This window comes from Rhopalosiphum padi, chromosome 1 (assembly GCF_020882245.1).
Source record: "Rhopalosiphum padi isolate XX-2018 chromosome 1, ASM2088224v1, whole genome shotgun sequence".
NCBI classification, from domain to species: domain Eukaryota; kingdom Metazoa; phylum Arthropoda; class Insecta; order Hemiptera; family Aphididae; genus Rhopalosiphum; species Rhopalosiphum padi.
In genome coordinates, this window is record NC_083597.1 from 90,154,288 (window position 1) to 90,280,653 (window position 126,366).

Below are 126,366 nucleotides of genomic sequence, written 5' to 3' on the forward strand. Positions count from 1 at the left end.
TTGTAATATATTTTTATTTGAAAATCTAATTTTACATTATTCTGAATGAATTATTAAGTTTATTTTATTGGTGACAAATATTGGTATTTTTAAGACAGTTATTTTTTTTGATATGGGCATGTATTAGCGATTTAATAAATGACCTAAGTCTGACTATAAACTAAATGTTTTACTATTATCAGTTTTATTTTTGTGATGTTATTTTTGAAGACTTCGAGATAGAATTCAACAAATTGATTATAAAATATAAATAATATTCCACGCGATTTTTTAAATAAATAAATAAGTTAGCTTATCACAACGGTCTTGCATAGTTCGTAATTTAAAGTTATTATTATCATCACTCGTCAATCACCACTATCTCAATTCGGCTTTGACAATGAGAATATAGTCATATTGTTTTTTTATTTTTCAAATGTAATTTTACACGCAGTCTACAAAATGATGTGGACGTGGCCGTCAAATTTACGTGAATTTTGTTTTAACCCCTACGACGTTACACGTATGAAATTGGCAAAGCAATATTGAAGCATACGTATACTACTCGAGACTTGGCAACGTAAAAGCTTGCAGCAGTCTACTGTCCGAGTGGCGTGTATGAGTAGTATGACGATAAGTCGTTGACCATTTAAAATGCTAACATAGTACAAAACGATTCGAAACGGTGTAAGTACATTTATTTTTAGGATATAAATTGTGTAATCATATATTTTCATTTGATTCAACTTAAATCGCATACCAATAAAATAATTATTGGGCCACCACGTCGGATCCGATGACGAATCTGTAAATAATATAAAAAAAATTATTAAACATACGCGCCATGTCACGAACACAAGTGTGACGGGTATTAAGTTTACTGCGGCCTTCGTGTACGGTTTTTCGAAAACAACGTTCAAAACAATCAAAACAGTTGTGCTAAAATGTTTAAGCTACTGGACAAATCATTACAAAATTACCACAGGCGAAGAACAATTCGTTTTAAATTTATAATTCTGTTAGATTTTATGATATTATGTATTTGTTGTACCGATAAAAACAGATAAACTGCACGAAAAATAAATACACATCATCGTTTATAAATAACCAATCATATAGGTACTAAATATAGCTAATATTGTCAAATCCGTTTAGTTTTGCCGTTGCAGAGGTTACCTATGTTTACCTATAGTTACCTATTTGTATTGGATTTATAAAACATATAAAATATATAAACTCAATATTTACGTTTGCAACGTTATACCTATATACTCGAAAATAAAATATATGTAGTGCCGAAACGGCTGAGTGCGCCCAAATTATGGTTCATTTGAAATGAATTCAAAACCTATCATTTATTATTGATTTTGGATTAATCCGTTATCATACAGCGTTTATACATTATATTGACGATGCAGAGCACGGGCCGAAAAAAAAAAATGCAATAGGTATATACCTGCTCTGGTCGACCGTCGCCCTATGCATTTTATACGCACGTTCGGTCTAGCCGTTCTGCCAGGTATACGTATTTATACAAACAACCGTTATTAACGCGCATTTGCACAGGGTTATTTCGATCTCGCGATGTACCTACCTATAATATATTATATTAAACATTAACCTCTACGTTTACGGTTAACGACGAGTCATAATATTATTGTAATTCCGGGTTAGTACGCGCGAAACATTTCCCTCGCGGCGTATTAAATTGACAGTACTTAACGGGGCTGGATCAATTGGTCCGCGATAATATGTGTACATTTTTAAAGTGGTAAATCGAGTCCTGTGGAAAAAAAATATAGCAGGTAAGTCCTATTTTAGATTATTATATAAGTACCTACTATTACGTATTATATTTAATTTTGATTAGTTTTATTTTGATTCAACCGTATCATAATAAAAATTCATTTTTTAATTATTAATTTACACAATTTATACCGTAGTTATAAAATATACCTGTTATTGATTTGACTTCTAACAAAGATTATTAGATATTAAAAAATATATAATTTGTTTTTTCCTGGGACTTGAATTACCTACAACCCCTTTTTCCGGAATTCAACTTACCTACTGCCTTTTTTTTTTCCAGGACCCAATTAACCGAGAAAAAGTCATCTGGGACCCAATTTTCCGATTTCGATACTCACTACTTATTCAGTAGGTAGACACATAGAAGGATATCTCATACATTTATTAAATTGCCAGTGGATAGGTATACTGTTCACTTATAACCATTGTATGGTCTGCGGCCTTGACTTGATTTTCCGCGTACTGAGTCCACCTGAGTGACGTGTACACGCAAAACAATTTGCAATATTTATAAAAACCTAGTCATAAACATGTCGTTATAATATAACGTTATTATAAACATAAACGTCAGTCAGGGCATGATTCGGTTGGGTGGTAAAATATTCATTCACTGCACTGTAACACTATAACTTATAATAGACTTATAACTGCTGCCATAACGGCTATACATTTTATTTTACAATGGTACGTATTAAGGGGACTGGTATAGGCAATATTAATACAAGTTTGAATACATTTACATTTTAAATATTAAAATAAAAATATATTTGAATATTAATTTAAATTAATTTAAAATTAGTTTCATTGTTGGTTGTTACAAAATTACGAGATAATGTAGAAAAAACGGTTTTGCACGATAAAACTGCCTACTGATGAACTTCAGCTATAGTTAAAAGGAACAAAATAATATAAACTCGACAAAGAAGACAAGAATATATTATTATTGTGTCGTATTATCGCTTTGTGTAAATAAATAAATAATAAACACGATTCATTAATCTAAAAAAAAACTATTATTGTGTTAGAGTCTATTATTTTTTTTATTTTTCATAATTCAATAATTAGTTATTTTAAATATTGTAATATTATTATATAGATGATAATATCAAAAAAATCAAAATCAAAACTCTACGAAACAGAAAATATATTGCTTCCTCTGCAGCAGTTCATTATATATCATGTACATTTGATTTCTCGACTATGAATATCTAGCCCGAGACCGTCAGACCGTTTTCCGCGCAGATCAGTGTAGTTCATACGCAACTTATGGATGTGTTGAGTCGTCGTAAATTCGCGACGATGCTGTGCGGTGATGATCGGTCCGGATGTGCCATTGTTCGCAGCGCGTATCGTCTCGGTGACGCGTTTCCGTACAGGAATGGCGTTTTAGACACTCGGACTGTATATTATAATATATGCACGTGTCGCCGGTACACGGACGATGACGGCGATGATAAAATAATAATAAAAAAAAACACACTATATGTGCGTGTGTCGGGTCCCGGCGGTAAATGCTGCATTCGAGGGGGAACAATAATATACTCGACTCGACCGAATAACCGCCGGCAGGTATAACGTTAAACCTTTGCAAAAAGCAGCCGTTTGATAATATATGTTTTTTGCGAATTCCGTTAAAAAACCATGTACAATGTAGGTACGTAATATAATAATATTATAGAAGCTCTACGGTTTACACTTTACTCTATAACTACACAATGTATAGTATAATATTATGTTGTGTGTAGGTATATTATAATATGTATTAGCTTATAACGTATTTTTTGTATTATTATTACTATTATTATTATATTGTATTATCCATGTAGAGATTATTTGAATATTCGTTGAGCGTAAAAAATATATTAAAACGGATTTCAAATCGTTGAACATATTTTTAAAAACCTTTAATATCATTCGTTTATGGTTTAATATGTAAAATGTGTCGATGGTATTTAATATTTATTATATGCAGCACGATAAATAAAAACATCAAAATAGTTACATGTCAAAATTATTTAACAAATGCTAAAGTTTTCGGAACTATAAATACATGGAAATGTATATGATCAATCGAAAATTGTTCTCGTATCGTTTTATAAGGAATTAAAAAGTATAAATAAAAATAAGACGATAAAAAAACAAACCAAAATTATTTTACGAATAAACAGTGAGTTATATAAGATATAACAAAAGTTAGTCACTAAGCGTCGGTGAAACTCTTCTGCATAATATTATATTATCACGAGGTAGTTTTATACGAACCACTAATAAGTTTCAATCGGTATACGTTTCTATTTTTCCAGTAAAAATCGAATAAGCGTCGTTTTTGTATTTATTTCGATGTACATACTCGTACTTATGTTCAAAAGTTTAAAAAAAGCAGCAACTACAGCGCCCAATCATATTATGCGTACACAAACTACCAGCAGCTCACACGAATCGTTAATTCTGGAGATCGTTCGATTTTTAGGAGTCTATCACGTAGACACGCGTAGCATTTTTTTATATTATAAATTCATACATATATATCATCTCATATAATAATGTATTGTAAGGGAAAAAATTGTCAGAGCGTAAATCGATTGAAAAGGATCGTTAGCAAGTCTACGAAGACAACCTTTTTGTTATTATTTTTGAGAAACTTTTTATAGATATAATAATAATAATAATAAAAACCTGAGACAGTGTTGATAAATAATAAACAATTTTCATTTATCCGGGTGACTGGCATAAAACTTATCGAACCGAAGCGGATCGCCGCAAAGTTCCAGCTGAAAAAATTATTTAATACATGAAATTTATCGAATACTTAAGATCTAAATAAACTAAAGTTGTAATAGCCCAAAAAATATGAAGCCAACGTCTAGAATTATAATGTCGTCGTTCGACAGTATTTCTACGCAATTATAATTATTTTATAATATTATGATTATAATAACATTGTTTTAATTATATTATATCCATAATTACATTTTATCATTAAATAAACGAAACGGCAATAAATATTGGGTATGTTATTAAATAAAAAAAAATTCATTTTTACTTAACATTTTTTTTAACATCATACACAGGTTTCCACATTCATTATCAAAATAAAGTTTAATTTAATATTATAGCATATTACATACATTTTAAAACTTTATGGGATAAAAAACGATACGTGTTAAAAATCGTATATAAATGTAATATGTATTTTTCAATCTTTTTCTAAATCAATAATAAATAGCTTAATATTTATTATTACTATATAGTATATTATGTAAATATATTTATATTTTTTATGACTTTCAAAAAAACATAACATACATTTTTATTGTTGAAACATAACGTAATTATTTCTAGTAAAAACTAAATATATGTATTTCTTGAAACTAACATGGGCACATAAGTTATGTACAGTATTTCCAAGTTCAACAACAACAAAAATAAATAAACATATTTTACAATCATGTTATTGTTGTTTTTTTTAATTTTCGCTATATAGATAAAATAATTTGAATATAATATATTATATTAGTTTTGCATAAATACCCTTTGAGATTTTACTGAAAACAATTATAACAAATAACCATCTAAAGTCGTTGACCTGCTCTGGGCATCTTTTGAACCAAATCCTCGACGAATAATAAAATACTTGCCAAGAAATAAAAAACATATTCCGAAACACTCGAATTTAACTCGACAAATTTATTTTACATCAGTTTATCTTTAATATATTCTGAAAAAAAAATTTGATAATACATTTGAGAGTGTGTAAGAAAGTAAATTCGTACTTCATGAAAATAATATTGCAATATGGTGCTACTACTACTACGGTAGAGTATACAGAGTACTCTGACACACCTATATTTTGACTTATACATACGCGAGATTCTGAAGGTGATAAATTATAAATTTACTCTGTACTTACGTATAACGTGTAAATACTTCAGGTTATGCTAGTGTTACACTGTTTACATACAAATGTGATCCCGGTTTCATACCACATACAGACACTTCTTTGAACACTTAAAGATAATTTTTCTATACCATCAAACCCATAACACTATCTGTTGGTGTTCTGAGTTCAATGTCTTTTTGTTTTTATCAATTATGTTAAATATTAAAATTCTCTTTTTAAATCAATTAATAGTAATTACATAGGTATAAAAAAATGTAGATCCCGGAGGTTCCGAAATGCTTTTCGTGTTCTCTGATTGAAAATAAACCCGTAGCTATAGTAAAAATTACAATGTATTAAAATACTCCTACAGGTAAGTCCTTACCGAAATAGAGCACAACCACATACAACGATATATTGTTTACTTCTGATCGTGTATTGTGTAGGTACCTCTAAACAGAAAATAAATTATATTTATGGTAAATAAATGGTATTATCCAGAAAATTTAGTTTATCGTATGAATTGTAGTAAAAATATTTAGTCTGTATAATAAGTTCATAGTGTACAACGTCTCTGGTGTTTCGTCATCGTCGACGGTACTCTTTGTGTATTAAAAATGAAAAATATGGAATAAAACTGTTAATAAACAATCTCTAATGTTTAACTTGATTATTTGAACACCGAAAGAAACGACTACAAATTATCATAGTTTTATAGGTTTTGTTAGTTTTTGTCGTTTTACGTATATTAGTTATTAAAGTCAAGCATTAAAAAAATATGTGTTTTCATAAAATTGTAATTTGTGTGCCATTTTAATATATTTTGTTTAGCAAAAGTTTCCTTTCATGTGTGTATAGGTATACACTATACCTGCTACCAAGATAAACACAATTATTATATTGATAACGGCTTGGAGAATGAATACGCCACGTTAACAGTATTATAAAAATAATGACGTATGTGTACATAATAAAATAATCGAAATTTAATATTATAATATACACAGATCCAATAACAATGTCAACATTAATGTATTATAATATTATGCCATACAGCAGCCACTGTTGACTGTCGAGATTAATAATTTAGTATTATAATATGTTCCTAGAAGACACATGTTCAAATTAATTAACTTAACGTACAATATTTATAAATTATAATCATATACCATATAGATATAGATTGTAATAAATCACCTACAGTAAAACCTCTAAATAGCGGACACTCGTGGTCGTTAAAATTTCTGCGTTATTTTAAAGGGTTAAATATTTTTTTGAAGTTTTGAAAACAAATTTAATATTTTGTTTTCGTTTCTACATTTTATAAAGAATGTTTTAATTTATTATGATATCAGCGACTTGTGTTTTAATAGTACCAAACTTGTCTGCGAACATAATAACGTTTATATTTGATAATTATATGGTTAAAATTGAAGAACATCAATTAATATATTTTAATGTTAGTTATTAAAAATTCTTAATTTACGAAAAAACTTCCATTGTTTGAAATCACGTGTATTCAAAGATTTTCCAGGTGAAAAATAGTAAAAATACCACCGTTTCCAAAAAAAAAAAGGCTTCTGTTTGACTAGAGCACGTGTTTCTCTGTGTAAATAAATACAAATATATTTTACAATAAATTATTGGTATACAAAATTGTAAAGTGGTGTTTTATGAAAATAAATTAAAATATTATTTTCAAAACACACATTGATTGGAAATTCGTATGATAAGTTAAAAAAAAGAGCACATTTTGTATAAGTTTATATATTATGTGTGTAATACTGTGTATTATGTATGTGTGTGTGTGTGTGTGTGTGTGTGTGTGTGTGTGTGTGTGTGCGCGCGCGTGTATTTGTTTGCAAGACGATCGATTTTCTTTCGTCATCATCATCATCTCAACACGAGTAAACAAAGCACTGCTCGATGTTTGCGAATAAATAATAATGATAATAACGCGTTCTCGGAAACGCAAGCTGAGAGAGTTTCTCCAATTCTCCACAAAACTTTTACAATCAAAGTTTGAGTAGCCAGTATAATATAAGATCGTATTAAATTGAATACGATTTTGTGCTGTGAACGTGAAATAAATTTTCTGCAGCGTAGGTACGCGTGCCGCAAGAACGCTGATTATTATATACAACGTCGGAAAGTGTGCAGGAAAAAAGGCGGGATTTTCGAAGCGTTATTATTTACTCGAGTACAATAATATCATACGAACCTCAAAAAAGTTTTTAAGATTTTGAGAAACAAAGCGTACCTACCTAATTAATTTCACGAATAACAGGTAAATGTTCTATCGGCAAACGACGAATCGAACATTTTTTTACCGGTAAATTCCACGTCTCCATAGCCCACTGTCGCGTTGTACACGAAAATGCTTACGTGAACAGTGCGGACTAATACGGCCTTGCGGTGGCGATTAAAAACAAACACCTTCTTACGTAATATATCATATATTTTTTTTTTCATTACGTTTGATATGATCCGACAGTAAGCGCGCGGTTCTGACGCCAACGATGTGTATTACAACCACCGGTTTCGATACATATCAAATCAAACTACACACAGCAAAGGTGAACGCACTTATGACACATTTGTGGGGAAATGTATTATTGCGTGATTAATGTATTATTATTATTATTATTATTATTATTATCGGTTTTTGATAACCGTTTTAATGGCTTATTTTCATTAGGCGTTATCGTAATACATTATAATATATTATACGTATATATTTATGGGTTTTTAACTACGAGTTTCTATATATTATTATACATCATTTGTTTTCAACTTTTTAAGATTATAATATAGTATTCCGACGTTTGCAAATGCGCCGGACGCCGGGTCATGTACAGCTCCCCGAAATTTATCGCGAAACCGATTTCCAACGATGCGCCGTCGTAATGCGGTCCGGACAAAATATGTGATGGCTCGGCGTGAATTACGGTAAACGGCGTGACGAGTGTTGTATATAGTTGAACGGACGAACAATATTGTAATTACCGACTTGACAACCCGCGTGTAAATAATTTTAGTTGCTGAACACACTTCTGCACCATTGTATTGCTATTATCCGTTTATTATGAAATCAACGCGTTTGACGTTTATTAAATATAACGACGATTGTTTATTTTTCTTTGTCGAATCGGTTTTTTTCTGTTCAATCGTACATAACATGTATAGAACACATTTTCACTGCTAAAATCGAGGGTTTGTGCATTGCAAAACTCCATACTTGAAAAAAAGCAAAAAAACAAAAAAAATGTCCAAGCTTCGCCAGCATTTTTATATTATATTTTTAGCATAAAATTAAATTACAACACTAAAAACAATCATGACAATGTATTTTTCCTTTTTTTTTTTTTTGTCTCCTTAATAATATTATTCACCATAACGAAATTACTTGAAAATACTACTGCGAGTTTGCAATTTATAGATATTAACAAATAAATACTTTTTTTTTTTATCTTATTCCATCACTATAGCTAATTTTATACTTGGCGATAAGCGATAAGTGACACGGAAAAAAGTGACTGTTGCCAAATATTAATTTATCATAACTGCTTGTTTCACGGGCACGAATAGAAAAATGTAACATTTTTAAAATTAACGTATCATTACTCACTATTTTTAAAGGGTATATTGTATATGTTAATTTAGTAAAATAGAAAATGAGTAAATGGCATCATATATACCCGAGTATATCCCCCAAAACACCCTTGTTTACTGATGGTTAAAAAAAACTAGTACCTACCTATGCTCGAAAATTCTAAAAATCACGTAATAATAATTAGTAATTTAGTGGATTACAAATTGAATATACAATTACATTTGATGTAGCTCTCTGTTTTTAGTGATTTTTCGTTAAATATGACAATCTAACAATTATTGTCTAATTATTATATTTTTTACGCGTGTATATGGAGGTGTCATTTAACGATTATTGCATTGATTTCATAGATACAATTGACGTACTATGTGGTATGTAAGACTATACGCATACTAGTACAATATTAACAATTTTGAGTATAATTTTACCTTTAGTAGGGTTATTTTTATGATAATGATAGATGTTATTGCTCTCACTGTAAATACGTTTTAATTTTTTTTTTTAAATAATAGGTAGTACTTTATAAAATGCATTATGTACGTCGAGCGATATTTTAAGCATGACTGTTCCCTCGTTACACGCTTAAATGTCGTATCTATTAAGTTCTGGTCGTTAAAAAAATAATAAAATTAACTCGTAAAGTCATAACAAATACGTACAAAATGTACTTGGGTGCTGCGGAAAATGGCGTGATACTAGACAGATAGGACACGTCATATCTAGTATCATGCCATTTTCGTACAGTTTTCGGAATCGTGTATTTTGTTGACACGTGCCGGATGTCACTGCGGTTTATGATATTACATGCATACTAATAATATGAATATATTGTGTATAATAAATATCAAATGTTTTTGTGTGTTTTTCCCCGTATTTGGTATTTTTATCAAATATATTCACACGGATTTTATTGATAAATGTTATATTATGACTTATGCATATGTATACCACGATATTATGTAACATTATAAGCGATTGGAGATCCATTATTTTAATATTATGGCCTGTTTGGTAGTGAAATTCAGAGTTTGCAACATGATTAATGTCTAGGGAAATCGTTTTACTCTTATTTTGAGAATTAATGCAATTCGGAACACTGATCGCACGGTGTCACGGTGGTCATGAAATACCGTCTTAACAGGTGTCAGTGCTCTATGGGTTTTCTCTCTCTAACCCACGCGCAACATGGCAATAATTTGTGTTCGGCAGAACTAATTTCGTATTGCAAGCTTTTTTAGTATCGGAGTGAATTATTGACTTATTATCAAACCAAAAAGTTAAGGACATTGTCCGTGTTTGACGTTTGTATGTTGGATTTTTACGGTATTACATATATTAAATCGGTTTCATATATTATATATATATATATCACCAGGTTGGTAGAAAATAACCCAACAACGTGTATTATTGTATTGTTGTAATGAAATTCTTACTATAAACAGATCAAATTACTTTTTACTATACATGAGTATATTAGATTGAATTTTATATAAGTTTGTTTCTTTGCGTATTACATAACGTGTAAATCTGTTCAGGTCAAAGTTGTTGTTAGTCGTTATAATTAGTGAATTCACATATTATTACTTTGGGTATGTGTAATATTATTTAAAAAATTGAACGCGACACTATTTCTATGATGTTTCTTCGTAGGAACAACCGCTGGTCCACCCTAGAATTTTAGGCCTCTTATTTTTATAATAATAATAATGTGTTGACGTGTTTGTTTCTCGATGGGTAATTCGTTGTTTGGGTGAAATTGTGCGATTTAAATAGAATAACTAAGACATGTGTTATATATGTGCACACTAAAAACCTATCACGGCCCTATAGCCCCTTTCCCCCACTTCAAAAAATTATAAAAATAATTGATCAACCTACGCCTATGATGGACTATTTTTATAATGTTGCTACATTGACAATATAGTGCGTATTATTGAAAATTAAATTTAAATTATTGAGTAATGTTACTACATATTTTTATTATATATAAAATATTATAAAGAACTATATTCCTTAACTATAGATAAAAGTCTAAATTTAGTTTATTTTAAATTTTTATTAATTTATTATTTATTATTAATAAAATCAATAGTTCTACGAATTATATAGGAATGCTACTAATTATTATTTTCAATCACCATACAGTAAATAAAATTGTGTAGAATTAAAATAAAATTTAGTATTTTTCTTCGATCCTAAATATTTTTAATACCTTGCCAATGTATTAATTTATTAATTTAATAAGTACATGGTGAAAAAAACAAACAAAAGCGAGTGGAAAATATTTATTTTAAAAAAATAGTATAAATTTGCAGACTTTTATCAATGATTCAAAAAAAAAAAAATATTACATATATCATAAGTTTGCTACTACTACCTTATTACTTTTTTTTTATAAATTATATTTTTATCTTCGTATTATTTAATTATAAGATAGTAATTTGAAAACTCTTGTCATAAATTAGTTTTAGAAACATAAGTAAAAAGAAAAATTTACATCTTAAAATAAATATATAATGCAATTTAAGAGAACTTAAATAACTCTTAAACTTAAATTACGCAATAAAAAGTTTAAAATCTTTTACTTAAATGTTAAAATTCTAAACTAAAAATTTAGACGGTAAATTGTACGTTAAGGGTTGATTTTTATTTTTTTCAAAACAGTGGGTTCGTTTGGGTTCCATTTCACCTCTGTTACCAATAATAATATCGACCAATACTAAAGTTTACAATAAAGGTTGTATATGGTTGTGCTGAACGCAAAGTTGCCATAATGCATATGGGTTGAATAGATTAAAACAAAATAATTCGCTGACATCCTCTCAAGACTGCGGACCAACCGAAAATGTACTGTTTCTCGCAAGGGGATAGTTTAAATAGTTAGGAAATTTCCGCTGTCGGATACTCAGCCAGACGAAAATCGCGGTCGTCGTAACGTTCGGTTGCGAAACCGTTTCGGCGTCGCGAGACTATTTACATCGGACGTGGTTGTGTGTGTATTTTACGGGCGACGTACAAGAAGTATATAACAACATTTTACTTTACATTTTAATACGACTCGTTCGATGGATTTAACGTCACGCTACATCAAATGTATCTACCTACTCTGTTCCGACATTCGTCAAACTCGCGATCGCGAATTGCTTGTATGTGTATTATATAAATTCTAACATCACTTCGTATAATATTTTGCGTACGAGGCGTAGTTAATACTATTCGATCGCCGTCGAACGTATGTAATCAATGTCAGTCAAAATCGCTCTCGGCGGCGCGGCGAGTGCAGGCCGCGACGACGGTGATATGGAGAGAATGAGAGAATATAATATTAACTTATAAGTGACGTGTAATATAATTTCAGTATACTTATATTATAATAACTACACATCTGTGTTTACGTAAAATAATAATATACATCGACGTTAGTTCGATCGATGGACGCGCCAATACGTTTCCACAATACCGTCCCGAAGATATTTTTATTTTTAAAAACCGTCAAAACGATTTTTCCGTCTACACCGTTGTGTCTGAAGTAAAAAAATGATCTAAGCCATTATTATTATAAATATTTTCTATCAAAAGTACCAATTAAAATTTTGCAATTTGAGTGATTTGATGTACTTTTTGACCCTTTGAATGAATGATATTTGTTTTTGAAAAATCGTAAATAATCCCGAATATTAATTATCATTATTTTTTAGTTTGTTTATTTGAACACGTTTAATCTTTGTATCTTGCGTTTTATTTGCCCACGGGGTGCAATGATAACAATTATTCGTAAAGTTATTAATGTTTTTATCATGTTTTGTAGTGATTTTGACACAAGACAGCCATTATAATTAGTGTACTTACTGCACTTGGAGTTAGTTCACCGCATGTCCTATTTACAGCTTCAGATGCCACGCTATTTCGACTTTCGATTTGCTAAGGGTCCTTCAACATTTCAAGACAGCACTGAATAATTGAACAGGCTTGTTTAATTGATGCCCCTTACTCCAAAATAATTATATATAGTGTTATTTTCTCAATATATAACAGTGGTTAAAAATAAATGTTTATTTTCACGTTCAAGATATTGTACTTCTTATTGTTTTTAACTTGTATATTTACGTTTCGTGATCTGTTTTTAGATTGTCTATTTATTTGTATAAATTCTTATTACTATTTCAATTCTGAGTATTACAGCTCAATTACGCCGAAATGTAATTTCATGTTCCTTAAAAGTTTTAATTCTTTTTTAAAACTTTGTAGAGATAACCAGTTTATACAGAGATAATATTTTAATTTTCATTAATAATTAAAATAGTTTGATAAGTTTTGAAGTTCAGACAGAAATCGAGAAAACAAGAATATAATAGTATACTAGACTGTATAGGTACTAGGTTAAGTAAATGTGCGCAGAACAGACACACTAAGTTATTTTAATGAGTCATTATTCAAATAAGAAAAAATTGGAGTACTTACCCCATCACTTGAGATGCGTGTGTAAGCTATACCTAACTGATATCACCAGTTTTCATCAAAAACGTAATATATTCTGCATTGTTTCAACGACTATTGTGTTGGGATGGTTTTTATCACTTTCGGAAGAGAAGCGCGGGGTGTTGATATTAAATATTTTTCGTAGCATTTTTTCATCCAACGTCTATAATTTATTCATACAATATGTTTTACGTATTGTAATTATTTAAAAATATATTGTTTTTTTTTTTTTTAGAGTCATGATTTCCCCTTTAAACCCTCCCACGTATTGTGTATATATTGTTATGAATGACGACGACTGGACGATATGTTTCGAATCGTCATATTATTATTATTATTAATGTTAATCGATAATATTGGTTTAATACAATTTTAAATTTTTCAATTATTTCTAGAACGCTACAAATATTATAGAATGCATGGACACATATAATAACATAATTTACGATATGTGTACAGTATTAATAATTGTCTACGTTCGTGTTCCGTCCCGATGAATACTATTTTGTTAATGCTAATAACGGTATAACTATATACATATATATATTATAATATAATATTTATTATGTATTGTTTTGAACAAATTGTTTTTATAAAACACTTGATGATATTATGCTAACTGCTATATTCAAATATTTCTGGCGTGCACCAAAAACAATATTGTCAATTAGAAGAGGGATAATAATAAATTATCGGATGTCTTATGGTCGCGGAAAATGTATTTTAATAATTACGGTAGTATTTACGAAAGTCTTGTACAAGTTGATATAATTATGCATTACTATAAAGTTTTCTAATTTGAATCGGGCGGTGTGCGGCGGGTGAATGGGATCAAACCGCACCATGGCGCGTCTCAGAACGGGTTCTCGTGGTTTTGACGCAAAAGTTTTTCGAAGCATCTCGTTTATTTTTAATTAAAATTAATTTTACCAGAATAAAATAAAATTGCGTCGTACATATATAAAATGGCATAGCCGTCGAAATCGTATTTCGTGATGACTATTCTCAAAAAGATACACATATATATAGAGACACGATCTAACACTTTTAGTATTTTATTCAAACTAATAATAATGTAAGTAATGCGTTTTCAAAATTATTGGTAAAAGCCCATTACTGTATATAATAATATGAAAAAAAAAAACAAACGTATAACCAAACGTTCGTATTGGTATTAACGAACGGCGTTTGGTCGTGTTCGCGGGTTATTTTCTATACGACGAGGAATTAAATTATATAATACCTCTATGTAGTTGGTACATAATATGTCATTATATACGTGGAAAATACTCTACGAACTGTGAAATATATATATACACAATATATTATGTATTTATATACATCGTCCAAACACTGCGCGTGAACACGTCCTCCTGTGTGTGCATAATAAATCTGTTGAAAGTTTGCACGGGGATTTGTCGGATACAATGTCCCATAATATTCACACGTATAATCACCCAAACGTCGGGTCGACTTAGTTATGTTCGTCAACGATGAGTACAACAGAGGCTTAAAATATCTCAATTTTCGAAGTTCATATATTATACTATAGCTTATTGTTTATAATGATTATATGATAATAATAACGTACGACGTCTAAATACCCGTGTGGACAGTTCTGTCTCTCTCTCTCTCTCACTGTCGACAAAAGCTATATAATATATATAGTCGTAATGCGCGCGTGTATACCGCGGTATCCGTATAGTCTTACTCTTATATTTTGTGCCTTTCGTCGGGTTTTCACCGTCCTCGGCTAAGTCGGCAACCACCATCACACACACGGCGTAATACCATTATATATATATATATATATTTATTAGCCACCCCACTAGAAAAACCCCTAGGTACGTGGCTTTTAAAACTAATCTCGAATCGCGAACGAGCGTTTTCGGTATATACATATTTAATATCCCTTTACCTATTCGGTATATTAAGTCCTAACCGTAACCGATATAGTTTTGTCAAAAATAAATGTACACAATTTTTCGGTACGTTATATATCGAGAGGTTCTCGAGAGAATACCTGACCGTCTTGACCTAACCAAAAATATGTATTGAGTAATATTTATTCACTGGTCGCTATTATGAGCTGTGCATTTTTACTGTTTTAGTAACGCTGCAGTCGGACGAAAAAATTCGCGAAAATCAATAAATCAAATATAGAATATAGGTATCATAGGACATTTATAAAGACATCCAATCACCATAAGTATATTATGAATATGTAGGCTTGTAATTTGTCGATGTCGGAGATTTCTACAAATTATTTAATCGTTGTTTACTAGTGCACTGAAAACGGAATCGCGTGGCCATCGTACCATAGACATATTATAACGGTACACTGACAATGATGTCTGTGCTCCGATGTGATAATGAGACGGTGCCGCCCCAAGGTCGTAACGGTAGACTGCCTCGTCGCCGATGGATGATATTCGACGGGGCGACGACCGCGAAAACGGATCCGTCAAAAATCAAACGAACACGTGTACGGTTGGCCTTCGAATAATACAAAGGGGCGAAAATTGGGCTCGTAAAAATTCGTGCGAAATTCGCGATTACTAAATATTGTCGATTTGCGAATTTTAAAAACCGGTTTGTAGCTGAGTTTCTAAGTAACGTCGGCGACGGTTCTCGGGGCAGATTAAATCGCTATACTTTACTATAGTGGGGCAGCACAGACGTATCGCCTCTCCCCGCCCTGCAAAAACGTAATAATTGTTTGCCGGTTTATTATGTACACGATAAATATATATAGGTACATGTAATAACTTGCGATTCGTGTAGAAATCAGTAACAATGTCATTATAGTAAATAGATGTATACATATAATGTTTGTATGGGTTTACATTAATTTGAAAATATATTTTAGTCGCCCTCGCTGACTCCATTGACCAACCCTCGATAGGCGCCCCTAACTTGTCGTGGGTAACGAGTTACTCGAGTGACTGTATGCGCCACAACGAGATGACCGCTAATAAATATTTTGGTCTAAATGCACCGCAAAATGACTGCATTAAAAAGAACACAGCACAAAAAATGAACGTCAAGTAATTATTTACTAATCACTTAACGTGAAGTAGTTATTGTATTATGTTACATCTACTGCCCTACTGGTGTACTCTTTAAGTAGCAAAACAAAACAAAAAAAAAATCACATTTTGTTATGCGTTTGTTAACTGTAAATATGTGTTTACCGTAAGTTAATGCACCTTTTGCGTATGGTCGCTCTCATAAGCCCCTAAGGTTCTAATGTGGTATTAATTAAATTTTGTTTATATTTACTTTGCCGTTTTTCTCTTCGTCCGCATCTCATTATTAATATAAACCCTTTTTTTAGTTGGTTGGTTCGTTGTTTTTTTGATGTAGTCGTGCAGTATAATTAAATTAAAGTATTTTCATTTAGATTAATTTCTTTTATCTTGTATTTAAATATTACGTCGACGTCACTTTTTAGTTATGAACACATCATTTAAGACGATTTACACATTTACGATTTCAAATATTTTTCTGGAAAATCGTGTACGAGCTTGGAGTTAATAATTTATAAAAGGATACAATATATTTATGACATTCGAGATTTGTTATTGCAGCTATACCTCTTGATATCAAATTGTAAACTTTTTCACAAATTGTTTTTGATGATTTAAAACAACTTATTAATACACACGTTATACAAATAATATACTAACACACATTTTTGTACAATACATTTTGAGAAAATAAAATAAAACTGTAAGTCGTCAGCGTAAAAGTAAAAATTTTATTCGTAGCCGTCAGCGTAAATTCACAATAATATTATGCGTGTCTGTATGTTTTGGGTGTGAATTTATGAAAACAAAATTAAATACGATAACAGTTTATAATGTAGGTATTATATGAGACATTACAGTCAATCAAAAACTCTCACCGACACTGATGGATTCGCGTATTATTTTCTTTTGAACTTAGCGATAATCCTCTTTTAGATTCGACGACTAAGCGATAAATTTCACGTGATCACTCGGCCGAATGAAAATAATTATTTTTTTTTTATCACAGCCGTTTCACTGCTTTTTTAAAATAAATAAAAAATTATATATATGCATAATACATTATTTGTTTTCGCATACATAAAGTTCTATTGAAATTTATAACAATAAGAATTCTTTCGCGTAGTCGTCCCGCAAACGGTCCCTTTTCGATGGACTTTATTATTTTTCTCCCTCCGGGGGTACAATAAAATAAAAGGAAAATATAAAGGAGAAAAGAAGAAGAAGAAGAAGAAGAAGAAGTAAACTCGTCCACGCCTGTTCGTAAAAACGCATAATACAAATCGGCGACGAAGCTGCAAGTGCGCGCGAAAAACCGCGAATCGCTATGTCGCCGGTGACGACGATTCGTTTGTCTGCACTCTGCACGGCATTTGCGACGAGATGAAGGAAATCGGATGACGATTGTGCGTAACAATAATATATCTGTCTATAACGGAAGTGCCTACAGGTCAACGGATATTGTACTCGATTCACCTTTTGTGGCGGCCGACAACAAAGGCCCGAGCATGTCTATATTATTATTATTATTATTATTATTGTATAATATTGTGCGATATGGACGAACAATATTGTTATCGTCCAGACGTCTGCGTCGTTATTGTCTATTATGAAATGAAATGAATAATACGTCTGTTGATAAATTAATAATAAAAACAATATAATTGTCTGTTCGGGACATCACTGTGTACACCCGTTATATGTACGAGATGTGATATAATAATTTAAGTTTACATAATTATATATATATTTACATAAGCAGTGTACATCAATATAGAGTGAACGTGTGTGATAATAATGCACGGTTATATAACGATTGACCCGACTTGACATTTTTACCGACTGATCGATTATACCATAATACTTATCATAACTCTTTAAGTGTATTGTCTTAGGTAAATTATTTTTCACGAAAATATCGATTTTGATCAATAAATAAATTATAACAAGTATATATTATTCGCTATTTTATTTAAACTCGAATTCGACATTTTTACCGAAGTCGAAATTATTATTTTTATTTATTATTCGCATTTTTTTTTTTTTTGGATATCAAGTGTAAGAACTGTGCGTTTACAAGTTTACTAGTTATATATATTCTCTTTAAACTGCCCGAGAACCTTATGAAAAACCTATTATATTTTTTTTTACGTGCAATTTAAAAAACTAGGTACATATGATGAAGTGTGTACATGGTCATAACACACATTTCTCAACTCTGCATACGGTTTATAACGTTTTGCATCGTACGTATTTGTCGTCTAAATTATTATTGTTTACGACAACTTAAACCTGCACCCTATTGACTTGTTAGCGGCGTGAGGATCGTGTTTGAGATTTTAAATAAATAAAATATACATATCGAAATAGTACTGGAAAACGAGTGAAACATACATAAGTAGATCGTAATGGAAATCTGAGTGTAAAAACGACGAACGAGGTACGAATGTACGAGTAGGGTCACGCGGTTTAACGACAACGGATGTATTATAACGCCGAGGAGTTTTGAGTTCTATCACTCTTTGCCCTTCGGAGGCGTTCGGTCGAGTGGTCTTTTTTCACCCGTGGGCACCGGCACGTGTTTTGGTTTTGAAAATTGCGTTTCCATGCAAAATGTCCTGCGCAAACAATTACAAATGATATGGCTGTAGGCATATCTAGAATTCTTCTTTGTGGGGCGGATGGTATTGGGTGGGGGTAAACCGCTCAAAAATGTACATTCGTGATGGAGATGAGAAACCGCAAAATAAAAACAAATAAACTTGGGTTGAGTGTAGTTTGTAGTGTCAATGCTAAAATCAATTCAAAACAAATAGGTACTTCAAATTCTCAAAATGCAAACAAATATTTTTTTTTCTTCATAAATACCTGTTGTACAATTCGCGTCACGTTTACTATAGTAGGTGTAAGTTACGATGTTTTATTGTACGTGGGGTAAACAATTTCCAAAACTTAGTGTATCGCACTAATATAACCTGCAAAACACAACAACTGCTCTATGATGCACTGTAAACAATGTGCGTGATGCATCTGCAATCCATTAAAAAAAAATTAAATACATATTTTATAGAAAAAATTCACGATTGTTCACAATGATATAATACTTATATTGTACAAATAATAAGACAATTACTAAAACTCAAATACATTGATTTTAATTCGATTTTGACTATTACTGCAATAACGATTTCCACCCGATCGCTTCCACACAATAAAAATACGTCGAACTTATTATAATATATGCATAAACACGGGTACGTTTTTACTAAGAACTATTATTTAGCGTCAAAAACCAAAACTACCATAGGTTCAGTGGTTTAGGATTCAAAAAATTCTAATTCGTTGTATTTTTCATTATATTTTACGGACCTGAAACGGCTGAGAGTATAATTGCATGTATAAATTAAAGATAGTGCTATATCCTTAATATTTCGCATTCGCGAACTGTAGGACGCGATTTTCCATATAAAATATATACATATTTCTATTTATTATTAAAATAATGTTGTTTCAGTCGTTTGTATGATGTTTGTAGTTTAACGGTTGTTCTCAAATAAATTAGAATTACTGAATCTAAAACGAAGAATCTGTACGGTAGTTTTGGCTTTTAAGTTTCAACGCTAAATTACTACGGTTCTTTATAAAAATCTGTGTTTTAAAATACATTTTTACACTTACTATGCTAACTTTGTTATCGTTCAATTTACGTTTTTGATATAAATAATAACTCATATCGAATGACGTCAGACTTTGCGTACTGCAGTACTTACGATAATTATTATTTAACCTCTCACGGCGTCTCCGCAATGGTACTCGTTTAATTGGCGAATCGATATGCCTAATACTTCGCGTGTAAGTGTATATATATTATGACGTAGGTATAAACACGCGGTCTTCCAAATTTCGCGTAGCAAAAATGCATTAGATGGCTTTTATAAGATCCTCGCCATTTTTGTCATACATATAGTTCGTATTTATGTACGAAGACTATATATATTGTGTATTTATAAAATGTTTATAATAATATTATATGTACGGCCGATGTACGATTATCGTGTCAAACAAATTGTACTCTAAGTAATGATCGGGTGCGAAAATTGAAATCTTTGTGGAAAACGAGTAGGACATGTACACGTCTGAAAATGTTAACGGTCGCCGACTCGAAACAAGTACAAATCGATCGGCTAGCGTGGGGACGCGATAGACCTAATCCGCACACATCACACACAATAAGCGTGTGCAGCTAGTGGAATATAATAATAGTAAAGCTGTAGAGGCCGGAACGCATTGTATTCAAACATCCGCACGTATAAGACGGCGATGACCAGTGGCGCATGGTCGTGGAGATAAAACCTCTGCCAACAGTCGTTTACGGTCGACCGCATTGTACGGGGCGACGAAAAAATAATTCTCTATTATGCAATGTGTACGCAAAAGCCGATCGCCGACGGTTCGACGGGGCAAACGCGTCTGCGACCAACGCTGTGGACTGCGTCGTCGAGAGAAAAGGATTCGAAATTTTAATCCATTTGTAGACGTTATGATTAAATCTCGGTTCGCATATGAGTCGAAACTGTTCGACCGGAAATGCGTCGCAAGTCGGCCCTTAAATTTGCTATAAATTGACTGCAATGACGCGTGCGCGAATATATACGAACACCAATAATAACAAACGCTATTTGGGATTGGAAAATAACGTGTGACGGTGCGATGCGAATATGCGATCATCACGTCCGAGCGAGTGTGATTATTATTTTATCAGGTGACAAAATAATAATAATAATAGTACCTCGCTATGACGAATTTATTATTTAAAATTTGTTTTATTAAGCCATCGGTCAAAAAAGCTAAATGATAAAATAAATAAATAATAGCACGAAAATAGAAGAGTGAAGAATTTTCCCAATGGGAGGTATACTACGTCATTAAATATTATCGTATCAGTCGTATTAAATGTATTAATGATTATGATCTACTTTTTGGAAATCATTTGTTATTCATTTGCATAAATATAAGGACATTTTACGAACCTATCAGACAAAGTTTGGCGACTACACGGAGTATTCTCCCGGGACTGTCATTGCCTTAAGAGAATTTTATGACTTTTTAGTAAATTCTAAAAACCTACGAACAGTTTTGAACATCCTGTCACGTTATGACGACAGACTTCAAACGGTACGATGTTTGTGCCGTTTCAATTCCGTTATCTGCGTCCGATTAAACGTATGTAAACGTAAAAACGTATATGCATAAGACGACGTATTAATATAATTATTGCATTATCAATATTTTAATAGTTTTACATCGAAACCAAAGTTATAATAACAACAGTTTTCGTGGAAAGAGCGTCGAGTGTCGACGAAAAATATTGTCAGCGATAAGCATGAGAAAATAATATGTATTACACAGTGTAATTATTATAAACTCGCACGAATGCACGATCGTCATACATATTATACACACTTCGTTTAACAGTCAACACCGTGTGTTATCTCTCAAATATCAATAAAATAATAATTTTTAAGGTATTTTCTAGAGCCAAAATTGTTTCACCCGTTTATTATTATTATTTTTTATAAATACGGAAAATCAGCCTAATGCACGGCGGACGCGATGAACACGGAGATGGCGGTCATTACGTATCGCTTTGTATAGAAATAGTTGCTAACCAAACAGATTTTTCGCTGTTTCCCCATCGCAACGGTAAACAAAAATATTGACGCGAATGCACAATAAATATCTATAGTGTATGTGTGTGCGGCGCGAAAAGTACGGCAATGTACCTACCTCAATGCACCGAACGTGTTATTATTATCCAAAATATTATGTTTTTAATGACATCGGTCACCGTTGTCACGGGGCGGCCAATCTGCCAACATTTATTTGCCACCGCGAGTATATATTATATTATAATGTCGCGCAGGTACCTATAACGTTTTTCACGCGATCGATTTACAATTTGAATAATAATCTTATTATTAGGTTAAGCCGTTTGTTGTGTACCGAAAACGGCAAGTGAAAAATACTCGACATATTTATTATTCACCGTCGTCGTCCCGAGTCGAATTATATTTTACACTCTGCGGGGGTTTTTACATCACCACCTACCTCAGTCGTCCCGCCGCCGCCGCCGCCGCCGTGGCGAGGACGAAATCGATTTTTCGAAACAGAAATGGCGACTATTCACTCATAATGGGCACGTCGGTACATAGACTTGACAGCGCGGTGATGACTTTAATGACAGAGAGCGCACTTAAACAGAAACACAGCGTGATAGTTGCAGGTTGGAAAGCTGGTTACTCTACTCGGAAAGTGCTATAATAAGACCCGGAGATACATAAAATAAATATGTATTGCTAAAATTTGTTCGCGCGCTGCAGAGTATACCAGTGTTTCGAACTCAGTCGGGTTTTCATTAAGACTATTGTGTAATTGGTTTAACCGGAACATTTTGATGAAAAAAAAAAAAAAAAAAAACTCGTTTATTATAAAATATAAATCGCATTGAAAACAGTGCGAGCTTTACACTATTAAAGAATACGTCTCGGGGACCTTTCAGCGAAGCTGGTTAACGATTTCAATTCAATTTGACTTATTTTTATGAAAAAAAAAAAATAATTTCAATTTTACTGAAATTAAATTATTGATGAAAAATGTGTAGAAAACACTGAGGTAATTTAGAACGATTAGAATTATTTTGGTGGTGGTCGTGAACCGCTGAACTGCCATTTCATATAGCCGCGTCACCAGCCGTTTTCGATATTTTTAAATTCTGGTACCGTCAACAAATATTTTAAATTTTCTCGTACTACTTGACAAGTAACACGATAATCAGAATGAATATTATTTGAGTGAGGAAATAAGTAACGTTCTATTTATACTGGATTTTGGTAAACGATCCAGGATTAAAAATTAAAATAACCAATGTACAAGAAAGAATATCAAAATAAAAAAAAAGTAATATAGCCTGTTTGAAAAACAACAATATTTTTGATATTTTTTTTTTCATAATGATTATATTACATCTGAGTATGATTGTCGATAACAATGATATAAATTATTATAAAAATAATAGAAATGGTTATATTAAAAATGTACCTGAACAAATTCATATTTTTCATAAAGAAGTTATTCATATTAATTTTTTTTTAAATGTCATTGGACAATAACTTATTGTTACTAATGTACTCGGTTCGAACACACTATTTTCTTTTTTTTTTAATTTGGGTATTCTGTCCCACCCATTTATGTTAATTTAACCCTGGGTATTTTAACCCGAGCGTCAGTCGTTTTCATCAAATAACTTAATTTTTTTTCCGCCAAAACGAAAAAAGTTTGACCTAACCTGTCTAAAATAAAGTTTAAGAACCATTTAGATTTACCCAAGAATAGCTGAAACATCATTGACCGTAAAGTTTGATATATCGTTTTGAATTTCATTAAAAATTATTGTTTGAGGTATTTCACAAACATATAATTTACTGCTTTTCGCTTACAAATAGTCGTCACTTTTTGCCCATTAATATTTCAACTGGGCTCATTGCATTTTTGTTCTAAAGTTAGTAATTAATTTTAAAATACTGAAGATAAAATAAGATCAAGATAAATACAGTTTTTTGGCATACCTGTTTTACTGATTAAAACATTGTCGTCACTCGTCATTAACATAAATAGTTGCGGTACAAGTCTTGATGAAACAGCGATAACGTGCAGAAATATTTTTTCGGACTGATTTGTAGGAAAAAAAATTTAAACCCATCAATTATTTTATCACAATTACTCGCTATGATTTCTATTATAAAAAAAATATACAAATTCTAGTATATCCAATAAATAGGTATATTATTCACACACAAGGCCGTAGTCAGAAAAATATTTTTTTAATTATATATTTTTTTTTTTGGTGGAGAAGGGGGGGGGGTAGAGTATAAATATGTTGTATTATGTAATAAAATATGAAACGAAATAATGAAACTATTCAATCTTATTTCTAGAAAAAATTTGAACTCCCCCTTGGCTACGCCCTTCTTCACACAGTTGTCGATTACCTATCGATTTACTCGGGCCTAATTATATATATAAATTCACACAGCTCTACATTCTCGTAATACTTGTAATGTCGTCGTTTTTGTCACAAAATTCACAGTTAATAAACACACGCATTACACGTCTATACACGATATAGATTACATCGATTTATATTTATCCATAATAGATAGGAATCACTACGTTAAAATTATTTATGTCTTAATGACATAATCTTTAATATCAAATTGTTCATCCCGAATTCCGTCTACATGTCGATGATCGATAGAACTAACTGTTATAGGTGGATTAGAGGGGGTTCTTAAAATCCATCTCAATAATATAGGTAGAAATAGATTTGGCGGAGACGAAAATCAATTTTTTTTTAAGGAAATGACGACCGCCCTTTACCAGTTCGCCAGCACTATTTAGAAAAGAAAAAAAAACCGCTCGAACAGAATATTTTATCCGCGTGATGATTTACTCTCGGTAAATTGAGCGCGCGAAATAATTTATTCGCGTAAATGAATTAAACAGCGCGGATTGTATTAGTGCGATGTCAATATATTTAAAAAATATAAATAAATATTAGTACAAGAAAATTGAAATTATTATTCAAAACAATGCGCTACTATAATAAATATTAGTAAAACATTTGTTATTATTGTTATGAGATTAACAATAATTAACATACCTACATTGTATTTGAATCGTATACGAGATTTGCAGCAACGCTCCTAAATATTTCTGAACAGATGATTTATTTTTGAGTCGGAGTACTGACTTTGGCATTTGTCATGTCGTTAGTATACCATACGAACAGTATCTACTAGAATAGATTATAATATGTAATATAGCAATAAATAATACAATAAGTAACATATTATCTATGTAGGTAATAAGTAATATAATATCTACAATATACATAATATGTGATGCTCTCCGCCTTTTCAAAAGCCATTAATTTTAATCACTGTCATTGGAACTCCCAACCAGCTAGTGTGGTGCCAAGAACGAACCATTGCTCGCACCGAAAATCTCAAGCCCGTCCAATGGTCCACGCCCTGGAAATGTCTATAATATATTTTAATATCTCGAACTCCACAACTATGAAAAATACCATGGCCAAAGGACAATGTTGTTTATTAAGCATAATAAAATAAACGTAATGGATTGATTAATTTAAAGATGTACGACATTAATATATTATTATTATAAAAGTTAAAATCCAACTCCTAAAAGTAAACATTTTGTTTAAATTTAATTTAATAATAAAAATATTGACAGGTAGGTGTATAATACTTGGTACGCTCGAAACCTACTATACATAATCAGACCACTTTTTTTTTTTTAATACCTAATTTTAAATCAAAAAAATATCCACACTAAAGTAACTGTATTAATAGAATCAATTTCCAGACAATAAAAGTACTACATAATGATTTTAGAGAACTATTATTTATCATTATTAAAACAAAAATATGTTTATGTAAATTGAAAAAGGCACCTATTGTTATTATCATAAAAAAGTTATTTTTCGTACACTATAAGTTTATTGTTAAAATATTCCTACATGCAACTACCTCAATAATATTTTTTAATGAAAAAAATACAATATTACAGGTATCCCAAATTAAAAACGGAAATAAAATATAAAAATAATATCTGGCACAGAAAAACTATTATGTAAATAATAATAATAAAACGTACAATAATATCAATTATAATAATAGTATGTTCACTATCTGGTTTCCTTAGCAAAGTTTGTTTATTATATTATTTTATTAATAAACGGCAACTCCTGAATTCTTCGGTTCATTTCATTTGTAATTTAAATTCGTTTGCATTTGTGTCAGACATAATTAGTTTTATATTTTTTTTTATTTCTAATAATCTATTTTTATTTTTTATTTATTTTTTAATTTGGTTAATAGCTAGTTCAATAAGTGTTATTTATTCTAATGTATATTACAATTTGGATTGTTCAAGAGCGTACCGATACGTGAAAATGTGTCAACTCATTGTTTGCAACACGGTTTCGAATATCCGCGTACGCCGTGCATATTATATTGGAAAAAACGAAAGCTAGATAATTTCATTTATAATTTAAGATATATTTTTAGTTTGTTTTTTATTTTTAAAATTAGAGTAGACGCCCAAATTTTGTACTTATTATTCACATCTTCACATCTTTCTAATTTAATCCGGACAAGAATCAATTTAGATATAATATCAACATGCAGCATAAAGTATAGTAATGGTCGGTTTCGTGAAATAGAAGCTAAGAAAAATTAGACCAGATCGTTATAATAGTATAAAGTGTATTCATTATTTTAATTTTAGTTATTGTTTAGTATGTATGTTTTTTTTTAATTATTGTTCTTATACTTAATATATGTGGATTAGGCCTACGTCGGGAAACCACAGAAAAAAAAACGCGCCTCATGTGTAATACCTCATGATTTTATTAATAACATATCTGGTAATATAGTTACTGGAGACTGTTATTCGATATCATATCTAAGGTGGTGTGGAAATTTACACAGTTTCACTATGTATAATAATTAATAACATTAAAACATCAATCACCCCGTGGAAATCCACTCCGTCGTATTCCACACACGAAGACGTATAATTATAACTAGTACGCGTATCGGGCACTCTCGTTTAACACACCAATACCTAAAAAAGTAAAAATTAAAGAAGACTGCGTCCTGCGAACACCGCGGCAATCAACTTGCCGCATTAAACATGTTACATAATAATATCCAAAATACACCAGCTTTAGACACATTTTTGGAAATCCATCAACGATGTAACAAGCATAGAAATCAGACTAATATGTAAATTTTCAGCTAACTTATGATGTCGAAGTCTTTAACCCCCAAAATAATAATAATTAATGAATTATAAATTTTCTGTTTCACCATTATATAATGTAGCTATTTGTGCGGTTTACATTTAGTTTAGATTTCGTATAACTTTTGTCGGTAGTATAGAACTATAATAAGTCTATAGACAATCAATAAACTATTAACACACACTACCTACTAGCTACTATACTAATACCAACGTGTCTGTATTATTTATCATAAATATGAATTTTGAGAATTTTAGTCGACAAAGGTTGAAATAATAGCAAAAAAGAAGGTGATTAAAATTTATACAACGGGTTTCTATAAACAAATTAGTTTAAATGTATTTTGAAATTAAATTACTATAAGTTTTCGTATTCAATGGCAATCTTAGATGAATAATATAATAATCGTATTCCGTGAGCCAATAAATTCCAGCGAGAGTCTCCTTTTTAAAAGCGAATTTTGTAAAACCATTGTAGCAGACACTTAAAATATTATGAAATGAAGGTAGGTACTGTCAACATTCCGAGTGTCTACTTGATAAAGTTTCTACATCGATTCTCTGTCAGTCGGCACAAAGTCTTATACATACAGGGTCATTTTTTATATTTGAACACTTATTATTGACGTTTTTGAAAATATTTTTCCAACATATTATTGTAAATTTTTTATTTGATAAAACAAAATTTAATTTACAGTCAAAATAACACAATAATTTTTTAAATAAATCATATTTTTTATTGTTATTAATTTTTGATTTTTCTACTTTTTTTTTAATGATTTTTAATCTCATATTTAAAAACTTAATAGTTTTCAGAGTATTTTGATACTTAGGTTACAAGTTATAGATATTTGGAAGTTTTGATGAGCGAAGAGAAGACGTACAGGGACGTCCCTCAAAATGTTCGTCTACTACTCCATTTATCTAAACTTTAAATGGTTATAATACTCATAAATAACTCTTCGGAATTTTGATTTTTATGTATCGAAATACTTTAAAAATATTATGCCTTAGAATATGAAGTATATACGAGTAATAAAATATTACATATTTACAACGAAAGCTATTGAATTATATGTATTAATTTTAAGATTAACTTTTTAATATGCTGTTTGTTTGACTATATTTTACTATAAATTATATAATGAATAGTATCCCTATCCTTTATAATATGTATTACTTAACCAATGTATTAATTTAAAAGCAAAATAGATCCAAAACATAATATTTTTGTGCATGTAATCTAGATTCAAAGAGGGAATATGTTGTAATATGGATGGATTTGTAAGGCTTTGCCCCATCGTCTTATTTTAGAATTTATAGACTAACTCTACAGTACAATTACTTGCCATAGTCAGATCTACCACTTTAAAAATCTCTACAACGCTTTTGCTTATTAGAATTTTTATCCAAAGATTAGTACCAATATTCATTACGTAATTATGATGACCGCAGTTTTGCATAATCTGTCCGCGCATTAACGCAAACATAATATTTTATTACACTTTAAACGGGTGGTTCAATGTATCTATTTACATATAATAGACATTGTGTGTGTATATGAAGTTGTAGTACATTAAATCAAAAACTGATAGATTGATAATGACGATAATTTTAGAAATTGTACTTAAAGATGTCGCGAATATTTCAAAAAAAGTTTGAACCACGTCAGATTGGTGGCGTTGAATAAACTTTTTAAAAAGATTTTTAATAATTACATACCACGCTTATAAACTACTTTATTAACAATAATAACAAGTACAGTATTTTAAAATTGTTCATTTTTTCTCGGACAAAGTTGAATATATTACATATATATATATATTTAAGTTTATCGTTATTATTATATTATTTTCCACGTATCATAAAATAAATTATCTGTACTCAAGTTAAAATATTTTAATGGAGCATTCCTATGACGTGTCCCTTGCAGAGATTTTCACTCAACAAAAGCGAAAGTTTTAAGTATAAAATCGGTATTGTAAAACAAATATTGAACTGTAACTCAGTGAATATTCGTAGAAAATGTACAACTTTATTATCGTTTTTAATGAAATAAATTTGGTGTCATTTACGTAATATCGTGATTTAATCGATCACGATTTAAATATTATATCGTCGACCTTTCGATACGCGTTCATTTTGTCGCGCGTCACCATTGATTTGACAGACCATCACGCGAAACAACCGCTGCACCGTCTTCCTCTGACTGACCATCGCCCTCTTCGACCACCGTATATACGGTAGCTATATATAATATTATTATCGCGTTTTCCACGACGGTGTGACGAAAAGAAACCATACCGCGAGTGAAAATCGCTATAGGCGCGCGTGTGTGTGTGTGTATTATATTATGTGTACAGGTGATCGAGGCCGCAAAGCCGAAGTCCTGGAAGTGCGCGCTCTGTGGCGTGCCAAAACGCGCACCGGTTTGCAAATTGCCGACGACCGACCGCCACCGATGACCCTCGGGCAGTTGCCAACACACGAAATATCTTACGGTATTATACACACGTACAAGAGACATGTGTGTACGGTCGAAAACATTTTGGACACCACTGGACCACCGCCGTGACTTGGTCGGAGGAGCGCGTCTTTGCAGCACTGCTACAACATATATTAAGTAGGTGTATCGATTCGGAGGCAGCCGTCGCGGTGGGTAGAAGACTCACGCAATATATATACCTTCGATGAAACTTGCCGGATTATCGTACGATATAATAATAATAATAATAATATATTACGTTTCGTCCGTATAGTATTATAAATAATAATAATTATTATTTCGCGGAAATTTCAAAAGTTTACAGTCTGTACATACTTGCAGGACGTAGCCGGGCGGCTTCCGAGAGTTTCACGTTCCATCAGAGACGACCGAAACTTCAGTCCAAATGCTATGCTTTTGAATAGAAACAACACGCTATGTGGCACTGAATATAATATTGGATCCTTAACTTTCTAAATATAAGACCCCCTCACCCTCTCCTCCGTCCAACTACTTATCGAGGTGTCGTCTCGTAATATTCTCCCCGCCGGGCCGCGGCAGTGCTAATTATAACACAATAACACCAATTGTACTACAGATTTGTGCTACATCAATTATAAGTGAGTATAATAATTTGATACGTAAGTGCTGTTGAGACGTCATCGTAATTACGTGACGCGAAACAAAACGACGCGTTGGGCATTATGATATTCAAACATTGTTTGTTAAGCGGGTTGGCGATGATGGTTTTCTGAAAATATAATGCGATTTGATTTTAAAAAGTATAAATTTATTCGTAACAATTGTTAATGTAGGTCATAATATTAAAAAAAAAAAAAAAAATCTTTATTATATACAAGTAAAAATTAACAAACAAAATATTTACATAAGTAAAATAATAATAAAACAGGTAGATGTTGCGAAATAAACATAATTGTATGAATATATTTTTTTTTTTTTTACAGTAATGTCTATAACATTTTGTTTGTTAGCTTTTATTTTTAAAGACGAAATGGAATAAAATTATGTTCGAGGAATAATTTCTCGTTTTACGCTAAAGTATTTGACAAGCGTGAACAATTTCTTATAAAATATACTTATAATAATAATATATACATTTTGTCGATTTTAATTATCATTATATTTGACCCTTAAAAAACTTAAACAGATTTGAATAATAAAAATGATAATAATAAAAAAACCCATTTACTTATCGCTAATGTCCTAAATGTAGGTAAATAACAAGAAAAAAAAATAAGAGAGAGATGATTATTGTAATAATAGTAATTAGTAAATGATATTAACGGAAAAAAATACACTTCTGAGCTTCGACCAAACGATTTGAACATAATATTTCTCTACACCGCGTTCACGGGTTATACTTATATATTCAGGATACGGCAGTGGTGAATATGGGATGGGGGAGGGGGAGGCGACCATAATACTTACTAGGGCTGCGGTCGAAATGTATAGATGGACACGGTTACAATAATATCGCGCGGTATAGGTACCTATATACATTCATATATATTATATTATATTATATTATATTATGCGTGTGTCTGTAATCGTACCAGTTTTAAGGGCTTAGCGAAAACATAGCGCAAGGGTGGACGCACCAGCTATATATATTTATATTATTATTATTATTATAGTATTGTGTGGGTATGAGTGAAACGGGGTAAGAGAGTTGGCGTATAATATTATAATATGTAAATCGACACGTTTATAATAGGAGCGTCGTGTAATATTATGTATACGATTTAAAAACGGGGGGGAAAAAAAAAACAAAATACCTTAAGTTTTATTATTATCAGGGCGATGAAAAAAAGTAAAAATAATAAAAATAAAAAAAAAAAACCGAAATCGATTAATGAGACCAGAGAGAAACATAACATGGGATTATATATACGGAGCACTTTCCGATGGCGAGCAGAAAGGGGGAACGTCGTGCCGAGAACGAAGTATATTATTATTATAAAATAAATGCGCTCTCGTTTAGTCCACATCGTCGTTGTCGTTCCAAACACGGCCCGACCCATCGGAACGACGTCCGTCCTTTTCCTTGCCCGGTCGTTATCACATTTTGTAATTGTGAAAAACGCGTGCTATTTTATCGCACGTTAACAGCCTCGGGCTGAGGGGACGCGCTTATTGGGATCGATGCCAATAATGACGATATCGGCTTAACTATTCATTGTGCCGTTGAATCTTCCTTCGTATATAGGTAAAATAATAATAATAATAATTAAATTAGAGGAGTAAAAATTGATTTTTTCGCCTGGAAAACTTAATTGCCTCTCCGAACCGACTGTCTCGCCATACCGGAACATCTTGTTTCCGGAAACAATACTGGAACACGGCGAGTGTCTAGGCGTAATTTTCTGAAAAAATAAAAATAAAAATATTACTTTAACGTTGCAGTCACACTCATATAAATGTAATACACGAAAAATATTATTAGTATATACAGCCGAATAACATCACGCGAACATTTTGACGTTGGATAAGTAGATAAGTTTATAGAGGTGTTCCAATTGCTATAGGTTCTTTGCGAATTTTTTTTAAATAAAGGCGTCCGCTAACTCAATTTTAGAAAAAATCCTAAATAAAACGATCGACATAAAGATTACACGGCAATATACTTAAATTGATATGTGCATTTTATCGATTTTAATCATCTTGATATTTTACTCTTAGAAAACTTGAGCAGATTTGAATAATAAAAAAACCCATTTACTTATCGACACACGGTGACAACTAAAATATTCAAATATAAATCAAGCCATATTAATGTATAATTATTTATGGTTTTTTTTTACCGCCAAATATGTTTTAATTAAAACCGATACCTAAGTATACTATTAGTATATTTATTACACGCGAATACAGCGAAATGTCAGTTAGGTACCATATATACGACGGAGTTTGTGATTGAATAACGTTCTTACAACAGGTATACATTATTTATTTGCAGTGATACACATTACACGAAAAAGTTTAAAGGGTCACACAACCCAGCATCCAAAATGTCTTCCTCTATGAAAATGTTTTTCTACAGTATGTCTCTTTCTTCTAATATCAGCACAACCTCCTACGAAAAAAACTCAGTGTGCACCACTGTAAACTAGTTGATAAATTGTAGCTACCCGCTAACAATATGTATGTATAGGTCCTCCGTAAGTAGAATATTTTTAATCTAGGTTAAAAAGAAAACGACTTTAGGTCTTTTAAATAAAAAAAAAAATACATTACTTAGGTGTCGGTACACGGTGTATGTAATATTTTTAAATAAACTAAATATCAAAATAACCTCGATAAACTATATCTAACTATTGTAATACATTATTATGCAAAACGGTTTCGTTTCATTCGTGTGTTATAAATTTGTAGGGGCCTTGACCTAGCGCCTGCCATTTTGCAATTAGGTATTTTACTTTTGAGTAATTAGCTAAACATATTTTGTAGACATGCAATAAAAATATTTTTAAAAAAAGAAGATAATTGGCACTAATTAAAAAAATTATCAGCGACCTAGTCCAACACGGGCTGATCAAAATATAAAAGTTGAATACAAATCAAAACAGATAATTGAAGGTACATATTTTCAAAATAATAATAATAAAATATGGGTAGTACTAACTGTAGCAGTAGTAACCGGGGAAAATTATTAGATAAAAACTAATAAAACTGGTGGTTTTAAACTAACCGCGTGTGTAAGAAGTGTTTAAACGGTTACTAAGATTCCTTTTGTGGTCTCTCGGATATTAAATGGCGTACCATATTGTTTTCGATCAATACAGTCAATGGTGTACGTATGGAGTATACATATACATTGGGTAGTTAATATATAGTAGTTTTAAATTGGATTCGGACAAATAACAATACAAAATACATTTGAAGCTAATCATTTTTAAACGTCATCTAAATAAAAACGGGACGAGAACTTTCGTACGACTTTCTTGAAGATAAAAAACCTATCCTAACAGAATTTTAGTCGATCTTTTTTTTTTTTATTTTATTTATATATAAAAGGGAGACGGTTCCAAGTTACGAAACTCTTTCCCATTACCCACACTGCAGTAAATATTTATGCGCATGATATTACACACACACACATATATATATATAATATACGACCGTCTGAAACTAACGTCTTCGTTATGCTAGCTTACTTACGCCAATATATGCGAATTAAAAACCCGAATAGAATAAAATACCGAGACGACTTTAAGTTAGCCGTTTGCTCTTAAATTATTCGAATAAAGGATACGGTGTTGATTGACATGACCTCTGTTTCGGCCGGATACACGTTAAAGAATAAAAAATATGTGCTTGGTCACGATCACCGCTATGATATTATGTTATGACAATGTGTTCATAATTATTTGAATACGCAGTCTGCTCATACATCACTTATAATATAATATTTTTAATCATAGTAATAATATTATAATTTATAATATATTAATATATAATAGTAGGTACAATATAATTCCCGCGATCTCACCAATGAAAGCGCGGTGTAGACGTTGTACGAAATTATGCTAAGATTGTCGTTTTTCTTTGTTTTATTTTTGAAATACAACTTCTGTTTAAACGTTCATTTCGATTTAGTTTACAGCATATTGTTGTTGCAATTTATTTTACGAAATAAAAATTAATTTATACACAAATGTATAATCCAAAAACATATTTGGATTAGTTATATATTTTACAAAATCGTCAACAACCAATTTAGTAATTAGTATGCGCAGAGTTAGTTTTGATTTACATATTGTTATAATATTATCGTTGAATTCTCGATTCATTGGATAAATACATTTATAGATAGTACACAAAATACCTAAAAGCGTCCACAGGAATTTTTTTTAGGGGATTGAGGGTGTTCAACCAAGTTTCGTTATGCATAATATTTATATACTTTTAATATAATAATTTTTTTTAAATAAATTTATTCATAATAATGAACTGACAGAAAAACAACTAAAATGATTTAAAGTTTTCTTGGCTCATTTATTATTCAAATATACTTATGTCCCATTAATGTAAGTATTAAATTGTAATAATAAATTAAAATAACAGTCTTGTTAAAAACTTGAATAGTTAACAAATTAAAACTTTAAATATTATTACATAATATAGTATTTAATACGAACTTGACGAAAACAATTTTTTTAATGTAATTGATATTTTTATTTAAAAAAAAAAACTTTAATGACTAACAGTGCTATTGAACGAGATAGAAGTTCAAATCCGTTTATAATTGCTGCTATTAGCTCGGACTTATGGAGTTTAACATACTACACTTTTAAATAATTTATACTAGGTGACTATATCACCAATATTATTTCTCGTCCGAGATTTTACTTTACGTAGAGCATGAAAAGTTCTTTTTGTTAAACATGGAGTTACTGAAAGAGTTGAGGAACAGTTAAAACAACGTGAACTGCTGGATATAAAAAATAGTTTTGAAAACAATGTTTTTATTTAAACTTATTTTTCTATCTTTAACGTATATAGATAAAAAGTCTGAGGGGGCAACAGCTTGACCCCCGCGAGTTGTAGACGCTTGTGTAATTAGTAATTATCAACTATACTTATAGTTGTAGCTGGCATACAAAAGTATTTAAAAATCTTGTTATTGGAAAAAAAAATCATATTTATTGCACGGGAGTCACAGCGTTAGATTTATTATGATAGTAAATGTCTGTAGATTTGGTGTTGATATTTCGTAAACGAGCCCTATACAATATCATATTGTGTTCGTTAAGAACATCGACGCCAATCCTGCAGTATACCTATTATATTTGCTTTCGGGACAAGTGTCGATTTAATTTTCTAGTTTGGCTATTGTAATAGCTCCCATTCCTCTACCATTAACCGTAAGTCAATATAATATTATATCCTAACAACCAATTATTATTTCTATACTAATGCCAACTTGCGCATTAATAAATAAATGCACATACAAAATATGGTATATCTACGATGAACATGAACAGTTAAATTAATTGTAATAATAACATTTTGAATTTACAAAGATCATTAGCTAAAGTTCGGTATAATTTGAGTTTTAATCTGTCATTTTTACAAATATTCAAATACTACTTTTATCAAAGAGATTCAATTATGTTATATAATACGAGTAAACGACGATTAGTGTCAGTAAACTTAAGATTGAAACAGAAGAACGAAACGAATAGAAAACTATACGGTGAACCGAGCCTATAACGAGTGGTTTCGACGTTAAGGAGAATGTTTTAATTCGTTTTATTCGAAATTTTAACCGATCATCGACAAGAAAAAAAAAATCTTCAATCCAAACAAATAAAACCCGACTGCTATGTGTTCAAAATAAGAAAGTATAGATTATTAAACATTTATAGTATTATATCTAGGAGAGTCGGAACAAACAATTTAATATTCAAATATAATTAATCATCAAACAGCAATCATATAACAAACGTTGACCTGTAGTATATTATATACTCAGCTGTTATTGCATTATGTACGTTTATTATATTCGCAATGCAGCATGTTATTCTTAAACAGATACGCATAATACAACATATGTATGTTTAAACAAATTAACGGCGATTGTCATTAATATTCATACGATTTATGAATTAATACCTACCTATATTGAGTGGCTATATCTATAATAATATCTCTGTAGGTTTTTAACTGAAGCTGTACATTATACTCAATGATAATTATTATACTACAAACGATAAGGGCTTATCCTTCTTTATATAATTATTTTAAACGAGGCAAAGAATTAAATATTAATTTTAATGAAAATATGCATTAAATATTTATAAATTAATTAATTATTTATAAATTAAGAACATCGTCAGTCAAAGGAATACTATTTATTCAAGGCTCGTATTTAATGGAGATTTTCTTTTGGGGTAGTTCAACTACTCGAGATTTAACATAATTAGATTTTCTTTAATAATAGGTAATATGTTTAACATTGAAGATCAGTTTAAAATATAAAATACTTGACCCATAAAATCCGGTAGGTAGGCAAAGAAAATATTATATATTTATTTGAAATTAATTAAATTTGTTTTACATGATTTTGTTTATATAAAAGTTCAAATACGGTTTAAAATACTACTGCAGTGTACTTATCGTTTATACGTTTATTGGTTTAATATTATAGGTAAAGAAAACATATATTTATGTATGCTTCAGTATAATGATAAAAATTACCAGGACTGACTGAAATAGTGAAATATATAAACTGAAAAAGAGATTGAAATTAAACGAAACGATTCAGGATATTTAAAAATATGTTCTTATTTGTATATTTTCCAAGCACAAATTATAAGTACATAAGTTTTCATAAAAAATGATATGTCTACAATATTTACGTTTTAATTATATTTTAAACACAAAACGAGTATTTACGACTATATTTTAATATTATAATAATAGTATAATAGTAATCACGAATTAAAAAATATGATAAAATTCCTATAAAAATTTATCACCATAAACTAACAGCAAAGTTTAATGTTTTTCAAGTATTAACCGTTTATAAACAAAGCACACATTTATGATAACGTAACAACGTATAAATATTATGTAATACTAGCTGTATACCCGAAACCCGACTTTACCCTATAAAAAATGAACAAACATAAGGCACGACGCTATATTGGTGTATCTCGGGTTTAATGTATCTCAGATCACGGTCAAATTTGGTATCGTAGTTGTACCTCGCTCTGTGAACTAATCCGATCGAGATGAACATAGCACGTAATATATTTTTTAACGTAATTCAAATTTACTCTCCAAACTCTCCTCTAAGAAATATCTCTGAAGCTTTCGTAAACATCGGCCGAGTGGGTTTTTATATCTATATACAATATACATATTAACAAAAAAATTATTGTTCAATTTTCGTGAACCAAAACAAAATTCACAAGTGAGCAATTTATAGTGATGTATATGATATGGGTTGAAGCTTAAAATACCCTCAAAATTCCAAGGATTCTATTTTGAAATAACTTTCGTCTAAATTGATCAATTAATTTATGAGATTAGCCGATTGTCACTGGCCCACATAAAACATTTCTCAAGTGGTAAAAAATATCAATAATTTTAAGATATGGTCGTAAATACTTACTTTGTTTGAAAATATTAGCTATCGCTTTAACTAATAAGTGCATTATTAAATGAAAAAAAAAAATGGGAGTAATCATGCTTGGTGAATCACCTCGTGTAATACAGGTAAACGCGTTTCACAGTTTTTGATAAATTCGATCAAATATATACGCACATCAAACGAGTGTAATCAATTTTCGTGCAGACTGTGGCGGCGTGTACCTATACTTATAAAATACGATGTATAATAAAAGGATTTGGATCGACTAACTAACCGAACAGTAACGGACCGATGATAATTTAAATAAAGGAATATAATACGGCGAACAATCCGTATTAAAAACCGTAACCGTCTAGGTGGGTATAATATATTATGCACATATATAGAACGTACAACTACCACCAATACTATTATAATATTATAATAGTATACCTATATAACTATTGCACGGCAGTGTCGTCTGTATAGGTATATATAATATACGTGCACGTGCACGCGATTGCAGCGACGATGATATCAATCGCAGAGACTCATCTTGCGCATTGCTTCGGCGACGAGCTAATCAAATGTTTAATGCCCGACGGGTCTCCCCTTAATCAAAGGACACGACTGAAAGGAGCTATGGTATATGATATACACGCATAGCAATCAGTTCCATGAAAATGTATATTGTATATATTATATATACACAGATACCTATATATATATATATAAATTAATATTTTACAGTCTAATATACGTTTATATGTCTAAATGTATAAATAAATAATAATGTTTAAATGTTTATACGCATGACTACACTCGGTCGACGAAATGAATGTGTTTCGCTGGTAAACGTGTCTTAGAAGTGAGCTTAGGTCGAAAGAGCAAATAAATGTATCTTATATATATATATATATACAAATAATATCAAGTAGTTGTATATATATATAAATATATATATTATATAACAGGACTTTTGCTGGCGCTGTGTATATAGTGTACGAACTATACGCGGAAAATGTGAGACAAAAATCGTTATTATACGAGTATATATACGTTTATTATTATGGCTTACCGACGACGGCGCAATAAAAATACTACACGCTTGCTCGCTCACCTGAAAACGTTGACACTCGAGTCGTGTGTATTCGCGTTAATTATTACACTTTTAACCCGACTGTATCCGTGCGAACAACGTAAGATTAACGAGAGTTTCGATTGTACGTATAATGTACATACGTTATTATAATTTGTATTAGGTAAATCAATGGGACGACTCTTGCGGTATAAACGACGAGCGACGTTTGACGTAGCGAACGCCCTCGAGTTAGCAATATTATAATAACGTTTCGCTACTTCGAGTGTTACTATATTATAAGACCGAATAAATTATTATTAGGGAATTTTAATGAGAGGTGATACGATGAAAAGTCACATGTTTGGTACATTTAACAGCTCTCGACACAGTCCTTAGTTTTTCAGTACATTCGAAAAAACAGATTTTTTTTTCCAAAACCGACGATTTGTCTTATTTTAGATGGAATTTAATAAAAATAAAAATAATTATTATTATTAATTTTTTTTTTTGGAAATTAGATTTAAACAACCAAGCATATTGATTTAGTTACAATATTTTGCAATTTTTTATTATTCGCAGGCAAATTATAACTATTTATCAAACTATATTATATAATAACGTTTTAAAAACCTATTTGTATACGTTCGTTATAAATTTTCTTTCTTCGATTAGGAGTCTTTGACTTTTTTAGGCGACGTGCGACCTATTATTATTATTTTTTAAATCTCATTGCCATATTTTTAATAAACATACTATGCTAAAAATATGTTCGTTGGCTTCAGATAAAAACAACGTGGGCTGCGGGTTGAAAACCTCTACCCAATTAAATATTGAATATTGATGTTGTTAGGTCATTTATGTCGGCTAGGACTGCAGTCTGCGGCAAATAAGAGTCACTTATAAGTTTCTTGGATCGTTAGTTATACAGAAATGTAAATGAGAAGAGTGTCTATCTGTAGATACGAATAAGAACAACTGTTTCTCGTTGATATACTCTCATATACCCATTGGTTGTAATTTGTCAGTGTTCGTTGGTACTTTTAAGTTATAGTTGAATGTGTTCTGTCCCACGTGTATCAATTATTTATTTAGACAATTTTAATAATATTTGGAATACCAGAGATGCTTGTAAAATGACTGAATAAATAATAACCAGTGTGTGCGGTGCACCGTATCGTTTTGTGGTCGTTTAAGTGTTATTATATTATTTAATACTATTTTCTGCACGATCGGCGATAGATCACAGGATTGAAAACGATTTAAGGATTTCTTATAAACACTGAAGCAGGCCAAATAATCTGCATCAACAGCCGCGGCAGGCGTGCGTGGTTGTTAAAACGTGCATTTCGAGATGATCGGCGGCGGCCAAGAGTTTACAAATTACAGTTCACCGAGCGTGTGCACACGCGGACGGTTATGAATATCTGTGCCGGAAACTACGGGATTTAATTATGGCGGTCGTGGTGGATACACGGAACTTTTTTCTGATGTCGTTTGCAGCCAAACACGAGACGCACGACAGAACGGAAAACGCGTGCGGATACACCCAAAACACAAAAAACGGTTTGCTGATTAAAAAAAGTATTCAAACGACGGATAATTTGATTTATATATAATATATATATATATACCACATACAACTCCGCCTGAATGATTAATATAATTTTTTTCATTTTTTTTCAGAGATCATCTGTTACAATCAGTTACAATTTTGTAAGCCATACCATACACTATATGTGCCTGTGACTGAATCTTGAAATGCATATTTTTATGTGTAAATATAAGGTAATTCATCTAGCATGCTCACTCCTTATATATATTTATTCAAATACTGATTTTTTAAATTAAATAGTATTCTCAAAAAACCTTTATTTTTAATACATAAATATTATATATTATATAAGGAGTATTCTACGGCAATACGAACTTTTGTTTTCAAACAAAATCACCCATGTCTCTTAAATTGTTAAGACGACGGTTTACTTTCAAAATCTTAACGTATTTAAATTAAACTTCGGAAGAGCAATACAAATTTATTGAATAAATATATACTTAATACACGGTTAATTGTTGTATTAAAACTGTATGTAATTACATAGAATAAAGTACATCATCGAACGATCGTAAGCACCGATAATTCATTTGTAAATTATGACCAAAACACACGTATCGGTAGCATGCATATAATATGTTTAATATGTTAACTTATCGTGCCAATGAATGCAGGCGAAGATAACAGTGATGTTATCAATTATTTTCATCTGAGGTCACGGGGGCAAGAACAGTTTCAACTATGATAAGTGTAACGAAAACATTTTTGTATTTTTATTTTTATGATTTTATAATATCATATGATCAAATGGTAATAATGATATACATATATCTGCAGATATATATCCTATGGGTAAGGTTAGGTTTCATTTTATATTCTTCGTAAGTCCTGTAGTACATAATTATTATTATATATAACGTGCATCGTTGAAATAGACAGTATCAGATTTAATTTACACACAAAGAGAAACACGTGTATGCAAACTTATTTACTCGTTAAATAAATAAATATATAAATGTACTCCTCTTAATGTAATAATATAAATGTATGCGTGTATATGTGCGTGTTTGTTGTGAATTCGATATTTTGATTTCGATACGAGAATGAACCCCGTTTTTGATCTAGACTATCAACCGACGGTAGTTTTTCCTCAAATGATCGGGGAAATTACTAGTACCCATACCTACCAAGTACCAAGTTTATCGAAAACAGATCTTTTCAAAACAGGTACCATTTAGATACGATTTCCAATCTATTCAAAAGTACTCACGAGACGTACGCGAGCAACCATTCTATACCCAAAAGAATGCTAACAGCGAAAAATCATAAAAATGAAAAAACAATTTTCTTTTCAAAACTGCGCTGTAAAACCATTATCATCCTGGCATCGTTTACAATGCAATACTACGCGTGTCGGTTAACGGTTAGTAATCGCCCGATAAAGTGAGCGGGTGATCGAACCTATAATAATAGGAACGAGCGCTGTCGAATTTTTTTGATGTTTCGCGGCGCCTTTTCCGGTTCGGCGGACCCACCACGCGCTACGACGTTTCCGGTCCCCCTCGACCGATGTCCCGAAACGCGAAATGTGACTTGAAAATCAAAAGGCAACCACCGCCGTAACGCGAGTAGTGCCGCCCTCTACCTCACCGAGTGCACTCGAGTTGCGCGATGTGTAATTTGAAAATAATAATAATACGACCTGTACGCGCGTCACAATTCACGCGCGGCAATTATAATCTCAAGTGTCAAAACGCGAACGCGAAAACGCCCGACCGCCTGCACAGTATAATATTATGCAGCGGCAAACTCCCCGACCAACCTCGAGGGATGACGTAGTGATGCAGTTCGTACACAATTATGCATGCACATATTATTATGTGCGTAGAGTGGCTCGGAAGTCGATGCGCATTTCCGCGTAGTCGCGTAGATTATAATAATGTACATCAATTCCGACTGTAGGCCACGCAGTATACTATATAAATGTGCAATATACTGCAGTAACTCATTCTATTCAATCGAAATATTCCGTAAAATATTTCGTTATGCACAATTTGTCATATTTTTTTTTTTTTTTGTCACGTATATAATATAATCATTATATAATCTGCATATTTATGTATGTTTGGGTTTTTAACTGAATATAGAGTATTATATTATCGACAATTTCAGTCACATTATTATACGTTTTTCTAAAAAAGTTTACATATTTTATTTTTATTTGAACGGGTAATTCGTATTTATTTTTTTAACATACATATGTATTATGTATATAATATACCGATTACATGTTCGTTATAATATACAGAAATAAAAATACTTTATAATATTTATCTATTTTTATTTTTACATATTTTATTTTTTAGCAACTCAGCCACTGTAAGGAACGGTTCGGTTTTTTAAAATTTGAAACATTTTTTTTTTGGTGTATATTTTTCATTTTTAAGGGATACATTTTAGTTATTTTATAGATATTATAAATATTTTGGTTGCTAGTTGTGCATAAACAATTTTAGCTTAAAACTTTAATAACGAACACGTTTGATTTCACATTGTAATCGATGACAATATAAGAAGAGACGCAATTAAATATTCTGTCCATTTTATCATATTAAAAGCCATTCCGGAAGTGTGGGAAAATGTGGTGGCCTATAATGTGCAAATCGCGAATACGCGCGGTAGAAAACGGAAGCCACGACGCGTATATGTATATAGTATATATTGAAATCGGGTATATAATATAATGATCGAACTGCAACCTTTAGTATTTCGATAATGGTCGATCACAACACAATACCCACTCTCGTGTACTATTTTCATACAATTTATAATATTATAGAGTATATTATATACGTAATAACATAAACTATGTTTCATTTGGAGATGCTTTTATAAATTTATCTGTACACCCCCAACGGTGATGGTCAGATCGCACACAACGCATTTCTACATTATAGTTTATAATACCTAATGATAATAACTTTATGGTATTAAAAAAAAAAAACTGCAATTATGTAATAACATAATTTATAATAGCGATTCACGTTTTTCATTATATTCGATACACGGATATATCGCACGAGTAACTTTTCTACACTTTAATATTATGTTCCTGTCTTTACAAAATAATTGCTTTTCTATATAATTGCGTAGTGTTAATAAGTAGTGCAAGTCAGAGGACGAATTTTGCGTAGAATGGTGGTTTTATAATTATAATTTTAGGGATAGGTACGTGTTATTATTATTTTTGCGACAAAAAGGATTATATTACGGTTTTCCGATTGATTAAAAAAAAAGACTAAATCGAGCATAATGTTAAATCAGCTAAAGTTTTGTTGTATCGTGTACTTTGGGGATTTATCTGTCAACATTTGGCACGGTTAAGTGTTGGAAGAAAAAACTAAATAATTAACCACGCTTGAACTATTCAACGTTTAGCCAAAATGTGCCCTGATTTTAAAGACGAATACAACCGAAATAAGTTTGATAAATAACTTCACACTAACGTTGCCAAATATTAATGCATTTACATCATAAAAGATGTTAAGTGAAAAAAAAATTACAACTATAAAATAGATACTTATACAAACACGGTGGTCAAATGTATTGTGACAATACATCACAACAGAGTCAAATAACAATTGCAGCTAGACGCATCCATTAAAACGAATAAAATATATAAATCTAAAGTTAGGTAGTTTGTTGTTATTAAGTTTAGTAAAACGTGACTTTACAACACCACACTAAACAATTGTTTGTTTTTATTTTTTTGTTACTCATACGTAAACGATAAAACTATCAACATAAACGTAAACGCAACATATTGTATTTAGATAAACGTTGAATATTATATTTCAATTACAAACTCATTTTTCTCGAATTTATTTTTCTTGCCAACACAATAAAGTACCGACTATATTAGACTGTAGAGAGAACCTGTAGGTAGTATAATATGAAATTTAATAATCCGGCGTACAAGTAAGATCATTTTTCTCTGCAGGCATTTTTATAACGTACAGCATGATAGAACTTAATGACTTTGTTTATTAATTTTATTTTATTTTTTTGATATGAGGTGAACATCGAAGCAATGTTATAATAATATTTATGTTTGTATCATAATGACGAGAACAACGGTGGAAATCGCTAATTAATTAATTAATTTTATATACAAGTGAAAGCGTAGGCATGTAGTATTATAAATTTCGAAGAACAGCGTCGTCGTGTTATTACTTTTACTACTCCAAAAGTCCAAACTCATCGAACAACTTTATACTGACGTTTTGATTTAATTTATAAAATGTCTATACCTACTGTTTATATTGATTAATATTTTCGTAGAAAAGACAATGTTAGAGTTTGGTAAAATATATTTTGTAGTAAATGGTTATTAAATTGTATTTTAAATTTATGTATTATCATTTATCGAAGCTAACGAAGAAATATCTGGTGAATCTCAAAATAATTATTTATAATTATTTATTTTTTATTTTTAACATAAATATATTTTAAACAATACCTAGTTTATATAATGGAAACACCAAAATATAATAATAATAATAAATAAATGGTATTTTTAGCGACGCATTATGATACTAATAATATTTTACACCCACTCACTGCGAATAGGTACATTTCACGTGGGCCCGGCCGGGGTAGGAGCTGCTGAACGAGGCCGCCATCGCAGACATTTCGCGTCGATCTCTTTGTAGTCTGATCCTCGACGTTTTGACCTTTCCAAATACTCGTCAATCACGTCCTGTGAACAGATTTAAACATTTTAAAATATTATATATAATTTAAGTCATATAAAAGGACGATGAGTTAATATCCGGACACCATATGTGTGTAAATGAGTGCAATATATATTTTAATTGAATAGTTGTATTATACACAAATCGAGTACAAGTAATACTAATGATAAATCATATTGTATAATATATATTTATCAAAAAATAATGCATTTAATACGACGTGTTAGCCGTATTATAGTCTATAAAGTGAACGTTTAAATATACATTCAAAGGAATTCAGTGACATAACAGAGAGAATTGTCGGTTATGCTTAAAAATATTGATGAAAAAAAAATCGTCCAGATAGAATAGAAATGTCAGGACGAGTACGGTTTTTGAATGTCTCGTTCCGTATTCGTTCTCAACGCAATCATAGCAACGTTGAATAAATAATAAATTCCAATCACGAGCTATAATACTATGTTTTTGATGGAAAATTAGCATCATCAGTCCCTATCGAATGCGAAAGTCGTCCAACCCAATTGCGTTCTTCTTATAATCTAATATATTATAATCATTCACAGTAATGTGCGACACGATAAAACAACCGCAATACACAATGTTATGTATAAAAGCATATGATCACATATCGTCGGTTCGTTTTATATAAATTTAAATTGTCAATAATAATCACATTAGAAATATAATCTCGTCAGGCGGAGTAATGGCAAACGATAACAATCGTACTTACTGTGTGTGTACATACTAACCGCCCATTACAGCCGATTTAGTATAATATAGATGTGATAATAATTAACTAGAATTATACTGTGTATAGGTACATATTATTATAATGATAGTTGATTCGATACGCATATAATATAATATTATTGCAGTATCGTTGCAGCATACCTACGTACCTAAATGGTAATAACAAGTTAATCAAAAATAAACCCGACCACTCGGGCTTTTGATTGATAACTACAGATTAAAGTGTCTTGCATTTGGTAATAAGCACATTATTAGGCAATGGAGAGGTTACGTTGTACAACGTTTAATTCTCTGAATTAAAATATGTATCATGTAATTCAACTTTGCATTATTAAACTAAAATTTGAAAAGCAACAATTAAGTGTATTTTATACACGTGCAATGTAATAAATACCAATAAATGTATACACACAAGGATCGATTGGTATATAATTATTATTTTAAATGAGGTAGAAAAGGTATATAAATAAAGGTGTAGGATGTAGAAAAGTAAATAAAGAATACATTTTTTTAAAAATTCAATCGAATTTTAAATTTTCAGTGAAATGTGGGGGCAGCTGAGTCATTGGTTTTATAGTATATATTAATATATTACATTTATACCAGTTACCCAATTATTGCCAATCGCTACATACTTTAGCTAATTCAAAAGTTTTTAGCGTAAATCGTTCATGTATTTCAATCCTTTCATATTAAGCACACTTGATAAGAAAAGTCGATATTGCTGTACAGCCGCACAATTTGTTTGGATAAAAAAAATCGTCAATGACCACATGTACCTAAATAGGAAACGCATTTTTTATTATTAGCTAATATAAAATATGTAGGTAACTGTTATTAATAACTCATTTAACAAAACATATATTGATGGTCACGTTTTTAAAATGTAGCCTTAGGGTAAAATCGTCAATATTATATCTTTTTATTTTGCTAAATTGTTTGTTAACGTTTTGTAAGAAGGAAGGAAATTATATTTTTATGCCGGGGCATTAATTGTGTTACATAAAATTACAAATTACCCGTCTAATTTGGAAAGCAGAGGAAAAAAACTCAAACAACGTAAATTGCAATATACATAAATATTATTATTATTATTATTTTTTTTTTTTAGTGATCAACGAAATTATAACACGCTATGTGCTGCACGCGATGTTGTTAGGTACACGAAAATATAACGAAAGCATAGTCACAAGAAATTGTCAGCGATTAGACAGTTTTTTAATTCGTTAATAGTAATAAAAATAAGAAAAAACCGATTCATTCATAAAAGCAAACAACGCCACGATTTTTGAACCCATTGTTTTTTCAAATGCATCTGATATATTACAAATAAAGAAAAAGTAATTTAAATTATTAAAATAATATGATATTTTATTGACAATTTTCAATCTCTCTGGCTAGATTCACTTCACCGTACAAGCAATTATAATTAGGTAATAATATTATTTTTAATTAATGAACAGTTTTTGTGTTTAATGCATTATTTTTAAAATTAACGTGCTTCGACAAGGATGATGTAACTTAATTAAGAGTTATGAAAAAAGTGATAACGAAACGGAAAATTGCCAAAACACAAGAGTAATTATAATTCTCGTTAAAATAAATAAATTCGAACGTATATATTAATATTAAATAACACAATTGTTTTTCATAACGCACTATAGCTAAAATTAAATTAATTAGGTATAAAATTTCTTTATAATTTTTCTACTTTAGAAAAAAAATGATAATTTCATAACTAAATTGTAAAGTACAGATATATAATACAATTTGAGCTTATTTTTATTTATTCTTATATATTCTAAGGTCAATAAATACAAAATATAAACGATGTGTTTTCAAATTAATTCAATTTTTCGGAACTAGCTAGGAATCGGTTGCCAAAATCTTGTATGTATAATAAATTAATTATCAAGTATTATAGAAATAATGTAAAGTTTGGATGGTGGCACTTTTTCTAATTGGGTATTATTAATTAAACACTAAAGAACGAAAAAGTTATAGTCTGGGCTAGATGTTTTATTACTGTAACTAAAATATAAATTCAATATCACACTGCTATAAAAATAATGTATTACGATAATGCCAAATTAAAGAATACGATATTCTTAATTATGAAATATTGGAATTAATTGCTTTACAAAAATGTATTGAAAATAAAAAAGACTATGTACAAAAGAAATGTTCAGGATAGTTATTATACGTAGGTATAAAATATAATATACTCATGTAGCTAATGGTATAGATTATGGTTCAGAGTAATTCCACATAGTTTACTGCTTGTGCAATTTAAAAAGTTTTTAAAATAAGAAATATCTTATTATTGTGCATAATACTTAAGTTATTAACCTTAGAAAATATCTTAAGTATGTGTAAAATACACTATGTATTATAATATTATGTAGCATAATATAGTATTTCTTGCGAGGAGTTACGATATCGATTTTCATCGATGGAATTTTATATTATTACATAAAGACAAGTGTCAGTAACTTAATACTAAAACGGTTGCGTTTAATAATATAAATATATTTTTTTATGACGCTTAACACAGTAGTCCATACATTTTAACACATGTTCGTTTAATGCAAATTATTATACATCTATATAATATACATATTACACACACACGCACACACACATATATATATATATATATATGAAAGGTACGCTAGAGAAGAGGAACTCGATCCGCCACTACAACAGTATCCGAAATATAAACAGTAAACACGATAAGATATATGAGTAATCGAATTTCCAAAACACGAAAAAAAAAATAAACAAGATTATACTTATAAAACCGTTAACCGTAAAATAATATTTTGTGTCTCGCATTAAAACGCGTTGATGGCTCTACGGAAAATTCCGGAAACAAAACGTCAATGTTGGCCAAAAAGTATATTCGGACCCTTAAGGAAACCGTTTTACGTCATGTCGTCCCACGTCCGACACGCTCTTATATACCAACAGTGTAAATAAAGAGCAAATGCAAAAAAATAATACTGCACACGGGTCAGAAACAAAATAGTTCTAATCGCACTACGGGGCGTATTGATTCTACAAAACAAAAGAGAAAGATACAAAAATATTCGATATATGTCTGTAGTAAATAGTGTTTTGTTTTAGTGGGCGATTGTCGTAACAATCTTTTTAATATTGCGAGTATATATAATATTTATATCGAGAATTTGATATGCGATTGTGCAGTTTCAGACTTTCAGTGGTATCGGCACGACACATTTTTGGCGTAATAGTTGAGCGTTATAACATATGTGAAAATAATAATAATATATTATCACGGCACAGAATATATCTTAAACAATAGCGCAACTGAATCTGATGCGGATAATGTGTAGACTGCAATTTCCGGACGCGCGTAAGATAAAAGTATAAATCCTTATTTACGGTCTCGACGTCGTCGTTGTGGTACAATGATATTGCTATCCGTATGTCTATCTATAACTATCCGTCTTAACCGGACACACCCCCGTGCGCGGTGCTCTGCTTTCCCTTAACCACGGCTGACGACGTAATTTATTTATTTTTTTTTTTTTTACCTCACCGCGACGGACGGGTTTTATTTTTGCCCCCCCTCACCTAACCAAGCAGTTTACGATAATACTATACGACAGTTCTCTAGCGTATGCCGGAATAACATAAGATCGATCACAAAATAATAAAGTTGTAGTAATTATATTACTACCATAGTTCACGTGGTTTATTGTGCATGATGTTATTTGTTTTTTAATATTTAAATGGGTACATGTAAAAGCGATGTGTTTTAATAATATAAGATATATACCGCACACATATATGCTACTAATTCAGTTTTTTTATAAATGTATACAGGATTTTACAAGTAAACTGCTGAGTTAACGCGTGTACAAATTTATATGTACCATTGCCTAGTTAATAAGAGAGGGAAGCATACGCTATGCGGTGCTTCAGCTAAATGAAATAAAAGGGCGCCCATGTATATTATTAATTAATAATAATTATATAATAAATAAAAAAAAAACTCTTAAATTACGTGTAGCTTACAGCAATAATCAGTACTAGGTATATATGGCAACAAGGCACGGATCTATATTCTTATCACAGTTACTTACAGAGATACCGTGATTTAATAATAATATATATTTTAGTTCTTGCTGTTCAATTTATTGATAGTAATAACGTACGTTTATGATGGATGTATTCGATATTAATATATTTTAATCTATCAATATTCAATTTATGAGTAGAAATAAGAGGATTTCTAGGGAGATTGGAAAAAAAAAGAATTGGGGTGAAATAATTATAAAAATTATTGTTTTGAATAAATATATTATAGAGCCATCTTTTCTAATCCGGAGGGATTACCCTTAATAATCCCACTCGTGTGGATGGGGAGAGAGCAGCTTGCAAATTTTGCTCTTTGACGCCAATAATGGCTTAATACAGTTTTACTATATGAGCACAATAATTTAACGTGATTTAAAAATGTTTTAAATTCTAAATTAACTCCCGATCATCGAACAAAGTACCTGTACGGCTGTTCTTATTAAATAAATCAAATAAATCAGTATATAGTTAGATATAGAAGAGTGGCGTTTACTATTAAAATGTACATATAATACATTATTAAGTAGTTCAATTACTTATTGCAAATACGAAATAAAATACTCCATAGTAATTGTTGATTTATATATTATACATATGCATATGTGCGAGAACATCATAACTATAATATTATATTCAACATATAATTTTGAGTATCTTTTGTTCTTAAATTGATATTTATATTTCATATTGAAAAAATAGCGTTTACGATTAAATACAGTTTATACTTGCATCATACATTTTACGCGATACACAATATATTATGTATTAATTAATATAATAGATGATATTATGATTGAAGATAAAAAAAAAATATTGAGTGAACAATTTACAGTTTGGTTAGCAGCATTGACTACGATTCATATAGTATATATATATCTATATTATGCCCTATGTATTATAATGGACAAACTCATATCCCCTCTCGTACCAAATTTATTATATAACACAAACAATCTAGCGTCCCTCGACTGGAATATAATAGACAAGTACCTATCCATAATGGATACTGAGTGGTATACGATGAGTGGACGGAACACGGGAATAACATTAAAGGCCATTTTACCAATAGCCAGTTTACTTGACATTTAACTAATCTAGGTTTAATTATAACTCGTAGTTAATTTCGATCGCTTTACTAATCAAATTTAATCATAGTTTTGGAGAGTTGAATTGGGTTCTGTCGGTTAAAGTTAAATTTACCGTTAAAATGCATATAGTTCTAATGTAACCGAAATCCGATTTAAATATAGCTATAAAGGTTTTTCGGACTTACCACATATGAAGAAATACCGTACAAGCCAATTAACATCAAATAAAGTTGGTAATTAAATTAAATTGAAAAAATATAAAAGACTAAACGTGTTTTAAATATGTACATTTTTTCACGTAATACATATTACAAACGTTTATAATCTATTCAATACAATTTTTACATTAGTTATTACTCGTTATTAATCATTTGATGGGTAATTTGAAAAACAAATAACTAAACACCCGCCTTTCCAAGCTATCTACAACATAAAAAATACCACTCACTGACTAACGAAGTCATGAATTCAACGTTGGTAGAAAAAATTGCTTTTTAAAATAATATTTTAAGACGATTAAATAAGTTTAATCATTTATATTGAAATGCAAAAGAAGAATCGAAAATCGATATTGGTGAAAAAATATACTCATTTAAAAAAAGCTAAATTTCCAATTAAATAATACTTAGACCGATTATAGAAAGAACAATAATTATTTAATCAAAGTATAGAAATCGCATTTATTTTTAGATGATAACATGCAATGTGCATTTTCAATTAATATTCATCCCAATATTTAAGAACACGTGGAAATTCTTCAACATCCAAGAAGTTATTAATTATGTAATTTTCATAGTAAATTGTAAATTATAAGAATTTCTGATCAATCTATTACCTATGTTATTTCTAATTTTATACTTATTATTTTATAAAAAGTATTTGTAAAAAGATTAACTTGCATATTTTGTTATTGATTTGTTATATTTAGTATAAATAAATGAAAATCATTATGGTTTTTTTTTATAAAGATCATGAAAAGTTAATTTTAAAATTTTAGAAAAATATTCATAAAAAACTGAGAACCACTACTATATATGCATAATATGAGTATAAGTCATTATTATTTTATCTTATCGGAAACTTTTGATTGGCTTTAACTTGATTAACATCAAACGTGTCTGTATACCACATTTGTGTTGGAAAATATTTTATTCTACATCGTATTATATTATATTATATACAATATACATCATTATTCATTATGTATTGGTTTATGAATCGATATTAAACAGCTACAGTCTTAAATTTTTTGTGTACATTAATGGTACGAATTTTTCCAAACAAAATACGCATTAAATGAACTAAATATTATTAAACAATACAAATCGAACCGAAGTTAATGGATTCGACTTTAAAGGTCCAATTGAAAAAAACTCAAAACATGTATAAAATATTGTATCAAACCCTTTGATGAAACAACAAACTCCGTAAGTTAAACTCTTAATAAATTGTTCCTTTGAACAGTCTATAAAAGTTTTAATAAAGGAGTAAACGTCATTAGAACACTATTACTCGGTCGAGTCACAAACATATTGTATTGTATACTGCCATATAATATTGTCGAGGCTTTATGTAAACCCCATTAATAGTTTACATCAAGTATTTAATAACTTTAAATTACATTCTTTTAATATTTCTGGCATTTGAACATCGATGATTAACGATTCTACTAATATCCACAATCAATTAATAAAACAATAGTCTCGTTCGCAGTAGCAAAACCACAAATATTGGGATTTTGAAGAAGTGGAAAAACTTGTAACATTGTGCACAAAAGATTATTATATGAATTCACATTATGACGTCGTGCATGATTATAATAACAAACCATCATTCGCTTAACGAATAATAATAATAATAATAAAAATATAATCGATATTTCGTTATTGACAAAACAAAATTGGATTATAAAATAAATAAACTGATGTTTCGTATTGCGGGGGAAATAAAAATACTCAACAGTCGAACGATGACGATGACTACCCGTCGTCTTTTCCGGCACGTGTAACCCGTGTCTTTAGCCGTTCAAGCAATCCGAAGTCTGTGTAAGTTTGTAAATTCGTTTTGGGCGATAATAAAGGACAAACAGTAAGTCATGTTTCACAGAAACTGTAAGTCAACAGCCAATTGATTTACATTTAATCAACTACCGAAAGCTGTTCAAAACTGTGAGTCAATAGACATTTGATTTTCTCAATCATCAGCTGTAAGGCATACAACATTAATTGATAGGGTGTATCTGCAACTGAAACTATTTATACATTTTTTGATTTTACGTATCACTAGTCATTATCAAAACATAAGTACCACGCTCGAGCAATGGCAATAATTAGGACTGTAACATATAAGTACATTGCTACCAGTGTTTTAAAATAATTCAAGTATTTTTCTTTAATAATTAATACACAAACTGTACCAGCAGGCACAATATAGAAGTATGAGCTATAAACTAAAACTAAAAAAAAAAAATAATAACTTGAACAATTTAATTGAAAAAACCACCCATTGACGACACTTTCGTCTTTTATTTAATTATTTAAATTTAATTCAAATATAGATGCAAAAACTTACTTCGAAAAGTATTTAAATACTCTGTGAAAAATAGTATTAGAGTACAAATGCAGATAATTATTATTTATGAATACCTACTTACAAATACATGAAATTTTCACCATAAAATCGATTTTCAATAATTAAAGTTTGTCGACATTTTTGTTTAAAACATAAGCACTTAAAGCACATCGATTGATCCAATACATTTTCTATCTATTTTTAAAATTTGAAACAAAACTGTATAATTTATTAGTTAAATTGGCTTTTGGTTTTTTGGTTTTTATAATTTATTTTGTAACAAGTGTAAATAATTTATAAAACTATATACTTAAATAGTATATAAATTTATCTACATTCTAAAAATACTATTCTAAAAATAATGTATTACTTTAATACACATGATACTACATTCATAATATACAATGAAGGTAAAAATTATTAATTTGTTTTTTTTTATATGATATAACGATATAGGTATATTTAATGGAAATCGGGAATCTCCTCAGTTCCTGTAAATTGTCGTCGTATAATATATATTTATGGTAGTGAGATCCTCTTAATACTTGCAAGACCCAAAATTATATTGATTACTTTATTTTTAACTTAAAATTATGTGTACCTATATCAATATTATTGTATTAAAATGTCCTTTATAGTATGCACCAATACTATTTTATTTGTAATCGATAGAGTAACATTCAAAGTTAACCAAATATTACGGCACTGAGGTAGAACGAATAATTATATTTAGTTTAGATTATGGTTTGACATTTATACCAAAAGTCGACACGTAATATAGTAGTGGCAAATAAACACATTCATATGATTGAAAACCTATATTTCACTCGTAGAAATGTGACGTTTTTGAAACTGAAAAAATAATATAAAATATATATACGAATAAAATATAAAAAAAAAACTGATCAAATCGTCACTGATACGAGTATGTGAAAATTGAATTATATCACGATCATAGATAGTTTTTTTTATCGTCATCGAACAAGCTACAAAATTGAACAAATTGAAGTTTTTAACAATAATACACCGTGGTTACTTTTATTATGTGTGCCAAGACAGTTAACGAAACATTCAACAACACACATTTGATAAACAGAATAAAAAGTTCAATCATTTACACTTAATTATGAATGCCCCGTAAATTTTTCATTTGATCATTGTTTGAGTTTTGGAAAAGGTAAATACTGTAAATTACTTATAAATATCTATTTTGGATTCTGCATTTGAATGAGAATTTTAATACTTAGATTTTTACCTTCAGAAAAACTAGATTTGCGTTTAGTTAAATTAAAAAGAAACTATATTGCGGTACCAAGATTAATATTTTTTTTCACAAGAATTGAACTTCTATTAATAGTAATAAGTAAGTGATCAAGAAAAAAGTCTATAAAATAATTCAGAGTTGTGGTGAACCAAAAAACAGCAATCGACTAAATATTTACATATTCAGAATTAAAATATGTTTTTTATTTTTTTAAATTTTTATCAGTAACGTTTTCAGTTAAAATATATATCAGGAAAACTTAATCTAATGTACCTATATTATACACAAACATTCTGTATACTTGTTGAAAATACATTTTTTAGATTCTTAGCAAAACGTGGACTGAATTGGTTTACAATAAAGTAATATAATATTTTTTATCTATGATCAATATTTATTTTATAAGAAATCAGTCAATACTGTAAAAAGTTTTTAGTTGGAAATGTTTCCATTTTTCCCCCTTCGATTATCTATCACAAACAATGACGAACAATTATTTTGGTCGTTTATTAGATGGACAAATATTACTAACTCAATGTGTGTTTTACACAATATATCGTATTATAGCGTCGAGGATGAGCACATTAAGTACAATAATGATTTGTCGACGGCCCTGCTATTTGGGTATCAGCGCGTGTGTAAAACGGGACTTCCGCTGTATGCGCGCGCACACACATATATGAGCCGTCCTACACCTACACACGCGCGTTCACAAGTTTTACCCACGCCAAAAAGCGACTCCGAACGTAACTATTATACAACAGCAACTATCTAACATATAATATAAGAATGGAAGTCAGCTACGAGTCTGCCGCTTAAGTTAATTACGTGTTATTTTAGGGGAGGTACGGGCAACCAATATACAACAATCCACGACTCATATTATATTTATAAAATACTTTTAGTTTCATCATTGTTATTATTAATATTATTTACTACTATTTTATCGAGATGATAATGAATAATGATTTTAATAATAATCAGTGGAAACCGCATAGTCGTAATACACTTTCAAACTGTTAACCGTAATCTTCCTTGACCGCACAATATAACATAATTGTGCGTGTACATAATACACGAGACACGTTTATTGTCTACTGAATTACACCCGTCACCAAAAAAATAAACATAAATATATATTGTACCCATATTGTGAATCCTCTAAAAACTACCGACAGAAAAACTGGTTATGTAAATTCGTTTTTATATATTATCGATTAGATTATATTATACTTTGATCTTTAGATTATTCAAATACCGATTATAAGTTTAACGAGAAGAAAAAATCAATAATACAAAACTTATAACATAAAAACAAATTAAACATTTTGCACTTATAGATATCTGAACATTATTTGTAATTTAAGCTCCAAATGTATGCACATTTTAAAACGAATCACAGAAATAAAATATAATTAAAAGTAATATGATTTATAAGAATTGAGCTACTCAAATTAGCAAATTAGTCACGAGATATTATGTTTTATATTAGTAGTCGTAATAGAGAAGTAAATTATGTTAATTTCAATGAGTTTTATTATACTATGCATAGATACACACAATTATAATTGTATATTTTAGCGGTAAAACGTTTTACCAATAACAAAAACAATAAAATAACGTTTATATTACAATACATCAACATAATAAGCATAATATTTATATTCAATCTCGACAGATTACTACGAACTATTAAATGTAAACTATGGATGTCGTGAAAGAAAAATAATTTACGATCAAATTTAGCAGTAAAAGTAAAAGAACAAAAATATATTTTAGACAATTTTACAAGACTGTTAAATATCAATCATTAAAAAATTATAATTATTGCTTGAAAAGAAAACTTTGGTTTGAATTTTTGTTTCATAACGAAGCATATTGATCTCTATATATAAATGTGATAATAAGTATAAAGAAAATATTATTTACTTAATATTATTAAGAAGGGGTTTTTCTTTTATAGGTATTTATCTAGAACCGTTTTACGAGTATGATATAGTCTAGAGTTAGAACTAAGTCCATTGTGTCACTAATCCGTTTCTACATTTATGTAAGCATATAATAATACGGGTTTTCAGAAAACCACGTTTTGAAAATAATTTTCTAAAATTGACATTGACGGTATATTTACGACAATTATATATAGAGTTTTTTTTTTTACTACTATACAGCAATTTTTTCGATAAAATGTATATATTTCGAAAATATATTTTTTATAAACTTAATTTGAAAAAAAAATATCAATGTATAGAATACAATAATTAAGTATATGGTATACTTACATAATATATGCGGATGTCTGGTTATAAGTATAGTATACATTTAGCGATAATGAGTCGATAAATTGGTAAAATTAAATAAAATACGATGATACAGTCAAAATTAATTGCATAGAAATGCATCCATTACTTAGAAGTACCTACTTATATAATTGGTTAGCAGTGTACGATAGGTGTACCTATGTATATTTTTTATTTATTTTGGATTCTATTGAAGTATTTCCAAAAATGGACGGTATAGATTCCTAGAGACATAAAAAACATACATTTCGACAAGTGAAAATTCGTTATCATATTATATCGTACTTTTCCGAAGTCAAAATACCTACTTATGTATGAAAGAGCGTATTATATTCCGACCGGAAATCTAGTAGCAGTTTTTAAGGTACTGAAACACCGAATACGTGTATGGTAGTAGGTAGGTAGGTACTTATTATATAATATGCCGTATCGCCGTTCTATAGTTCCGATTTAAAAGGCTTGTATTACGACGCGTGTACATGCACACCAACATACAATTTATACTAAAAATAATATATTGGAAGTCGTAGATCTTTTGGAAAGGACGTTAGGGGGTTAAGCATGAATTTTGTATTAGCCGACCCGTCGGAATCAAATAAAACGCGCGTATTACCTGTTTCTTGAGTATGATGTGCTTTCCCTTCCAATATTTCATCATGCCGAGGGCTTGGAGCGTGCTCACTATATCATAGGAGTTGATGGCCAGTTCTTGACTCATGTCTGGAATTCAAAATTTTAAATTACGTTAACCGATTGTTTACAATATATTTCCCACGTGATTCTGTCAATTTATATATGACCGGGCATATACAGTATATATTCTATATTATTATATACTGTATACCTACAATGATCCCAAGTCTTAAACCTATAATATACATAAATATATTATATATTATACACGATTCACATCGCAGCACAGACACGGCCACTCGCGGAATAGCGTTGAACGCGACGGTGTTATGATACACCACGGTTGAAATTGCCTGCAATTTGATATAGAACGTACATAATAATAATATACGTTCTGTATCAATAAATTATATGTACGTTCGGAACTAACATGCTAGACAGGATCACAAACATTTACAATAATACGATATAAATATTCGAATACAATTTCAACGTTAAATAGAGTCTTGTATACCAGCAGTTTGTGTATAATAGCTGTGTACGATAGGAGACGACCCTCAAATGTATTTAATTTAAATTAAACGGCGTTTGATGGTTCGAGTATGTCTGCAATCTACAGTTTAAGACGTATATTAAATAAAGACATTATATGTTCAAGGAATTACATAATTAATTGATAATGAGTAAAATACATATTATTATATATACGTATACAAAATAAATTGTAAGCAATATTATATAGTGGATATAAGTAGATATACTTTAGAGAAAATAAACTGAATTTGGATTTCCTGGATTGAAGTAACGTCATATATATGAAGGAAGGAATAAATAGGCTTTGTTCAAGAATATATTTTTTATGTATATAATTAGACCGGATCAGTCTAAACAAAGCCGTGTGAACAACATGGACACTGATCAACAATATAAATAAGTTGTTTAACGTTATCACTCAAGAGCTATTTTTTCGAAGATCTAATAAAAAAAAAATTATAAGCCTATAAACAATAAAATTGAATGTATATTATTCACATTTTGAGAATTCTAGAAGTAAATGCGAAATTTAGGAAGTAGAAAACATTTAAGAAGTATTTACTGTCAGTAGTTTTCAAATGCGCAAACTTACTATTTGAAAGTAGCAAGATTCACAATAGTTTATGAGCATACCATGTAACTAGGAACTATAGGGAGCAAAAAAAAGAAAGAAATAAATGATCACTTATCTCACTGAAGAAATGATGGATATGACTTACATGACAAGTAAATGGTTTGGATAAACTAAATTGGACATTAGAACGATATATCTACAACGTGCAAGTACCAGTACATTGATGATGTGCATCATGATGGTCAATGAAATAAAACTAAACTGAGTATAATAAAATAAGCTATTTTAAATACTGAGTAACATTTAAATTGAATGTAAAATAAAATCAAAAATAATCACAAAATTGTAGGTATTATTGTTATTGATACTGATCTACTTAATAACAATAAATATATATTTATTTATATTTTAATTGAATTACAGGTATAATTTACTCATTAATTATTTTAAGATTGGTATATTAAAGGTATACAGTATGTTCTGAAAATATCGCATCATACTTAAATCAATATATTTAAATGCTTTTTTTATAGCAAAATTTAAAAAATAATTATTTAGAGAAATTTAGTTTTTTTAAATTTTCAAGATTTTCATTTCTATTTTTTAAAACAGTTTTTTAAAAAAATATCAAATTCATTGAATGAAAATCAACCAAATCGGTTAGATATTACGTAGGTATAGCATATTATATTATATAGCACTGTATAGAATTGAGGAATTTCATTGATTTTCTAATTTTATTAAAAACTTAATTTTAAATGTTATGTATATGTTAATAATCAAAATAGGTCAGGTAGATCAAAGAGTATAACAAATTTTGATCACATCATTAACATTCTTGGAAATGTAGTTGAATATTTAAAATTATCCGTACGTTTTGGCGCATGGATTATACTATAATAATTCGTTCATAGAACGTTACAAAATAAAATAAATACATAGAAAACCAAATTTTAACAGTTTCACGCAAGTTATGAAGAAAGTAGTTTACAATTTTGTGAAATTTTTATACAATAAATCTCAATTCAATATTTGGATAAATATTTATATGTATTTCTTTAAATTTATTTTTACCGATGAAAGTACTTTTAAAAATAATTCACATTTCAATTGAGATTAATTAAGCATGCGATTTGCATGTTACTAAACAACTATAATTCTTATAAAATCAAAAACTTAATTTGCTTTAATTTAGTCAATTATCATTCTATTTTAAGTATTTTAAAATTTGATTAAAACTATAGCTATTTTGAAAAAAAATAATAACTTAATTGCCTTAATAATACTTATTTTAAAATTTTTGAAACTTATGCCGTTTAAGTAAAATTTGCTTACTAATATATTGCAGTAAAATCCGCATTAATTTGCAATGGTGATACGTACTTAAGGTGAAACGAGACTTCTGTACACGACATCATGCGTTCGAAGGTACTTGTACAACAGACAAACCAAATAAATAATTTAGCTATGCAATATATACATAAGCACTACGTTGCGTTGTATAATGCAAAGCGGAAACAATAGCGTGAGTATATTTAAAAAGAAGTCTTGGTCGATTGCAAACGTTGACAAATGAACGAAAACCGTCTGTGTACGTAATCTTAAGGGTCTCAATTGCACGGCCGTTATCATTAAAACTATCGTGGCAAGGTTGGTTTTTATTTTTTGTATTTATTAGCCTCGGAGTAATTAAAAAATAATAATAATAATATACACAAATATCGTGGTTAATAATAGTATAATACATCATTCTTAAGCTTATACATGTTTTTATTACGAGTCTAAAGGGATTACAAATTTTAACGATGGAAATATTTTATAGTAAAAGAGCTCATTAAATTAGTACACTATAATGAAATATATTCATTTGATATATAGGTACATACAATATTATAAGTTACATTATGACGTATTATGTATAATATTATTTATAAAAATATTTAAATCTGTAGAAAATTATAATTAAATGCATTTTTATATTTCTAAAAACTTATATTGCCGTTTCTTGAGAATTCTAATGAAATATATTAATTACGAAATTAAAATAAGAAAATATTGTTATACAAATTGAATGAAAAAAATACGTAAGTACTTACATAAAGAAAATACCGGCTTAATTAAACGAATAAACAATACAATATATATCTCAAAATTTCAAAATTAAAATATGAAGAACTCAAGTCAAAAAGTATAAAATTAACTTTTATCTGTTTTAAAATACAACTTTGCTATTAAAACAATATAAATAAAAATAATTATTTTTTTAATAAACTTTTGTAATAATAATCTGAAGTTTGGAATTTTGCATGTTAATAACTATAATGGTTTAAAAAAAAATCGGAAATAATGATTTTTTTTATTTGAGTTCAAATTGAACACATCCATTATTATGTACTAGATACACTGGACACTTACTATAATATAGCGAATTCTCTGGTTTTATGTTTTTTTTTTTTTTTAATGTATATAATATATATTTATATTATTTGGGCGAAATTCGCGTCGTATTTTCAACATATAATCTTCGAGGTCACGAAATATGTGGTTAAAGAAAAATCCCCTCTGGAAATAATCCAAAAAGTTGATCACATCTATAATGTTAACACGGGTCTCGACGTACATGTTTTTGGGGAGATGTTTTGTAAAGTTTTATACTTAAAGTTGAAATTTTAAAGCTCGTTTAGACTGGAGAGAGATGTTTGGGGTGAACGTGAGACAATAACTGCAATAGTGAAGCCGACATTTTGGAATCGTCACTAAAGCCAATACACAACTAAGGACTATTGGTTGGTTAAATTTTAAAATAAATCCAAAATATTTTATACTTGTTTTCTCAATGATATAGTAAAAATATCGCATTATTATTTATATCGATAAATTAGGGTGAAAAAAATGAAATTTTCAAAAGAATATAAAAATATATTTACGGCAGATCTACCATAATTTGTATATATTCACGGGGTATCTAGTGCGTTTTCGCATTTATTGAGACATTGCCAAATGCGATAAATATTCTAAGATAATTTGGTTAATATTATATATGTTTTTTCTCCACATGTAGACAACAACAATAAATATATTATATTCGTTTTAACAGTAGTGGTTTTTTATTTCGCCAAAGTATACATTGGAGTTATAGAAAAAACAAGACATAACTATGCTTTTATAATTTACAAATCTTTCACGTAATACATTTGTACTTTAATAGAATTCGTACAATTCTAAGACAATATGTTCAAAGAATAAAACTTGCGTTGACAGTAAGGTAATTGCTTTATACTTGTAAAATAATCAAGAAACTTTGATAGTTTAAAACGTAATACCGACAATACTGTATGTTTTATTCATTTAATAATAATTGTATTTCACGGAAGGCTCATTGGAAGTATACGTATACAATATACATGCGTAATGTGTAATGTGAGTTTTCTCTAAATTAGCGTGGTTAATTTAAACTTGTCACAAGCAATCTTTGCCAAGCATTGTGTCTTAATAAATAGTACACTAGTAAAGAATTGTTAATTGCAAAATGATGATTATTTATAGGACACAACACTAACGGTGTAGGTACATAACTATATATTGATATTGTAGTGTAGTATAATATAAAAACAAACACACATTATATGCATTTTTTAATAATATTCCGACAAGAAGCATTGGAAAATAGCGCGTCACTTACTGATTAAGTAATGCATTTTATCATATAAATAACGGTATTTCAAATTGTATTGCAAGATATAATACAGAACACAGAAAAGTAATCAAGCTAAATAAGAGTATAATTCAGCTTCACATTTTCGTCTAGGTATTTTCTGTCTGGTTCATACCTACGTTTCGAGTGACCCGCTTTGAAGTACAATAATTCATCAAAGCGCGCGCATACCTATATATACGCATTATAATATTATACACTTTGGAATTAAACAATTTTAGTATTACATTTAATTCAACTATTTTAAACGAATTGTTTTTCCTACTTGAAAGATTTATAATAATATGCATGTATTACATTTGTATACGATCTGGTAAGATCGGTGGGGTGTACGATTTTCATCCACTCTCGAGGGTGAAAAATAATAATAATAATAATAATAATAATAATAATAAAATCCCCCGGTTGATTCGCCGACAAGTTCGAATACATAAAGTGTATACACGGAATAATAATAATAAATCTCGTAAGTCTGTGGCCCGGTTTTCTTCCGACCGTCGACGCCGTGACGCGCACGTCCGTCCTCATCGCACCGCCGTATACAGTTGTACATTGTCGCAGGTTATGTCCAATGCACGTACACAATAAAATATAATATACGCAGGGGTCAGTGATCTCTTTCTTAATATATATATATATACATACAAGACGGAATGCGAAAGGGGTGGCGGATTTGGGGGGAGGGTTTATTCGCCACTGTAATAATCGCGTTTTACGACGCAGTATAAAACTTATTATTATATACCGCGTGCGCAGGTTTTTACGACGAGCCGAAGTGCACAGTGCGTACACGCGGTTCTTCGTATAATATACCGGGAGAGTAAGTATTGTGTGCGCGCGTATATATAGGGTAGGTGGTACGTGTATACTCTCCGATGAGTTTTACACCCCGGTGATAATAATATCGTCGTCGACGGATGGCGGTGCATGGGCGGGGGGTCTGGGGCGAAAAGGGTTATAAAACGCGCACATACGTACATACTATACATATATGTGTGTGTGAGTGTATGTATATACCCATGACGAGGGCATTGCGTCGTTTTGCATGAGCGCACGTGCCAGCACACACACACACACACACACACACACACACACACACACACACACACAAACACACACACACACACTGACACACAGAAATACACGTAAACGGGATCATCGATAAAATCCGTCAGGAGAGAGGAGATGACAGTATAAATATATTATAATATAGACGCAGGGCCGAAGGGGCGATGACGACGACGACAACGACAATTTATTATAACGGTTTAGTATAATAACTAATTACACATAACGCGGATTTCGAGATCGACGTAAACGACGATATAATAAATAATAATAATAATATTTACCTTTTATGGACAGTTGTTTTCCGCCCAAGTCGCACAAGTACTGCAGCAACACGTCTTTCCAGTAGCTCCTGTATGATATCAGACCCAAATCTGACAACGGTTTTTCGGGCGAACCGACTTTGCCTTCTACTCTGGTCAGCAGGTAACCTGTGCAAACACAAAAAACGATTTAATGTTGAATAACAATCGTTATGGACACAATGAATATTATCAATAATATTTGTTATGTATTAATTATTCAATGATGATTATTATCATATCCTATAAACGCAATAATACAATGACATTCAATTCTCTTTTTTTTTGCGTGATAATATACAATATATGTATATTATTGCAGTGTAGAACGTAAACCTATGTCAAGTCCACATCAATAACTTTATTTAAATTGTAATGAAATAATGAGATATGATTTCAGAAAATTATTACAGAATTTATTATTGTAATTTATAAAACATTTTTTTTTTTTTTGTCTTTTTATATTTTTGAAAAACTAAGAACCAATCATTTATACAGCGCTAATTTGTGTGAAAACTTCATAAATTATTGGGCAGATGACTTTTTTTATATACATTTTGGTATTCTAGATCAAAGTTTAAAAAGAAAGGTTTTGAGTTATTTAACTTAATTTAATGATAATACATTTATAGTAATAATAGGTTTGAAAGATACGAGAACTTATGATGATTTTAAAATTATAGTCATTATACTCATTTATTATTTAATAGGTTAGGTTAGGTGATGACGTGAGGTAAATATTATATATTTATATATTTGTGTACTCTGTGGAAGAGAATTGTCGTCCGTTGTATAATTTTACTACGTTTATTACAATTTAAAAATAATAACATTATTAAAATGTATCACACCGACGACAGCAATAATTATATACCATAATATGCGTGATCACGTTTAATCAATATCATCATGTGAATATTTTATTTGGATTTTTATAACTTATAACCATAACTTTCCATAACTATATTACTTGAATCATGCCAACATATTATTATAATATTATAGGAACCATATTATTATCAGAGATGGGAGTTTACCACAAAATACTATTATATACGTACACAACACGGCATTTAGGAAGATAACTTAATTTACGAGGGTCAATGGTGACTTAATTACATTCGACCCACGTTGGTGCAAACATATTGCATTTCTTCGATCAATACTGTACCACTCCTAGACGGTTTCCATTTAGCATTAATTCAATACTAATAATAATGATATAAAACGAATTAATCATTTCAATAACTCTATACAAAATATGCCTACATGCGTATATGCCTAAGTGGTTTGCTGTACAATTTGCGCAATTTCTAACAAAGATTTCATCGATATAAATTATAAATACGAAGTGATTATGTGATGGAAATAAATTGATGCTAATCAAAACAAATTAATTAAATTTGATTTTTTTCCTGGATAACACAATAGACAATACAATTTTGTAAGCATCAATTTCACAAATAATCATGTTTTTATATTTATTATATTATATAACTAACTATTCGATTAATATCCCAATTGCTTATTAATATGGTATTTGTATCAATACAATATGTTGTGCTGTCTCGTTAATTGTTTAGCAATAACATAACTATTGTTCTTCATACCACTGCAAACAAATTTAATATTTGCTAATTCATAAATATACAATTATATACTAAAATATGCAATTGAATTGATTTTTTCACAAAAATGCAGTTATAATTTTTGGGTAGTGCAAAAAAAATAATGTAAGGTGTATAAAGTGATTAAAACATTTAAAACTAATGTTAGTTAGTAACTATAAAACGTGTGAACTTTTTAGCTAATGGATAATCAAGGTTTTTTCTTTATTATTAACGTTATTCAATTAACATCAGATTTAATTAGATAATAATATTAACAACACATTTATATATAAAATAAGGCCAATAACTAAAATATTTTATAATAATTAATGTCTAAAATATTATTATTCAAACGATATTTTGCCCACACGAATGAGATTTCCATAGTGCTTGCAATCTACATGCGCGTTATCGTAAAAACGCTAGATTCACCATTCAGCAGATGAAGGGGTTTAAAAAAAAAATGCAGAAAACCGATCGATACGTTCATTAATCTCCCCCCTGACGTTTATTAAAATGCACTTAGCGAAAAATGTGAAGCGAAACATTTTGCAGTGAATATAATAAAAATAAAATAAAATCTACAAAAAGGATAAAAAGTCTGGGATGTTGAGCACTCATCTCTCCTCACTCATCTTGGCGCGAGTCAATGTTTGTATTATCATTTTTATTATTATTGTGAGTTTGAAAGCAATGGCTTGAAATGCGATTCATAGCAGAGTTATAGGTGCTGCTACTGCTTAAATATAGTTATAAATAATTCTATATTCGCAATATTATTAATGCTATAAAAATAATTGTATGCGTATTATGAATATATTTTAAAAAATAACGCGATATCAATGTGCGTAAAATAAGTAAAATAAGTTTGAAACCACTGATGCAGCTAGGTAATAAGTACTTTTTGTTTTAGTTTTGAGCTTCTATAAATATTGTTTGTAACATCAAGGTTTTAATAATCTAAGCTATATACAAGCAAACAAATGTTAATACAAAAACAAAAAATTTCAAGAATATAAATTACATCTATAAATAAATAATAATTAATCTAAAAATCAGTCTTTTTCGATTCATGTTGATGTTTCTGTTACCGATTAGGACTTTTTTTTTTAAATTTTAACACAATATACCTACTACACTGTATATAAAATCCGAATTTAATTTATAATCCATTTTAGTACCAATGATACTTTAGGAGCATTTCTATATGTATGTGTATACCTATCAATTGGATTAATGATATAAACATTTTAAATAATATATGTTTAATATAGGTTAGGCTTTCACAATAATGTATAAAAATAAATTTTAGGTTCTTTGATCATTCGTCTATTGAATTATATCATACATTTTTTATTCATCTAAAGCAATGGATATATTATTATGTAACTGACGCACAATATTAATAGTCTAATAAAACTATAAAACTAAATAAATAAAATCTAATAAAATGCCTGGAGAGAACGTGCAGTTTTGATGCGGCAGGTGTTGAAATCTAATACACCCGCGAGTTTATTCGTAGCGATGTTTCTTTTAATTATTTTGGTAATATTTACCATAGAATTCGCATCGCCCGCCCCTATAATCCAGGACATCGCTGCGGGATACTCCTCCTGGACAATACAATGACAAAACAACGGTGGTGTCTGTTGCGTGGGTGCGGGTGGGGGATCGATCACAGCGGTATCAACGTCACTCGTAAACAACCGCTGACGGGGCGTAATATAGTAAACTACGAACGAGATGCAGGGATATTATATATAATATATAGTATATACATTTTGTGTGCGGGTGTGTGTGTGTGTGTGTGTATGACATATTATTATAATACGACAGATTTTGACCACGACAAGGAGTATACGCGCTGCAGGAGTCCCCAAGATGTCAAACTTTGCGAAATGGGCAGAATATTCATGCTCGTAATCTTGAATATCCGACGTCCTTACTTAGGTATATTGTCTCATACAAATTATAATGTAACAGACGTCATACAGATATTAGCGATCGGAATTTATAAACGTCGTTCTTGTTTTGTAACATCAATATATAATTTTTAGACGTGCATTATGGTTAAGTACAGAAGAATCAATATATCTACCTACGATCCACTGACGACATACGAAAATATATGTAAATTGAAGTGCTTATCAATATAGGTATATATAATTTCATTCTAGCAAAAATAATGAAAACCAGTCGAATATATTATATACGTACAATCAAATTTGTGTTTCATAAAATTATACCTTTATTAATATGAAAACGTATTATTATTGTAATATATGTACATACCCACGTGTAGCAACATGCATTTACAAGAAAGCAATGCCAGTAATAGAATATCACGAACGTCGATGATGTTTAAAAAGGCGCATAGAATATAATAGAATAGACATTAGTATACGCTCGAGTAATTAATTTCCGTTTTATACACAAACATGTTATATGCATATGCCTACACAACGACACGACAATATCGTACTACAGGTAAAAATATACATTATGCATAGCATCTACTGCAGCACCTCCTACATACGTAATACGCGTGTATATTATAACTGTGTATAGTGTATTATACATTAGCCGTTTCTAAACGAGGCCGGGCACCTGTCACTGGATGACATTTGGGGGAGTCGACGCGATTTTACCGCACTACCGTCGAACAATAAAAATATACAAACAATAATAATAGTAATAGTATAATGAAAACGAAAAAAAAAAATCCCATCACAAAATAGTATCCACGAGGAATTTTCCAATAGTGCATCAAACACCCGATGTAAATGTGCGTTGTATATACATATATTACATACATTGTTATGCATATATAGCATACAACCCGCGTGTTTTACTCGCGAGGGAAAGTGTCCGACGGATTTATAATGAAATTTTTATCGAACTACACTCGTCGCAAAAACATGACGACGTGAGTGATGAGCGGTGGTATAGTTATATACGCACGTCTTAGATATACATATATATTATATTATATACTATATAGGTTCGCAAGTATTAACCGCAAGTGAGTTTTCGTACATATAAATCGAACGCACGTGTGTCATTAAGTAACGTTAGAGTTAAGCCTTTAAAAGTAGTTTTTTCCGCGCGTCGTTTACGGAATAGTACATAGATATATATATATATATAGTTCTATGAACATAAAAATTCGAACGCGTAAAGTTTGTTGCAGAAACCCACAAAACGCGTGATTTCGTCTGTGAAACATATTAACGGGTATACGGGTATAAATATGATACAGTCGTAATCGAGATTTATGTTTAAGGCTCTCTTTAAATATTCCTTACGTTTATATCAAACTGACTATGTTAAAAGTTGGTTTGAATTTTTAATTAGGCAGATATATATATATATATTAGGCAGGTACATTAGGTACTTACATATAAACATTTTCAAAAAATTTATCCATCAAATAATTATTGGTAAAATGGTGTATTATTATTTGAAAAAATAAAATAGAAATTCGTATCAATCACAGAATACTTTTTAAGCAATTTCAATAATCTCAAAAATTTGAAAATTTGGTCTTTAATTATATTTATAAATTATAAATTCTGAAAATCGAAGTTTGAGTAAATGTATAAACAAAGAAAAAATGAAGGTGAGCATGGTCGGTGAATGTGAATCACTATATATAAAATTGTTTCATATCATTCTGATTGTAATGAAATAAACTTTATTTTTATTTTTTCTCCTATATATTTACATATAATATACTTTTTAGCTTATTTTAGCATAATTTTTGAATAACTATCACGTATTTGTACTTTGTTTAATTGAATTATATTATATTAGCCAGGTTACCTCCTACTTACTAGATTTGTATACAATTATTAATTTTTTATTAATGATTTATTTTGCTAAGAGATACGATCTTTTGCTATACGTTTATGTTTACCGTGAAATCATTACTAAGAAAACAGAAGACATAAATAATCTAATCCTTTGAATCCGAAAACATCTCGAAACCTCCACCCCAGCCGGGAACAGGAATTTGCGTTTTTTATATTTTTATTGCATTATTCCTACTCTCGAGACGAATATCAAACAAAAAATAAATCAAATCAATACGAAACGCATAGGTAACATATTATAGTATGTACCTTTTGTATCTAGATGCTAGATAATAATACAATACTACATGCTATACTATATGTATATAGGTACGCGTCTAGTGTCTACGCACGCGGAAACGCAATCCTGGAGTTTAATATAAAACAACATTACGGATTTCGAATCGTATGGACTATGTATATGATGATTAGATATTAAGTCTGAAAAGAACATTTTAAAACTTTGTAACTCTATCATAAAAAAAACCCTCTCCTGAGATAATTGGCCAATGTGATTCTATTATTCTATATATTTTTCCCACAGATTATCTCCGTCTACCTATATAAACTTTTTTTTTATCTGATTAAATTTCAACTTCTACTATTATGACTATAAAAACTAAATATTTGAAATTATAATTTTATTATTATGTCAACTTTTATGTGTGTTTCTTTTTGATGAAAATACTTTGAAACTATGTTTAAAACTATATTAACACATTGAAAACATAATAAATATCCTAATGTATGTTTATTAAAAAAATGAAACTTTAAATAAGAACATTTTTTAATATTTTTACTACATATTATTTAAGCTCAATAACCTTACATATATTTTTGTATTGATATGCATTAGGTCGAACCATAAAATATAATATGTGATCAAATTATAAAAAATCATTAACATGTATTAAAATATACAATAATATTTTCAAAAGATGAGTGCAATTTCGCGTAATTAACACCATTGTTAAGGATACTAGAAAAATACATAAAAAAAAGTACTGTCCTATGAAAAAGAGTATGTCTAGTCACATAGCTATGTGTCACAAGCAGCTATATTACGTCTTATACATATATTTATCATAATGTGCGAACACGCCGTAGTCGTCGCGATGTGTATCATTATATTATGCAATATAATAATATCCGCGTACATGCGGGCGCTCGTCATCCGAGATAGGTACGTGCAATAATATCGCACGGATATTATCAGATCCTAGAAGAGTCTATTTACACAGACAATGCACACCTGGGCTGGAGAAGATTCGCATAGTTTGTATAATAATACAACCAAAAACTCTATAGCACACACACGCTGCACACGAGTCATGGGAGGGTGTTTGTGTCGCGCTATTTATACATTCGCGGATGACTGAAATATAATATATAATAAATATGACGAACGTCGATAAGAAAAAAAATAATAACAATAAAAAAACGGGTATATGACACTATGTACAACACTGTAATTCATATAAGATTATGCTCACGTGTATCTTACATTATGTTTATTAAATTTAAAAAAAAAGTGCTTTCCGAACGTCGAGCACTGCTGTGCTGTTGCGCAGTGGGTCAAAATAAACAGTTTTAGTTACGACCTGCGGGTAGGGTTATAGTTATAAAACATATCGGTTTTCCGCCATCCGGTAGTCGCGAGACTAGTGCGTTTTATGCCTAGATGATTCCGTTGCCACAGGCGGATGAGGTTAAAGGACATGAATCGCAGAAATCTGCATTTATATTATTATATCACGTTATATTATTTTACCACAATCGTTAATCATACATTAATATAATTGATATAATAAGTGTGGAAAACCACGTGTATTCCCACTTTAACATAAACCCAACCATGACAGGAAATGATAAGACTAGGCAGTTCATCTTGTACGAGATGGGTATGCTGTAAATTCAGTAACACAAAATCAATACGCAATAGCCAATACTATATCGATTATAATAGATGTAAATAAATTTAACAGTGTTTATATTTTTATAAATATTTATTAATCTATAAATTCATATGCCTAAAAACAAAAAAATAACGTGAAATATTTTTAAATTGTTGTCAGAAAATATTTTATTACAGTAGAACTCCGATTATCCAAATGCCTATCAACCGAAGGTCCAATTAACCGGACGAGAAAAAAGATTTTTACAGCTTAAAAATTTCTTTTAAAATATGTTATTGTATTTATAGCTTATTCTTTTTCAGTTAAATATTATAATAATTTAATAATAATAATATTTGTTTATTGTTACAAATTTCAAATTATAGTATATATAGATATTAATAATAAATTCATACAATTATATAATTTTTGATATGTCATATATCAATCATCCGGATATTTGCTTATCCGGACCACCCTTGACATTAATTAGTCCGGATAATCGGAGTTCTACTGTATTGTTAAAATATTTGATAAATATTAAAACAAATACATTTTTGTACCTAGAAAAAATTTCTATCTTTCTTTTGATAAAATAATAAAATTAAGAATACCAGATATTACCATATTTGTCTATGTGTTAAAAAACGACGGACAGTCCATTATCATAACAATGGAATTATTTAAAACTTTAATTTAGTGCAAACATTTAAAATACTTTAAATATTTAAGAATTTAAAATAACAATTTAATACGTATAGGTAATTATTATTCATTTCAATAGTAGGCCATTAATAACATTTTTTGAATTATTTTATAAGAAATAATATAATACTAATTATTATAATTATTAGTACCTATATTTTACAGACCGTAAATTTTTTTTTTAACTAATATTTCTTTGTGTTTATTGACTTTAATAATACTGAATGCCTGAATTTATAATTAACTTTAATGAATATACTTAAATCAAAATATATTTTAAATGCCACCTGTAATGATTGTGTGCAAGTAAAAAATAATTATCATAATTTTATATTCTGAAATATTTTAATTTATTGCAGAACATTATTATATTATGTAAGCTACAAAATTAATTTATATATTCAGACATACACAGTATCATCATTCAATTGTTTTTAAGAAAATTTCACATTAAAAGATTTATCTTAATTACCACTGTCGTTCAAAATATTATTTTTTAAATTTAAAACCTACTACAATTTTACAAAAACGTAACTAAAAAACTAAGTAACCAGTAGCTAGTATACATGTCATTAAGTAAGCAAGTACAATACAATAACATGCATGTTGTTTTTTCTATATGTACAATTTAGAAATACAATTTAGTGTTTTATAATGTAAAACGACTGTGAATTATACATAGTCTTTGAGTTATTAAAATATATGTATGCATGAATTATAACACCAATACCAAAGATCCGAATAGGATATAGCGACTGAGTATAGATATTCGATATTAATCTCGTTTCGTTGTCATTTGCACAAAATAGTCATAGAGATGATGTGATCAGCAACGATTGACCCAAGGACGAGTTTTATTAGGAAGGATTAAATGTATTCTAGAAACAATGAAGTATCGCGTTTAAAATACGAAACGAATAAGTGGTTGATTTACACTACTGTCATACCTGTCTAACATTTTATGACAGTTGTCAGTTGCTTTTCCTTGCTCTTACATAAAATACCGAGAAAATCAGAAAACAAACACTTTAAAGTACCAACTAGACTCAATTTCCGATCGATATAAAGAGTCCCCTGAATTTTTTTTAGCACTATCCCACATTTATAAGAAGTATTCGAAGAAAACCCCAAAAAAACAGTATTGGTAAACCATTGAATTCTTTTGTTTCATTCAAAACCTAATGTAGCAAGGTAAAATTGTTTAAAGTTTAGTAGACACTTGATGAAATGTATAGGTTTTTGAAATCTGCCTAGATGTTACCGGTAGAGGTAAAAGTCACCAACATGTTATAAAAAGGTATTTTAAATGAAGTTTAACAATATCATTATATAAACAAATTTGAAAAGTTTTGAACATAATTTTGATTAAAAATAATGTAGGTTTTATTCTTTTTAAATTTGTAATTACTCGTTATGATATGATATATATATATATATATATAAATAGTAAATACATACAATTAACTTTCATTTGTTGAGTTATTTGTTTGAAAATGTTAACAATCTTATGAAGAAAAATACTCTATGGTTCTAATTTTGTACTTATATTATTATGATGGTAATTTATAATACATTTTAAACATAATATTTATATTTTGGTTTCTATTGGTAAGGTCTTAAGAGTAAATATTTATTTTCCCACAATAAACATACAACTAGTGCAACAATAATTAATTTATACTATAACAAATTGTATAACGAAGGTCATTTAATTTATTGGAATTATTTTTAGTTAACTGTTCCGATAAAGTAACTCGTACAATTTGCATTTCACTCAGTTTCTGATAAATATATTTATGTACAAAAACTATAGATTTATGTTAACACTGAAATATTATCTATAACACTTTTTGGTGAAAAATATATCATACGATTTTTTTTACCTTAATTGATAATTTATAACAATCCATAAACATTTTTATTTTTAATTTAAAATTCGAACACAGTACACAATTATTAAACTTGGTATAAACTTCAGTTATCTACTAGAAAAACGGAATAAATATACAACGATATAACCCATAACTGATAGCCAAGAATAGTATATTTTTAATTGTAATGATCAGATTAATGATTGGTATGTGTTATATTTGCTTACGTAACTGCAGCGATAACAAGAACTCATAAGGACGATAAAATAATTTTCAGTTTGATAGCACACAACTATGATTTACGATAAACTTTAGATAACTACCTATAATGTATTATAAGTAGATAATAAAATAATATTAATCAGTAACCATGAAAAAAAAATGTATGAATACTGATATTCTAATAAACACGAAATTTAACGTGTACAAGTAGTAATTTAGTTTATTATAAAAGCAATACAATTGTTTCTATTTGTATCAATATCGCGAACTAGTATTATTGTTTATGCAAATCAGTGTAAAGCTCCGATATCGCATGACTTATGAGCACTTTAATTTACATTTTATAAGTGCATGTGACCGTACTGAAATAATATATTAAATGGAATATTTTAAGAACAAAACGTGTTTAGCAATTACCTTATAGCGAAATCGACAAAATAAGCCATGGTATAATCAATATCAATTCCTTTGTTTTACAGTTTCTTGACCTGTATAGGTTTTATCTACTATTTATTTAAAGATTATAGACATCATATTTAATAAAAAAAAAAAAACAAAATTCATATATTTGCTATTAAGTACTTTCAAGTTATACCAGAAACACACTCTGCAAATGTCTGATAAAGAATTAAGTAACTAAAATGTATAATAACCAAAACTGATAATACATTTGTATACATGAATCACAAATTACGCGAGGTCATATAAAATAATATATTATTAAATTCATCTTACATATTATATTAAATACTTACATATCTAAGTATGTATACTGTAAAGTTAAAAATTATATAATTAACTAATAAATCTTATATACGTAAAAATCAACATTGAGTTAAAATACTTGTAAGTAAAAACAAAAAAAACTTTCATGTTTAAAGTAAACAAAACCCACACCTAAATGAATCAGAGTGAATAGATTTGATTAGGCAACTTTTGGCGGTATAATCCAAAAGCTTTCAATTCCCCTGCTACTATAAAAACATAGTAAATCTTTGTTGGATACCGCATACTATATGTGCAATGTTTAATTCATTGAATTCAATCAAAACTGTTCCACGCATTGCTTTTAAAAAACAAAATAAAATCGTCTTGCACGTTTTTTAACTGAAAAGGTTATAATAAATAATAATAATAATAATAAAAGCGCGTGTATGTTACATTAATGTATATATCTACCGAAACGGATGTGACCCGTGAAAATAAACCTATAGTTTTCTGCTAAATTTCTACGCGTACTTAAAATCTCTAATTTAAAATTCACACAATTCAAAAGAAGACCCCTGAAATGATCATATATATATCACTTGAACGAATCCGGATTATAGCACACGTATAGGATTAAACACTTGTTTAAAAGTATATGCGCGAAACGTATATGCAACTGCATCACTCACATCCAGCTATGAAAAAGTATCACGGTGTGTATTGATTGATACCAATATGCATATTATGCGTACATAATATATTCGTATATAGCAAACGATAAATTTTGAATCATCATCAATTTGCATCGTTTCGAAACGGTTGACAAAATAAACATGGAAAATATTTCAATCTTACGCCAGAAGAATATAGCAAACGATTATGTTGATTATTTTGATAAAAATATATCGTACATACGTGATTGGTATGCATATCTGGTTTCTATAAAGAAGAAAATTAAACCGTGTGTCCGTGAAAACAGGGTAGACTTTATCATTACCCAGTAAATATTTTTCAATTTTTTTTGCTACGGGACGTTAAACTAGACTAATGGATCATACATTTCTATGACTTAATTTCTTTTAACTCATGTTTACAAATGTGTATTGTGCAACATAACTTCTTTTGTAATAGCAAACCCAATTTTGAATATCATTTTCGAATTAATCGATTTTTTTTCAAGTAATTTCGATCTATCAACTTGTATTTTAAACTCAAAATTTTCGAAATTAGAGTTAAGTATGATTTGAAAAAAAAAAGTATAACGAAAAGAAATTATGAAGCTATTTGTTAATAAAAAAAATTTCAACAACCGTTTAAAACGTTTAAAAAACTATACTATTCCTATATTGATCGCACAAATAATAAAACAGAAGGTTTTAATAAAAACTACAAATAACCTTAGAATAACGAACGTTTGACGCAATGCAGCTGTATTCAACGAAAAAATTGGACAACTATTGAATTATTCTTAAGAGCCTGGATACGAAATTCAGTTCAATTTAATTACTTGCTAATCACATTACGCACTGCCATATTAATCAAATTGTATTTACATTTGTAATTTTATATATTAATTATAATTGTCTATATCATAATATATCATACTGTAAGTTTAGGTACTTACTCGTGTATTTGTTTTAATGTTGATACGTCACGGTATTTTTTCAAAAATATTTTGTTTTTAAATTATACAAAAAATTATCTACTTGCATTGTGATCTAACGAACTAAAAACAAATGTATTACTTATTATTAACACGTAATCTGTTCTTAACTTATACTCGTAATAATATAAAAAGTTGCAGATTAGTTAAAAATTGATTAGTATAATTTAATTTAATTACGAATCTCATATACCTCATATTGCTTGTGTATTGTGTTATTAATTATACTTATACTTCTACGTTAGATTTATGTTATAGGTACTATTAACACTGATTACTTTGCAATCGGAAAGATCAAAACTCAACTAATCACAGAAAAACCAATAATTATAAATAATATTATATTATAACACTAAAATACAATGTTATTATTATGTTTAATTTATAATTAGATACAAATTAAACATAAAAATAATATTCATGATTATATATCTCTTGATTTTATTACAAAATAAATAAATGATGTTTTAATAATAAAAAATCTATCAGGTCATAGAACTTGATTTTATTCGAAAACACCACTTTAAATAAATATAATTTTGTAAAACTAATGAAACTTAATTTTAAAAAATAACGCGTAAATAGACACTAAATAGATACTATTATACTAAATAACTAACTATAACAGTTTACACATACTTGATGATAACGGTATACTGTATATACTTGTATATTAAAGAAGCATATAATATACGTTCAATCATTTAAACCGAGTACGTAGTAATGCCACTTTATCACTTTGAAAACTTTAGTTTGTCGCATTGCTTTAAAAATGTCGTTTTACTGAATTCCAGAAACAATTTAAAAGTTTTACATTCACAATTTACATTTATTTCATAGCTCGAATAAAGAAGCACCTGGCATTGTGGGGATAGATAGTGTTGTGAGTACCAGGTCAACAGTACCTTTTTTGTCATAAAATGCTACAATTTTTTTTTTTAAATATAGTATAGTATTATTGTATAAGGTTGACTGTCTTTATAATATATATTAAAAAAAATTTCAGACGAATAGGAATGAGTATTTAATTGATTAGGTACAAATAAAATAATATTATTATATACTCGTACTATCGTGTTTAATAATATAAGTACTACAGACTAGAGTTTTTTAGGTGTATTAACCCTTTTCTGGATTCTGAGTAAGTAATAACTATAATAGGTGTGGAAAATGAGAGCAGAATATTTTTTCAGAATGAATATATACAAACTACAAGCATGTCGACAGGTAAGCCTAAGACATTGAAAGATGTATACAAGAATGGTAATATTTGATGCGTATATACAAATGAAATGAGATTGAAAGTAGAAACGTATTCAAATTGATAAGCAGCTTAAGACATAATATAGGTAGGTAGGTACTCAGAGTAAACAAATGAGCGTAATGGTTGTATAAGATATTTATTAAATGGAAATAAGAAGAAAATAAAATGTTACAAAGTAAAATTTGTAAAGTTATAATTATACTCGCCGCGTTTCTATATACTAAAGGATAAAATAATTATTGAAAGTGCATATACACTACTCTTGAGTGCAGGAAAGAAAAAAAATGAAAAGTTCTCATACGATATGTAGACTCGTTTTGGCGAGAAAACGGCAAGAAGGATATGAGCAAACTGCAAAGACACCTACGATTTCCTCCTTAAATGTATAAAAAGTTTCAAGCTATATAGTGGATTACGTAGATTATTGTTCAGATTGAATAGAACTGCAGGAAATTCCAACAACCATCAAATTACATTATTGAAAAGAATGAAAGAAATGTACATTAAATTATACTAACAAAGTATCCTGTAGGCATTAAAAGTAAAATGAACGAGTAACGTTTTCAGTAGTCCGCGATTTGTTTTTAAATGGATTATACATTATTATTATGTGATCAACGACGAAAAGCCGTTGATTTAAAAACTGTAGACAGTGCTGTAAACATATTTCATCGGTAAATTAAATTTTATTTTTCCTAAAATATGTGATTTAAGTCAATTTGTAAATTATGATAGAAAAATAAAGTATTAAAAGTATATATACGAACTTGATAGAAAATAATCATGCATATTTTACTATTGTTATATTAAATTTGAACATACATACAACATACCTATAAACATATAAATATATAATGCACATGAATATATTATCTAACTTATAACAAATAAAGATTAATTTGAATTTTACTGAGAGTAAAATATATATGTGTTGGAAAAAATTTACTCAATTATATTTAGCCATTTGCAGGAAGTAGGTAGACAAATTAATAATTTGTATATTTTGAAATAATACAACTGTATATATAAGTTATAATCGTACATGTGACCATTAATATACTTAAATAACTTATTATTTTATAAAATATTAATTATATAATAACTACTTTAATATACCTAATTTAATTTATTTATAATATGATATTTAACTTCATATATATCAGTTATTTTAGCTAGATTAAAAAAATAGATTGTCATAGTAGACAAAATATTGACTGTACAACATGCCAATTGAAAACTTCTTGTTAATTAATAAAATATTTATAAAATTATAAAATACGGAATATTAAATTGTACATTTTCCATGAAACCTATCTAAAATAAATTAAATATAATCTATTATTAAAACTAAACGTGCAAGTTTAAATATTTTTGGCGAAAAAACTATACTTAAGAACATACAGTTCAGAACTTCACACATTCAAATATTATGCATACATTATATGATACAAGTATAAATTATTCTCTTATTATGCTTAAAAAATAACATTTTTTAAACAAATTATGTAGCAAAGATTCATTAAATAAATATTATATAATTAGAATTTAGTAATAATACAAGATAATTGTTTCTTAAATTAAATACAGATTTTATTTTGTCCAGGGATTTAATAAGTCATAAAACTATATAATTACTTTATTATGATTTTTATAGAGGCAGTAAATGAACAAGTATACGAGTAAATATCTAAAAAAAAACAATTTGTTCAAATAAAACTCGTAATATTTTATTATTTAATTTGACATTTTGATTTTAGTTCAAAGAAGAAGATTTTCTTAGAACATTGCTAATTGTAGTTAATAATCATATTATTTCTCTTTTATTATGTTAAAATACAAATATTAAAATGGTATTTTTTTATATACTGCATTATAATGGTAAAATTTCAAATTTATGATAAAAATATAATATTATTTCTTTAGATTAAATATAACTTAATATTTTTCCAATAAAAATTATGTCAATTTTAACAAACATGAATTGTGTTATCAGTATTATTAGAAAAGAAAACTGTGTACTCAACATCTTAGCATAGATTCATATCATTAAACTGTGTTAATGCGCAATGTGTAAGTAGACGCATAATAATATGTATATTGTATATTGTACATTAATATACGAGAACAAGAATATACATTTAAGTCGTAAATCTATTAAGTTGAACTCAGTCGAAAAAGTCAACGAACTCATTAAGTTAGAAACGAAAAGGTATTTGATTTAAAATGTTCATCAAGAAATGTTTTGACACGATATATTTAAAGTTTCAAAAGATTAAGTAAGCATATATATAATTATATATAAAATATAAATAATATTATATTATAACAAACACTATTATACATATATCATAATAATACGGTGTGTGTATTAGTGTCAAAAATATAAAATCGTTATTCGAGTGTGTACGCGGTCTGCAAACAAATGAGAAAATGAGCGGTTGGTGTGTACAAATATGATATAAAATATATGTACACCGCCAACCATTGTGAAGAGGGACTGTAATAATAATGAAGTGGGGGTGGGGTGCAGCGAGTTTGAAAACACTATCGGAAAACTTTTTCGACGTGTGTATATCAGGTATCAGGTACATGTTTAGTGGTAATAATTACTATAAAGGACGGATTGTGATGAATAAAGTTCACACCTTTTTCGAACTACAATGATTCATGATTGAAACTATCTATAAAACACGGAACACTACACGATGCTATTCGATGAATGAGCATTTGTATGATTGCTTTTAATGAATATTTACACAAATTTATTTTTGGTAAATTTACGTAATTTTAAATCTGATTTTTTAAACAAGTTATTAATAAATATTTAATTAATATATTTATGATTAAAATCATATCATTTTGTTATTGTTGCAGCACGAATGCATAACAAATAATTGACATTACATGTTTTTTCCAGTTGGCTTCATGATGATGATAATAGTGTCTAATTTATTAGTCTTGACATGTTACTTCGACAATAAAAAACTTTGTATACAACATAACTTATTGAAAAAAAATGAATGTATTAAATACGTGTTTTTCGACGTTTTCGGGGCACTAAAATTCGGGACATACTATGTCGAGTACATGCATAATGCATAATATAATATATTATTATGTACAGACAGAGTAATTGCATTTCACTGCGGCAACCAGTGCTGCAGCGGGATGACGCCGCTCCGTGGACCTACGGATGGTGTCAAAAAGCGAATATTCCAACAGTGGGGAAACCGACTCGCCAGCAAACGCGGCGTTTGGGTTAATTAAACAAACGTGGGCCAGGAGAGGTCGTCGTCGTGTGGACAGACACGACAGCGGCGACGGGACCAGACGGGCCGCCGCCGTTGCGGGTATAATGGCTGAGGGGGGGGGGGGGCGCGTTCGTTTGAATCGGATGAATATTTTTTTCACATTTTTTTTTTTACTACTATATACATATACGTCCTACCCCTACTGCAGGCAAAGCATCGGCCCGTCAGTGGCAGAAGCAGTGAGTGTCCGGCTAGACTGGCGCGGGCCGCGGGAGTTGCAAGCACTCGCGCACGCACACTGCAGAATATCTGTGCGTTTTAAACTCCCACCCCTCCGTCAGCCATCCCCCCCATCCATAACAACACGGATCGCACGCCTAACAGAGTTCGCCGCCGTCGCTTGGCGCTGCTGCACTATATTCCATGCACCCTGCAACCGCCGCCACTGCAGTCGATGACGCCCTGCACTTCACCATCATGTTCCACCATACCGCGTTTCATCGGTCTGCACGGCGGCTGCCCACTTCACCGCTGCACTCGGCAGCGGCGATGCAGCGGGCGATGCAATATTCAATATGATATATATTATATACCAATACATACGCGCATATATAAACTTATCGCGAGAGGGGTGAACGGCGATAGGCGCCGGGCGGAGTGGTGCTTGGTGAACCAATGATGGCGTCGGGAAGAGAGGAACGTGGTGGTGGTTGCAAGAGAGGAAGTGAAAAGCTGTGTGTGCGTGTGTGAGTGTGAGAGAGAGAGAGAGAGAGTGGGACGAGGGGCGAGCGGTGTTTGTGGCATCGGAAGGAAGTGTAGAGTGGTGTCGCGGCGGCAGCGGCGTGTGGATATATCCGTCTAGCCGTATCGACCGCGTAGGCCGTATTTACGGTGCGTGTGTATGCGTACGACGGCGGTGGCTTTGCTGCATTGCGCGTTCGCGTCGCGCCGTTCATTTCCGGGGTGGCCGCTCGGTCGTCGCGGTGAGGCCGGGTGACGTTATATATCAGACGGACGGCAATGTAATACCACCGCGCCTATACACACCCGTGCCTACCGGCCGCGGGTGGCGTCCCCGACCACCGTTATATATGTACGCGCAGAGGCCTATACACCGCACCATCCCCCCGCGCCGCTGCTACTACTCTTCAACAACCCTTCCGCGGAACGTCGGATCAGTCTCGCGCAGACATACGTACTACGCACCCATCACCCACGCACGCATTGTCCGGGACACGATCGACACCGCCGCCGCGGCTAGGGGATATCATCCTCACGTGCCTCACTATATATCATTACCATTATTTTTATTTTTAGAAGCCAACAGTTTTGCCCTGTTATTATTATTTAATAATGTTTTTTTTTTATTATTATTATTATTATTATTTTTTTTTTTTAATATCCTCGCCAAACCCCTAACCGCCCTTGATTTTTTTCTATTAGCACCGTTTTCATTTACTTAATTAGTTTTTCTTTTTACATTACAATTTTTTACGAGTCAATTTATTTTTGCTAATTGATTTACATATTCTAAGTGAATTAATTCGTCCGACATCTTACCGGATTCCATTTAATGGGTCTTGGTTTCATAGTACGCGCAAAGTATATATATATATATAGTAAAGTTCATAATAATAACTTTTCAAGTATAATATTTCTAATGGTATATATGAATAAAAATAAATCAGAAATTCTGCGTCGAGAATATCACATTCCCGAAAATAATACAAATTTTAATAAGATGTATTTTTATTTTTATCAAATTAAAATATGATTAAATTGAATAAATAATTATTTTAAAATTGTAAGAATTAAAACGTAACTATAGAGTTTTATACCTTCTATTAAAATAAAATAAAATAAACGTACTAATAATTTTATTAGATATGGTGACATGTTATATTATAAAACTACAAAGAAACTATGGTACATATGTACGTAAAACGCATTAATGTTTAAGGTAATTTAAAAAAAAAATTGTTATCGAATTGAACATTATAATTAAATATTTAACTTACATTTTAAACAATTTAACAACAAACACGTTTATTTCTACAAATTACTAAAATTAAACAAGTAAATACAAATACAATTGAACAATGTATATTTTATATTCTATCATTCTATATAATATATAACCATAAATACAGAAATATGCTGATTCTTAATAATCCTCTACACCATGGTTATACATTAATTTAACAACTTAATTTTTTAAGTACTGGGAAAATTGAAAATTGATACACTTTTAAAGTGTACATTATATATTTATATAACATAAAAGTAAACAATGATTACAATCAGGAAATTTCGCTTATGTTGGGTTAATCTATATTATATAAGCTCAAATTACTACCAGAGCCACTTTTTTTTTTTATTGCATTCCATCGTAAATCTCAGCTTTTCTGTTCGATATGATCAGAAGACCATTCAACACTTCGATAAATAATAGAAACATGCGCGCGATGAGGACGTATTCTTATTATTGCCCAGACCCAATATTATATACACAGGCGTTCTACATGGAAATTTTTGAAGATCCTCCGATATTATATTGCGTCAGACTTGTACTAAACCATTTCAAAACAATTTAAATCATTTATATCTACAAAAATGGTACATCATATTTAGCCTACCAACAAACACAAATGATTGCAGATAGCAAATCTACAATAACTATCGACTTTACTCTTAATAGAATGGAGATGCTTATCAAAACTAATCAAAATTCTATAAAAGAACTTAAACTTAATTTATAAATATTTCATCTAAATCTTCATAAACTTCGTCAAGTACTACTATCGGAAATAACTGTTATAGATAATATAATACTTCTGTATAAATAATTAATTACATCAACCATGACACACGGTGTCTAACTTTCAGGAACTTCTAGACAGTAATACTACAATATTTCCACACTGTTAAATATTTTAGTCCAATCGATTACCCACCACTAAATTTCCTCTGTAAGTAAGTACGTAAGTAAGTAAGTAATCACATCCTACACTATGGTTTCAAAATGCAAACAATTCCTAACTCAGCACTAAATACTTCAAATTATCCAATCTCAAATTCCATAGCCATATATAAATTAACAAATGCACAGAATATTTTCAAAAATAATGATAGTTAATAATTCTCATATCGTTATAAAATTTAAAAAATATTTATTATTCAATAAAAACCAATAAATTCAAATCAGAAAATAGAGTGATATTAACTTCAAAAATAAGTATTATTTGTATTTTGTATAAATTAAAGTATCAAATAAATGTTCTTAAATTTGCTTATCCTAAAAAGTACATTATATATTTTAAATGTATTTAATAATATATAATAATAATCGTGTACTAGAATATTATTAAAAGATTAAAAGTTAATGTATACATTAATGTTACGTGGTATGGTAACTATTAAAACGTTGTCCATCTCTAGTGCAGAGTATCAATTACAAGACTAATATAAAATGGAGGACTTGAGAGGACTTTATGTTAATAATCCTAGACAAGAAACCTATAGTTATACCGAGTAAAATTTAACATATATTTAAATAAAATAATAATATAATACATTTCAATTTATTAATGACCGGGTATACACGAAGCAACTGCCGAAAAGATACTAATTAGGCAAACGTACCTATATATATATATATATATATATATATATGCAAGCGGCCAAAAAGATTATCATCAAAACTATTTTTAAGTAATCAAAAATCGTTAAACTTAGTATTTAGTAGAACTTCGTGATAATACAGAACAAATTTAAGATGACACGCGTGCTATGTATTATGTATATTATTACAGTAAATATAAATACTGTAATTGTGTGAAACACTGAAACATACATATTATATTACTAAATCCAAATGCATTATAGAGAATACGACTATAATGTATCAATTATGTTAATTTTTATAAAGTCAGTATATAATATATATCTCATATATCAGAGCGTTTATAAACACTATCACACACAAAAAAAAAATCAAAAATGTTTATCCACATTTAATTACATAATCGTATATTTTATATTTCATTGATCCTAAGCCGAACTTCAAAACGATATGCTATTCATTCAAAAGTAATATTGTAATAATAATTTAAAATAGACTATAGAGCTACACAATGGAAATGTTATTAGTACATTAAAATTCATTCAAATTATTCTTATGCGTACAACTTATCCGATTTCAGTTACTATGGGATTTTCATCCCTTCCTATACATACTACCATTCTAAAGCGGTCGGCTTAGTCCCAAAGATAATATTTAATAAAACAATTCCATTGACTATATATGAATTAAACCTCATCGGACGTGCTTTTACCTTTTCTTGTTGTTTTGGGTTCCCTTACATTAAGAATAATACTTGGGTCGAATAGAAAATGTATTACATAATGCGCATCATAGCAATAGAAGAACGTAGGGTGAAATCGTTAGAGCCTTAGAGGTTACAATACAGAATGTTATAGAGTCCTGTTTAACATATATTTTACATTATTCCCACAAAGAAATTTTATTAAACGAAACCAAAAATATTTTGACACGTCTTATGTATAAAAACTGAAATAATACACTTCGATAGAATAAACAAAAAAATATATGAGTAGAGGATTTATGTTTATTATTATATAATTTATTACTAAGTGAGATTCGAGTAATTTACACATATTTAAGAATTATTATATTTTATGTATATAACACAAGGAATACATTACATATTATAGATTAAGATTTAAAATCTTTAGATGAAACGTTAGTTCAAAAGTCAATCATAACTCTGACACTTTCTATATTATTGATAACCCCTGACAGATAAAAGCGGTTGCAAATGAAACACAAATTCTATGTAATATCAGTAATCGGAAACTATATAATATAATAACTATAAGGTATACCGTGTACCTTCTGACCAATTGAATAAGAAAAACCGTATTTAAAAAATATTTTATACCTACCTATACAAATATCATTATTAAATACATAGTTATTAATAATTATTACTATATTATGTATTATAAATATATTTTTTATTTATATATATAATATATATTTCAAATCTCAAACAAATCTAAAACCGTTAACGAATCGTTTAGCATTTAATTCAAATAAAATACAAGTATTTATTAAACCGTTTTTGAAAATAAAAAACAACAGTCATAATAAAACTGACGAATACTCAGCAAAATATGTGCAAATAACGCTGCGCCATGTACTGCGAATATAATATGTATTTAACAATTATGTATATATTAATAAATGTGTGTGTGTGTGTGTGTGTGTGTGTGTGTGTGTGTGTGTGTGTGTGTGTGTGTGTGTGTGTGTGTGTGTGTGTGTGTGTGTGTGTGTGTGTGTGTGTGTGTGTGTGTGTGTGTGTGTGTGTGTGTCTGCGTAGATCGAAAGAAATCGAAAAGATAGGGATTTACATTATAATATACAACATGATGATGCACGATCAATCCAATATACGTTGCACGTCAATGTTGGAAATAATAAATGCACGAAATGTTTACAAAACCACAAAAATTCGAAACAACACGATTTACTTACACCTCCGGTCGGTAGGGTGCGTTTCATATTTCACGGAATAAATTCAATTCGAAAATAGTATTCGCGTACGTACTATTTATCTATTCGTTTATATCTGTTGCGGGACGTGACATCAATTCGAAGCGCATATACGTAATAAGATATTGGTTATGTTCAAATCGTTGGCAGTGAAGAAATGACAGTATTACATCCCTGTTGACGACGGTGTGTGTATGTGTCTACTTATATATACATATAGGTAGCGCGTAAAATACGGAAAAAACACGGGACTTATTTTTGCGTAGTGAATACAAATGACGAAAATATTTTGTCAGGAAAAAAATAAAAAAATAATAAATATTCCACTTACTGAAATCGATGAGAAGTCTGCCGTATCCTTGCCTTTGGTACGGGGGTAACGTTAATATACAGCTCACGTTGAAATTCAAAAACGAATTCTTTTCCTGTAAAGAAAAAATAAGTTCCACTTTTTAAATATTGTTATTCACACTATTTAATACTATTATACTAAGTGTCTAAATACATTCATAGGTATGTTATTGAAGCACATTTGGGGAAGAGACAGGAATAATCAATATATTTACTAACAACTTAAAAGTTATTTGCGATGTAAAATAATAATAACCACAGTATTTTACCTAATATTAATATTAATACAATTTGCTTCTAAAAGAATAAAATCTACGCTGCGCATAACTTAATACCTTCTTTATAAATACTTACAATACCGATTATAATAAATGTATAAGCTTTAAAAATTGCATCATTTTCGAACCCCGATTATTCCATTGTCATAAATGACTTTTAGAGGACTATAAAAAGAATCACAAATTCCTACCCAAAAAATGAACTATACAACACATCCAAAATCTGATATGAACTACTAATAAACGAATAATACATTCATGTGGTTTCACTTTCATGTTTCCAAATAATATAATCTCCTTCAAAACCAAGGTTGCATGGCAGCCAGTTTGAAATTAAGTACTTACTAAATTCAAATAAATAAGTAATTTAAGACTTTGTATTATATATAAAATAGAATTTTTTCCTTATTTTAAAATGAAAATATGTAAAAAATCATCCATGTAGAAATAGTACACACACATTTAACTAAATCCATTCTCATCACCAAAGAATTGGTCCAAATAAACGACACATGCAAGGAAAACTTTACGATCAATCACATTATGATTAATTCTCAAAATACACCAAAACACAAAAAATCTTTATTAACCCAGAGTTACTCTAATATACACTTAACGAAAGCAATAAATTTATTTTTTCATAGTATAAACTCAATACAAAAATTGTAAATAATATTATTTTGTTTCACTTATAATAATTATCTAATTTAAAAATAGGCTATAATAACTAAAACGGTGTAGGAGTCTTAACTGATAATAAAAAAATAATATATTAAATAAAATAAACACTTTGAGTTGATAATTTGTGACCAGGATCAAAAACGGTACAAGGAATAGAAATTAATAATCGATCTCTCAGCAAATAAACAATTATTATCAACCACTGTAGGAATCATTTAATATAGTATATTACTATATACTATAATGTTACATTATTTACATAATATATGCTTATATAATATATATCCAAACAGGATTTAATCCTTAAACGACCTGATCGGATGCTGTTCGTAAAATACAATCGATGATCTAAATCATCGTAACATTATAATACATGAACGATATTTTAATGCATGTAGGACATAAGGTGATACACGCCGTTTTATGGCTTAAAATAAATAATAATCTGCACGCGATTTCTAAAAAAATATATTCAATTTTTTAATGTTACAAAGAACCGAATTCTATTTTTATTTTAAAATTTTCTAAGAACCGAACAAAAGGAAATAGGACAGATTATAATTTTAAAGATCATTGAGCCCAAACGATTGTGGATTTATGATAACGAAATAGAATTTGTAGATTGTTGCGAAATAGTACAATTCGCGAACATCGAAATATGCCATAATAACCTCAATACCCATTTATGGTAATACAATAATTATAGAATTTGAAATATTCAATAGGAGATATTCTAAATTATTACAAACAAATATATTTACTGGTCTATAATAGTTAAAAAATAATTAATTATAGTACGCTTTCTTTGTGGTTTTATCATTATAGTTTTCATTTGGTTTGACAAACACCATAAGTTACCAAATACCTACCAACCGCAAATAGGTACAAAACTACGAAGATGTTGATTTTTTGACGGAATTAAGCTAATACTAAACTTACTTAATACATAAAACACGTATGTACTTTATACTCATAACTATTAAGAGGCTATAAAAGTTGGGCTTTTAAATCCAATAGTGAAGTAAACAAATACAGATAACTCATCATTAAAGATAGCTTTTACCTAAGACACATACTACATAGTACAAAACTACTAGACTAAAATATTTTAAAATATTTTTTATTGTTAAAATACTTTAAGTCTTATATATCTCGTAGTTACTTTAGTTTTATAAATTGTCTAATTAAATTCTTCATATAAGTACCTATATGATAATGTAAGAGTACCTATATAATATTATGTTGCATGTTTAATTAAAATAGACACATAATTATATTAAATATTTAATAATAAATAAAAATTATAATTCTTTTAAATAATAAAAAACACAATAAATTGAATAACTTAAAAATATTAACAAACTATTTTTTTTATAGATATAAAATTGTTATGTACAATGATAGTTTTAAAAATTAAAACATTTAGATTTATTTTTGTACCTAGTATATATAGACATATAATTATTTCTTTTGAACCCTGATCATTCTTTAGTGTTTTTTGTAAATTGTATTTTATACGTAATAACCCAAAAGATTTTGAAGGACTCTATATTTAACAAAAACACTATAACTACCATTATTATACCATCGGATACCACTCAGCATTTCACAGACGGAATATTATCATTACCACGCCTTCGCACTCACTCATTAAATAGAACTTGACAATTCATATATACCTACGAGCTTCAAAAGTCAGTGGTATATATTTAGAGGAAATTTTATTTGATGTGATTGTATAAATTATAAATAAATAATTATAAAGGTATAATAAAATGTATCTAGAGGAGGTACCAATTTTAAAATTGACTTTAAATTTGTATACAAAATATTAATTATTTGTCTTTATAGAAATATTACCTTTTATATTATATTTTATTACCTAATTCGTTTATTGGAATAGTAACAATATAAAAACACGTGAAGTTTTTATACATTTCAATACTCCGTTAATGTAGACTCATAAACAAATACAACTCAAGAGAAGTTATTTGTTTATGCTAACGAATGCCAAATGAATGTTAATTTTAGAAACTTAATTTATTTCATCTAATTTTAAGTTCGACTAAAATTGTTTCTTAAATATTACTCGATACTGAATTATGATAAATGAAAATGAATTCGTGCGCGATTCAAACATTTTATTCTTATTAAATATCTATTATGACTATATTATTAGTCAATAATGTATTATATTCTTAACAATAATATATTATCTGAGATAGATATAATAGTATAGTTAGGTGTAGACTTTTTGATTATAATAATATAATTTTTAAAATAAAATGTTCATTTATTATTTAATACTAAAGCAAAAAATATATTATTATTATATGTGCATAGCCACATATGTATACTACTTAAATTAGATAATCCTACAATCTATAAACAGTATTTATACTATTTATAGTATATAGAATATATACCTAAGTTCAATAGAATACACTGCAAATACACTAAATATAAATTATAACATTTGCACATTTATTTTATTTATCTAGTACTTATATAGTATACTCGTACTTATAAAAAAATCATACTTTTCATAGTTTATATTTTTATAATAACTACTTAGCATTTTTAAATACAATATTACATTTGTTGATTGTATTATCAATTTACTATATAAGCGTATCACTATTTTAGGTTTATAAGAGTAAGACGCGTATAGACACAATGTAACTATTTCAAAAATAAGTGAATAAAAAAAAAATACATTCAAAACAAAATGTCATTATGATAATTTCACTAGAATATTTTACTTTGAATAGATAATATTGGTTACTGGAGTCGGGTAATGTTGTTAAAATAATTACACAATATAAGTTGCTTACATTTTTAGTAAGACTTTAAGTAAATTATTAATGCACGTACTTTAGTAATATTATATACATACCAACCAACCGATATCGCATAATAATAAAATAAGTGATTTAAAAAAATAATTACTATTAACAAGGTAGTATTTATGAAAACGAATATCAACATTTAAAAAAATAACTGAATTCAATAAATATGCATAAGGAATTTTAAAATTTGTACAAATTATTATTATTATTATTATTATTATTAAATTATTTGGATAACAAATTAAATTGCATAAAATTGACTATATTTTGTATATAAATAATAAAGTGTATGTAAGTCAAAATTTTTATACGAAATTATTATAGTAACATTTTTTAATGAAGACCTCAATGGTTAACACAAAAAGCGTACCTACCTCTAAATAGTACAAATGACGAAAAGTATTGAACAAAATTAAAAATGTAACCAAAACAAGATATAAATGTTTACAAACTTATAAATGGATATATATATATATATATATATATATATATATATATGCTATACATAACTAAAATTTAATATTTAAATTAATCATCATATTATTATTTTCTATTCGATTTTCATTTTTAAGAAATTTAAAAAGAAACCATAGAAAATCGAAAATCTACTTGAACAAATACAATCATTATATTGAAGGTATATTACACAAATGTCATTAAAAAATAAACAAATAATATCTGTAAAAAATATATCACAGAATAAACATAAAATATTATAGGTACATAGTGGCATTGTGCATGTTTAAAATGCTTGAATTACGTTTTTATGTAACTAGTTAATGCTACAAAATGTAAACAACCAATACCTTTATTATTGCCAAAGTTCTTATAATGATATACATGCAAATATTAAATATATTATTTTTTAAAAGATACAAACAAATATTTTATACATTTTATACAATATACTATATTGATTTAAAAATCAGTCAACACTAGTCAAAATTACTCCATCAGAATAAAATACATTATTTAGTATTTCTGAGCAGAAACGTTAAAAATATTTACATAAAACCCTAGTTGAATCATAACAATTTTATTAACATTGGCAGACTTTTTAATTAAATTATATTGGCATATACTTACATATTTTAAGAGTACTTTTATAATTTTTTTTTTTTTTAATACCATCGATGATCTATTACATGAAGATGTGGACAATGACCAATTTATGAACATAAAAAAATTAGAAAGTGATTTGTACACAAAGCACACTATTATAATATAGTACCTATAACTATAAATACAAAAGAGTTTCATGGTCAAATCATTATGTTAGGTACTTTTTATTTTGTCAAATAAAAATTTTTGCTTTACTATTGAAGACACAATAAATTGTATTGTAATGTTTGCAAATATCGGTCTTAATTTGAATAGGGAACTTGGGAGTGCTTAGTATTAATAGATTTGAAAATAGCATCATCATAATTTATGACATTTATGGTTATGGTTAATAATATTAATATTATATATAAGGAAAAAAATTTAAAGCCATTATTAAATGGTGAGGTGATGTAAAGAGAGGGTAAGTCACTAATGAATGATCATTAGACTAGGAAATTGAAAAAAAATTGGGAACTGAAGAATCTCCAGTTATGTTATTAAATCTGAGCCCCGAAGTAGTAAGTTAGGTAAACATTTTAAGTATATTTTCCGACATTTTAAGACCACATATTATAAATAAATTAGAATAGTATGTTATTAATACTATAATATTTTATAAATATATTAATATAGTAATAAGGCGATTGAAAACAATTTGTCCAGTTATTATTAACAGTGATAAAAAACTTTAACACTTTATTATAATATTAAAAATACAAAAATTCCAAAACACCTCGTTAAATTAAATATATTTATTTTAATACGTAACAAATATTATAATAATTACTTATAAACTAATAGTATACTATACAATTTATATTATGCTAATATTCTTTGATTATTTTAATATAGCTGAATAATTTGATCAGATGAATACAAATAAACAGAAATTTGAATAAAAATGGAATAATAATAACTAATATATATAATATTATAGGAACTATTATACAAGCTATTACGAAAGACCTCATGGTAGCTAAAACGTATAAAGACATAACAATAGCCCATGGAAATAATTTGTATGGTCATATAATGACGTAGTACGAAACATAATACAAAAAAGGGGACGATAATGAGACGGGCTTAAAGGGATTTTAAAATGCGAATACTAACAATGCGAGTTAGGTATGCGATATCCTATCAACTATACTAAATCACCAGTGAACAAAAAGTAGATCTCCAAAATAAAGTGAGAGTAGAAGTTGAATATTTCAGTGTAACTGCGCGAATTGCATAATATAATATAACTTAATTATTAATATTAAATAAACTTTGATAAATAGAAAACTACATATTAATAAAAACTAGATATTGATTATCCAAAAATATTTAAACTAATAATGTATTTTTAAAATTGAAAATACACAATACAAAATTATATTTCTATAGTATAAGAATTTTATGGTAAATTCTATACCAAAATAAGTGATAAGTAGACGAAATAAAATAACAAAGTCCATTTAAAAATAAATAAACAAGAACGTAAGTAGTTAATCTATAAAAGTAATTTTCAGCGAAGTTAAAATTGTTTTAAAATTGTAGACCCATTCTTTTTATTATTATTATTTCTTATTGGTGTCCCAATATTGCGGGAATCTTTTGACTGAAAGTTTAAACATTTTAGCACACGTGCGCCATGTGTGTATTTATTAGAAAAAACTTTTACAATCTAAATATTGGTATTAATAACTTCTGACGACAAATATTTTCAATCACAACCTATACGTTTTAAACTATCGTGATTGTCGATTTTATTAAACAATTGTAATTATTATTTTTTTAACATTACGCAAAAAACAAATATAATGCTTATTTGTTCAATACACCAAAACAAACATAAAATATTAAACATTATGTTAATAACACATCGTATTACGTTATGTACATTGGAAATTATGTGCTAATTGTACATTTTGCACTCTCACTGAGTGGAATAATTAAATCGTTTAATTCAGTCTGCAAGCCTGCTTTTTATGTTTCAGACATCAAAATAGTATCTCAAATCAATAAACAAATTGTTCGTGAAGTTAAATAAAATTCAAAATTTTTTACCCAATTTGACTCAAATTGATTATTTGTAAGTTTGGTCATTTTCAATTATCCATAAAGTTTATAAAGAACTATAAACAATTAATACTAATTTAAACTATATTTAATTGTATATTAATTATTTATAATATAGGCCCAGACAATACATGATATAATTACTATAACAATTAAATGATATTTGGTTTTAAAATTTTCTGGGATACGTCGATTGAAACTCGCTAGACAGTACAGTAGCTACCGAAGCGGAAATATTAGACATGGTATGTGCCTGTCTCGTGGTAGTCCCGGCATCCGAGTTCCGACACAACTAGGAAGCATACTCATCTGCACGGAATGTTACGGAATGTCTATTTGACGCGTACGTCATACTAAACATATAACGACTTTGCGTATTTTAAATCTATCCTGAATTTTTAAAAACTATAGTTTTTCGGCAACAAAAATTAGACAATCTATTTCTACACTAAAATATGATTTTGATGTAAAAAAATTTAGTTCTTTACACACGTCGATTAGCGTAATTATGAGTACCTACTTAGTTATTATTTAAATAAATGAAAAACAAATAACAGATTCTATCTATGTGTTCAGGAAGATGTTTGAAAAAAAAAACAGTTCTAGTGAAAATTATAAATTTTTATATAAAAAAGTATCATAGATTGACTGTATTGAAGGTCATTTTTAACTCTTCTATGAAAATATAAAAATTAATTTTAGGAACTTTGTCTTATCATTGTGTTAATTATTATTTACGAATTTGACTGATATAAATAGGTAAGATGAAGTACCTATTGCGCTATAATGTGCCAACTTTTCTGAATATTTTTCAAATACATAAATTTGTTTTAATTTAGCATTATATAACACATTAACACATTGATATGTTATTAAAGTGAGTATTTATATATAAGACCTTAAAGAAAAACATTTGACTTTTACAATCTTGAAATATATTTATATATTTTAAAAACTACTTCAAATTATTTGGCACATATAACATTAAATACAGCACTTATTGAAAATATAACAAAATCAATCACGTAAATTTTTCAGATAATTTAAAAGTAACAATTTAAAAAAAATATTTACCAATATGTACCTACATTTTTAGATCCCTAATAAAAATCGAAAAATAAAACAAATCAATCATAAGTGATGGTTTTAAAACGTAATGTATATCTACAACCCGTTTGGTACAAAATATAATAATTGGATAAATAATAAAATGTTAAGTTAGGTTAGGCTCATAGAAAAAAAAAATTGGCCGTGGTTTGTATGTCGTCAATTGACGTCGTAGACGTATGCGAGGAGAGGGGGTGGAAGGACTTTAAACTTATCAGTTAATAAGTAAACCCGTATTCGAATAATATTAAATCATAAATGTTAATATTTTTTTTTTTGGTGGATTTACTGCGAAAATAATCACTAAACTGTCTGGGGTCTGGAGTTGTTGACCTTGAAGAAAACAGTTTGTAATATATGACCTATAACGCAAAAAGTACCTTAATAATTGAAGAAAAAAATACTTAATTGTATATTATAAATGTGATATGTTTACAATAATAAAAATAATAATACACTATATTATGCAATGTCATATAGCCATCGAAATTTGAAGTTTTATAAACCTATTTTAAACGCATATTAACTACTATCAGATAGGTACATTATTTTATATATATTCACATATTTTTTTTACTAAATATTTATATAATACCGATGTCTGTAGACTGTAGTCAATCTATGTTTTCAGGTCTCACTTTCAATTCACTTTTCTATAATATTTACGGTTTATAACTACTACAACGACGATCCCGAAACCGAAAGTATATGTATATAAATACACATAAGTAGATATTATTGATATTATTTTATATAATGTACATGTTTGCAGCATATTATATATTATTATTAAATACACCAACACAGATATTCTCTTTGCACAAATATATGTATAGTTACCCATTATTATCATATTCGCAATATTATTATAATTATATTGCACACATACACACACACACACATCACCATGACCAGTGTGAACGCGTTAAAACGAGATCGTCGAGAGCGAACCATGGGGTGGGAAGAGGGTGGGAGTGAAGAGGAATCTGCACGGTTCATACGTATGGCCTTGCGTCTGGCTCCGGCCCGGCCCCGACCCCGCCACCATCGCACAGCAGTCGTTCCCTTGGCAATTTTGACTGGAGGCCGTCGCCACCACCACCGCCACCGACAGGGTCACTGACCGACAGTGCGACACGATACCCCCGCCCACCCTCCCATTCATTACACGCCACACCCTTCCACTACCGCCCCCGTTTGCGTCTGTGTCTAGAAAAAATTACTATAATATCACGTATGTATGTATATATATATATATATATGTCTGTGCATTAGTGATGTTGCATAAAAGGTGATTATTTTAAATGCAAGACTGTGTATAGTTGACTCGTTACATCGGTCGATTTTTATGTTTATATATATATATATACATAATATACAATTCCAAATACTCATATTATGATAATTTTTTCATAAAGTCGAATCTTTTAGTGGTTATTTTTTAGGATTTTTATATACTTTTTCTGAAAATTTTTATGGACAATTAGAACAGTTATCGTCTTAAAACCTATTATATTATCCGTTTGGAAATTATTTAAAAATAGTAGACACATGTGAGCAACGAGTACCACCGAAAAAAATTTAATTGTCTTTTATACAAATAGTACAATTCAAATGATGAAATAAAACAAAAAGGTAATAAATTACCTATAAATTTATGATTATAAATTGATAAAGTAAATACAAAATTGACTAATTAAACAAATGTAGTAATGATTTCATAAAATGTCCAGTACGTGATGTAGCCAGCAGTATATAATAGCTTTATAGTATACACAGACGTAAATTTAAGTATTTTAACTTGTTTACAAATATAATATTCTAATAATAATAATAATAATAATAATGTAATAATCCCGATAATGATAAACCGAGAAGTGAAATGATATATAAAAAACGGACTATAACCTTCATACGCTCTTTTTTATAGAAAACTTAAATCATTAAAGTAATATCTATTTGGAATTCCCAATATATAGAGAGGTGCTATTTGAAACTTTCACAGAAGTGTCACAAAACAGTTTTTGCAAATAAAAATCACATTATTATCAGGTTAGTTTAGAATTTATAACTGAATTCAAAACAAAAAATAAAAATTTTAAATCGATGTCTAACTCAAATATTACACAATATTAGGTACAAATATCAGATATGGAAGTTACTATTATATTATATTATTATATTGAAGTTATATCAACAAAATAGAAGATTTGATTAAAAAGAATTTTCTTTAACCTTCTTTATATTAAATTATCCTTAAAAACAACTTTTAACTTTTTAATATACATTGTAACCTCATAAATTCAAAAGTTTCGACATGCAGCAACTATTGTTACAATTCTATACATATAAATAAACACAAATATTTATTTTTTGAATAAAAAAACATTTTACTGACTAATTATAAATAAACTTTTCTTAACAATGTTTTATTTATATATTTGTATTTAATTTAATGATAAATTAAATAATTATTTTTGAATTTACCTAAAAGTTAACATAATATATTATATATTTTTTTTACTTTTGCTCTTTTTATTTTGAAAATAATAATATTTTTTAATCTGATCAATTATATCTAAACTAAAAATTAATATAAGTACATTTTTAAGTTTGCATTAAGTTAATTTTATGATGTTAAATTATTTAATTAAAACAATTATACAAGAAAATATTTGGACATAATATATCGTATTTACAATTTAAATAAATAAAAAAATAACTATATTAATGATTATAAGTTATGATTCATAACAACTATTAAGTACATAATATTCACGACTTTATATTAAAATCTATTTATACTTAGTGACTAAATTTAATAATCAGTGAGTAATAAATTTATAAAATGTCATAGCACATAAAATTCAAGTATATCATAAGACGTTGAACAATACTTAAAGGGTTTTCTGAAGGTTATTAACCTCATCCACATTATAATAGATATTTAAAAGATAAAAGTGTTTCGCCCCAAATAGAATTTGACGTTATTTGTTCATCCGAGCGGTGTCGTGTACCACTATTCAATTATACGATAATTTTATCTTTATTATAATGTGTAAAACTATTCTCTGCGTCGCTGTTTTTCGAAAACCCCTTTAAAATATAAACTAGCAAACAAAAGTAACCAAATATAGATTTGATAAAACATTTAATACTGCTATTATAATATAATATTATGTACCAGGACCTACTTAACTCAACATTTAGGAAAAATAATATTAAAAAAAAAAAGATATAAGTAGAAATTATCAATCAATTTAATATTATTGTGATACCATTAGTACCTAATTTATATACCTAATAATAATTCAAATACAGTGAATTCTAATGATAATCAGGGCTGAATCTAAAATTATTTACAGAGGGGGAGGGGTTTAAATTGTAGAGTTTAAACTCAGTATTTGCGTACAATTGTAAATTACTTATTACTTATTAATTTATTATAAAATATACATTTATTTGTATAATTATGCTTTAAGAAGACGTTGTACCCGTATATTGTATAATACATAGTACATATCAGTCATTATACTAATACGGTAATGCATAACGTTGCAAATTTTATGTTCAGAATAATATTTATTTCAATATTATACCTAGTGAATTGACTTATTTAAAGATAAGAATATTATTTAAGACCCCTCGTATAGATTTTTTTTTAATAATTTAATTTTGAAACAAGTTTGAGTATTTTATTCATATGTTTATCTAGTTATGCTGGTTTGTATAATTCAAAATATCGTATTTAGTGATACGATAAAAGCAATTTGAGCGAATTCGAGAGGATTCCAAGCATTTCGTAAACATACAGCAATCGACCCTAAACACAAATATTGGATGGTATGGCAATATAGCATGGCGAGTTGACCTACGTCGGCATAATTATATTATTTTACTGCTTTGGTCTCTCTGTATATTATTATATGGACGTCGAGTGAAAATTTCAAATCACGATGATGGACGTAAGTGTGTATATATATAGTACCTATTTTATCCAAGTATCGAACGATAGGTGCACATAACAGTATTTGCAGTGACCACCGTGCTGAGAGAGGAGTAGTTATTATTCTACAATAATATTTATACTTATAACAACAAAAGATTGATCGGGAAAAAAAGATTTTTCGTGAAATAATACGAGTTAGCGTCTACTGTATAATATTACATTGTCCCGCGAAAAATGATTTCTCGCTAAACTATCGTTGAATATTATGTTCTTGCCATTAAGCGTAAATGCATAGTGTAAGTCCGCGTACGATATAATACGAACAAGTACCTATAATAAAAATATCGGGAAATGTATCAATCAAAATCGTAAATTGTTTCTGTGCGATATGCTGGAGGGTGCACTCCAGCACGTACAGCGTAAATACAACATATATTTTATACTATATTATTGTATAGGTATTATGATATACGTGTCGCGTGGAATTGTGGAGGGTTTTGACCTATACGCGAACATGAAAAAGAAGACGACGTTTATAATAATAATAATAATAATAATAATAATACAAGTATAATGTACAGCGCATCCAGTGGAATATATTATATACGTCACACGGGTCGGAAAAAAAAATACAGCCGTTGGCATCTGAGGTGGCGGGTGAGGAAAGGGGCATGCCGCACGAGTTGTCGGAGAGGGTGCGCAGAGCGACGACGACAGCGTAGATTTGCGTGTGCGTATACGGCATACATCATATGTGTGCGTGTGTGTGTGTGTGTGTGCAGTATGTGCGTGTGTGCGCGCGTAGAATCGATAAGTATTCGTCTCGAGAGAACGGACCCTAAGCGAGCGCGGAGGGCTTCGTTTTATTTATCTTCATATATTATTATCATAATATCATAATAATATATTTTTTCTTCAAATTTTATTTCAACCCCACCCCTTCCGCAAATAACCACCCATCTATAATATAATATTATACACGTTCATCACAAACGACCGGATGAAAACGTACTTATACTGTTGTAGTGCTACGGATATCGAATTAAACGCTGCACTGACGCGCGCGCGAAAATACTCTCTAACGTAGGTAGGTAAATTTCTTTTATTTTTATTATTTTCATTTTTTTCATCTTACCCGGAACGGTGCTACAGACGACTACGAGGACGAGTCGTCTGAGACCTTAGGCCCGTAATAATAAAAACGATATAATATCATATATTATAATACATGTATATATATATTACGACAACGACGCAACGGGTGAGTTTCAGTGGACGGGATAACGGGGAGGGTCGGGGAGGTGCTCGGCGATACTGCCGTGCCGGTGGCAGGTCCGGACTCGCGCGCACGCACAGACGCACGCACGCACATCACCACCGTGCACCACTTCGCGTAGACTGTCGTCGTCGTGTGTAATCTGAAGTCTAGACGTCTGTTGTAATCAGAGACTCGACGAGGCGAACAGCGGCGGCGGCGGCGGCGGCGGTGAAAGAGGAGGATAAGGCCGAGGACGAGGACGACGACGGTGAGGAGGCGGAGGAGAATGTCTAGGTGGAAGACCAATAAGACGGTAGTGGTGGACGGGACGGAGTGGTGGGGTAGGGCTATACGTGGAAAAAGAATTACCGGTCTCGACACCAACCCCTCCAGCCGCGCGGCCCGACTACCCGCCGCCGACGATGTAGTTGCCGCCGCCGTCACACCGACGTGTGTTTTTCACCTCCCGACGGGAACGCGATTTTTATATTTATTTTTATTTTCATTTTTTTTTTTTAAATTTTTTTTTTTTTTTTGCAACCACCGTCTACGTCGCGCTGCAGACGGTTGACCCGCAACGCCCGTCCTCGCAGCAGCCGCACAATGTAGAATGGTGCCAGCGGCGCGTTATGCGACATAATTACATTACGACGAACGCGTATATACACACAATATTATTTCAATATATTATCATTGAATATCGTGAGTGTGTGGTAGTCATTACTCATAAAATAGTGATAATACGTAGTATGTACCTACCTAAAATTAAATTAACACATCATATAACGACGATAAGCTTAGTCACGGCATAATAATATGTTCCCAATGATTAAATATTAAAATAAACCAATACATGTTTCTTAATTTAACAATTTAATAAACAAAATTATGGAATTGACTAACTATGGTTATAGCAATAACGATACTATGGCATGCATTAATGCGTGTACAACGGTCAGTGATTGATTTTGGATAAATATTTAACAAAACTATACTATAATTAGTAGGTAATTATTTTTATTATAAAATAAATTTTAAAGTTACATAATAACTTTGTGTGAACCACATAGTAAAAACACAAATTAAAATGTAATCAAAATTTTTTTAAACCAAATTAATATACAACATATATAATATATATATGTATATATGTGCAATAAATAACTTTTGTTAACTTTTAATTTATAATCCTATTATCCAACATTTTTAGCATTGCGAATAAACTTTTAAGTTACATTTTTTTCGTATATTGATAATAACCAACAATAATTAAACAAAATTAAGTTATACGCACATGTTTAATATAATTATATTATGTTTCAAATTCCATTACTCCATCTCATTGTATTAGTAAATCTGTCTGAAACACCTCCTGTGTAAATACGATTTGATATAACCATACAGAAATCACTTTTGAAATTTCTAGTTACATTTACGCATATTTGTCATTAAAATCTCGTCAAAAACAACGGTCTAACCATACTTTATAAAGTTTCTATAGTGAGATACAATTTGATTTATATGGTTAATTTTATCTTCGAGACTGATATTTTTAAACTCTCTAAAAAATATACCCATTATTTTATGTATTTAATAATAAAACATATAAATAATGTCTTAAATACATCTTTTATCTGCATTTGACCATAAGCCCTAAATTTAATCAGCTAGACAAATTATAAATGTATAAACATAAATTATAGAATTATAGGGAGTTATGGTTCATAGTTTTCAAGTCATCTTAAATGCACTAAAATAGGGGAAAAAATATCGAAAATACATTAAGAAAAAAAATAAGATAATGGTTATGTATGAAACATCAAGTAGGTAATAAGTTATTATTACTAATAATTAATAACTATGTCAAAAATGTATAAATGTATTATTAACTTTGAATATATATACTTATATATCGTATATGTTTACTATATGGTCTATATGCATTCAATTTTTTCAGCAACTTTTTAAAAACATGGTTAGTTATGTCCACAAATCACCTGATATTGATAAAAAAAATGGTTTTTATTTTGCATATTATTGCATATTTAAATAATAAACCGAACAATTCATATTTTGAAATCTATTTAAACAAAAGCTGAGTTACGTTTCTAATTTTAATTTCATTTATTCAGTGATTTTATCTTGAAAAAAAAAATTAAAATTCCTGACCTATTTGAAAGTTGGACATAAAAAGTAACTTTATACGTTTTGTTTTAAAATTATAAGATGATTCTATTTCATTTAATGGTAATTTGAAAATGATTAATAAAATATATTTTATTATAATATAACGTGTCTTCACAAAATTTAATGCAAATTTTACTAATGTAAATTGTAAATAAATACGAATCCTAATAATAACTATTAATAACTTGAAAATTAAACAAGATTCTGTAATATAGAAAAAAAAGTATGAAAATCATTTTTAAAAAGAAGTTAGGTAAGTTAAATTAAATTGTTTGTAATTTGATTTTTTTTTTATAGGTTTTTAAGATTTTTAATAAGAATTTCTTATGAAGTCGAATCTTGATTTAAGCATACGAATTTTGAAATATAAACGTTTTAGATATCGAATTTTATTGTAATGGTTATTATAATAGGCAGATTTCAACATAGTTTAAGATAATGAAAAACTCGAGAAATCGACATTTGACATAATTCGAATCTACATACTGCACCTTCCTATATATAATTAATTTAGGCACAAAAATATGTCTGTTTAAATTGTTTTGAACAATATACTAAGTGAGTTTATTTGAATTGATATAATTAAAATAGACTGGTGCGTTGTTATAAATACAGTGGGAAATATTAATTAAAACCACCAATTAATTTAATTTTATACCTCATTTCAATGTTAAAAAAAAACTTTAGTGGCTATAGCTAAAAACTGGTATAGCATCATATAAAATAGAAAAGTTTTTTATTCTTTAAGTCTGATCATAGACTATGATTTATAGTTGTAATGTATAATTCAAGAGGTGAAATAATATTATATAGGAATTAGGAATCCGATGGTGACCAATTATAGTGGCTAATTTACAAAACTCTTCACTCTTCATCTCGTCCAATGATATTACAATGCCCAGTCCATCCAATTAAAAACTATCATTATGTTTCCTCAATGAAAATAATTATAGATGTCTAACTCTCCCCCGTCTGAATTCGTGGTTTGAATTTATTTATATATTTAATTGGGGAAGGAGGGTTGCCGATCCAAATGTTTGTGAAAGAAATACTGATACGTCGGACAGTCACTATTTTTTTTTTTACATCTAGTTGTAGTTAAAGACAATATACATATAAAACTAAATAAATTTTTTTTTTTAAATACACAACTCGTTATTACTTAGTAATACATAGTAATATAATGTATCGAATACAATTTTTTTTAAAAACCGAACAAGGCACCTGTTATAAAGTGAATTTAGGGGATACCTCGTCATTAAGTTGATCACAGTATTTATCGAAAGTAGACGATGAATGATGCCAAAAACATCAATTTCATAATATTATGGCAAAGATTATTTGTCATTAACTACTAAATCATTACCAAGTACAGTAAAAGAGTAATAAATAGCGTATAATTTGTCTATATTTTTAAATTTTCATTGTCTATTGAAAATTAAAAAATAATAATATCATAAAAATTTTAATTATACGTGTTTAATTTGACTACAGTAGTATAAGTAACTTCTTTATAAGTCATAAATAATATATACAATCGATTATTTTAAAAAATAAATAAATTATTGTCATTTCTTAGTAGTATTTTCATAATTTTAGTTAAAAGATATATTATATTTTTATAAGTATACATGATGTAATAAACTAATTATAAAAATAGTAGTACTATTATTGAACTCAAATATTGATTTGTAAACAATTAAATATTATACAAATTATAATATGTAGTTTTATATAAAATTTAGATTCCTAATTATAAAAACATTAGTATAATATGTAACTTCATAATATATAAAATACATTTTTTTTTATTCTAATTAGAATTAATGTATTTTACCCATTCTAAAGGTAGAAGTATAATAACTTATCGTTTTTATAAATAAAAACTTGTATGGATTACGCATATCAAAAATAAAAATACCGAAACGACATAATTCAATCAGCATTTAGTGAAGTCATTAACAAAACAAAAAAATGAAATCATCAAAATTAATTTAGCTTTCTAATTAACATATTTAGTCACAAATGTGAGGGAAATGTTTATTAAATAATTTTAACTTACTAACAGTTTGTTATTGTCATTGATTCATCAATAAACATAAATTATTCACAAAATGTAAACAAAAACGTAAACATGTATTTGAATAGAGTTTGCAAGTGCGCAATAATTAAAATTAGTATTGACAAAAGAACACAATTTATAATATTTTGAAACTCTAAAGGTTGAATTTTTTCGGCGATACAATAAGCATTGATTATTATTTATTTTTATGATGAAAAAATGTGTTTTCCTTCAAAAGTTCAAACTATGATTAAAATCTATATTATTATTATTATCATTGTTATGATTAATTAGCAGTATAAATTAATACTAAATTATTAAGTTATTTTAGCTACGGCCTACAGGACAGAATATTTAAGTTAGACGGTTGAATTTAGTGATATTGGCATAATGGCATACAATACACACACACACACACACACACACACACACACACACACACACACACACACACATATATATAGGTGCAGTGTAAGTTTGTGGGGTGGAAACCGACTCAGGTATAATATATAATATCACAGACGGCCGAGACGGGGCGAAAAGGGGCGACGGCAGTATAAAGCGACAATGGAAAGAGGCAGACGTCTCGACGGTCGTATCGACCGGGCAATAACTCCTGGGGCCTTTCCAGACATAAGCACAGCCGCTGGGGCTTTCATCTAACATAAATACGAATTTTAAAGCAGAAAGATGGGAATTACGTATTCCACGTTGCGTAGGTACCATACACAAACCATTTTCCATCATCACATTCATTTGCGTACAAAGTATCAAAAATATTTCAAAAGTAAAATAACAACAAAAACACGCAATTTTTCATAAACATATTCAGATTGTATTCATACAGTTTAAATAAACTTGCACGAATACCAAAAATAATAATTAATCTTACTGAATTTTAAATGCGTTACGTACACTCAACTTTGATATTTTGAACACATCATCGCCCAAAGTATACTTATTATTATAGAAGAAGAAAATGTAGGATTTGGTTTTAGTATAAATAATCATACAAATATGTCATCAAATTTTTGAAATCATAATTCCATAAAAATATCAATAATATAAAGTCAATAGATACCACTTGAATTTAATTTGTATCAATTTTTACTTGGTAGGTAAAACTATTCATGACAAAAGATACTTGGAATAATATATTCTACTATAGGTGTCACTAAATTATTAGTTTTTAATGTAATTAATAATTTCCTATTTTTATATGTTCGATAATACACAAATATTATTTTCAATTCTATATGATAATTGAAAATTTACAAACAAAACCATATAATATATATTATAAACTAATGCATTATACATAGCTGCTTAAGAACCCTTTTTACATCCGATTACACAAAAACCCGTACCCCTTATACACCATTTGTTAGTGCATTTTTTTTAATTGCAACATTATTATAGGCCGAACTTAAAATCATTTTACATGAAATTAAGACACTATAATATAATATAATAATTGTATGTACCTAACCTAACCTAAAAGTAACTTAGTATAGGTAGTTTATGTGAACCCGTTATTGATACATTACTACAGATAATTTGTACCACTTTCTGGTTGTGCTCGGACAGTTGTGCTATACCTTCCAGTAATAATTTTATTAGCAAATTCGTAAAAAATAATCTTTTAAGTTTAAAATATGTCCATACTATATAAAATTTAGATAATTTATTTATTTATTGAGTATTATATTACTATGGGAAAATAATTATAAAAATGAACTGTTGAATACAGATAATACAGATAATATCAATAATAATACAATAGACTGTGAAATTTAAATTTAAAAAAAAAAAAAAAATTAAAGAACAATTAATAAATACTCAAATTATCAAAACTATAATAAATAAAAAGTGTTTGTTTGTATAAAGTATTTCCTTAAAATTATAAATCGTGAAAAACTGAGATATTTTGTAATTTTAAAAACAATGTTTTAAGAACCATTATTTATCCAAATGCACAGTACAAAAAAGAGCAGTTTCGTCCTGGAATTCCCATTAAAATAATTAATCGTTCATTAAAACAAAGAAAAGAAAACATTAAATAAACTACACACATGGTCACAATAAATTTAGAGCAAATACAGGTACTCGTATGTAACATTTTGACTACCGCTATTTCAAAATGAAAAAGGTAGATTTCTATCAATTTGTACGTAATTATTATATAATAATAATAATAATAATAATGAAAAATTAATCAAAATAAAACTATATTATATAATTTTGTAAAAGCGAAGTTTTTTTTTATAGTGATTGTTTATGTTCTAGAAAACTAAGTAATAAGATATAATAACAATATTGAACAAAGAATGAAATTTATAATGAACTTCTTAACTAAAGAAACAATAACTGACTATAGGCTATATAAAAAAAAATAATAATCTCAAAAGATATTTATTAAATTTTTTATTTGTTGATATACATACTTATTCATATATCATCGGCATTAACATCAATAATACTTATTATTATTTAAATGTTTTTTTTTTTTATTTAATAACATCTATAGTAATTTATTTAGTTTTGAACTATCTTAAAGTTACTACTTATGTGTTTAATTGTCCTATCTCCTTATAAATTCTGATTTAATCGAGCATGCTATAATACAGTACAATTTAAAATAATAAGATACCTATATACTAACTTTATCAAAGTACATCTATATATTCAGCATACCCTGAAGTACCCGGATTAACTTTTACCTTTTCTTTCTAACTCATATTTTGTTTTAACTTCATTTATTATTTATTTGAATTTTACAACACAAAGTATTATATATTTTACTTATCACGTATGTAAAAATCATTATTGAGAATCTACAATCGTTGAAACAATAAATAATGTTGATGATAAAATATTTCATTTGATACCGATCTATAAGTGTATACATTTTTTGCGTGAACATTTATGAGGATGAATTCTATTAGCAACGACTTTATACATATGATATTAATGATTTTAAGTAATTCGACTATTAACATTTTAATTTTAATAACCTAATAGAAAACTTAAAAATAATATTAAATATTAATTTAATTATATAATTAAAACTTCAGCTTATCATACAAATTGAATATATAATTTCACATAAGTATTTAGTATTTATTTATTTAAAATGTTAATGTAGTTATTTGCATAATACTCGCACAACTTTAAAAATAAAACATGTATTTTAATATTATATTATGAATTGAATAATGTTACTAGTTATGTAATGACATTAAGTATCGATGTAATGTATGTGTTAAATTTAAATTCAATGATAAATCATTACATATCTACAAAAAATGATTCTGAGTAAAGACTATCTATTAGTCTATATTACTATGTAGATAAAGCTTATGATATATTTGTATTACTATAATAATTGTTAGTTATTTTGCTATTAGTAATTCGGTAAAATAATTAATTTTTAACTGTCGATTTTATTAAATTACCTATTAATATTTAATTATTATAATTGTACCTATATCGTTTATCTTATATTATTGTCCTTACTTATGATTCAATACCAACTTACTATAGAATAATATAAATCGGTTTATGATTATTGTATATAACAGCAAATAATCTAAATATTTTAAAAATATCACTGTGACATAAAAGAAAATCAAAAATCAAAAACGTCAATAAATATATTAAAAATAATATACTTTATATGTGTAGAAAATTATAATAAAAAAATTTGGTAAAAATTTAAAGTATAGGATACAGATATATTTTTTTAAATTTCAATAAAATAAAACACCGTTAGACGATAAATTGTTATTTTGCGCGTGAATTTCGTAAAATTTTAACTTTGAACACTTATAATAAATATTTGTAGTTATTTTAATTTAAAGTTAGGTTATTTATAAAGTTTTAATTTTTGTTTTTGACCAAGCAAATTTTTTTTTACAGTGTAACTTAATAACGAACCATCTTACATGCAAAATATACCAAATTTTATACTATCATTTGACATTTCCTATTCATAGTTTTTTCAAAATATTTTAACCATTTTAGAGCTCTTTATAGACATTTAAAATTTTAAATTGTTCACTATAAATACAGCTAAAAAATGTATCGCTAGATAAATAGGCCTAATAATTTAATACGACTTAATTTAATTCTAGACCGAATATTAATGTAAACATTTTTGTTTAAAAAATTCTTTACATGGAATACTCTCATCAATTATACTTTGATTGATCACATTTTTTATAAATGTAACTTTTAAAAAACATATTACAAACATCCATACTGTTTACATCAATTTTAAAAGTATCAAAAACTAAAGTAGGTATATAATATTATGAGTGTATGCATGTTAGTGTGTGTTAAGGACTAGAACTACATCTGTGTAATTTACTGATAAGACACGAAAATAATAATAACCAAAAATGTCGTAGGGACCCTATCCTGATCCCATTCTCGTCTGCCCTCAAAAATATACGTCACTGGGGCCGTCGTCGGACGTGATCATCATATAATACGACACAATATAAAACACTATATATTTACTATTACTACTACTTTCAAAAAAATACAAAGTATATATATGAATAATAATAATTAGTTACAAGAGCCGTCTGGGACTACTGAACGAACCCGACAGCGTATTTCATAAGGCTAACTAATTGTGTGCATAGTCACTCAAAATCGATGAGATTCCATAAATCGTGTAGTTTTACGATCCCTAAACTGTCTATTATATGGATAGTATTTGTATGAAATAGCATTTTATATACATTTTTTATTATTATTTATATTTAAATAAATCTAAATAATTCAATGAATATTAGTTTTTTCAATTAATTTGTTAAATATTATTATTTAAATATAAATAGGTTTGATGTACAATTTACAAAACATATAATGCAATAATTTCTATGTAGCTATTTTTATATTTGATAGGTAATAAAATATTAATTTTTTAATATACATAAGTATTAGGTACCTTGAAATATTTTTGTAGGTATAAGTACTATTATTTATAATTATTAATTTTTAAGTTACGCTGGTGAACATTAAGTAGATAGAAACCTATAAATAATTACTTATTTCCACTATATACGAAAAAAAAAATTAAAAATGTATACCATCATATATTTCTATTTCTATACGGTATGTGTTCTACCGGTGTTTTGATTTCCATATAATATTGTACTTTAGCATATAACTGTGTGTAGTAATAAAATGAAGTGATTTACAGGAACATATCTTAAGGTAAATTTATTAATTATAAGAAAAAACTTTTATTATTTAACTTTAATTATTATGCATTTACGTGGGTAGCAACTGAAGAAATATAATATATAATTTATAAATATTACTCATAATGGTATAGGAAACGTAAAATTTAACGAGTTAAGGAGACCCGCCGATTTTGAGTAACTATATGCCCCTTATTAATTAGCGTTCGGAAAAACGCAACCAAGTACGGGTCCATGACCTGGGACAACCCCATTTTCTGCGGTAGTTGATGCGGTGAGGTAGCGGTTCGGTGCTCATCGATGGGGGTGAGGGGCAGACACGCAACCGCCGCTTCGACTGGTGGCAGTGGGGATACGCACATTAAAATGGCTAGACACACGTACTCCACTATCGGGTCGAGCAGATCGACGTAGGTGTAAGGGGTTAGGGAAAACCCTTTACTATACTTGCGAGCCTCTACTCATCTGGGCCACTTTATATATTATATATTATAATTTTAACTCTATGGTGATGAGGACTGAAGGGTTAGAATATCTCGCCAAATACAGGCAGCACACATTATATTATACATATATATATAATACACTGTTAAGTTTTTAGTTTTAATGAGGGTGTGCCGATATTACGTCTTTTGATTGGTGGTAACCGTAATGTACGTATCAAACACGCCCTGTATATCGTCAGCTTTCGACAACATATTCAATTCAATGCCGTCATTTCAGTATTTTCCAGACACCAGACTATTTAAAACTCATAAAATTATTGAATAATATTTCCTGGGGACTGGAGTAGAAAAGTAAAATACCGATTTAAGATAAGACGAAATACAATAGTCTTTGAAAATTTTAGCCCCCTCAAATTACGCCATTGATAATATTATACTCTGCTGATACTTTATGCGTTCAGGGAAAAAATCAAAAAAATCCATTGAAAATTCAGTTTTCTAAAAAAATGTATTTCCTTTATTATTATACGGGTTTTGGGTTTTATGTACATAAAAAACACTAAACATTTTACCAGAAATATTCATAATACATAAATATATTAAGTTGATGAACTGAATCATCCTGATATAAATATATGAAAATCAAACTCGCTGGTTGTCATTAAAAATTATCAATGTATTAAATTACGTAAAATGTATAATCTAATGATATTTCTAAATATATACACAATATGCGTTACATATCTGATACATATACTTTAGATGTAGCAGATTCATAATAAATCTCTGTAAAAATTGTATTATTATAAATTTGGTCGCTTTGTATGAAATTATAATTTAATGATAAATCATTACATACGAAAAATAATTCTGAGTGAAAATGGTATATTACTAAATATATTCCATGTTTTTTGATACAGCTATTAAAGTCATTTATTAAACATAAATGGGTCATAGTATTTATATTAAGTAAATAGATAATATCTTAAAATTAATATACATACTTAGAAAACTTCATTGCGTATATAGGTAATTAAATTCATAATAATATACATAAAAGTTTCATATCCCCATGAATAATATTTTTGAATTATAACAAAATAATTAACATCGTTATTCGTCGTTAAAATACATCATTTTGTCCAATTATAAATTTCAAATATAAATATAAAAAAAAAAATAATTTTTTGTATATTTTTTAGATTTTAAGTCCCAGTAGAACTACTTATGAGGAATATAGCATTAATTTTTCACATCTTACTATCTTAGCTTAAAAAGTTGAGGATTTTTTTACTACAAAATACTAGTACTTCGTAAATTTTTGTGATTGAAGAATTTTGTAAAAATTTGAACTTAGAATGCATATAAAAAAAAAATATGCCTATATATTTTTATAATTTTTATTTAAATATAAGAACTCATGTGGATTCCATATTCAATTTTCCAGAATTTCGATCCGGCGAATTATTTTAAAAAATATTAAAAATTATTAGTTTTAACTTTTCTAAAGTACAAACTTGGTCCAATTTCCTATTCAAAATATTTTCAATGTGAAAAATCGAAACATTAGATTACTTATAGTGCACACATAAAAAACACATATCATTGTAAAAAAATACATTCATCGTCCTACTCAACACTAAAATAATTTTTTTGTCAGTTAAACAATGATAAATTGATAAAATTGAAATTGTTCATTTTTTTTAAATATAATATGAAAATTCATCACCTAGGTATCAAAAATATGCAAAAAACCTAGTTTCTTTATTGGTAAAAATTACCACTATAGTACATTAGCTTTTTAAAACATAGTAAAGTATAGCTGTACAAATAGCTTTTGATATCTATAATTATATTAAACTTCTAATAACTAACCACTTTAAAAGTTGACAGAATCAATTTTGCGAATACCAGTTGCGCAACAGCTAAATAATTAAGAGATCCTATGGCGCCGAAGTCCATGTTGAGGTCGGATCATGGCCCGACCTCACTTTTGAAAAATGTGGCCGGTAAGGGACATTATATAAACATCATAATTTTATTACGAGTATATTATGTTTATTTTTAACCCCCTCCCCATAAAATTGAATAGTTTTTTACGCTCAATAGGCCGCACTTTTTAAATCGCCCGACCAAATTTTAAAAACTTTGACAAACTAAACAGATCATTCATCACAATAAATTTAATCATGTTATACACTTGAAATTAAATGAAACAATTATAATATTCGAGTATTATATTTTATATGTAAATAATTATCAAAGCAAAATAAAACCAAACACCAAAATTAATTTAAGAGGGAATTAAAATTGTAATGCAATAAAAAACCTACAGTACAAAATATATATTATGTGTAATAATATTCACGTAAATTAAGTGTATAAATATAAAAATAAAATAAAAACTTAATATACAAAATACACAATTAAATTAAAATGTATGATAATTATACATAATTCTAGTACTTTAAGTCCCTAAACAAACATAAGGTGCTATGAATTTTACTTTAAGATAAATAAAGTAATACATCTATATATTATACCTATATATAGAGTCAAAGGTGAATGATAGAGTTGCTAATAGTACACTTCTAAATGTTTAATGTTTTGTTGTTCCAAGCCTCAAAATTTTAAATACAACTCGACCATGTTACAAAACAATAATTTAAATTCTTAAAACTACGACTATTGATAGTACTACTACTACTACTACTAAAACTATAACATAACATGTACTCATGCCCAGATGATTTATTTTAAAAACAGCACGCTGTTTAGGTTAGTTTTGCATTAGATTAAAATAATTCATTATAATAAATGTTATTCATTTTTCTTCCTATAAAATAACAATAAGTATAACCATTTAAATTCAATTTTTGATAGAAAAGTTAAGTTGAGCTATACGTTGAAAGTTTGACTTCTATAATAACTCTAATAAAATAATAGTGGACTTAATGTCAAACGTTATTAATTTTATTATTTTTAAGTAATATAAACAAGATAAACCTGTATAAATATAAGATAAATTAAGTAATTAGTATAAATTTAATTTTAACTAAATTAACAGTTTTAAAGTCCAATTATTAATAAACTTATAAACTAAAATTACTTTGTTTTAATGTAATGATGAGATCAACATAGACCTATTTTAAAATATAAATTGATAAAAAGTGAAAATACACTATAAAATATGATTATTCATTATTGTTACTACCTAATTATCATTAATTATATCCAATAGTGTAGAGATTAACTTACCTTACTGAAATAACCAACAATATGACATCCATCTTCGTCCTGAGTAGTCATTATATAAAACAAAAATGGTTCTACATCATAATAAAGTGTTTTATGATCTAGAAAGAACTTTGCAAGTAAACACAAATTTTGACAAAATATTTTGAATCGCTTTCCATCTACTTCCCAAACAGAGATACGGTCTTTCCTAAAACATATAAGTACATAAATTAAAAAAATTATATGAGTTAAAATATTAAAAAAAAATTAACAAAAACAACTAGAAAAATAGAATAATTGTAAAATAAATAAAATCAAACTTGATAATAAATAACTGGACAGGTAATCTAGTTTTAAAAACTTACAAATAAATTGTGTTACTTATTAAATAATTTCATGCTTACCGATAAACTTCATCACCAGGTGGATGTTTCCAAACACATTTAAGTTTATGTCTAAATAGTACTGTTTTACTTTTAATATAGTGTAAACAAAATTCACATAAGTACAATTTTGGTACTTGTGTATATTCTTCTGGATATGGACTTTGATACCAAACTTCCATCTCATATTTTCCCATTTCTAAATACTTTGTGCCTTTAAAATTTGGTAATTGTTTTAAATCTTCTTCCTATATATAAGAAAAAGAAAAATATATTAAAATTTACAATGCCTACGCATAAATATATCTATAGTATAATATTCCAAACCATAATATTTTTAGATTACCTACTTAGAGATACTTGCCACACATTAAGAGCAGAGCTAGCAGCACATCCTAAACAACTTCCTTTATCACTCACTATAGTAAGTGGTGGATGAGAGTTTAGAAAACCAATCAAAACTTGATTGTGTAGAACAGATGCAAATTGGCTGCTGACCAGTCATACTCTTTTAACATGTGGCAAGTTTACATAAAAATTGAATTTTGAATGTATAGTAAACATTTAATAAGTTATAAGTATTAAAGGTTTAAATTAGAAAAAGTAATGGGTTGTTATTTTGTAGCATGATTTGTTTCATTCTATTCAATGTATCTAAACATTAAATACTTATAAATTATAACACTTATAACTAATCAATTTATCATTCAAAATTTTATTTTTATGTATCTTAAAACTTTAAAAATATATTCTGCTTGAGAATATAAAATTAAATATATATTTTATACAGTAAAAATTTAAAAATTTAAAATATATTTTTTTTTTTAATGTTTTGCAATGACAATAAATAATTTAAAAAAATATATAGATATATAATATAAATACAAAAGTTAGTACTTCATAACACCTAAAGACATTTAAATGTGTCATTTTTATCAAGAAATAATGTAAAAATAATAAGAGTATAAAGAAAGAAATTTCTAATAAACAAATATATTCTGTCTTTTGTTTTAAAAAATACAAAATAAATAACCTAGCACTTTACACATAATAATAAATATCAAAAAATAATCTAATAGCAATTGAAAAAATATTAAAAAATAATACATTTATTAACAAAAAATTAAATTTCAAAAAACTTGGTAAATAACAAGAGATAAGTGTTTCAATAAAATTAAAAATAATTTATATTTTATAATTTAATAGACAAGCTCGAGATAGTCCAAAAGCAAAATTATGTCTGATACAAAATTAATTATAGTTAAATTAATTTGGTATTTATAAAAAGTGATGACAAATTATAAAATGTAAATAACTCAATCCATCATAAAAAATATTAAGAAAATTATTATCTATGTTTAACTGAAAGCTTTTTTTAATATTCAAATTTTTGAGAACGTTTATAGGTTATTTTTTTTAAGATTCATTAGTTTAAATCAGAAGTACAGAGAACAATTTTTACTATATTCCACAAGTGTAGAAAGTGAACAAAGGCTAGTTCATCAATCTTTCTCTTTAGAAAGAAAAGAAATTGTCAATCTATTTAATAGACATAACAGAAATATTATTTTACTTGCATCCCCATAAGTTAATTTATATTCAACTAAGATTTTATAAATTATAATCATAAGAGAATATGCTTATGTACTGTTTTAATATTTAATCATTTATAAAGACCAAAACCCGAGACTTAAAGCATTTACTTATTTTTATGGATTGACTTAAAATGTAGCAGAGTGCTATGGAAGTGTATGTCATGTTACAACAAGTTCAATTATAAAATTTGAAAGTGCTTTATTTTTGCTTTTTTGGCCAGTTTTTCTACTTTTTATAGTTTTTTCAGAAAATCCCTTGGAAAATCTATCAGCAATAAGGCAAAATATCTCGAAAGTGAAGTTTAATTTTTTTATAATATAAAGATTTATTTATTATTTTTTTATTTTTTGTTAGAAACTTTTCCTAATCATTTTGTTTCAATATTCTTTGTAATCTTAAATTATATTATTTTTAGCATAGTTACATATTATGTCTAGTACCTTATTTAATCATGTAAAAAAAAAGATTTTTATTTTTTTGATTAAATATTTTCGCTCAAATTTAAGTTTTTTAAATGCTTATTATTAAATGATGTTTTTAAGCACTTTTTTAAGCGCTTATTTTAATGATTTGAAGTGCTATAAGTTCCAAGCCTTATAAGACAATATCAAAGTAATCAGTATAATTCTGTTCACAGAAACATTAATTATATTTAAGTAATAATATGATTAAAACTCTCTTTTTATTAATATTCATTATCTCTTTTAATTATAGAAAAAAGAATTACTTGTTTGTATTTTTTTAAAATTCCTAATAAATTAGTGATTTGTATTGATACTTAGCAAGGTACTAACAATTTTCTCACTGGCTACTGCTTGTGCTTCTTGAAATAATTTAAGATCATAGGTTGGTATATTAGAGCAGTTGAGTATATCAGGCTCTAAATCTTTACCAGCATATTGGTCACTTTGCGAAGTATCACTACTTTCATTTTTTTTCTTATCCTCAATCTTAATCAATCTCATTTCCTTCACTTTATCTCGAAACATCTTTTGATCAGCTGCATTGGATTTTAATGCACCTTTTAAACGTTCTTCATTTTTCTTAAGTCGTTCAGATAAATTATCCTATAAACAATATGTTATAAATAATAAATATATGTGGTTTTAATAAAAAACATAATACATCATCATTTATATTACTTGGCATTGTTTAATAGTTAATCTGTGATACATTGGACAGGCTTCTGAAGTGAAATGACGCTCATATAGGCCATTCAAATGACCTAATGAATCACAACCATTAACTGGACAAAGTCTTTCTTCTAATTCAACAAGCCCTCCAGTATTCAATCTCTTATCAATACAATTAAGTGGCTTACGAGTTTTATCGCGAGCTTTTTTAGTAGGCGATTTGCAACTGGTACTCGTTGATTTACTTCCTAAAATAACAAATTATATTATTCTAATTTCTAAGTATTAGTTAATAAAAAAATAAATATATGAATACCAGTATCTGAATCAGAATCTGTTGCCGTTGTAGTTCTATGGCTAGCAGCCAATATACGACTAACTCTAGTAGATCCTCTAGTTGTAACAAGTTTTTGGTCTTGACCAGTTTTTGAATTGGAATTAGTATTTGAACCATTTTTAGTTGGTTCTGGAACTGGATATTTTCTAGGCCGTCCACGTCCTCTAGAAACTTTACCACTAGATGAAGATTCGTTAGCGCTCGTAACTTTTGTAGTAGGCTGTGGTGTTTTATTTAAAAGTTTCTTTTTGTGCTGTTCTTGAGTTGTTTTTTTAATCTTTTTATCTAATGATGAATCTGTATCTGAAGATTCTAAATAAACAAAAAATAAATATTAATGGTTTTTATTGTAACATATAATTACCTATAGAATGATTGATAAAATGAAAATGAAAATGTTACTTTTAGTACTAGTAAGAATATGCGCACAAGAAATCAAAATCTAAAAAGGGGATAAAGGGGTTTTAGTTACTATATTCCAACAGTTCCCAACCTTTCTAGTTTTGCAGAAAATATTCTGAGGCCCACTTATTTAATTAATAGATAAAAAAAAACAGTTAATTCAAATTTTCGAACCCTTGGCTTAGACCATAGACCAGCTTCTGCGGCCCATTGGTTAGGAACCGCTGCTATAGTCCATAATGATTAGTATTTGAACAGCATAATATATTATAATTACTATCTTAATTGACTTACTAGTGCACACTATTGCCAATCAACACACACAGATACGTACACATAATATAATGTGCATATTAATATGTATATAAATAAATATTGGGGTTTTGTGTAATATAATATTTAATTAGTATTGTTTTGATAATTAACATACAAGTAAATACATTTCCTTAAATTCAAATTTATGAATTATTATTTTTTGTAGTAGTATTTAGTATTTCATTATTATTGTTTGTATAATTTTTATTATTTTGTATGTGCTAATCACCAAAAAACTAAAAAGAATCATGTTTGCTTTTTTTTAGTTTTTATTATGAATATCCCAACATCTTGACCTACATCTTGAGTGAGTGAATCACCACATTTTTTATTATTATTCTATTGTGTGCTAATCGCCTCAGTTAATGTTATTATTATCTACAATTGTACATTGTCTTAAGCATTATATTTTACTTATGACATTAAATGACAATTCTATTTTATAAAAATATAAATTTTCAGTTAATATTGTCTGTATGAATTTGTATATTATTTAGATATAGTTGAAACGACTAGCCAATCTGCTTACTGACATAATTGTAAATACAGTAGAATCTTGGTAATCTGATAAATATCAGACCATGCTACTGCCGGATTAACAAAAACGGTGCATTAATGGGTTCACATAAAAACGCATTTGTACTTAATGAAAAATTAAAAAATTATTTATTAATTATTAAAAAAAGAATAACCTTATTGTACTTCAATGTTAACTGAATAAAAATAATATATCTAACAGGTTTATTCAGATTTAATCTGTTATTACTTAGTTTTATTGTTTAAGATAGTAACTTTATATACAAATACATATTGGTACGTATAGGTTAATAATTAATATAGCCAGATTACTGGACATATCGGATTATCGAACGGCAAGATTACAGAGATTCTACTTTAATTGCATTATTTTTTGTTATCATCTATTTTAATACATTATTGGGCCAGAAAGGGAGCTACATTATATATTATATATATTTTGTATTGATAATTCAATCCTTAACCAATAATACTGAATTGAGTAACTTATTTATTGTTTACCTTTTGTCATTAGCTTGAAATCTACATACACACAAGTATTCATATATTACATACCTCACTGTACAATAACACTCACTAGTCTTGCTTAGCAAACATGTACTCAGGAGTATTGCTTAGATTATTGCTTCACATAATTAATAATATATATATATGTGTGTGTGTGTGTGTGTGTGTGTGTGTGTGTGTGTGTATAAAAGTCAGTTGGTAAGAAGTAAAGTGACTTGAAGTATTTTGTGACCGGACTGACTGCCTAATATTATCTGTTTTCGGCTCAAACAGTTACCAACTCATAACAATAGTTTAAATAAAACAACTTAACATTAAATAACAAATATAGTACCCAAATTTTTCAGAAATACTTTTAAAAAATTACAATCAATAGAAGTTAAAGATAAATAATTAAAAAATTGACCTAAGTCAGATTACTATTAGTTATCGGTATCCAAGTACATTTTTTTACAAATTTTAAAACTTTTTTCTTATATACTTCTTATTCTTTTGTTTATAATATCTAGAAGATTATACTAACCAGAACTTGCTGATGTTAACGTGGATGTTTTAGTTGTTGGTGAATGTTTTTTTAATTTTGCCATTGCTTTTGGTCTAGGTTTTACTAATGCTTTTTGTGTAGTAGCAGTTTTCATTGGCGTTAGTTTTGGAGGTGGAGGATCACTGTCACTACTGTTTATCTTATCTGGGCTGAAAATACTTTTTGACTTTGAGTCAGGTTTTTTAACTCCATCAGAGATAGCTGTAGCTTTAGATCTCGGTCCTTGACTACGTTTAACATCAGATTTTTTATTTTTGTCCTGCGATTTTAAAACTGCTGCAACTGTTGCAGTAGCTTTAGGTTTTACTGGTGGAAATTTTCTTTTAGTTTTTGTTTCTGCATCTGTATCTGAATCAGTATAGATAGCAGCTGTTAATTTAGGAGCTGTACTTGGTTTATTTTTAAATTTTTCAGGTGAAGATTGTTTTTTAGATAGTTCAGAGACTTTTGGCTCTGAAGAAGTGGATGCTTTTTTCTTTGGTGACTTCTTCTGTTTTTCAGATTCAGAAGAATTATTTTCAGTAGTAGACGAGTTCTCCGTATCCGATGAACTTGTGGAATCAGATCCTGATGTTGATGATGATGAACTACTAGAACTATTTGTACTAGAATCTGTACTGGAAGCTAAATCTTTACGTGTGGTAGATTTAGGTGGTGTTGATGACTTATTTACTGAAGAGCCAGATTCCTAAAATAAAATATATAAAACAAATTAGAGGTACTTATAGAGAAATTAGTATTTGTAATTTTGTTTGCTGAAAAATGTGGTTGCTAAGCCAAGCGCAGACAACTGTGAGTGAGTAAGAAGTAGGTTTTTGCGACAATGTATGGCACATTTTAGTTTTTACGAACACATGCATTTAGCAAACAAAGTACATAAATATGTATTTACTCAGTAAACTATTGCATTTAAACATAAGAAATTAAAAAAGTTAATCACAAAATATATAAAAAAAGAAAAATTTGTTTATTCTATAGCGAGTTCTATAGGTATATTGTATATTTCTTTATTTTAGTTTATTATTGGATTTTAATTTCTCTATATGATTTGTATCTAACAAAGAACCTACAGAACATTGAGTTTGGAAAATGTACGACAACAAGAATTAAAATTTTAATTATTTTTCTAGAGGCTAGCAAGTAAATTAAGCATGTAAGTATTGTATTTTATGTTTTAATAAATAAAAAATATTAAGATATACAAAATATCTTTATTTTAATTTTATTAAAATATTATGAATTAACAATATATGTAGGTATGTACTTTATAATTAATACAATGAAATAATATATTATATAGTTAAGACATTGTTAAATCATACTAAAATTGCCAGTAGTGAACTCTGCTTATTTTAATACATTATTCAATAACTACATATTATAGCAAATTTATATTCTCAATAGATTTTATATCTACATACAATCTACACACAATTTAAATAATTTTGATAATTTGGTGTCATTGCGTAAACAATTTGTAAAATTACTTTTAAAAGAATTAGTTAAAATTTCTATTTATACCTGGATTATAGTCAAATACACATAAAACATTTTTAATAGAAAGGATTAAGAGAGAACATTTATGATTTCACTAATACGATTCATTTTCTATGAAAACAATGTAGGGAAAAAATTATTGCTTTAGAAACATAAATAATAATGAACAACAAATTATATTGCCAATAAGAAAGATAGTTATTGTTGACGAGACTAACGATATACTAACCTTTTTCTTCACAGTCATTTTGAAGGATTAATTAAAAATTATGCACAATGACAATTTGAAATATAACAATTTTTTAAGGAAAATACAAAAACTCAACGTAAAAGTAGAAAACAACAAAATTAGTATGAGAACCGAACTCAGTTCTTATCTGTTTGTAAACAGTTTAGGACCGGGAATCGCAAAAGAAGAGGGGGACTAGATCAGATATCTAGAAACGTGATAACAGCAATTCGATTTTCGGTAGTCAATAGTGCCAACATTGAAACCAAAAAGTCCCACCAATCGTCCATGCATGGGGTTACAATCATAGACATTTCTATTATGTATTTATGTCTATGAATGGACCTATGATCAAGGCTCAGGACTTAAAGCATTTGCTTATTTTTATTTTTTATGGATTGACTTTAAAATTAAAATATAGCAGAGTACTATGGAAGAGTATGTCATGTTAGAAAACGTTGAAATTTAAGTGGTTTTGTTTGCTTTTTTCAACGATTATGACGGTGAATTATTTTATTTCACAGAATACGTATTTTAGATGTACCTATCAACTATTATTGTAAATCAATTATTTGTTATATTAGTTTTAGTATTAAACATTTGTAATTGTTATTTTTGATATAAGATGAGTGTAAAAAACTATAAGATAATATATAGAAACTTAAAATTAGGTTTAAATTTAACATTTTGATTCTATCGTATTCCAATTTCCAATAGGCGTTAAATATAGGAACAGGGAACTTGACTCGAATATATGCTCCAAGTGATGTTGTGAAGTATGTTTCAACTATGAGAGGAACAAGTAAACTTATAATTTTTTCGTCATTAAGTCTGATACAATAACTAATCAATTCGCCGATACACCATTTTGCCGACACCTGATTTTCCGACTCACTATATTATGATGAATTATACTTACTAATTAAACTATATTATTTTTTATTGTTTTAAATTCTTTGTATAAATCACGAACATTATTCAAGTCAACTATTTATACTATAAATTAACATTATAAGCTTCTGTTTTCAGAAACAGCCCGCGGATGATAAAATAATATGTTATATATTTATCATTATATATTCTGTGGAAATATCCGACGAATTATTATATTATATTCGACGGTTATATTATGTATTAAATGAGTTGTTAAGTGAAAAGATAAAGTAAGAGAATTATCACAAAATCATCTACTTCATATACATCACAATAGGTTAAGAAATTAAAAATCCTTGGTAATTTTTCAAAATTAATAAAAAAAAAAAAAAAATACTTTGCTAAATAAACAAACAATAACGACGTTATACCAGTTGCGTTGTCATAATGTTATATTTAAGTTACCAATCAATCGATCGGAAACAGCCCACGGGTGATATAATTATATATATTATATATTTATCATTATATATTCCGTGGAAATATCCGACGTACGAACGCGTATAATGTATTAAACTTACTGACTTTACAAAGTTAATGTTTGTTAAGTTAATTTATGTATTATTAATGTGATTTAAAATGTTTCCATGTACAATCGAAAGAAGTGAAATAATATAATTAAAAAATAAAACACCTAAAAGTACAGTACAAATCGAAATCGTCGTTTTAAAATAATTTACCTATACTATCCGATTAGATTGATAAACGTTTTCTACTCGCTGGCTAGTAATAAAAACATCGGAATAACCGTTGTCTGGGAAATGTTCGAAATTCTCGGTGACTATGTTCAGTATCATTTCAACAGCCGAACCGTTTAACAATTTCCTACTAAGTCATCACATTGTATTACAAAATGAGATTTTATACAGAACTTTGCAATATGGCACCCGCTAATGATTTAATTCTACGCGTGGAGAACAACGGCAGTGGACCGGACGCACCCACGTCGTCCGTGAATACGATTGACAATATTTCCCAATTTGGCACGAGTGTATTACCCGATGTCGTTGATACAACAGCCGACATGGAGACAATGCCGTTTGTAAGCGAAGGATATGTCGGACGGCCACTGTATATAAATCTCTATTTATTACGAGATATAAATATGGCGCATAGAATAATGTTACGACGAGTGAAGAACGTTGTTCTAAGTGATGACCAAAGAACACTGGTAGCAGACCGCGACGAGAAACCTGTAAAATTTAACGCTGAAGATACAACAATCCGGTCACTGTGCGAAGAATTGGTGACAGGCGTAATAGACGGAATCGTCGTGGCCGATAAAACGAGAACGGACACAGACGGAGACGCGGATTTGATAACAGAAGAAATACGTCCGATTGCGGTGATCAACGATGTGGTGGTGCTTGATGGGTTGGCAATCGGTTCGGGTTACCACACCGTACAGAGGGACGATGCGGACGAAGATAACAACGTGAAAGAGCCGGACGCAACGAAAAAAGCAAAACGTGTTTCCCGCTGGAAACGCGTAAAACGAGCGCTATTGCGCGTATGTTGCGTCCGTGCGGATTAGCGGTGACGGATGGAGAAGATCAATCCTTTCGATCGGTCTTGTGGGCAAACGGGTTCGCGGTCGTCGCGAGCTCGCGGGTCTTCGTGACGCGGTCAACCCTCTGACGGTGGTGTGGGCGCTAGGACGCCCAGGACGCGCGGAGCCGTAAACTCCCGCGACCGAGGCGTTCGGGCCTCGCACGCAGTTACGGTAGACACGTCACGAGCCCAAGCGGACGCGTCCGCGGCACTCGTTCGCAAGCAATACCGATCGGAAGGATTATGCGTAGTTGAACTTTTAAGACCGAATTAGCGTATCCCCCACCCCCCCCCCCAATCGTCCACGTTTTTTGTGTCGTCGTCCTGTCATATACAATAATAATATTTGTTATGTAATAATTTATTTTTTATGTACCAATATACCCGTTTTCCATACATCTATATTGTTTTTTATTTTAATATTGTTTTATTCCCTAATTTTCAAGTCGTGCTTATAATAGCTACCGTATTTACAATTTCTAAGAAATTTGATCTGAAAATTTAATCTACGCCGGAAATTACTTTTTCTATCATCTTGTTGTACACCATGTCTAAGACATATTTTATTATCATATTTTTAAATACTTGTTTATGATTACATTTTAGGTATATACGAGTTATGAGCTTATATTATTATTATATAGATTCTAGACTCATTCTAGGAACAGGGCTGTTATTATTATTAATATTTAGTAATTAATTGCTTATACAAAATATACGGGAATTACCCAGTTCGGTGGTGGTGAATATTCAATTTCAACACATTCCTCCCTTGACCGGTTCATTGGCCGAAACGTATAAGTGGACGTTATACCCACATGTGTTATCTCTGTCTTACGCATGTATAATGTATAATGTTGTTAGCCTTTTAAGCATGCTCTTTTGTTTGAAAATAATTGATTTTTTTTTTAATTGTATTGATATAGGTATGTATACCTCAATTTGTTATTTGTTATCAAGAAATTAAAAATCGTATTTACACAATGAATTACTGTTTTTTTTTTTTTTTTTTAAGTATGTAAATCAATCATTAAAAATTAACGACTTATAAAATCGTTAAAATATTTTCAAAGATTATTTCAAGAGAAGAGGCTGTAAAATAGGTTCAATAGTTGGTAGTTTGAACTATCGAAAATAAGACTACCTGTAAGAATACACCACGGTCCACGAAGTCTGTTTGAGTAGAAAAATATACAGCTATTGTAAATGGGACGGTTGGACCAGAATTTGCAAAAGGTCAGAAAAATCAAGAATTATATAGTTGTACATTTTTTTTTACTAACTTCATAAACAAAATACGATATAATATAGTAGTAAACATTATCAAAATGCAATAATTATTCACAATTATGTTTATTTTAACGAATAAAAATGATCACTTCTTGTTATCACTGGCACTGTGATTATAATGACAAAGTTAAGAAAGACAGTTTGAAGCGTAATAGATTAAAATTATATAATACCCTTATAATAAACTTTAACTATAACCTATATCCAACCTACCGTTCTCACGTACCTCTGACATAATCGCTTATGTCTCCTTTACGCGCTTGTATCGAGCTACCAATTGACACCAACTGAATTTACAAGTTTATTTTTTTATTGTCTTGTCGCATAGTATGACGTTATACTGTGATGTAAAATAAACGTTTAAAGTCCCAAATGCGATCGAAACGTGTTTGCTTTTATTCCTCTCACAAACTACCTCGATGTAAACAATTATTGATTATTATGCTAGTGATATTTGGTCCAGTATATATATATATAGTGTGTGTGTGTGTGTTGTCTAAGTCTTACAAACGTAGAACAAAGAAAATTTGCGTTCAGCAAAACCAATTTTGTGTTTTTAGGTCTATTACCATGTGAAATATCATATTTCATAATGTCCATGATTCGTTTATTCATTAAAATAAAAATCGAAGTGCAATAATAATACTCTAGTTAATAATATTCGTAATACATTCGACTCTATAAACTTTATGTGCAATTTTTTTTCTTTAAATCTAAGCGTTGTTAAAATATATTACATAGAAAGATCTCATTGTTTCTGAATCAAACGAAGTCGAAGATCAATAACTAACTATAATTAAAAATTGTAATTTATAACTTTTAATTAGTAGGTAATTTATATAATAATATCATGTAATATGCTGAAACATTTTAATTTTAATAAAAAACAAATATATGTATATTATATAGTAATTTTAGGAACTTCTATTTACATTTTTTTAACCGTAATAAGTGATTCAAAATATCATTCATTGTTACGTATTAACAAAAATATTAAGGTATAGGCATACCTATTATATTATATCACAGGCAGCAATTATTACGTATTATTATAATATATTATTTACGTATATATAAGATATACCAGAGCCACAATTTAAATAAAAAATAAAAAATGGGTATTTTTTAATTTGCTTAAATGTATGATGATCAAGAACATTTATGA

General features: G+C 28.7%; 1 protein-coding gene across 2 annotated transcripts; it reads right to left on the minus strand.

Moving 5' to 3' along the window:
• Positions 1-30,926: 30,926 nt before the first annotated feature.
• LOC132931266 (histone acetyltransferase KAT7) lies at positions 30,927-121,594 on the minus strand. 2 transcript variants are annotated; one of them, XM_060997354.1, is made up of 12 exons: positions 121,428-121,594; positions 119,681-120,389; positions 117,376-117,708; positions 117,069-117,307; positions 116,721-116,993; positions 114,352-114,578; positions 113,969-114,155; positions 87,493-87,586; positions 64,529-64,675; positions 58,334-58,440; positions 45,510-45,648; positions 30,927-32,542 (listed from the first exon to the last, which is right to left on the minus strand). In XM_060997354.1, the coding sequence occupies exons 1-11, from the start codon at positions 121,443-121,445 to the stop codon at positions 45,526-45,528; spliced, it is 2,457 nt and encodes an 818-aa protein (XP_060853337.1). In that variant the 5' UTR covers positions 121,446-121,594; the 3' UTR covers positions 30,927-32,542; positions 45,510-45,525. The 2 variants fall into 2 exon arrangements, with proteins under 2 accessions (XP_060853337.1, XP_060853340.1); XM_060997357.1 differs by having other exon boundaries at positions 45,506-45,648.
• Between the last annotated feature and the right edge of the window lie 4,772 nt (positions 121,595-126,366).

Excerpts from the sequence above, each read along its gene's own strand:
- LOC132931266 (XM_060997354.1), bottom strand. Across the intron at positions 117,709-119,680 it reads GTTAACATCAGCAAGTTCTG|AATCTTCAGATACAGATTCA; the intron begins GTTAGTATAATC and ends TTGTTTATTTAG. Across the intron at positions 116,994-117,068 it reads TAACTATTAAACAATGCCAA|GATAATTTATCTGAACGACT; the intron begins GTAATATAAATG and ends TATTGTTTATAG.